Source organism: Hesperophylax consimilis, chromosome 4 (genome assembly GCF_061612785.1).
Source record: "Hesperophylax consimilis isolate HC1 chromosome 4, BYU_Hcon_1.0, whole genome shotgun sequence".
NCBI classification, from domain to species: Eukaryota; Metazoa; Arthropoda; class Insecta; order Trichoptera; family Limnephilidae; genus Hesperophylax; species Hesperophylax consimilis.
Genome location: NC_142839.1, coordinates 36,939,539 through 37,054,884, shown reverse-complemented (window position 1 = coordinate 37,054,884; position 115,346 = coordinate 36,939,539). Strand labels below are relative to the sequence as shown.

General features: G+C 33.1%; 1 protein-coding gene across 1 annotated transcript; it reads right to left on the bottom strand.

Moving 5' to 3' along the window:
* Positions 1–1,087: 1,087 nt before the first annotated feature.
* Positions 1,088–98,986, bottom strand: LOC149424657 (uncharacterized). The gene is made up of 4 exons (XM_089631086.1): positions 98,962–98,986; positions 95,295–95,506; positions 2,384–2,703; positions 1,088–1,225 (listed from the first exon to the last, which is right to left on the bottom strand). Exons 1-4 carry the CDS (start codon positions 98,984–98,986, stop codon positions 1,219–1,221), a joined length of 564 nt encoding a protein of 187 aa, XP_089487212.1. The 3' UTR covers positions 1,088–1,218.
* Positions 98,987–115,346: the final 16,360 nt, after the last annotated feature.

Here is a 115,346-nt window from a genome sequence, read left to right as displayed (position 1 = left end):
TACAGAGTTATAGTTGTAAAATTTTCATTGGCTAGTCCTAATTATCCAGTTAAAAGATGTTTACTAGCTATTTAAGAATTTAACTACGTGAAGATGCTAAAGCACAATTAGAAATAACACTATATAAATTGAAATAAGGAAAAATGAAAGATAGAATAATAATAAATGATGCAAAATAATCAACCAGTTTTTTTACCATAATACATCAAAAACGTTTAAAATGTATGGTTTGATGAAGATTGAACCTTCCTACCCAGAAACTATAGTAGATAACTCTATCAACGTCGTCAAATGCCGATCGGGTCGACATTAATTTCGCATAATAACTGCTATAATGTCATCCGATTTCAGAGAAATGCGTATATGTCAGTGTGTTTGTACGTGATTGCCACCAAAAAATTGACAAATGCCTTGTAATCTACAACGAGTTTATCTGCCGAATTTCAGCTCGATCGAATGTCGGGATATCGGTTAATTTCCATTTCAAAGATTTGCATTCATTCATCACCGAAAACAAAAGTGAATTTAAAAGAGATATATTTTAAAAGAGAACAAAAAAATAAAATTACAACACTTCACATTCACATTAAAATAACACCACTATTCTCCGTGACAGGTCATGTTAGTAGATTGCTAACTTGCTTTTTGTAGTGTATGGAGTATAATCGTCCTTTATTGCAGTGTGTCGGATAGTATGCAATAATACTCTTAGATGATCTATGTACTGGTATTTCTAGGGGAGCTGCTTGGAACAAAAGAGGCACACAACTAACGTGCATCGCCTTTTATAAGATCTTGTAAGCATTCCATCTCGCTTGCACTCATCCACAATTCGTATAGTCATCACACTTTTCAAAATAATTGAGAATGTTTGTATAGATGTATATATGAATAGTTACATTCAATGTGCATTATACAAGCGACACATTCGAGACAGTGGATTTAAACCGGCAATATTGTTATCAAATATGATGCGGGTTAACAAGCTATGTACTTATAATAATATTGAAACGTTACGTTATTTTAAATCAGGTTGTGGAGTGTAGATACTTACTTCAACGACGAAGCTGGCATTGGAATCGGTGTGAAGGGATGCGTTGGTGACTCCGGACCGTGAGGACTCCGTGGAGACCCAGGAAGCTGATGATCCAGTGGACCTGATGGAGCCAGAGGTTCCTCGCTTCTCCAGGTCTCCCGTGCTGCGCTGCTTCCTCATCTTCAGACCCTGCAACATTCAAACATATTGTCAGATCAGCAGCACGCTATGCTTTTTCGGCGGAAGAACTGAAGTTATGAAGAGAAAATTAATTCACATTAGTAGAGAATAGATAAAAATACAATATGTCAGTGAATTTCTATTCAGATCTCAGAATGGTTGAGGATTTTTTAGAACCTTTTTAGATGTAATCATGTAAGTAAACTTTTGAGTCCGTAGAAAATATACCTATGCAATATGCAATGCAAGACAGTGTAGAAAATATACCTATGCAATATGCAATGCATGACAGTGTAGAAAATATACCTATGCAATATGCAATGCAAGACAGTGTAGAAAATATACCTATGCAATGCAAGAGAGTGTAGAAATTATTCCTATACAATATGCAATGCAAGACAGTGTAAAAAATACAACTATGCAATATGCAATGCAGGACAGTGAAGAAATGATTGTTTTATTACGGGACTACACACACATTTCTCCAAAAATGTTCTCCACCAACTCCGGTCCAAAGTGTCAAATTCAAAAACATGTAGACTTAATAAAATTAAACATACTAATTTCGGTTGTCGGTGCATAGGTTGTTACGAGTTGCCCATATCCTCAATTAATCAAGTATCCAGTATCCATACGACCATAAAGCATAGAGGATATACCATCGCATCGATCACGCAGCAATACAGTGTAAAACATGCCTTGGTCACGTACAATCAGAAGGATCACCTTATATGGTGATCGACGGAAGAAGCATAAGCGCTAACGCAAAAATCATACCCATAAAAAGAAATGAATAGCCATGGACGAGGGGGAAATAAGAGGGGGAGAGACGAAACAAGAGGGGAAGCGAGAGCACACAACAAGACTGCACTTGAGTATGGAGAACTCTGCACTTCAGGGCAGAGAGCCGTGGACTTCAGGTGGTAGTCAGGAGACGAGCCGCCATTCGCTGTGTGGGTGGTTACTCACACAACGGCGAGGCCGAATGCAGGTTTATTCTGAAGGGTTGATCCATGCGATGTAAACGAGAAAAGAAACCCAAACGTCCCACATCGAGACCTGAGACAAATATTTTTTATAACTACTTCCAGTTTCACAAATCCTACAATTATTATAATAATTCCGTGATTTTTCACGGGTCATGGGTAACATGAGATTTCTACTTACAGAAAGAAGTCCCTTCTTCGTTTTCTCGACCAGGCTGTTTCTCCTCGCGGGAGGTTCATCTGATCTGGCCTTGAGCACGAAGCCGCCTCTGGCGTCGTCCATGCGGTGGTTGCGTCTCTCGGCGGGATCCGGAGTGGGTGCCTCCCTCCCGGTGCCACCACCCCCGCCCCCGCCCGTGTCCCCAGCCGACCGCAGCGAGGTGAGTGAGGCGCGCACGTTCTTGCCGTTGGGGCGGTAGTGCGAGGCGAGGCCGAAGGGCGCAGAGGCTCGCACGCCGTAGCCGTGGCGCATGCCTCGCAGCCATTGTCCTTGATAGGTTCCTGGAACAACAACAAAACTGAATATAAGTAACAGTCACAGTGTTCCGGTAGTTAACGAATTTCTGGGGTCCAACATTTTACACATTGTTAATTTTTACCGCATTACAACAGGTCGTTTTTACTAGAGCCAAGTTGATCAATCATTTTACACGACCCACTCTCGAGAGTACCCGCTCTTTGATCGAATACTTTTACATTACATTAATTAGAGTGGATATTTATATAGTAGGTATATTTACATTATTATAGAGGAGAGAGATCGATGCGCCACCCGCCGTCAAAAGTACCTGTCGTACCTGAGACGTTCATTTGAGGTAGGTAGGTAGTACGGACTGTAGTTATACCATACCATAGATGTGTAAATTGTGTAGATCTGGTCTATCTACCGATCACACTGGCATCCATCACCGGACATCGGTGCTGACGAATCGAATCTTTTTTGAAAAAGTAACCCGATCGATCATTGGTGGTTGTTGACTGGTGGGTTATAATGATCGGGTAGTTCACACCCGACCATTTAAGTCAAGTGAATTCATAACATACGACGATATACCCAGAGTTCAAAGACTTTTTCTATAGTTTTAGCAAGGGTCCACCCAAAGATATTAGAAAAACGAGATGTGCTATGAGAAGTTCATACTGTGTGGAATTGTTTTGCCCAGTGTCGCCGGTTTTGTTCACCAATACTTCTGCACACCTTCGCTTACGCTAAGGTATCCGCACTAATACATAGAACAGATTTCTGTGCGTACACTTCCCGATAGTATTCAAAGTACCCTAATTAGGTAGTACTCCGCCTACTGTCCGGCGGCCAACATAGCATATCTTGTTCTTCTAATATCTTTGGGTCCACCCTTCTGCTCCACACAAGAATACCCTTTACAGACCAAGTTAAAGATTCATATCTCTGTTCCATAATCGTGAAAAGGGTGGTCAGATTTTCTATCTATATGGACTGTGGAGGTACGACTACAAAGTTCAACGCTGATTTTATATGCTTCTGTGGTTCTATTCATCGCTAAGATAAATTTCCAGATACTTGTATCTACGTTAAATAAAAAATATATGATATGCACGAATGCATAATATTCGTTGAAATTATGAAAATAATTTAAAAAATTACATCAGTACATTATTATTTTCTTCCCAACCAATCAGGGAAGAAAAAAACGATCTTTGCCTTCTGCACAATAATTTAACATTGCTGAAGCGGTGGTGTGTTATTGCTGAATCGTTACACATTTTAAAATAAAGAAAGCCTATTTACTTAATAAATAACACAATCAAAGTAAAATTTACTTAATAAATAAACAATCGAAGTAATTACATTGCCACACAGCTGCATCGAAAAGAGCAGGCTATTGTAGATGGTCGGTATACACTACAGACATTATTAAAAGCATTTTGCAAAACGTAGGCACTTCCAACAAGATACTATGAGATGAAGAATGTAAGTCCTCGAATCGTTAAACTTATATTGCTTTAAACGTTCTTTCAAATAGGTTGTGACACATTAAAAAAAATCATTACTTTAAGCCATTCATACGCTTCGGTAAACCACAATTTCTTCTTTGCAACCACTCTACGAAGGTCCCAAAATTAATCCTGAACATGAATATGAACACAAAGTATTTGGATATCGATTTCCAAGATTGTCTGAGTTTTAGCATAGACAAAGGAATTCCAAAGCTCCAAAGAAAATTCACAAATATGCAAACAAAGGAAAATGTGCCCCTTTTTATCCTAAATTCTTTCCGATACTCAGCTCAATAAGTATTATTTTCTAAAGGAAAAGAAACATGGATCATCTGAGATTTCACCACAATGGTCTATTTAAAAAAAAAACCTTTTGCCAACCAACAGTTGTGAAATTTTCGTTAAAATGTTTACTGAATAACCGTCACAACCTTTACCTGAGATGATATGCTGTGTCACTTAGTCATACCGCGTCTTATTTTTGATAAGTTCCTAGGTACTGACAAATAGAAAATAAGTTGAATTACAGCTTTAAATGATATAATTTACAGTAAATTGACATTTGAAAAAATTTGCCTATTTATAAAAAAAAAACACAATAAAAGCAAAAAAACATGAGTTTTATTTTTTTTTTCGTGTTTATTTATTTATTAATTATATTTTAGTAATTTTTTCATTTAAGGTTAAAAATTACTAATTAATTGTTACATGCATATATGCTATATTTTCTCCTGCTTAATGTGGCTCCTACACAACACCTTGAACCTTCCAATTGGTGCAGACTTTAAGTTTTCCGACAGCGCATTATAGTACTTCATCACTTTATACAGTATACCTACTATTTTCCTTGTCCTTTTTGGTAGCCTGATTTCATTGCGTGTCCTTGATTTATGTTTGTATACATCCGTGTTGTATACAATTTTACTAGAGAAATATTTGGGTAACAGGTTGTTTACTATTGTATGTACAAATATTGCCGTATTCAAGATCAGCATCTGTTTCACAGTTAGCCAATTTAGTTCCTTTAACATTTTATTTACTTTTGAATATCTATTTCGTCTAAGTATTGTTCTCATTGCCCTATTTTGGATAATTTGAAATTTATTTTGTTCTTGGTCAAAAAGGAAAAGGATAGTTGAGCAGTAGATGTAATTTGATTCGTAGAACTCCGCTAATCCTATTAAATGATTTTTATTGTTTTAAGAATTTTTATAAAAAAATACCGCCAGGATAACGGTTAACGTTTTCACTATATATCAACATTTCATTATTTATTATCTCCACATTGTAAGAATGTTTATTATTTAGCCTTAAGACATCTTTCTGTAAAAAAATATGAAATATTTTCATTTGCTTCATAAAACACGATAAAATAATAAAATATGTACTAATACTGAGTCGTGTGGTTTTTGGTTTGTTTTTCTTAGATTCAAGCAATACTTTTAGCGATACATTTTTTCAGGAAAAAATCTTATTTGTTTTTGAAGGGTTTCGGTATCTTTCTGAAAATAATTGTTCTTTGTTATTTCCTCGCTGGGGTATGTACAGTCTGATAAACAACACAACTCAACTCTCTCCTAGCACACACGCCCACGAAGACTCTAGTATTTGAATCACTTGAGACAAGAAAATACCCTAAAATAAAGCCAGAATCTAAACGACGTATGTGAAGCAGCCGTGCACAAAATATGCGACGCGCGGCCCTGTGTTTTGGACAAACCCGCAGTTAAATTTGCCCTATCAAATCTCTAAAATAAAGTGTGAATCTTAAGGGCATAAGTGAAGAAGGAGTGTAAAAACAATATTCGGCGCGCGGCCCAGCGTAATGGACGAACCTACGGTCTACTTTGCTCTAAAAGGCCTTGAAAATCAATCTTTTCGTGGGGTTTATTTTAATTATTTCTGATGAGCGTATTACCAAAATCTCAAATTTTTATATAAAAATCCCTCGAGAAGTTACTAATTCATCATCTAGAAAAATAAAATCTGTGCTTACCGCAAATTTTATAATTAAAAAACGTTTTATAATTTTTTTTAGTTGTAATGTACTATTTTTTATCAATCTTAAATATAAATAACTTACATCCGTAGGGATCCGTCTAGATACATTTCGATTTTAGTAATACGTTCATCAGAAATAATTAAAATGTGAGCGTCGAGCAAGTTCCCGTTATTAGTCTTGTGTCGCCTTAATCGTGCCATGTCTTCACGGAGCGTTCCTAATTTCTATTATTTCACCCCCCCCTCTTTCATCTGATTGCGCCTCAAACACTCACCTTTCCAATATTTTTTTCGTAAGCCGTAAGCCTACTTCAATTAGCTCAATATACATATCAACATCAATTCGATTAATAGCATTGAAATCTTTGAAAATGTTTTCATATTATTAGCCGAAACACATTTTTTATGTGCTTCATTTTCCTTAAAATTCATTTCAAGAGGTGTATGGATTTCCAAAACAACAATTAATTATCGGTGATTATGGCTACTAAAAGAACGGCAATCACAAGAAAAAGAAAATATAGACTAAATTCCACATTTAATTGTTCGATTTCATACCACAATACCAACACGGAATACCAGAAGACCGGACGAAACAGTTGCCTCTTGAAACGGAAATAATTGTATTTGGGCCATAAATCGGTTCGAGTGACGTCACCATTCCGCAGACTAAATTCCAGAAACGTAATCGAGGTTCGGCGTCATGTTAGCAACTCCTCAACACTATAACCACGTGTTCTAACTCCCAATGGTGATATGCCAAATAGTTTTACTTCAATTGCGCTTTAAAAATAATATACGATTTTTGTACTGTTTCGTTCAGTGTTTCAGGCTGATTTATGTAAACACTGTTGACTATTATAATATAACTTTATTGATAAGGACGACATTCGATATGTTCCTTAGGCAATAATAATATCTTAGCTACATACTACACACAGTAGTAGTAGTGATGTGACTTAGTTGACAATAGTGATGTGACATGAACTGTCTACAATATCGTCCATAAAGAAGTTTGACATTAGTTATGTTACATATACTGTAGTGTTCCATATATTTCATAGCACTATAGAGTTACATTCATTAAATATCATTATAGTATCACGTTAATTTCATGTTATCACTGTAGTGCTACATTTCATATCACTATACTATCACGTTCTTTTCATATTATCACTGAAATGCTATATTTTATATTACTACGGTATCACGTTCATTTCATATTATCACTGTAGTGCTACATTTCATATCACTATAGTATCACGTTCATTTCATGTTATCACTGTAGTGCTACATTTCATATCACTATAGTATCACGTTCTTTTCATATTATCACTGAAATGCTATATTTTATATTACTACGGTATCACGTTCATTTCATATTATCACTGTAGAGCTACATTTCATATCATTATATACATTTCATATCACGTTCATTTCATATTATCACTGTAGTGCTACATTTCATATTTCTATGGTATCACATTCATTAAATATTATCACTGTAGTGCTATATTTCATAGTACTACGGTATCACGTTCATTTCGTATTATCACTGTAGTGCTACATTTCATATTATCACTGTATTACGACATTTAATATCACTTTCGTTCCATATTATCGCTGTTATAGTGTAACGTTTATTTTATCAGTATAGTGCTACATTTCATATCACTATAGTGTTATATTCGTATCACTATAGAATTACATTTCATATAACTAATGTCACATTTCTATCACCGTTGTGTTACGCCTCAAATGTATGATATTGGCTTTCAATTATCGTGTCATTATTATAATTAATTATGAATAACTTCGCGTGTAGCCTTTTCCCTCTAAGCAAATTTGAAATGTGAAACTGATGGAATTAGCATTTATTGAAGTGCTAATTTCCTTTGAAATATTATAATTATTTCATTATTACCCTTTAGTTCTGAAAACACCTTGGAATAAGCTTACTCCATATTTATTAGAAAATTGAATTAGCTAAAATAAATTTCTGTTCAAGTCCATTTATTGTTTATGCGTTTTATTGGAAAACTTCAACTATGAAACACAGAATATTGAAATATCTCAAACGAAAATGCGAAACAGAAAAATCTGAAAAAGATTCGTTCAATTTCTAGATGTGACAGAATGTTGTTCTAATTTTTCGATTTCAAATTTTACGTTTGAGGACTGTTAATATTATTTTCAATTTTTATATATGTATTACAATTTGAGGTTATACCACTAAAAAAATATTGAATAGAATATTTGGTTCCGTCGAATGGAGCTTTGACTTCATATCTGCAAGTGAAATGAATACTTTTTTGGGGTTTTAATCACAATAAAAAAATAAAACGTATTAATTATGGACTTAATTTCAGAGTGAAAGATACTTTCAGTATTGCTCAGGTGAGAGATTATTCAAAATAAAACTTCACTTTTGGTAATGTTTTGTGAACATATCTAAGTTGCCAGATACCTTTATTTTTAAGTACCCTCACCCCTTTTTAAATAAGGGTTGTTATGGCTCCACTGCCTAAAGAAAACGTAATTATGTAAATCTAACATGAAAATGCTTATTTATCTTATACTCATTCAAAACGGTTGAAAACTTATACTTAGCTATTGAATGGCTATCAAACTGTAAAAGAAAATCATACAAGCAATCCAATTGATTAGATACAGAGTGTGATCATTTATGAGATACGACACATAATATGGCACTTAATAATTCAAAAACATTTCACATATCCGTTAGCATATGGAGATTTCTGAAATTATTGAAGGTTTCACTAAAAATTATGAAAAATATATAGATCTCATGATAATAGTGAAACATAAATACTAGAACTTACGATGATATTGCAATCCGTAATAGAATTAGAAACCCTTGTTCCCTGATCAGTCTGTAATTCCATAGACTCCACGATCCAACTTTCCTTGGTAACTTAAGCCCCTGCATACCCAATTTTTACCGATTTATGACAAGTTTCTCGTTAATTCTTTAATTGATTAAGATCCAAAAAATATATATAAATAGATAATCTCCATAAATTCGTTATGCCGAAACGTTAATTATATTAAATTCCCTCGATAGAAAAAAATTGCAAAGTTAGCTCCAAAAATTATTGTTCTGTTTTTTTATTTGTTTTTGGGGTGTTATGCCGTGTTGCGCTAACTCCTTCTTTAGCCAACGTTTCGGACAGCATTGCAGTGTTCATCATCAGGGCAGATGTGTTATTTGAGGTTGTGTTAAAATGTGAGCTTAAGTATGAGGTTGTGATATCGTGTTGCCAACTCCAACCCTCTGAGCTAACATTAACGTATCATTTTATTTTTTTAATTTTTTATAGTGGTTTTTCTTCGTTTAGCTCTGGTGTAGCCGTCAATTACCGGATACCTCAAATTTTTGCTATATTTTCCATTAATTTACATTAACCATTTTCGCTTAATTATTATCGTTTTTTATATTGGCGCTTTCCTTCTAACATTCGTATTTACATATCTCCCCTTTATAACCATCTTTGAACGCTTACTTCGGGGCCTCAACAGAGTTTAAACAGGGTGCAGCAAAAGAGACAGGGCAGTTTTGAAGGGTTATTAAATAAAACAGGGCAACATAAATAAATTGGGTTTATTTTGTAAATCATGCCGTTTTAGTCCTGAAAATGACATTAGAAAGATGATGCCCCGCAGCAACGATACATTTGAAGGCAATTTATGAAGTTTTGACTGCATTTTGGCACATTTCGTTTACTGCAACCTATATAATATATGGTCGTTGGTGGTGAAACACAGATTAAAAATGCCATTAACTACGACTGACTTGACGACTTTAATAACAAATGCGTCTTAAACTCTCTTACGACAAGCCGTGTCTTAAATATTCATGGAGACTTGACGAATAACAACGAAGCGGAATAAAATGAACAGCGATATTAATTCCGAAGTGGTAAATCATTTTAGTATTTATTTCCCTGGAGCTCGCAGGGGTTATCGTTTCTGCTGAAGTTTGACTTGTTGCTTCAGGGCAGTGATTCTCAAACTTTTGCATAACTATCCCTTGGTTCTAAAAAACAACTGTGTAGTATATTACACCTTTCATCTAAGTCGGACAACATACTGCTTGGAATCTTGAAGAGTAAACATTGAGACATAACGCGAGAAAAGTTTGGACGCTTCAGTATGTGTCAGTATTTAAATGTTTAGGTGGTTTGGCGTGCTCTATTAAATCTCTCGTTGTTTGGGTTAAAAACACACGCCATCTTAAACCAACCGACGAAAAGGGTAATTATTTCATAAAATGGCCGCGATTAAAGCTGTGACGGTGTTGATAGTTTATTTTATTGGTATGGTACCTTTGTCTAGTTAAAAGTTTATACTATTTCCGTTTTGCTAATTAGATTCTTACATGCCCATTTTCAACCGGATCATTTTAACAAAACAAACGCCATGATAATAAGTCAAGTTCTTACTAGTTTTTAATAGTTTTTTAAAAATGTGAAACGATGTGAACCCAACGGTCTGAAGACTCAAGGTAGTAGGGAGGGAGAGGAAAAGGGGAAGAGGAAGGGGGGGAAGTACCTGGATATTCAGATCTAGTCACCAAACACGGCTAAAGCCATTTCAAGCAACCTTTTGATTGTTACTAATAAACGCTATACCGCTAACAGAAGACTGGAATTGAAGGCAATGTCATGCGATAATGGGCACTAGAGAGTGCTACTTTAGATATATTTATCGCAGAACGTTACCGTGTCAGATGGAACTGTAAATATATATTTTCTATATTTTCTCCAAGGATGGAATCTTATTATTCGAAGAGATTGAAATGGCAGTTGAATCGAAAAAAATAGTTCAAACGCACAATTTCAGCCACATTTCGAAGGTAAAAAATTAACGTGAAAGTTTTCATAATTTTTTAGCATTTTCTCATTTACTAATGTTTTTCTTGGAAGCAGTAAAATACGAGTTTTCTTTTGTAAGAGTGAATTATAAAACAATATGTGATTTCGGCAGAATGTTCCTGTTCGGTTTGCCATATCGCGAAAATATGGCGTAGACCTCATTATTATTATATTCAATTATTAGTATTATATTATTATCAGTATTTATAGTCAATTAAGTCTCATTAAGTCAATGGTAGACCTGTATACTACATGAAGTGACCAAAATTTAACTCTTCAAAAAAAACTTTAAAAGCTACTGAAAAATGGAACCCGCCGTTCCACCGCCCCTTGCCACCCTATGTAACTTGATATCATCCCACTTTACGACCAGTGCCCCCAGGAGCCAAAAACACCCACTGTTTAATATTTTCATACTAGAGTCTTGAGAGTGATTGGGTGAGTAAACTGGGGTACCTACTGAAATAAATTGATGATTATTATGTTATTTAATATTTTTGCTCCAAAAAAAAAATATTTTATACTGTCCTAAAAATTAACAAGAAAGTTGTACACGTTTAAAATCGCAGCATTTTTATGTGTACCTTTGCTCCTAGCTTGTTTTCTGTAACAACCAGGTGAAAATAAGATACTCTAGCGAAAATAATTATGGCTTAAAAATATATATTCATACAGACCAATATATAAATTTCATTAATTATTATTAAACGTAGAATTTATAAATTGTCCATTAAAAACAATTAAAACACCATCACGTTAAAAAACAATATTTGAAGGTACGACTGAAACCGCTGATTCTGACACGTTCTGACATCATAACCAGTCTACGTGAGTAATATATCTATGATTTATCATGTCTTTTTCTTTCGTTGTAATCAGGTGCAGTCATGCATGTATTTTTGCACTTTGGTTCAATACAATAACATAAGTGACGAGATGTTAACATTTTACCCTGTGTTCATCAATGTTAAAAGCGGGTAATCTTAAAAATAAAATTAAAAAAACGTATCTACTCCCATAAAAACACAGCGCCGGTTGAAAAAAAAGTTGGGTTTTTAACACTAGTGACGTCACACGTCTCGTTCATAGATTTGGTGCGATTTTGGGATTATATGATACTATTAAATCTAACTATAACATAAAAACAACTGATGTTAGAGTTAGAAAGTTATTATTGATAAAAAAAATTAAAAAAGGGACTGGAGTTCTTTATTATTACATTATATTAGATTATATACCGTAATTAGCATTATAATATGTACAACTTATTTACGACTACGCAATACGTGTATGGTGGTCGCTAGAATTCTTATAATATTACAAAAATATAATAAAATAAAAGTAAAAAAAAATGTGTTTAAATTATTAAAATATCATCCATTGTGAGGCTGATATTCATTCAGGAAGTTCCTAGACGTATTTTTAAGGTTAAAATTAGGACAATATTAACATTTACCTAGTAACAGGCTGAGTTCTTCAAATTTAACTAGGTTTCCTATCTTTGAACTAGTTCTTAACATTCTAAGGCGATTCTAAAACACAATTGGAATAAAACCCCTTCTTAAAAAAATATTTCATAAAATAATTATTTTACATACAATTATTTTTACAATAATGTTTTCCAATGCCTTCCTTACATGTAAAGCCTTCTATTGAATTGTTTGCTTTACTTAATTCAAAGATTCAAAGAACATAAAAGATATTATAATAAAATAAAACACTTTTTCAAAATTCGCAGAACATCTCTTAGTGAATAATCACGTCCCGCTTGACAACAATGAACTTAAACCCTTACATATAGAAATAAAGGACCTTAGATTAAATTTACTTGAACAATTAGAAATCAATAAAAGAACCAATTACCCTTATATAACATTAATTAATAAAGTAAGGAAAATAATTTATCCTTTGTTTCTAAGTATGTTCACAAAACCTAAACAATATAAAAAAATTAAAAGCTGCTACATCATTATAAAGCAATTAAGATATCATTAATGTGGGGAAAACAGACTTCAAAATACCCCCACAGAATATGAAATTGTCACAATTATTTTATCAGTAAATCGACTTAACCGGTAATAAATCATTTTAAATTGGGAGGGGGTAAAATAGAATCATATAAATAAGTCGTCCCAAACGTGGTTATAACCATAGTTTAAAAGTTCAAATAAAGTAGGAACTCAAAATATATATTTTTTGTAGACAAGAAGAATGATTCAAAAAAACTATTGTTTGTGGCAGAAAGCGAAATACAAACATTTTATTATTCATAGCGTTAAATATTTAGATGGGGAGTTGTTTCCACTGACTAGTACATTCTAAAACTAAAGTGCTTCACATAACTAAAATGAGGTTGCATTGATTTATGCGATGTATATACTTCCGATACATACTTATTACGATGTAGATACCACTATAAGCGATGTACATACTTCAGATGCATACCTTTTTCGATGTAGATACGACTAATTATAAGCGATGTGCATATTTCCGATACACACTTTTTACTATGTAGACACCACTAATTATAAGCTATCTATATACTTCCGATATATGTTTATTACGTTGTAGATACCACTAATTATAAGCATGTACATACTTCAGACACGTACTCATTACTATGTGAATACCATTACGTATTAATATTTAATCTAGTTGAATTACAAATCGCTTTTGATTTTCCAGTATATCAAAAAATCTGCAAACCATAAAAAAATCTTCAAAGTGGTAAAGAGTGACTCTCTCCTAGCAATGCAGAGGCGATAAATCAACATTACGGTATCCACACAAAGTTAAATAACCAAATAAACAAATTGTTTCTCATATATGTTTTCACTATTGCAGCTTAATTTTCATAAGCGATTTATTACGTGACTCGAATATAAAACTTGCCAGGAGTCGTAACAAACGTGTTTTTCTTATTTTCTACAGAAAATAAAACAAACGTCAAAAGGGGAACTTGTTCAAGAAATTCCGTGTGATAAAGGTGGAACTTAAATAAAAACTGTAAGAGATAAGGAAGCTCTGTGAAATAGGACGCAGTGAAACAAGCCATCGTAACTTCAACACGTAAAGTTAGTGAAGTTAACCTTCATACTGAGCTTAATAAGCGGTTAGCACTCCAAATAAAGAGCTAAAATAGAGCCAACAGAGAGCTTTAAATTACCCACTACGAAACTTTACGTGTGCTGAGCTATTTTGGTAAAACAATTACTCCAGGCTTTATAAAACTTATATTTCACAGCAGTTAGTTCATTGGTGTATTTTTGGTGGGTCATGTTATAACAGTTCCTGTAAGCAGATTTCAGGAGGTTTTGTACAGTTTTGTGCTTTGTCGCAGTATAAATATAAACGACCTATTTTGAGTAGGAGAGAAGATATTTGAATATAACAGGAGGATAATATAATATTGAAGGAAGGATATTTTGAATGTACTGGCGATTGCCATGTAATGTAATATTGGTATGTAATATTGTTGGTAATCTAAATGAACTCTACAGTAATGGCTTTTACAACTGTCATAAGTCATTGCACTGTCATTTTTATTGATGATCTCTTTTATTTTCAATTATTTGAATAGAGGTAGGTATTACTCGTAATTAATATTACTGTAACTACTGTACTGTTTATTACTTAACCACATGTATAAATTGAACTTTTATACCAAAGCAGATGAACTGCGAAAAGTTGTGAATTATTATATAAATTAATATCTTATTAATTGATACATATTAAGAAGTTTTGACAGCCTCCGTAGTCGGGGTAAGGGTCTCAACTATAAGCTGGAGGTCGCGGTTTCAAATCCAGGCGCACGCAAGTAAATTTTATTTGAGTAATTTTTGTTATTTCATAAACTTCTCATTAAAAATAATATATAGAATATTTGCGGCACGTTTCTGATATTCTCAAAGAGACCACCATTTATAATTTAAACGTTGCTTGAAATGGATTTCCCATCTCCTTCCCCTTCCTTCGTTCAGCCTCATAATATACCCCAATTGGAGATGTCATAGTCTCACTGGCTCCAGACGGTTGGGAGCAGTTGGGACTATTGTACGGTTTCACATTAAAAAAAAAACATATTTCGCATCATTATAATTTGCAAACCAAATCTAATTCCCATAATACGGACATGTGTCTAGTGTGCTAGTCGAAAAGCATGTAAAAAACTGTATTCAAATGTTTTATGGATAATGAAAAAAAAAATAATCTTGTTTCTAATTTCTGTTCAGAAGATAAAGTTTAACAACCTCCAGAGGACGAATTAATATTTAATTAACCTTTAATATTTCTTGTGTTGTAATTAAGCTTTCGTGGAATCTGATACGCTTCATATTATTGTTTGCATAACGCTGGGCTATACCACAATCGACGTAAAGGCAAAATATTATCAAAAAGTTTCAGTCGGGTTAGTCATTAGTCATTAACGAAGAATCATCAATTATTCATTAGGTAGGTAACTGTTTATTCTTTGTAAACGATTAGTCAAATAATTAGTTGTAACGGGAAAATTGTCTCATTCTTGAGGTTGATCGTTAGGGACGATATCCATCTGAAAATATTAAACTAAAACTAGGAGAAAACTGTTCATAAAATTAACACATTTTCACATTTCGTTATTAAGATAAGCGCAACTGCAAAAACCCGTGATTCGCTATATTCAGAACTTACTGAGAAATATATATATATATATATTTTTTTACATTACATAATATAAAACAGTTTTTAATTACATAATATAATATGATATAATGTAAGTATTTGATGTACCCCCATAAATAAGCAAAGCTTGTGTGTATGGGGGGTGTTGTTATTTTGGTTTAAATTTGATATGATTCAGTTCAAGTGTTCAGAATACTTTTTAAGGTGGCTTTTGAATTCGTTTATATTTACATTCATGTTTCTAATTTTTTCTGGTAATGAATTAAAAAATTTAAGTCGGAGATATTCATGGTTGAACTATTGTTTTTTTACAAAAAATAAAAATATAAATCATTAGTTTTCATTTTTCTCCGTGCACGATCAGATAATGAAAATATTCTTTCAAAATAATACCAAATTTTTAAAAGCTTAATGTTAACTTATTTTGATGTTAATTATTGAATCATTATAAATATAACCAAGGACGGGTTGTTTTTGAGAATTTGAACAATTCATGAAATTTCTACGTTCATTTTCGAATTCTGTGAAAGTCCTATTCAAGTTCTGTTATTTTATCATTATAGGCCTTATTTTTTTTATTTGTTTTGTTATTTTATCATTCTTGAACAGAACTGAAATAATAACAGAATTTGGAAAAAAATTTCACAGAACTTGAAAATTAACTTTTAAATTTTAAGAAAAACCTGTCCTAAAATATTTAAGTGCCACCTGGACTTGGTCGCAGATTTATCACTTGATGTGTTCCCAGTTACACAACGTCATCTTTTGTTCAATCTGAAATAATTTCTATTTTTAAATTTATATAAAAAATATCGCCATTAATGAGGCAGCTGTATAAAATGATAAAAGTTCATTAAATCTTATGTAAATTGATTCACTAACCTTCAACATTTTTTCAAAATCTGTCTTCCAACAACGAAAATTTTCAATGTATAAGTGGTACAAAAACTAATTATTAAAGATATTTTGAAAAAACAACCTACATTCCTTTTGGAAACATTGTTCAAATTTTCCAAGTGCCAAAAATTAAAGACATCTATCAAAAATACTCAATATTACAAGTATTCAAAAAATTGAAGCAATTAAAACTTAATTCATCATAAAGACATAAATATAATATCAAACTACCTACATTTTCTACACAATAATTATATTTTCAAAGGTATAAAATATTTTAATTAATTTTTAAAAATAATTATATTTTTAACCAGAGATCAAATGGGAAAATAATTCACCGACTCCAGATATTTTCATATCAGAGGGTTCGGCTCGGTAAAACTTCTAATTGGACCTATAAATCCTACTGATCCCTCAGTATAAATATTTTAAAAATCCTTCGTAATTTTTAAATAATATTAATATTATTCAATTAAAACATGTTAAATAAATAAGTAATGAAATCCGGGTACACGTATTCAAAATAATTTATTTTTTATTTTTTATTAAAACACAAATAACATTGTTTACATCACTTTATTTCGATACAAAATCTCAACATGTTTCATGAACCAAGTTCACTTCATCAGGAGCACAAGTATACTAAAGTTATAATTAAAATTAGGTCTAGAAAGAAGAGGTAGAAGGAGTGGGGAGGGGTAAGAGTGGGGGAGGGTTATTCAAAGTAGGAATTAAAATGTCATTAGACGGGAAAGACCGGGTAATTGGGAAAATATTTAAAATGGGGTTTATAAAATTTTTTTGTTTATTAATAATATCTGCTTTCATATTCACGTGTTTTCTTATTTCTAGGATTTCAAAATTATTGATTTGAGATACCTTGTAACCAGAATGTAGTATTTTAAAACCTGAATTAATATCGAAAGTATGGTCGTTATTTAATAAATGATCCGCAAATTCTGATTCACAGTTTCCCTTTAAAGCCCTAAGATGTTCTTTAATTCTGATCTCAAAGTTTCTATTAGTTTTTCCTATATAAAAGGAATTACAATCATTACAGTTGAGTTTATAAACACCTGATTTTTTAGTTTGACTATCAATATCTTTATTATTAAGAATATATTTTTTTAATTTGTTATTCGTATAAAACGCCGGTTGAATAGTGAAGGGGATGTTTTTATTTATAATTTTGGAAGTATCATTATCTACAAATAGAATTCTACGCCATTGTTTGTTTGTATCTTTATAAATAGGATAAATATAAAGTTTAAAGAATTTATGTTTAATTTTTTTATTTAGTATTTCATCCATCAATTTATTAGGATAGCCGTTATTAGATGCTATTTGTTTTATGATATTTAATTCTGAGATATAATTAGGATCCGACAAAGGAATCGAAATTAATCTATTAAGCATAGAATGGAAAGCTGCAACTTTTTGAGAAAAGGGATGATTTGATGAATTATGAATGACAATATCAGTGTACGTATCTTTACGGAAAATATTAAAATCTATTTTATTACCTTTTATTGTTAAATTTAAATCTAAGAAATTTAAACTCTTATCTATACCTATTTCTAATGTAAATTGAATATTTTTGTGTATTTTGTGTAGCATCTAATAACGGCTAATATTTTTGTGTATTTTGTGTAGCATCTAATAACGGCTATCCTAATCAGAATTAAAGAACATCTTAGGGCTTTAAAGGGAAACTGTGAATCAGAATTTGCGGATCATTTATTAAATAACGACCATACTTTCGATATTAATTCAGGTTTTAAAATACTACATTCTGGTTACAAGGTATCTCAAATCAATAATTTTGAAATCCTAGAAATAAGAAAACACGTGAATATGAAAGCAGATATTATTAATAAACAAAAAAATTTTATAAACCCCATTTTAAATATTTTCCCAATTACCCGGTCTTTCCCGTCTAATGACATTTTAATTCCTACTTTGAATAACCCTCCCCCACTCTTACCCCTCCCCACTCCTTCTACCTCTTCTTTCTAGACCTAATTTTAATTATAACTTTAGTATACTTGTGCTCCTGATGAAGTGAACTTGGTTCATGAAACATGTTGAGATTTTGTATCGAAATAAAGTGATGTAAACAATGTTATTTGTGTTTTAATAAAAAATAAATAATGCCATCACAAAGTGAAAAGCAGTTAGAAGAAGTTTTCTTCGAAAAATCAAAATAATTAATTACGTATTTAAATTCTTCGGAAATGACTTCCTGTTCCTATTAGATATTATAATCTGATTGTACATAATTTTGTCACCCCCAATAAAAAAAATACATAAACTAAAACATTTACAAGTTCATCGATAGCATCTTAACAGTTCCGCAAATCAATGTTCTAGTTGTTCCGAGATACACTGAGCTTAGAGCGTGTCTTTCGTGTATTAAACAGTTCTATTCTACAAACGATTCAGTTCACGTATCCATTCCTGCAAACTGTAAACGACTTGATTGTATTTTCTTATTTTTATCCTGCAAGGGCAAAAGTCAGGAATCTAGTAGCTGAGATAAAAGTGAGTTTGCAGCTTCATATTGGCGGAGGAAAATCTGTGTCGGATCGGCTTTCTAGTTTCTGTGTGAAATCGACGAGAAACGCTTTACTGGTTCTTATAAATGGTAACACGTTGGTAACTGGGGACCCTTTAGCACAGTGGTAAACAACACGCGGCCCGCGAGCCTATTTCGTTTGGCACGGGGCACTGTTTTGGCTAAATAAAATATCCAAAAAATTGCGGTAAAATAGTCAACGGTTTCTGTTCTGTTTTGTAATTGCGAAAACTCTTTCGAAAATTCTTTTTGAATCAGCCGCTCAATACAAAAAACTTTTTTTACGTTTTCTTAAAATACAAAAAATCGTGGTTCAACATTAAATGTAGAAAAATTTTCACCATCACAGTGCAAAGTTTTTTGTTGAGATCTATGTTTGATGCATTTTCAAGGATTCCGTTTTATAAAATCCCTTTCTTCAGTAAATTTTATATAACTCCCCAAACGATAAAAATCAACAGTTTTTGTTGATTTGACCTTGAACCTAGAAATTTTTTTGCCTGTGGGGCTTCTTTATAGGTGCTATGATTTGTATTTTGCATGGGTTCTGTTTTATAAGGGTACATATCCAAATAATGTAATATAATGGAAGCGAGTTTTTTTTAATATTTCTTGTTTATTAGCATTCATTCAGATTTCCATGTGCTATATTTTACGATTGCAAAATCTGTACAAAATAAATAATAAAGAGTTTCGGAACAAACATTTGTATGTTTACTTTGAATCAAACACCCGAAGTTGCGATTTTTTATATTTTCTACTATTTTAACAGGGATTTAATATTAATTTTTATTTAAAATTTATTGGTTAGCCTTAAAATTTTCACCTGCGGGGCTTTTTCAGGTTCCACGTTTTTTATTGGATTATAAAAAATAAGCTAAGCTTCAGTGAAGAAGGTATGTGTGGGTAGATGGTTGAGGTTTATTAAAATCGTTAAATTGGTCCTCCTCCCGTTACAAAGGTTGCTCACCACTGCCTTAGCCCCTTAGGGCATATTGTGTAGCATTCGACGAATGGGAAAACTAGAACCCAATGCAATTGAAGCTTGCTAAAGAGGAAAAAGGATAAAAGCTGTAATTGAATACACCACGAATGCTTCAGTATTTGAGTTTAGCGAAGAGGAAATAATCGGTAATTGTGTGAAAGACGGCGTTGTGTTGATGCTATTGACGGCCTTTTTAAATGTGTTGATGTTTTCATTTCCCAACATTGAGACATAACACTAAAAAATTACTTAACATTTGAAGAGAGTTCATTTAAAAGTGGACATTTTAAAACTCTTATAATAAATACGATTTTTTTATTCGAATTTGTTTTAGGAAGCCTAAAATCCATGTAAATATTTAACCATGATCGTTCATTTCTGTTGCCTCCATAATGTATTTATTTCTTCATATTTTATCCACTTTAAATGGTACCATAATTAATTCGAAAGGTCTAATAACTTGTAACGTAAAATAATAAAAAATATTCAATGAAGTACAACCAAGACATATTTTATAAATTCCCGATGGGACCAGACAATCAATGTAATGAAAGTTGGTGTTTCTACCAAGCTATATTTTAATATTAAATAATTTAAGGAAGTTAAATTTTTCTCCACAGTCCATACAACAGTTCGAGTTTCGGGACTATTTTGTTTTATGCGCTAATGCTGATAAAAATTATAATGAGAGTTAAATTATAACGAGTATTACCCGCTTATGTATGGAAGAAGTTCAGGACACCCGGAAAGATATTGCAAGATCGAGACTTTAACTCAATAATGACTTCAAATTACACTTATGCGTTATAGTCATAGACATATGAATATTAGTAGACCTGCCCTAGAAGAAGAAGAAGAAGAAGTGATTAAAAGCGTATTATTCCCCACTCCCCATACCGGTTCCATTGGAGCCGGCTGGGCTCGCGTATGGCTTCCCGTGAATCTTGAGAATGTGACGTCATCATTCTTGTTCGAACTAGCGTCGAGCTATGGTCGAGGCATTTTATGAAATAACACGGCAAAATAGTGGCTTGTGATATGAAAACTTGTAAAAATAGATGTGAAAAAGAGAATAAACCCAATTGTCGTATTACATTCCATATGTAAGCATCATTTTAAGCTTATTCACGTCGTATAATATGAATCAGTTGTAGAAACATATAGGTACTATCACATCGAACCAACATTGGTCGAATGTAGCGATTCTCAAGTGTGCGCATCGTTGTTACTGGGAAGTAAATTATGAACACTTATAAAAGTGTCTTAACTAAATACGTAAACAAAATATTCGACTCTGAAAATAAAAGAATTTTTTTTTTGCCGAATTTGGACTTCGCAAATTTGTTCATAACGTGGCGAGTAATTTGCGCTCCCATGTAAAAATGTCTATTCATTCAAAAGCAGATTTTACTTTTAAGAACTAAATGGTGATATTATAATGCGAGATGCCTATATACTGTCAGATTGATTTATTGACGAATCACAGTCAGCTTTACCCCCTTCGTTCTTCAACAGTTGATTTTACCCCTCACCTTTAATTTCTAGTCTATATATTCATATGTCTGTGGTTATAGTTCATTCCTTTGACTTCAACTCGCTTGTGTCTTTTAATTACACTTATGAGTTAAAGTTCATTCCATTGACTTTAAATTACACGTATGATTTAAAGTTCATTCTTTTGACTTTAACTCACTTGTGACTTTAAATTACACTTGTTAATCAAAGTCAAACAAACGCAATAAATTAAGATATGAATATGACGCAGTTTTTACTTTGTACCAGTAATAAAATTGCTCCGGAGATCCAGGTGTATTTTTCATAAGACGTAAGTATTTGATTTTTAAGTATTCGATTTATGTAAATATTTGAAATTAACATGTTTTTTTTAATTAATATTACTCAATAAAATAAAATAGAACCAAGTGGTTAAAAAGGGCACTATTTAAATTTGCCCAAGAAATGGATCATTTGTATGTATGTCACAAGAAATACATGAGATAAAATATTCTCATAAATCATTTGAAAAAGATGGCACACCCTAATAAACCGCACATACACGACACAAACGCTAAGCAAAGACATTCTGAAAATCCGTAAATTGAAAACAACTTTTGGCAAAGAAATCACGTTTTTTTTACAAAAAGCTTCCAACATCAAAGCTTTCAAAATGGGAAAGCAGAATGAATTCAAGAATCACACAAAAGCCGGGCTTAAAGAACCTACGGAGATGGATTAAAAAGGACACTAAAAACTTTTTATACAAATAATTTGAAAACAACGTAAAAAAGGAAACTAGTCTAACTTAGAACTGGCCCACAAGTCGAGGACTGCGAACAAATAAACCATTATTCAGTGTTTCTGCAATCTTAACTATAAAGTACAAAATATATTTGCTCGTCCCAAAAACCTCTTAAGTGGGGTCATTAATTTTCACCATAGTAATTTCCAATGTGAATTTAGCAAAGAAATTAATGAAAAATTGTAATAATTGAGGAAAATCTACAACAAAAAATTCGTGGGACAGTTTTAAGTGACTTAAGACGTTTTTAGGCTCATGTTCATTTTTTATGTTAATCTTTAAATGCAAATTCAATTATCCGTTAAATATGACAAATAGATGGAAAACTTTATTCATTTGTAAAAAGTCATCTTACGAGAGAGAAATACATACATGTTTCAAAAAAATATCACAACGGGAAATATCTAAAGTAGAAGAGAAAGAGGAAGGTTGGAAAATATTAAGCTGTTTAGTTCTGGTCACCAAACACAGCTAAAACCATTTCAAGCAACTTTTCCATTCTGAATGGTGGTCTTACACCAGGACGATACTGAGAGTATCTTCCACTAATGAACGTGCCGCAAACATACTATATATTATTTTAAATGAGTAATTAGTGAAATAACACAAATGAATCAAACAAACCCAGTGAGGCCAACGTTGCTGAATTGAAATGTAAAGTACTGTAGAGTAATGTATCAATAAATAAATAAATAAAATAAATCAAATAAAATTTAATTATTGAAGCCAATATTAGCGATTTCTAAACGAAAATCTGAGACAGAAAAATCAGAAAAGGATACGGTCACATCTAGGACTCGAACCCAGGACCTTTGCCTTGCCGGGGCACCGCAAGGTGCAAGGGCAGAGCGATTAAGATTGTGATTGATTGATCAGAGCGATTGATGAGAATATTACAATTTGAGGTTTTACTCAATAAAGTTATTCCAAAAAATAAATATTCATCATAGACTTGCAGAAAAGTCAATAGATGTCGCACATTAAAATAAAATTAAAAAATAAGATAGTTTTATCTAAAAAGACACTGTCTAGATTGCATTTAGTTCGGGTTGAATCTTGCGATCATACATAAAGATAGTTGCCAATAAATAATGTGCGGTGAAAAAATGAAGACATTGTTGGTAGTTCTTATTCGAAGTATGATACAGTTAAAAGTGACCGAAGCGGATAGGGTCCAATTGGCTCAGTGGTAGAGCGGTGCCCCGGCAAGGCAAGGGTACTGGGTTCGAGTCCTAGATGTGACCGTGTCCTTTTCTGATTTTTCTGTTTCAGATATTCGTTTAGGAATCGCTTATATTGTCTTCAATAATTAAATATTACAATTTGAGGTTTTACTCAATAAAGTTATTCCAAAAAACAAATAAAATTTATTTGCGCACGCCGGGATTTGCTAGTCGAGAGCCTTACCCCTTGTCCACGAAGGCCGTCAACTTATATTTATTCGAACAAGGCCACCTGCGTGAACAAGTGTTCAGATATATTCTGAATGACTAATATTTTAGTAGTGACGACTATCTTGCAGTACTTATTGTGTAGACTGCTAGAAATCAGGAAAAAAAAGTTTGTGATTTCTCTTTGTGAAAACGCACCTCAATTATAGTTTCTAGTAAAATTTTAGAAAAACATTGTACAATTATATTTATCGACTGTCATTATATGTGAAGAGAGGAGAATATATAGAGACCATGGTGAGATGATCTGTTTTGGCGAAAACATAGTTACGCCGACACCATTAGGCATAATTGTAAAAATATTAAATTACGTTCATTGATATAGTGTTATATTGTATTATGACATCGTAAATCTGTACGGAGACATTATGCATGGTACATTTTCAAAGGTTACCTAGACTGTTGGGACAGAGGATTGCATTACCGCGTAGGTGGTTAGATTAGATTAAGTACACACGAAGGTAGTACAATACGCAACTTTGATAGATGGCATCATCCCCCGTTGTTTGGTCCCCAGGTCTTCCAGTCTGTAGCTAATTTCCGCCCACCACACCCCGCCTACTGCATGCCGCGCCGCCCAGCGTCATACAATCTCCAAGATACGACATTTTTCAGACATATAATATGACTTTCAACACGGGTGACCGGATAACTCATCAACATGACAATTCAACACACCTTTAGATAATGTTATAAAGTTATGAAAAGAGATGAAAAAAAAACTAGGTTAAATAGGTTACATTTTTACAGGTTACAACCGGTTTGACGGCCGGCGTGGTCTAGTGGTATACGCTTTTGACTACAGATCCGAAGGTCGCGGGTTCGAACACGGCGTGCGCAAATAAATTTTATTTGATTAATTTGTGTTATTTCACAATTAATTAATTTAAAATAATATATAGTATATTTGCGGCACGTTCCAGAGTGGAAGATACTCTCAGTATCGCCCTGGTGTAAGACCACCATTCAGAATTGAAACGTTGCTTGAAATGGCTTTAGCCGTGTTTGGTGACCAGATCTGAATAGCCAGGTACTTCCCCACCTTCCTCTTCCCCATCTCCCTCCCCTCCCCAACACCCTCAGCCTCACAACATACCCCAATTGGGGATGCCATAGTCTCACTGGCTCCAGACGGGAGCAGTTGGGACTCTTGTGCGGTAATACTGTAAAAAAAAAAAAAAAACATATTATGTAAATGTTTAGTCTAGTTTATGTTTCGTTACTTTTAATGACTTTATATCGCCTTTTAAGGGTGTGTTGGATTGTCATTTTGAGGAGTTATCGTGGAACCATTTAAAATATATTGTTATTGTATATTTATTATTATCAGTTAAAACACATCGTAATAGTAGGTATTTGTAACAAGGTTTTTTTTAATTATTTTTTTTTTATTTATCTATCAATATAAAGTTTTTACTTGTATTTATCGACATCTGTCTCACTAGGGTACACTTGTGTCGAGACAGACGTAAGTATTTGTGAAAAAAATCGTAAAGCTTTGAAAATTATTAAAAACACGTTTTGTTCTGTTTTTTAATATGTTATAGGCATGATAAAATTCACAGTGTATCTTTAAATGCAACTAAAGCATGTGTCGAGAGATTTTGGCTCTATTTCAAACGAATCGTGTTTTATTAAATATTTTCGCTGAATTATTATCGTTTTTTAATATTAACGCGGTCCCTCTAACATTCGTAATTAGATATATCTCTTTCAAACCATCTATGAATGCTTACCACGGGGCCTTAAGGGCCTGGAGTTCCGCTTTTAACCGGATTACGAATAATTTCAACAGATTCTTAATAAATTTGCAATTATTTATATCACTTAGTTTTCTCCGCGTGAAAAGAAAATAAATACCACATTAAATGAACTAATTGAAGCCATTAGAGTTAGACAAATTAGAGAATTTTTATACAAAATCATAATGACTACTTTCTTTGTTTACAAGTACCTAAACACAGATGCAAACTGTAAATAAACAAATTTTGTAAAATTTAATCATTGATAATTTTCCCGCATCATCACTATTTATATTAGCGGATAAAGTGTATTATTTTCACGTGAACATTTTTCGATAAATATCAATGTATTAATTTACCATTTTCTATTTCCCGTTTTATTAATATCCTTTTTATTAAACATACTAATTTCGATAAATATCAATGTATTATTTTACCATTTTCTATTTCCCGTTTTACTAATATCCTTTTTATTAAACATACTAATTTCGATAAATATCAATGTATTAATTTACCATTTTCTATTTCCCGTTTTACTAATATCCTTTTTATTAAACATACTAATTTCGATAAATATCAATGTATTAACTAACCATTTTCTATTTCCCGTTTTACTAATATCCTTTTTATTAAACATACTAATTTCGATAAATATCAATGTATTAATTTACCATTTTCTATTTCCCGTTTATTTTTTTTTTTTTTATTTAGTAAAAGATTATATATTTATATACTTTACTTAAGAAATTTTTGACTGCCCAACTAGGAGGATTCCCGTTTTAGGACAGTCAAATTAGAATGAGTATTAACATTTTGATAAGTTGTTTGATAAGTATAGTATTAAAATAATAATGAAATAATAGGTACTCGTATATGTACTTTTAACTGGTGCCTAAGCCTACTAACATATTTTTTATAAAAATGAATAGCAAAGAGGAGAAATAGAATAAAATAAAATATCCAATGAAACATAACATTAACTGCCGCTTGGGTAGCATTCTAGTTTGAAAGTACTAGATAGGTACATATATACACATAATGATAAAGATTAGAATATAAAGGTATCTTTTACATGTTTTTTTGTTGTTGGAGTTTTTGTTGTTGTTTTTGGTTGGTGTTTGATTTCATTTTTTGTGTAGTAAAAGTTCACTCTCCTTTCTACCTAATTGATAAACCAATTAGTGGTCAATTTATGAAGAATAGCTGTGTTTTCCTTTTCCAAGCATCAGGCATGAAGTTGTATAGTTTAGGACCTAAGAATGAGAAGTGTCTTTGAGCGAGAGATGTTTTAGTTGTGATTGGTACAATTGGATTTCTCCGTGAGTGGCGGATCTAATATCCTTTTTATTAAATATACTAATTTCGATAAATATCAATGTATTAATTTACCATTTTCTTTTTCCCGTTTTATTAATATCCTTTTTACTAAACATACTAATTTCAGTTATTAATCCAAGGGTATTCCTGCGCAATGCGTAACATTATCCAAGTTATTTATCGTTTTCAAGTTTAATTGTAGAACTACATTTCAATTTTAAGTATATTTCTTTTATATGTTCAATAACATTATTACAAATTCTTTAAATGGGTATTATTTTTAGTTCGATCCATAGACATCCAAATTTTTTGCCCTAAAATGAAATCTGCGTATCATTTCGTTTAACTGGAGGCAAACCACGTAAAGATATTTTTGGCACCGGGAGGGTTCGAGAACGCTTTGAATTCACTACGATATCAGTCGTACGTTGACCGCTGAAGAGCGCACATTGAAATAAGTAAAACCATGCGCAGAAAAGTGGGACTTTTCTACTCATGGTCTATTTGTTCGTTTTTAAACGAAACGCTTGGCGTAGCGACGCTAAAAATTAGTGAGGTGGGTAAATTAAAACACATTTGTAAAAGTGTCTAACTAAATAGTGTAACAAAATATTCAATTTTGGAAACAAACCCGTGCTTTTCTGGCTGGTCTATAAATTTGGATGTCTATGGTTTCACTCTGTATGAATATAATGTGTCTCGTATTTATATAATGCCATTGGATACAAGCTTACTAACATTTGAAAGAGATTTTTTTTTAAATACTTTACAGCTTCTCAAATCTTACTATTTTAATATTCTGTGATTTTTGACGGGTCTGCACTAGTGTTATGATAAAATTAAAATAGTAATCATTTTGTTTGATGTAGACTTTCTGTCTGTAATTTCTAAGCGTAGCGGACAATTCACAGCTTACAAAGTATTTTCCTTCAAAAGTTATGCAGCTTTAAGCTTTCTGTATGACTACTCTCAAAACAACAAAAAAGACGCCCTCTTATGTTAAAAAGTTTTTATAAAATAGTGTTGAAACAGAGCTTCTCGCAGTAATAACTATAAAATTTAAAATTTCTTTACTGAAGAAGCAATTACTCAAACGTTGAACGCTGCTGGTATCATGAAATTCGCACACCTTCTGGAGTCTGGAAATTCAAGACCACTCTGTTTATATTATTTCATAATGCTTTCACATAAACGAAGTATTCAATTCCTTAAGGCCCTTTCTACACAGAGAATTTTGGAAGAAACGTGACTGTGACGCAACCACAAATAGCCTACCGATATGCTACTATTAGTACAGGGCGCTACCCGAATTTTAGTGAACTACTGACATCGTATTAAATCGACGGCAGCACTTGTTGAATATGATCAAGTTCAGCATAATTCGGGTAGCGTTGTGTGCGGAAACCAGCTTTAAAGAGTAGCATATCAGTATGCGACTTGTGGTTGTATCGCATGTAGCTTGTAAGTATCGTTGTGTATGAAATGCCTAAGTCTGTTTTTAGGTCGCAAAGTTATTCCCAACGTGGGGTATGGATCTTTGAAGTGTGCATTTAAATGTGAAGTATTAGTACACCAATTGCCCCGTACAGTATGCAATGTTGTTTGTTTGTTAATTTTGAAGTGTGTAAAGGGCTTAAAATGAAAATTTGAAACTCGGACGAAGCCGGGTAGTAAAAGGAGTGTTTTATAAAACAAGAACCGTTAAACTATTCTTGTCGGATATTGCCAGCTGTTCGCCCCTGCCGGAATTCCTCTTGCTAATTGTGACGAAATTTTTACAGCCAAACAATGTTATTTACATAGACAAAACAGAATACAGAATAAATATTTTAAATCCCATTAAAAAACCATAAAAGCGGAAAGAGTTATCAATTTGGCATTCGAATTAAAAACGTTTTCGTGTAAAACGTTTTAAGTTTCAAGGCTCAGACGATTTTGTCTATCAGCACCAATCGCTTGGCCCCGGTCCAAACTAAAGTGTGCGTTTGTTGGTAGGCGTAACTCATACATATAATAATGCGAGCTTACAAGTAGTCAATGTATTCGTCCATACAATTTTCTGTTCTCCCGGTACATGGTATGAACATACGAAATGTATTATGACCAGTTTGATTCATAAAATTCAACAGGATATTATAGTTTTGGCGTTCAGATTACAGGCTAATAATAATAATTAAAAAAATTATTAAAAATTAATTAAAAGTGACCGAGGGGAATAGGGTCCCATTAGCTCAGTTGGTAGAGCACTGTCACGGAAAGACAAGGGTCCTGGGTTCGGGTCCCAGATGTGACCGTTTCCTTTTCTGATTTTTCTGTTTCAGATTTTCGTTTAGAAATCACTAATATTGTCTTCAATATTTAAATATTACAATTTGAGGTTTTACTCAATAAAGTTATTCCGAAAAATAAATAATAATTATCTCCCATACAACGGTTGTATGTTTTCCTGGTCAAGGACCAATTGCCCAGAATCCAATCGCATTTGTAGAGCTGTAAAATATGAAGCACTGAAAGTTTTTATTGAAGCTTGAGAAAGCAATCAAATTTTTATTATAAGGTAGATTGCTATTGGAGTAAATACAATTATTTATAAGGAAAATGGATTAAGAAAACCGTACAAACATGGGCTAATGCGTAAATTCTTGCGCTCTTGGTTTCCAAGGCAACAGTACTTTATAAAGAAATTTATTGTAATACCATATTAAATCGATCTCTATTCAATCTCCTTTAATAATGATGCTGCTCTTCAAAATTGGCTGGGTTGAAAAATCTCTGGATTTTTCCAGGGACAGAAAAAACTGCCAGAACGTTGAAGTCATTAATGAAAGGAAGGATATAATTTTATTAATTGTTTTATGTATTTCTTCACTAATATCAACTAGAAATTAAAATTTTAATTCCATATATAATTGCGAAATCGCAAGTGTGCCCCACTGATGAATTTGGTAGCCATCTCTTGTATGGAAGTCACAAAAAAATTAAAAAAACCTCGAGTCTGTGCAGAAACTGTTTGATAGATTCACCTGTCTTAACAAACGGATTGTAATCTCTAGAGCACTACCGTAAAGTGGGAACGTTGTTCTTATTCTATCGGTAATTCAATGGAAGATGCTCCGAGGAACTAGCGTCATTGATTCCTTTGACACCGGTGCATTCGGAAAATAAGTCCAAAGCGCTCCCAACACTTGTACACGGTTGACATTTGTTACAATAGAAATGGTCGTTTTACGACTCATTCTTTAGTTCAACAGCTCGGCTGTGGCCATCGAGTTATATATAAACACAGTCTACATTCTTTGCAATATCAGTATCAAATTTTATTCCCGTGCGGGAAGTAGGAACCATGTAGGAATGGGGTGTGGCGGCTGTCGATTTTGCCCGAATCCTTCCGACACGCGAACGAACTCAACTAATCAGTCGAAGGTGACCGGCGGCTGCCCGCCATCGCGCGATTGCTCCACGGGTTTTTAACATTAATGAGATAATTTACACGACTACTGATAATGATAAAAAACATACTTACCAATGAAAGGTTATAAAATTGCTTTCCCTATATTTTCAAGTACGATTTGTATAATATCTCAGCGTGAAATTAGGTTTGGCAAGGGCCTGTAACAGACTGATAACCAAGATATCTCACATCGGACAATGATGCGATATGCGTGGCCCATACTTCGAGCGCCAAAGCTGACTATATCTATATACCTCATTTGCCAGCCTCGGTGTATCCTCCCTCCTACAGCATATGTGTCTTCAAGACTCATATTCACACCTTCCTCTCCTCAAAAATACTCTCACACATCATTACCATAAGCCCGAGGAAAATTATTTTACTCAAAGCCACCTGCGTGGGGAAAATGTAAAAAAAATAATGAAAAAAACACTACGAACTTTCGCAATAAATTTTGCTAGTAATAACTATTTGTCTGAAGGTGAGGGGACTACATATTATTTTCCTTATGGCCCTAAAGTGCAACTGTGCAAAATTTGAAATGGACACATATTTCTTTCAGAGAGAAGTGGCAGATGGGAGATGGGTATATTTATATATATATTGCGCAGATTCCCAGAGAGTAATAATTTCGATTAGATCGGTCAAAGGGTATAGAATTAAATATAAAACAGGCATACATTCAATTATATATGTATGTGTATTTCGTTCTGAGAGTCTCGCCTAAAGCGGGTGGGATATTTTTGATTTACAGCTCCCGGAGTAGAGATCGGTGATGCGTAATCTGATAGGGTTGCCTTTGGTGACAAATGAGGAACTGGTGCGTAGTAACGCGCCTGAAATTTCGAATAAATTTCTGTAGGTACCTACCATGAAATCAGTGTTACTAATACGGGAATAAAATACAAAGCGTTCATTCGTGCAAGAGGACATGATATTATACATTTTATATCATGGCGTAAAATATGTCATGGAAAGGATTTGAGAAAAAACTTTGTTCCTCGCACAAACAAACGTTTTCCTTAAGCTCTTTTCTCCTATTCAAGGATCACTTTGACCCCTCAGACTACAGCCAGAATCAAGTATGAACGGCTCACACACCAGTATGCAATTACGGAGGCATCGAAGCCATAAGGTATGACGCATTCCACTAGTACGCAAGCATCAAAACTACGAGGTGTAACGTATTTCACCAGTGCGCAGGCATAAAACCATTAGGTGTGGTGTGACATATTCTACTAGTACTCGGGAATCAAAACCACCAAGTGTGACGTATTCCACTACTACTCGGGCATCAAAACAACGAGGTGTGACGTATTCTACCAGTACACAGGCATCAAAACCACGAGGTGTACCGTGTTCCACCAGTACGCAGGCATCAAAACAACGAGGTATGACGTATTCTACCAGTTCACAGGCATCCAAACCACGAGGTGTACCGTGTTACACCAGAACACAAGTATCAAAACCACGATGTGTGCCGTGTTCTACCAGTACACAGGCATCAAAACCACGAGGTGTACCGTGTTCTACCAATGCATAGTCATCACAAACACGAGGTATGATGACGCATCCACCAGCAGGCAGGCATCGAAGCCACGAGGCTCCATCATATTTTTTCTTCCCTGGACTATCAGTTGAGTATTATTTTAATTTCGATGTTTTATTTAATTATATACATAGTTTTCCAATAAGAGGTGTTATTTTGAATAGCCCGCTATTTCGGTAGGTGTTACTTTTAAAGCTGTTATTTTTTGACATTTGACAAGTAAAAACTACGTTATTAATAAAAATGGAACGATATACGCTTCAACAACGCATTGAAATCGTTAAAATTCACTTGAGTGAATCAAATGCAAATCGTCTTGAGTGATGAGGCCCATTTCCACCTCGGTGGCTTCGTCAACAAGCAAAATTGTCGCATCTGGGGCTTGGAAAACCCAAGAGTTATTGTTGAAAAGCCTTTTTATCTCCAACGTGTGACTTTTTGGTGCGGTTTATGGTCCGGCGGAGTCATTGGACCATACTTTTCGAAAATGAGGCTGCAGCAACAGTTACGGTGAACGGATTGCGCTATCGAGAGATGATTAATGATTTTTTATGGTCGGAATTGAATGGTATTGATCTGGGAAACGTCTATTTTCAACAAGACGGCGGTACGTGCCACACAAGCAACGAAACCATTGATCTTTTACAATTAAAGATAAAAATAACACCTCTTATTGGAAAACTCTGTATAACTAGTAAAAGTACATAATTATGACCTTTCGATGAAGTTCCTCTAATTATTCTCTGTCTGTAGATAACATTTTGAGAACGGGGCATATTAATTTGATATTTATGATATAAAAGCTTGTGTGCCAATTTGTAGATTTAATATCCTGCTTTCTGAACCATTTATTTTTTAAATTTAATTTTTGCAACAGGTTATTTAAATGTTTTATCTAAAGATTTTTCAATTTATTAAAGACACTTCTACGCGGATTTTTATCCGTTCATTTTATATTTAATTATGTAACTTTGATACTTAGAAAATATGGAAATTATAAAATATATTCTTCAAACAGAATTAATAATCTTCTCTGAAAAATATTATTATATTAACCGTCTTTAAAAAGATTTTTTAAAAGAGATTATGATTTACCCTTCAAACCTTAGAGAATTAAACAATAAAAGGGAATCCTTGTAATGCTTATATTAATTTACATTACGGAGGAAGCTCATAGAATAATCGTGATCGCTCAACTTAAAGCAGTGCCGGTTCGGGTAAAAATATATTTAAAAAAATATTTTTGTTTTTTAAGCCCCGAAATGTTGAAAAATAATTAAATACATTTCAATGTGGTGCACATAAGTAACATTTTGCTAGGAATAATATTTTATACAAAACATATGGCAATACAACCAAAGTAAGAATCATAGCTCCCTTATCAGAAACAAGAGTTTCTCTTTTCTGATATGTTTTACATGATCAAAAATAAAAAGGATATATTGATTAGAATACATTGTGGTTATTGTAACAATGCCAATGAGATGAATTATTGAACAGGGTCAATCTCAAACAAATATAATATGTACTGTACAGTGTATTGAAGGAAGTCTATGAAGTACTATACATATACTGGCGATGGGTTAGTGGCTGAGTTGGCATCGTGTTTGGGTCCTACTCAGGCGTAGTGTGTTCAATTCCTTGGCTGGCTATGTCCTCCATCATCACACAAACGAGATTTTAAGATTACTGTGGTGGTAGTAGAAGATTTTCAAATATTTTCATGTTATTCGTAGCTTGGGAATGTTTGTCTTTCTTTTACAAATAAATGTTGATCAGTCTCCACGTAGAAAGTGCTGGAAGTTATAGATTAGATATAAAGTATCATTTAAAGGTTGTATGAGTTTGTATTTTCTGGAAGCGGTGTGAGATAAAGTTGAAAGCAGACAGGAAGCAAATAGAGGTCTTTTTTGACCTAATATTTGAAGAAAATCTTGTCCCAAATGAGATACGTTTGGATAAAAATACTTATACCATTATTCGTAGTTCCCATTTAAACAACCAGAGGTGCTATGTGAATTCGTATGAGACGACGACGCTTTTTTTCGACAATTTCAACATGCTACGAGTATTTGCAAATATCACCAATGGTAATATTTGGTTTACTCCTATTAAATCATTTTTTAAAATTATTTTTAATACCAAATCTTTTTGGACCATTGAGTACAAAATGAAATGTTATGTGGTGAATGAAGTAGGTACGTCATTTTGTCCATACACACTCCTAGTCAAGTGGAAAGTGATATTCTCGGTCGAAGCCGGAGAATTTATGCTAAAATGTATATTATGTGATCATTTTAGTTGATGCATTTTGCGCCGGAACGCCGAAAAAACAAAAAAAAATAAAAAAACTTCTGTTAATTATTTACTAAATCTTAAAGTCATTTTCTCCACAATTTGTGTATGCCATTTTATACATTATTTGTCAAAAACGTCTCTTACAAATTCGTTTAAATCGTTATTTCTTTAATAATAATTTCAATATATGGGATAATATATATAATGTATTATATATATATATATATATATAATACATTATATATATGGGCAATTTGTTCATAATGTAAATATATTAGGTATTTCTCAAAAATTGGTAGTGAGAACTGAATTATACAATAGAACAAACAGTATTAAATTTTTAACATATTTCCCTATTAACACTAAATTAAAACAATTCTTAACATTATGTTTGTACATAAAGAAAAATGAGTATTGCTAATTTTTTAAGAATCTTTTCAAATTATTGAAAAGGTTAAGAACGGGATAGCAGGCCGTTTCATTATAAACTTTTATTAAATCCCATGCTCCTGCATTTGACTTTATAATATATAGTAACAAAATGCGAAAATATTAGTATTTTTATGAACACGTGCTCCGACATCGGGATAATACATTTGTCTTTTACTAAAAATCAGGAAACCTATCAATTCATCCGCTAAGGGAATAATAATAAATAAACAATACTCATTTTGACTGGTAATAAAAATAAAAATTAAGGGCATCTAGCATTGATTAAGTGAGAGTAAATAGTGCCAGAATAGATATTTCATGGTTTTATATCAAAAACCTTATTGTATTCGAGTAAAATATATTCGCGTTTTTTTTTTGAAAATATAAAAAAAAAACTTTAAAATGATCGATTTATTTATAAAAACTTCTAGGCTTCAAGGCGTTCAAACACCGGTGAAATTACATCCATTAAAATGAGTCGTCGTAAAAAAAAAGCAATGTTCCCAGTAATATTTTCCAGCCATGTTTCATAAATATAAAAGATTTAACCACGCGCCACCCGGCGGTAATGAGTTTTCCGATCCCCTTGACCGGGATATAACAATCAGGGCTGTGCAATATTTTCCTAATATGGGTTTGATCCCGTATTCAAAATAAAATTTCAATATGTAGGAAAAGCTTCGTATAAACGCACATGACATACTGTCCTATATTTTCCATCAATTTGTACTTTGTAACTACTGTCCGTAATCTAAATAAATAAAAATGTAAATGTTCGTTTGTTCAAAATCTTAAATCTCCGAAAGTTGTTCCTTAATTGATTTGAAATTATTACACAACGTTACATTCGAATATGCGTTTGTTTTTATGTATATTATATAGATATCACCTGTGACAGGTAAAAACCTACTTTTTTTTTAAATGGCCATCTGTTGGATATAAAAGCAACACGCACTATTGTTTCTCTATCTTTACAGACAGCCTGAGTCACAGCTAGTATTCTGACAAAATAAATAAACACGGAAATCATGGATAACAGGCCTCCATTTTCGGCCTCCGTGGTCAAGGGGTAAGGCTCTCGACTAGCAATTCGATGGTCGCATGTTCAAAACCCGGCGTGCGCAAGTAAATTTTATTTGATGTATTTGGGTTATTTCACAATTCATTCATTTGAAATAAAATATATCATACTTGCGGCACGTTCCAGAGTAGGAGATACTCTCAGTATTGCCCTGGTGTAAGACCACCATTCAGAAACGTTGCTGGAAATGGCTTTTGCCGTGTATGGTGACCAGATCTGAATAGTCAGGTACTACCCCATCTTTCTCTTCCCTATATTGTTCCTTACCACAAATGCCTTATTATCACTGTCTCCATACGGTTGGGATTAGCTCTTGCGCGGTATTCATATTTTAAAAAGATAATATATTACTTTTTATACAATAATAGCCTTAGTAAAAAATAGTTAATAATTTTACTACATAAAACTCACTTTAATAATTCTTTCTAACCTAATAATTTATTTTTCATATAATTTGACGTATTCGGTTTGATGTATGCACTGTCTCTTCGATAAAACATTTCCAAGTAGTTTTTACATTGATGTGAGTACACTAATCAATAAAAAATTAAATAAAAAATCACCCGAGTTTTCCATAATATAGGAAAAGTTAGTTTTTCATTTTACTGTTCGGCAACCCTGTCGTTCCACGTGGCCTGGACCAGTTCATCGAGGCGGGAAGCTGGAAAATTTGTAGCCCGAAGGAAAATGGAACAGTCCCCAACTTCGATCTGTGTACTGTGTGAGTCCGTTGGCATAAATAATACTAATTGGTCAATGTGGCACTAAAATGACTTCATACTAACCTGTCTCGTTACAATAAAATCTTATATTTAGTTGAGTTTTTCTATGGTCAAATTACAATATTTATTAAGTTCCCATTAACTTGCCGCCAGATGTATTATTTTGACGTTGATACACGGAGTAAAATGAGTATTGGCGATTTATTAATATCCGGTTACAAACGGGATTAAACGTTTCGTACAATCCTAATATGTCGAAACATGTGTTCATGCACCTGCATTTACTTCAATAATATAAAGTGCGATTTTCACGAACACATCGAACGACATCGCGATAATTCATAAATTTTTAATAAAATTTTATCAGAAAACCTATAAATTTATCTGTTAAGTGCCTGCAGCACCTATAAGTGGAATACGGGTAATTTTAAGAGATTTTTAATAAATTAGAGAGTTTTCTCCGTGTATCATGAAAATGTGAATTGGGAGAATCATATTTAACAGTAACAATAATATTAACAGAGAGCCGATAATCAGTGTTCTGAAGGAACTCTGGAAACGTAACGCAACAATTTCAGCTCGGTACGTCATTACCAGCGTCGAAAAAATAATTTTACTTGAAAAACTAAAACAAGAAACCAAACTGTTTGATATACTTCTATGTGTTTTTCTTGACGAATGGGTAAGTTAATGACAGAGAATCTTGGAAATGGAAATTAGCCCACATCCCGACATCCGATCGAGCTAAAACTCGGCAGAGAGACTCGTTGGCGATGACAATGCATCCTGTCAACTGGTTGCAATCACGGCATACACACACGCAGACATAGATGCATTTCTCGTAATATATAAAAAGTTTCAGCAGTCAATATACGAAATGAATCTCGGTCCTATCCAATTAGGATTTGGCTTTTACGAGTTGTTTTTTTTTCGCTCATCAAAAAAGTATAGAAAAAACACTCAAGGTAGTAAAACTAGTTACAAAGAACCTGAATATGGCATAATAAATTTTACAAGTTGAAGTTCTAATTTACATAACTAACTGGGATAACATTTGCGATAGTTTTCCGAGATACTGAGAGAAATAAAAAAAAAAATTCCTAGCCTAATAACAAACAAAGTTCAAAAGCCAGTAAAATATCAAAATTAAAATTTTATTTCATAGAAATTAGTAATTATAAAGGTAAGGTACTTCCATGAATATGTAGCGGTATGTACCACAACATCGCAGCAACCGGAGTATTCAACATCTGTCCTACATCATCTCCTCGTCTCGGCAACTGACTCTCAATAAACACCACAACAACAACATCCTTATCTTTCATTGTCTCACTACCAATTCCCATAAATATTATAAAATATTTCATAAATTCAAGTAATGATGGAAAAATATTTAAATAATGGAATATATAAATTCTTGGAAATCAAATATTTAGAAATGATTTATTTAATTTCGTTCCGAATTCTGAGAACATATTTCACAAGAGGTTTTACAATCTCATTTCTTTATAATTATGTTAATGAGAGTGGTATTATATAATACATGCTTATTATAATTGTTTTAATGACAGTGGTATTATATAATATGTGCTTATTGTAATATTAAAATCCACAAATGTAAGAGTACTCTTTCCATGTTATTTAATTATGATTTAACATAAAAAATGTTCAAATTTTCCAGGATTTTCTCCAGGAGTATAAAATTCCTGGCATCTAAAGAAATTATCAGAAAGAAAACTATTTTCAATTTCCTAGAAAAAAATTAAATGACGGGTGCGTTTTAATTTCCCGATAAAACAGAGAACAAAGCTGTCATACAAATGCGAATCATTTAGAATCAACGAATTGTAGTGATTTTATATTTGTGATATTAGTAGGTGGGATCATGGTGCAAGAGATGTAAAAATCTTGACAAGTCCTTCGGCATTTGTTTAAAGGCCAGCATCTCCAGCGGAATTTATGTCAATGGTGAGACCCAACTTGCTAACTTGCTACCTTGGAATATCATTAATTTTGATGGAGAAATAAGGCAAAGATAAAGACGTTAAGTAAACCTACTGAAAACATATTGTTTTGGTTCAATTCAAAAAGCTTAAACGCAATTATTGCAACGTAAGGGCTTTGGATTATCGTCCAATTGAACGGATAAAGTCGAAATTTTGGCAGATATTATTTTCTTTAGAATTTCTATCCTATTTACGTCTGTATGTTGTTATTGATTATCTATGTCGGATCTATTGACATATTTTGACTTGTGAAGGCGGATGCTTTCAGTTATATTTTTCTTTAACCACGGGAGCAGTGTTTGTTTTAAAAAATGACTGTTTATTATTTACAAGTCAAGGGCTTTGTAAACCTATCGTCGATCGACGTGTTCACCACACCAAAAATACTTATTTCGGTTATGTATCTGTAACACCAGTTCAATGAACTCTAGAAATCGAATTTGCTTTGAATTAAATTTTGGAAATTGGAACTGATTGTGTGAAAAATCCAGACGATCGATAAAGTATACCTACCTATAAAAACGGATAGTTATTTTGTTTGTCTTTTTAAAATTGAAACCATTATTTACCGTGATTTTTAACTGGGCATTTTATGAATAAAATAAACATTTAAACATGAACCTGCAGACAGGAACCAAATACCAGGAACACAGAAATGTCATAAGGTAAATTGTAATGTCACAATTATGCATAAAAATAATAATAAAAGTCAAAACGATCTGCTGAAAAGAACACAATACCAGGAGAACATAAATATGATTGACTATTTATTTAGTTTGATTGTGAAATTGTTCAGTGACAGTAGTTATTAAAAATCACATAACGAGGAAATCTTTAAAAATTTGAAAAATTCATTAATTTTTTATTTTGATTTGTTGATTTTCCACGGGTATTATATAAAAAATGACGCTAGGTTCTCATTCGGGTGTAACCCTTCTTTTAATGTTTCCTCCACACAGAGACCCCAAGGTACATGCGGTTAATGTCATCTTAGGGAATGCTGTGTTGAGAGGTTGGAAATAAGAAATCTATCATTCCATTTTACAGCTGGACCATAAGAAATTCGTAAAAACGAACCGTTCTCCTTCGAAAAATACTAACCGTGTACGAATATTCTGCACTCGTTAAGAGAAACTGTTCCGGCTGTATTAACTATATTGTCTGCTGCAGATTATTAGCTGCCATTACTTAGTGGGGTGATTTTTGACAAAAACAAACTCCTGGAAACGTTGAAACTGAATCGGTAAAATTTTCGTCAAGGCTTAAGCAAAATCAATCAAAATTATAGATTACACGGATAAAAATAATCCTATTAAAAAAAGTGATGGCATGCCAATTTCCTGATAGAATATTATTCATTCCGAATATATCGAGAACACGTGTTCTTTACCAATAAATATCATGACAGAATGCGACAATATCAGTATATCAATATTTATATTTGTATAAACACGTGTTCCGCCGTCCTCATAAACATTTGCTTTTAACTGATACTTGATTAGGAACCCAGTCAATGCATTCGTTAAATGCCTGCAGTTTTGCAGATGGCCTCCGTGGTCGAAGGGTAAGGCTTTCGACTAACAAGCTAAAGATCGCGGGTTTAATTCCCGACTTGCGCAAGTAAATTTTATTTGATTAAATTGTGTTACTCATTTAAAATAATATATAGTACATTTGTGGTATGTTCCAGAGTGGAAGATACTCTCAGTATTGCACTGGTATAAGACCACCATTCAGAATTGAAACGTTCCTTGAAATGGCTTTTGCCGTGTTTGGTGACCAGATCTAAATAGCTAGGAACTTCCCAACTTTCCTCATCCACATCCCCTCCCCACTACCTTCAGCCTCGCAACATACCCCAATGTGCGGTGCCATAGTCTCACTGGCTCCAGACGGTTTTTAGATATTGTTTCTCTTATTTTACTAAATTTAATCCTTTGATGATAATATTTAAAGTTACGTTCGATCCAATTAGCCCCGTGTTAAGTGAAATTACAAACAATAGTTCCGCCATCATAACCCGCGAGAGTTACTAACAAAATATTTACGCCCATTTATTTCTAGGTTATCTGAAAGTGTGGCGCCATTCCATGGAAAGACAAAGCAAAACTTTATTTTAAATTAGTTTGCAATCCTTTGTGGCAAATCCGGGTGCGCACAGGGCTGAACTATTAGTAGGGCGACACGAACGTACACAGGCGCTGAGATTTAAAGACGGTTTAAAATATATATAAATATATATTGCAGCATTCAATTCCTTTGTGAAAAAAGTATTATGTACGTAAATAATACGTGGAACTAGGAAGAGGACTAAATAAGTATTAATACTACTAATACAGTCTATTCTACTTGTTTAGACCTGTAGAATGATTTAAATGAAGAATCTTATTATTTTATTTTTTATTAGGTTCTTCTTTCGTATGGTGGGGCGGTCAGAGGGCGACATCTAGGTCTGCGAGCCAGTCTAGGGTCTCAAGCGTCGCCATGTGGACCTCATAAATCCCGCCGGGGAATAAATGAAGCGGGCATTCGTTGACCACATGTTCGGTGGTCTGCACCGCATCAAATTCATACATCACCGACTCTTTAAGGCCTCATCTGTTTTTCATCGGACCAGGTTTTGCGAGGCAATGAGAATCCAGGCTATCTCTCGGTGGGGTCCTGTAAGAGATGGGCATTTCCGACGTTGGCCGTTTGCCACTCAAGTTTAATTGTTCCCGATATATATCGATTCCCCTTGGCCGGGAGATCTATCGGTCTTCGACCCCTTAAATAGCGGCAAAGTTTGTAGTTGGAGGCCCACTATTATTTGATTAGGTTTTACGCCCAGACAGCATTTTAAAACAAAATATATCAAGTAAGCTATCGAAAATGATACAAACAAAATAATTAAAGCTTACGAATATAAAATAATATGAGTGAAACATGTAACAGTAACATAACATATTATAGAGACTAAAAAAATACTACATATAAGACAAATCACTAAAACTACATAACCAACGCTATTTTAATTTGTAGGATTCAACAAAGTGCTGGTATAGATTACGCTTAGTTCTATAAATGGAGTCAATAAATATATCAATATTCATTGTCCCCCATACTTGTTGCCCAGATCATGCATCCTATTGGCCACAGAGTGTGTCTGATAGTTGGTTGTGTATATATTGAAGAAGAATGTCATATTTTGTCTTTTGTATTCCTGGTCGGCACATCAAATTTAATAGTGGTAAAGTTGGCAGGACTGTCAATTAAGTTGTTGATGACTCTGTGAATAGAATAATCATCGTATAACTTAACTGATCAACATTTTTATATGCTTAATTAAAGAACTGTTAAAGTATAAAGCTGATGTATATTTCAATCAATATTAAATATTGTTTGGATTTGCTGAAAAAATACATTTCCCAGTCAATCAAATCAAATGTTTAGAGAGCTTCTACTATTTTCGAATGAAGCATCAGAGATAAAAGATTCCATAGAATAAAGAATAACACAAAAAATGCGACTTGTTTCACAATAACAAAAACTTACCGATCGGTCGTAAACTTTCAAATATAAAACTGTGTTTAATCGTCATTATGAAATTTCATGTCGATCATTGTGATGGCGATATACGTTATCAGACAGTGTAGGAGAGACACAGCGCATGCTAAATTTGCTAGAGCCAAAAGGTATTATTTCAGTGGTGACATCGGTTTACATTAAAATCTACATGGAATGCATTTGGTTTGTGTATTATCTATTCAGTGGAAGAGACAAGTAAGAAAAAGAGAAGGTTAAGCTCAGGCGGAAAATACTATTGGATTGATCATTGAATTGTAATTTTAACTAAATGTTTCTACAAAATGCATCAAACCGAATGCTTTTTCTCACAGAAATCAAAAAAATATTTTTATGATATCTCATCAAAATTACAACATGAAATGAATAGTCATGAAACTATTATACCTAGTTTTTATTCATCATTTAAATAGGTAACTATTTTAACTAGTTTCTTTTCATCAGTTTCATGACTTTGTATCACTTTTTGTAGGTGTGTTAAATTGTCATTTTGATGAGGTAATCGGTCACCCAAAAAAATATATTTATCTGATGCACCAAGTAGTCTAGCACCGGCCCTGGGGTATACGTATATACATTTAGATGTTGCCAAGGATGGCACTGAAGAAAATTAATCCCATAAACTTCGATAGTATAATTTGTTATACAAAAAACGCGTTGTGTAATGAATTTCGATGCCATTTAACAGTTTCAAGTAAATAAAGGAACGACGGTCTTACCAATGAAATGTTATTTCATGTTTTCTTTATTCACTCGAATAATTGATGACGCAACATTTAAAAAAGGCCCAGACGTGATTTTATTACCATTCTGCGCTGTATAAAATTCTACATACAAAGCAATAAAATATTTGAATAATATTGAATTTTTATTTCGCAAACTACGGAATGAGTTTCCTGATCTGGGAGAAATATTCAATATCGGTTTACGCTAAAAAACAAACCTTTTTGACATGTCCTTAGGCATTGGGTATAAAGATCAAACATTTCATAAATATACTTGCGGATCAACGTGACAAGTTTAAAAAAAAAAAAAATTGAAGAATCACGTGACTTCATGTTCCATTTCTTGTGATTGCTTCTCGCACTAATTTTATAAATAATTCTTGTTCACAGAGAGTGGTTGGGGAATGAAACTTGCTCTTTCGACATATTTATTTTTAACTATTCTTTCATAGGCGTCTCCGACTTCTTTCACCATTCACTATTGTATTCCACAACGTTACTGTTAAAAAAAACATTTTATCGACTTTAATTCTCATTCCGGTGCAGAGATATTGCGTTAAGCATTCCTCGGGCGTCCCCGAATTCTTTTACCATTAAAAACTCTCCTGGTACCAATACGAACAAACTTTGAAATTTTCAGCGATATCGGTCGACTACTTTTCGAGTTTTGCGAGTGCAAACGTACGCAGGCGGAATTTTTATATATTAAGATAACATTGCTTCCTTCAAAAAGCATCTATACATGCAGATATGTAATAATCCTTAACGTGATCTCAGTATAATCTTGTTATTATGATTATTACAGTATTATTTCTTATTACTGTGATGTATGGTAGGAAGTTGGGTATTCAAGCGATGATGGCAGTAGTCATAAAGCTTACTTCAGAGTCCGACAGATGTCGCTAGAGTGTAAAAATTGCCTGTGGGATATTATTGACAGACAACAAGCTTCTAAAAACAGAGAATTACCAACCCTCGGGTAATGAACACGAACAGTCTAGTTGAATCCAGACCTATTTATTGTAACGCAAATAAACGCAATTATAAGTAGAACCTTTTACTTTATCAAAGAGGTTCCAACACAGTAATCTGCAAGTAAAGCAGAGACATAACAGAGACATGACGGCCGGCATAGTCCAGTGGTAACGCATTGGACTGCCATTCCGAAGGTCGCGGGTTCGAACCCGGCGTGCGCAAATAAATTTTATTTGATTAATTTGTGTTATTTCACAATTAATTAATTAAAATAATATATAGTATATTTGCGGCACGTTCCAGAGTGGAAGATACTACCAGTATCGCCCTGGTGTAAGACCACCATTCAGAATTGAAACGTTGCTCCAAATGGCTTTAGCCGTGTTTAGTGACTAGATCTGAATAGCCAGGTACTTCCCCACCTTCCTCTTTCCCTTCCCCACTTACCTTCAGCCTCACAACATCCCCCAATTGGGGATGCCATAGTCTCACTGGCTCCAGACGGGAGCAGTTGGGACTCTTGTGAGGTATTCATTATAAAAAAAAATAACAATTATGTAAGTACAATAATTTTCTTTATAAATTTTTTAAATCTTTGCATGTGGTGTAAATAAATAAATCTTAGAATGAGATTTATAATTTTGATTCGATTATTACGAGCATCTGAAACAAAACACCGAGTCTGCAAAATCCAAATTTCCCGGCAAAAAGAGAGAAAAAGAAAATTCCTCAATCGTAATTCAGTGAACGAATTACAGGTCACGGAGGCTAAAAAGACCTCATTTTAAAAATAATGAGTTTCTGTTTTCTATATTAACTGAGGGTTCTATGGGACAAAAGAAAATAAGAAAACCCTTTTCATAGATAACGGTTGCGGCAGCTGACAAGAGGAAATTATCTCGGCGAAAATCTCAAATCAATCTTGCCTGCCTCTCGAATTAGAATAATCAGAATGAAGGTTTGCTTGAATTATTTAAGTACTTTAATAATGTTGTAATTGCTAGGAAACTATCAAATGTTTTATTATTACTCACACAACAAATGCTGTTATAAATTAAAATGTAAAAGATTATGGGTGTAGTAGCCTTATTTGAAAATTTTAATGTTTACATTTTACGATTAAGTAAGCATATTACTAGAATATTATTTATAGTTATCCTAGAGAGAGTTTGTACGTCCGTAATCGACTAGCGTCCTCATTCTTCTCGCACGTCTTGCATGAAAACGAAAAAGACAGTTGGTGAAATGAAGAAGATACTAGAACGATAAAGTCATATACGAAGTCTCTCTGGGACTTGTTGTGTGGTGCAGTTGTTTGGAAGTACAGAAGAATAAAACCCACAAAACAAAATATATTAATTAAGCTACAACACACATTTCTTATAAAGTGTGTTATTTGGTTACGGATTTTGATCTGTCTTTAATCAAATAATTTTACTACCCTAGTCACGCTAGAATAAAAACACTGACGAGATAAACTGACAGAAGTAAGTTTTTGGCAGGTGCAAGCGTGCAGAGATTGACTAAACATTTTCAAAATCAATTTTTTTCTAGAGCAGAAAAGAATGTTCATTTACCAGTGTGGGACCTAGGAGACGTATGTAAATAATTTTCAAACGTCACTTTTATATCCATAGATCTCACCTTCAGGGATAATCTCTTCGGTATAAAAATTTTAGGAAAAAAATTCAAATAATCTTTTTGAAAACATCTCACAGTACCTATCTTCATCTCTGCATTAGTGATATCTGTCGAGATCACAACTCCAAGTGAATGAGATCATCGATCACTCTGTGGCAGAAACATATTAATATGGAATTTGGTTACATCCGACGAAGTGAATAGTAATAACATAAATATGTTTATGATTTAAAGAGGATTTACTTGGGAATATCTTCAAATGTCTCAGTTTAAAGGAATAAAATTGTCATTGTATTCAGCCTCGTTTCATAAAAATATACATATTTCATACTATTTACCCAGAATTTTTCAGCGATTGTTCTCAACATCACCGTATTATTTACTAGGCGAAGTTCCCAGTGTTACCCGTAAATAGTAATTTTCCTGTCATTTTAAACTTATAATGTGCAAAATTACATCACAAAGAATCAAAATAAGGATGGGGATGGGTTTACGAAATTTCATGTAGACAGTGAACTTCCTCTTGTTTTGAAGGTCAAGTGTGCAAATTTCATCAATCTCTGAATAAAATAGTAAATTTGAAAAAAAAAACTAACCAACACCGGGACACTCAACTTTTATATTATAGATAGACTAGAAGAAGTTTTTCAAAATTAAACCTCAAAATGTCGTCAAGAATTATCAAAATTCCGCTTTAAAAGTGGGAGAAAGGGATGAGAAAACAGTGACCTTTCTTTTTTTTTTGAAAGTCAAGTGTGCAAAATTTCATCAGTCTTGGAATAAAACTGTAGGTGTGTGTAAAAAACGAAGCCATTCTTCTTTATGTATTATATTGTACAGTAGTGATTAATTTCTGGAGTATTATGCCGAGTAGCGTTACCTCCTTCTTTAGCCAACGTTTCGGACGGCATTACAGTGCCCATCATCAGGGTAGATGTGTCGCAGGGCAGATGTGTTAGACAGCATTACATTGTCCATGATCAAGGCAGATGTGTCGCAGGGCAGACGAGCTGTCCGAAGCGTTGGCTAAAGAAGGAGGTAGCGCAACACGGCATAATACCCCAAAAATTAATCAGTACTCGTATAATTATTTTGGTTGTGAAAATTTGAAATCATATCTATAAGTATTGTATAGATAAACAGATTCTTTCCTCACTGTTATCCCCACATGGAGATAATGGCGCTCATTTGTTAGTAACTCTCGCGGGTTACGATGGCGGAACTATTGTTTGTAATTTCACTTAGCTAAGGCTAATTGGATCGAACGTAACTTTAAATATTATCAACAAATTATTAAATTTATTCAAATAAGAGAAAAAATATCTACAAAGTACACAGAGAAAACTAACTGAGCAAATACTGTTCATTTATCAAAAATCTGGTGAAATTATTCGTTTTCCTGCTAAAAATAGAACTGCAGGCCTTTAACGAACGAATTGACAGAGTTCCCAACAGTTAAAAGCGGACATTTTATGAGTAAGGCGGAACACGTGTTCATACAAATGTTTAAATTGATATTGACATATTCTGACTTGTCGCATTCCGTCGTAATATTTATTAGGAAAAGAACACGTAATCTCGATATATTCTAAATGACTAATATTTGGCATGCTATCACTTTTTTAACAAGATCTCTTTTCTCCGTTCAATATTGTGGTTACTAAAATCTGGTTCTAGACAGTACAGGAGCGAACTCGGACTATGTGGTTAATGGTGCTAGCATTAATATTTTTGGAGAATTCCCAAAAATATACATTTCTCTACATAATTCACACTCCAAGCTTTGTGAAAACCGGAAATCTGATTTTACTGACGTAATATATAGCGTCTCCAGGTCTGTTTTATCAGTAATTTAATTGAAGTTGCTCAGGATCCAAGGCATCAGTGCACAATCGTAAGACATACAAAATGAGTGTCAGTACAAAGTAAAAATATGTCGAATGGAAATAGCTCGATCGTATTTTCTGTCAGCTTTTGTGTTTCATCCCTATTATATAAGTGTTTCCTGAAGATCAAGGTGTACTTACTCTCTTCTCCTTAAAAAGACTTACGTCCAGCATCCTGAGAAATGAAAGTTCAATGAAGTTGCTCTTAGGATCATGTCATCTTTGCAGAAGGTTGTATGATGAAAATATATTTGAACTTTCCTAGCCATTGGGTAGATCACATAACTAATCTACAAACATTTCCTATGCAGCAATAACTTATTCACGCATCTACTCCAACAAAGATATTTTAATCCTATGTCTAGAATGTCTCGATCATACAATGATCTTGCTAAAACACACACTGTCGTAGATATTTTTTCAAATAATATAACTTGTTTCAAGAAATATCTCCACAATTTCTGTACTTAAATAAAAAAAAATAAAAAAATAAAACAAAAAGAAAAAATAAAAAATAAAAAAAAATTGTTTAGTGGTTTAGAATTTTTTTTAATATGTACTCTTTAAATTTTTCTCCTTATTATGTGCTTCAATTTTTGTAATTAAGTTTTAAGTTTTGTATATAAATACTGTCATTGTTTTACATGTTTGATTATGTGAATGTGCAAATGTGATTGCTGCAGACACATTAGTCTAGGGATATTTATAATTGTATTTTCTTTATTTTGTAATCCATAATTAATGTTTTTATAAATATCCTGTTTGTGTCTCGAATAAATAAAAAAAAAAAAAAAAAAAAAAAAAAAGAGAGCCAGTCATCGCACCTCTTCAAGTCCCGTCTGGGCTGAGTATGAGTAGTAATCACCCTATCCTGCGCGACGTCCTAGGGGTATTTTTCAATTTTCATTGAAGCGAAGAATAGTGGTTGAATCACAGAATGAATTAACTTGGCCTCAGTTGTAAAATCCAAATATTAACTCGAAACGAATTCCGCAAGAAGGACCGTAAATTCTATGTAATAAGAGAAGAACAATCTGCATCACCTACATATTACATAAGTGTACTGCACAAGTTACACTCCTTGAAGTTAGATACAATCTAGTTCTTGCTTCTTTGTTGATTCGAGTTATTTTTGTGTTTCACCAAAACTCTTTACTCTTTTATTCGCCCATGGGGCTTTTACTTTGGGTGCCTCTAGTGTCTGTAATATATTGTAAATATGATTTTAGTAATTATTCATAGGTGGCACTACCTGTTCGGCAAGTAGGCGCTTGCGCACGCCAGGTTCCGAATTGTTCCGAGCGGGATAACCGAACCTTAGCCGATCGTAGGGGCAGAACTCAGTGTTTTAACTGTTTTGACGGAATAACTTAGACTTAATAACTCAACTAAAATGGACGTTTGTCCCGTAAGACTTATTTTTTAATTATTTAAGTTAAAAATTCATCTTTTAATCTTGTCAAAACAAACCAAATAAATTAATAGTGGTTTGTTATATTTTCGTACAATAAACCATGGTTTGTTACTAATCTTTTTTTAAAAAAGATAACATTTTTTAACAAGGGTCAGTAATAAATAATGGTTGCATAAATATGCTTTACAGTTTAATTAATTTTTAAAAAAGCATTAATAATCGATAAATTTCACAAATAATATTTATCATGAAAAAATTGTTAAAATGCGTTACGAACATCGAATTTGTAATGTTAAAAATTTCGTTCATTTGTTAATTCGTTTGCTAAAATATAGGCGAAGAAATCGAATTTATGAATTGGTTACGAAGCTTAACTAATTTCATCCAACGTTTCAAAGTCAAATGGAGCACTGTTCTCTTTAACTAGAAGCCGGTGTGAAGTGATTTGGGGTTATTGCAATTTATTTCACGAAATAATTCAACATTTAATAGATAAGTTACATGCACAAAAGCTTTTCGTCCAGACTGTGAAGTAATATGGACACACTACCAAATATAGAGTGCGACCCTGTTTATGAGAGATTCTTACAAACATTTCTGTAGAAATACGCTATTTTTCTGTCACATCATTTAACAAACAACCGAATAAGAAGCAAAGTACAGGATGTTTCTTGCTTTTCGTAAACATCATTTAAATGATAATTTGTATTATTTTGTTTTTTTTTCACATTTACATTACGATAAAAAATTAGATATAATCCATTAGTTTAAGTAAATATTATATTTTTGAGTAAAAATTGAATAAGTTTAAAATCAAAATCACGAATATTAATTATACTGTAATTGAAAACTGACAGGGCTATAGGACCGGATGGAATCCCTTCCAGTACTATCATTAGCATAGCGCCAATGATAAGTGAAGCTCTTTGTCATGTATTTAATGCCAGTATTTTGACTTCTACTTTCCCCCAGATATGAAAATTGACCCGAGTCAGTCCTATTTTCAAGGCTGGTAACAAGACAGACGTCAAAAACTACAGCCCGGTAGCCGTAGTATCAGTGCTACGAAAACTATTTGAAAAAATGATTTGTGGCAAATTAAGTCTTCAGATTATGCCATTCATTGGAGAAAATCAACAGTCACAAATCTGTTTACTTTCTCAAGATTGGTAGCCGCTGGTTTAGACTCAAGGCACCAAACAGATGTAGTTTACACCGACTTTGCCAAAGCATTTGACCGTGTTAACCATTATATCCTACTGAGGAAAATGTTTAAACTAGGCTTCGACCTACCAACACTAAACTTTTTCTCATCATATTTAAAATCCAGAAACCAATTTGTTTCGTTAAAAGGACAAAATTAGAAATAATTCTAAGCAAAATCTGGAATGTATCAAGGGTCTAACCTCGGACCGCTGTTGTTTCTAATACTAATAAATGACATCCAAAACTATGTTAAGAATAGTAAATGTCTACTGTTTGCAGATGACCTTAAAATTCTGATAGAAATAAGCTCCCAACAAGATTGTCTTAAAATGCAAGCTGCTCTGGATGTACTATCTGAATGGTCGTTGATAAACAAATTAGATTTCAATACAAAATAATGTGTCACTATGTCTTACACTCGTTCTCTAAATACTATAGGTACTTTACCATTATAAGATTAAGGGCGAAACACTATCACGTGTAAATTTCGTAAAGGGTCTCGGTGTCGTCTTTGATCCCGAACTGAAATTCTCTGATCATATATCGCAGCTCACTCAGTCTTGCTACAAATTTCTTGGGTTCGTCATTAGGATATGCAAGCAGTTCAATAACCAAGATGCTATGTTAGCATTGTTCGATGGCATACTGAGAAGCAAGCTGGAGTATGCGAGCGATGTTTGGGCACCGTACCACCAGAAGTACATTGATATGATAGAGCAAATCCATAAGAAATTCCTCAGGTATGTCTATCTGCGGACGCATGGAACCTATCCTAGATTCATGCACCATTTCGACTTACTTGAGGAAACTAATTCTGTGAGTCTGGAAACCAGGCGGAAAGCAAATCTAGCTATTACGTCTTTCAAAATTTGGAACAATTTTATTGATAGCCCATTCCTCTTGGGATGCTATGATTTATATGTACCAGACCACTACAGCCGAATTCGATACCATGACTTATTAAGAGTACCAAAAGGCAAAACCGACGTCCTGGCAAAGCATAGCATGACGAGGGGAGTGGTGCTGTTGAAAGAACTAGCAAAGAATTTTGATGTAAATGACTGTTCTCTAAATGACAGAACGTATTTGAACTCTGTATTTTTTCCTTTAAACATAATAATTTCCTTATAATGAGATAAATTGAATTAGTTTTAAATTAAATAAAACTGAACCACCTGTCTCCTCGAATTTTATAAAGGAATTCTCTCTCTGCCACTGTTATCGTAGGTAAACAAATTCAATGCGCGGTGAAATTACCTAATTCCCAAAGGGAAATTCTAGGGAAAGTCTCCGATACAAAAGCGTAAATCAGCTTTCTTCCGCAACATTTATCCATTACGACATTGGCTTTGAAAAAAATAGGAGACACCTAAAGAAGCGCGGAATACAACTGGGTCAATTCTACCCAAAATTGGGGGAGGAAGGAGGAGGGGTGGGGGGAACGAGGGAGGGAAAGAGACATTCGAGCAAATAGGTACTGGGTTAAGTTGTGAGGAATTAAAATGTGATTAAATTTTTCAAATCTATGTGATTTCGAATACATAGTAAATACAAAATATCTGAAACGAAATTCAATAGTGTATTCATAAACACGCCGTTTTGAAAAACTTGAATAGTAGCTACATTCCTAAGATGATAATTATTCTCCATTAGTGTAAGGACAGAATTCCTGTTACAAAATCAGGATGCCTTTGACTCACCAAATAAAATTTACATATAAGTGTATATTTCCATTCCTTCCTTAAGTTAAGATACTCTCAGTATTGTCCCGGTGAAATATGACCATTCAGGATGAACATTTATCTCGAGTTGCTAAAACTCTGTTTAATATCCTGGAATATTATGAATAACCAGTTACCTACTACTAAACACTCTCCAATTGTAAATGCTATAGTACTACACTAAAAAAGGATTTTACTGACAAAAGTATTTTAATAATATTGTTAGATAGAAGAACAGTTATTTTTTTGTATTTCTTGAGCATTAACAGTGAGGAAATTTCTGAACGTTTTGTTTTTGAATATTTTTATTTTAAAATGTACACTACATTTATTACTTAATTTTATTAATTTGCTATCGGTTTCAATGCTCCACACAGGAGGCACAAAATAATTTCTTTCGTAGTCTGTCATCTTCGGAGATGTTATGTCGAGGGTCTTTTAAAGGAAAGGAAGTTCTTGGAAGGAAAATGTATGAAGGGAGCTTAAAGCTGTGAATTATTAGACATCACATTCTTTGTAAAACATTCCGACCATTGAACTTGTCAAGGTGACATTTTAATAGCAGACTACCGTGTGGTAACTGGTAAAGGTTAGCTTCAAATCAATATTTTGCAAGTTACCACTTTTTTCAAGAATCTAATGCCATAGGAGGGATAGTTTCATGAAATTTATCGAAAAAAATTAAATGTCAAATATTATATATTTGGAGTACCTACAGTATTAATTTAGTATAGAAACCCTTTGTTTTTTATATGGTCGTCCCTTCCATAAATAATAACATTAGTAGGTACCTACAGATGTTTTCTAATAGTTATCGTTAAAACTTAACGACCTATTTTAGGCCAGGAAAGTTTCTTTTTTGGAAGCAATTCAAAAGAATATTCAGATAAAATATAATTTCGGTTTTGTTGACGCTCTAAGTTTAGAATTTGTTTGAAGGATATTGAAATGAAAAGTTTCACAAGTTAGAAGCATACCCAGGTCTTTATTAAATATACAAATATGTTAACTTACTATCTGTAATGAATCCGCTAACAAGGTTTCGGACCTTGTTTTAAACACATTTTTTTTTAAATCATATGTATATATTATTAATATAGTATATGGAAAAGGATGTAATATAAATTATACATTTGTTTTAAATCACACAATAGGTGGGTATTTTATAGAAACGTGTTTTCTATAACACAATACGTGTGTGTTTTATAGAAACTTGTTTTAAATCACACAATACGTGAAAATTTTATAGAAACGTGTTTTAAATTTGATAAACAGCCATTAAAGTATCGTAAATGGTCGTTTATCAATGGTGTAAAATTTAAAACACATTTATAATTTAAAAATTTAAGTAGAAAGCTTCTGGATTTAAAAAAATAATAAATATGGAGATTTCAGATTTTTTGGAAACAAATGAGATATTGTTTGTTTCGAAACAGACTTTTATTTAGTTGCTAGAAATCATACAAAAAGATAGGTGCTTTAATGGTTTTATTGATTTATAAGTCTGTTTGGATGATCTGAAGTGATTTCAGAAGTAAACAAATCAGATTTACTAAAGCGTAATTAATATAGTGTAAAAAAAGTGTATCCTTGCTGAAATATAGTAAAAAAAGCGAAGTCAATTTTTAGGTAAGTCTCAAAATCAAAACTATTAAGGCAAACATAATTAATGAATCTACTAAAAATAATGTTTCTTATATATTTCATAATTAAAATAACCTTACGGGAGCGTGTGGGATGGTTTTAACAAACCACTCTTCTGAAATATTGCTGGGAAAATATGATCCAAGTATTAAATTACCCCAAATTTCGTGCGTACATTTAACTACGCTAATGAAAACCTTTTTTCTCGCAGGGAGGCAATTTAACTCCATTGTGCTTTTTTCATGAAATTTTTGGGAAGATAACATTATGATGGCCTCCGTAGAGTAATGGTTGCACATTCTATTCCAGGAGTTCAATTCAAATCTGTTCAGTCTAAACTCCAAACGATATTAATTTCTGCATGGCAGCGGATTAATTGATTTCCCGACAAATATCTTTTAGATCAGCAACGTCATCAGTATTGAAAAGATGAAGGATCTAAAGTGCACTTGAAATGAGAAGTTTGGAAAGCGAACGTTTCGAGTACAAGGCAAAACAGCTTGGAATTGACTATCACAAGAACAAACTGAACTAAGCCAATAAAAAAACTATGTGAAATACGGAAGCCGTTTTACTAATAATTATGACAAAGTTTGTTCAAAAATCGCGATGTCGGATTATAACATAAAGCTTGTTCTATTCTATGAGATCAAAAAGGGCTGATAAAAGACCATCAGTATTATTATAAAGATTCCCTAATACGCCGCTGCATCGTTGGTATAGCTATACGAAGAAGGAGGCCGTATACTGCTCCTGTTAAAATCGATAATCATAATAATATTCATGCCAGATTTTTTCCGACTGCCATCATTTGTTCCAAACCTCAATAAAACCGTCATTTTTGCATTTCGAGTTTTGTTGCTAACTACAAAGTTTATTCAGATGACATTTGTAATGTAATTGACCCGGTCTGTTTTTATTTGCATCGAAATCCGGCCAATTCAATTATGCGTCCCGTATTTGCTTTGGTAAATCGATGTTTCGATTTAAAATACCCCTCCGACAGTGTTGCTTGTGTGTATTACTGTTTTTTTTTTAAATATTTTCACTACGCGACATAGCGATATTTGTCAAACTTCCCGAACACACGTCAACAAATTCCGGCATTCTTCATGTTGGCACGGCGCTATCCCGACGTTATACTGAAGGGCCAGACTATATAAATCTCTATAGCAGTATACAACTCTAGACAGCTACTAATACAGCCGGTATACGCATCTACAGAGATTATGAGTAATTTTTTCCACTATCCTGACCTTATACGCCCGTCTAATATTTATATCGCGATTATGAGTAAGATGGAATAAGAATAAACGTATCCAAAAAGAGTGTTGAAACTCTGATGCCTTTAAGTGACTCCTGTTCTATTTATTAATATTGTGTTTGTTTTATTCGTAGGGACGTTATTAACGTAAATCTTTTAAATGTTTTTTACATATTTCAAAATACAGATTCAAAATCAATACAAATAAAATATGTTGTGATTTTGTATCAACATTTTTTTTAAATCCAATTCGAGGATGCGAAGTAAATACTTTACACCCGTTTCTAATTTGCAAATTAATCCTAGGCTGTATTCCTGAAGCGCACCGTAGCTGGTGGATAGGGTGTTGAGAGGGGAGGTCTGGGTTGTTAGGGGAGGTTTTTAGAGGTGTGGGAAATGTGGGGAAATCGGGTAGACTTGAAGGGGTGGGTAGAATCTGGGACAAGGTCACGCTTTCCCAGCCTCCCCAAAATGTACGCAGCAAGATATATTATTCCGTGTTTACTGCGCATAAGGGAAGATATACAAATTATCGGGTGGAAATGGAAATTATATCATTACTGATGTATGTTGAAATGAAAACGTGTCGTCTTGATTGGGTAGATCATCGCGTAACTTTGATCGTGAAGATGAACCGTAGATTTGATAAATTTAATTACATGCTTGCATGAATACATTAATTTTATTTCTACGTGGTAGTTAGCAGGATCGGATTTACCCTCACATAGAAAAAGATACGTTTGTATTTGGTAATTATTAAACACATTGTTATGGATAAATTCAAATCTTTATCTTCCTGATATAACTGATGCTTTCTTTGCAAATTGCTTTTGGAACGATTAGAATTTCTGTAAGATATCAGAGCCGAGACGCAAAGGAATGAGATGGACCTGTAAAGAAAAGTAACGTCGAGCCAGTTTAGAACATACCTACGTCCTAGCTTATCGCTAAATATCCAACACTGTATCTATAAAAATACCATCTTCTTATGATGTAAAAGAAATTTACGGGAGTGACTCGATTTGAAATGAATCCTATGCAATACGAAACAAAATTATGATGTTAAACGTAGAACGAAAATGAGTACTCAAAAAGGTGGCTTTCAATAGATTCCGTTTATTCGTAGCAGATCTCACCAAACACGGCCAAAGCCAAAATTTCAATTCTGGATGTTCTTACACCACAGGATCGATCGAATGGATGCAGCTATGTTTGGTTGCCAGATATATCTAGACACACCAGGCAGGTTCCCTCAACTCCCCAACTTAGAGAATATCATTTTTACTTCACACAATTCCCAACTAAAAATTCTTCCATCATTAAGTCTTTAAAAAGAGAACTAAAATTGACTTAAATATTTGGTTTAAACCCATTAGTTCTTCCGGTTATTTCAGAGAATTTTAAAAATACTTTAAATTTCAAAGTTAATTTTCAAGTTCTGCAAAGGTTTTCTTCAAATTCTATTATTATATCATTGCTGGCCGATTGTTTCACAAAACTGAAACAATAACAGAACTTGAAAATTACCTTTTAAATTTTAACAATTCATAAAATTCGAACTTTAATTTTCACTTTTTATGAAAGTTTTATTCAAGTTCTGTGATTATTTCAGTTATGTGAAGCAACTGGCCCATAATGATGTAATAACAGAACTTTAATAGGACTTTCACAGAACTTCAGAAAAATTTGAAGAATTGTTAAAATTCTCCGAAACAACCCATCCTTAGAGCACGTTTTTTCTTAAACAATTATATTGAAATAATTATATCTTAGTTTAAAAACATAAATTAATTTTCATCGATAATATTAATTTCTAGAATCCCTTTGAGAAACTTTGCCAACGATGAATTCAACTCACGGGCTCGTCAGACTTTGAACACGACGATAAACAAATCAAGTTGGTATTTGTACTCTCAAACTAATTACTCAATTACTGATCGATCCCTCTAGACTCGGTAGCATCGTGTAACCATTAGCATAGTGTCAAGTCTTAGATCACATAGCCCATTTATTACCTAATCTATTCGCATAGCCCTAACCACATATGTTATTTAAACTACTACAGCCGCAGTAGAACCTGAAATTTAATATTTTTCCATGGGAAGTGAGCGCAATAACATAGTAAAAACTAAGAAAATCTAGCAAGACGTGTATAACCTGATGAGGATTATCACATAGATTATTATGATGTAGACTAGCACAGACACGTGAAAAATCACAATATTCAAATAAAATAAAATAAAATTTTATGAATTTTTTTGTAACTGCTTGGAAGGTAATTATGACGGCCTCTGTGGTCGAGGAGTGAGGCTCTCAACTAGCAATCCGGAGGTCGCGGATTTAATTCCCGGCGTATGCTAGTACATTTTATTGATGAGATTTTATTTTTTATTTCACAAATTATTCAATTAAAATAATATATAGTATACTTGATCTGAATAGTCACTTCCTCACCTTCCTCTACCTCATCTCCTTCCCGTCCTCACTTCAGCCTCACAACATACCCCAAATGGGGATGTTGTAGTCTCACTGGCTCCAGATGGTTGGGAGCAGTTGGGAAGCTTGAAAACTTTTTAAATTGTTTAATTTTTAAATATTTTAACGTATCTACTGAGTATATTAGAATTATAGCAAAGACCCGTGAAAAATTAAGGGATTTTATATTTCCAATTTTGAAAATCCACAGTTAAATAATTTCCCGTTAAAATGACATTTAAATTCAAATCAAATCCGCGTTCGAGAATTATTGAACCAGGGCTGCAGACAGACACAGCAAAATTTTGTATTTTAAGTATTATTATTATGAATTCACTTAGATTAGATTATGAATACCTACATCACATTGATATATCATAATAATATTACGACGTGATTATTAATTATTTTCAGGGTGACAGGTGCTCTTAGTATCACCCTGATGCAAAACTAGAACTAAAAATCTAAACAATATTTGAAATGGCCCCAATCTTTATCTTCCTACCAGTTTTTTCTTTTTTACTTTCCACGCTTTTTTCTCCTTTCAGCCTATCATACCCCGATAACTTCGTTCAGACCATCCGCATCCTCACAACTTGTTCACAACCAAAGATATTAGAAGTACGAGAAATGCTATGTTGGCCGCCGGACCGTAGGCGGAGTACTACCTAATTAGGGTACTTTGAATACTATCGGGACGTGTACGCACAGAAATCCGTTCTATGTATTAGAGCGGATACCTTAGCGTAAGCGAAGGTGTGCAGTAGTATTGGTGAACAAAACCGGCGACACTGGGCAAAACAATTCCACACAGTATGAACTGCTCATAGCACATCTCGTTCTTCTAATATCTTTGTTCACAACGCACGTGAGCCATTCCTAACTAGCAAATAAATACTTAAGTCAAAGGCAAAAATTAAGTATAATACAATCATGCTAAAATTTTATCAGGAAACTAGTTAATTTATTCGTAATTGCTGCAATCCCATTTTTAAGAGGAAGCTAAAAGCAAAAAATGTGTCTATTCTTGGTATACCTTATATGGTAGGTAATAGGCATTAAAATCGCTTGACAAATGGGTCTAGCAACGTTCGATTTCAAGCACAAATCCGGTTTTTATTTATTTTGTAAATAATTTTAGAAGAAAGAAAAAAAGTTAACATAGTGAAACTGTCACAGATAATCTTAGTTATAATACTGTATTTTTTAAGTAGTTTCCTTTACGCGTTCATACATTTATATTGCAAAAATATTTTTTTTAGTAGTTTACTATTATATTTTTTATTTAGTAATTTATTTTTTTATTTGTATTCTACGCAAGCAAAACGATGGTAAAATATTAAATTCATCTAAAGCATATGTTTTAGTATACATAATGTACACCAATTCGTTATAAAGATTAATCAAAATAGTGATTTAGCATTAAGCTTCGCCTTAAATGGATTACCAATAATTTGACGAGATTCTTAATAAATTATCAATATTAATTTTTCTCCGTGTGTCTGGCCTCTTGGGCACATTTCAACGATTTCAGTTTTACTTCAGGTCGTTCAATTTTAACTGGGCTTTATTATACGAAATAAACCAAAATATGCAGGAATAAATGTTTTACGGTGGACATAAATAGTTAAAAATGTATGCGAGTCTAAACTCGTAAAACATTGTCCTCCAGAAACATTTTCATGTAATTCTCTGATTATTTTCAGAGTTGCTTTTCAGGAAATAAAATAAACGAGACTCAAGCAAATAAAAACACATTCAAAGACGAATAAAAAATAAACTAGGATCTTTTAATTCTTTTTATTGATAATTGAATTCAGCATTTCAAATAAAATAATGCCATAGTATACGGTATTCATAATACGTACAACACAAAATGGTGAGCAATTAATACCTGTTTTATAACGCTTTTGAGGGATTAAATCAAGCAAAAATAAAACACCTTTTCTATAAACCATTCTTAGAGGAAATTCCCACAAACGTTAAAAACGTAGTTGTTTCGATTTCACCGCGGGAGGTACTCGTATATCGAATCTTTTTAATATAGCGCCTGTTTATTGTACTCGGTCCAGTCCCTCGTTGTCATTTATAGAAATGGGTTCTGGCAGCCATCCATAGCAATTACGATGAAAACATTGTATAATTTATTTATTGACAGAACAAATAATATTATTCCAACACAGCCTAAGACAAACAAAGGTGTGTAGTTATCGGTGAACTTGTTTAAATGTGTACAAATATAAATGGAATTGTAATTCTTCGGAAGACAAACTAGTATTGTAATAAGGTGAAATGAAGTATAAGTATACAATGTGTAATAAGGTTCTACCTTACACGCCGGTCCTACTTCAATGGCAGAAAAGGCATTGCTGTCCGATAATTTTATATAAATATTTTATAATAATATCTTGGTAACGGTCCCAACTATATATATACGCATTTTAAAAGTGAACAAGTCTTCCCCAACTTCAAATTCTTGTAATTTGTGTGGAAGAATATTTTATGTAGGGGAAACTGTATTTAAACCCGTAAACGGGTAATAAATACATCCTTACACTTATCGCACTGAAAATGAGGTTTTTTTGTAATGATTTTTCAAAAAATTAAAAAAAGTATTATGTAATAAAATTCGTACACTTTTTACAAATAATACATCACCAAATAGCCCAAAACTGTCTTTAACTTCCGTTTATGGACTTTAAATTACTAATTTTTATTTAATTTCTAACAATAATTTTGTAGTTGGTTGTAGTGAGCACTTTATGAAAATTTTCACTTAAATATATGTATTATTTTCAAAGATATAGCTGTTTATAACAAAACACATTTTTCAGAATGGGACCCTTGTTTTCGCCGCATGAATTAGGCTTACAGATTCTTTTCAGAAGTACAATCAATAATGATTCATAGGAGTCATAAAACTTAACAGCCAACATGACAACGCCAATAAAGGGAGAAACTAGAAAGCTCAGATTTGAGCTGCCAGTAACCTGTAATGTTAGTGCTCCGAACCTTTATCTTTCCTGTCAGTTACTTCCTCGGTTGTTATTGACCAATCATGACAACGACGAGGGAAGTAGAATCTAACTTCGATCTCACAGTACCTACATAAATAAGTCAAGCCATTCTCCCTACATAATTTAAAACAAACATTGTTGACATCAATATGTAATGATAATAGCTGACGTGTACCCGGCGTTGGTGGGGGCTATCCTTAGGAGATATACATATACCATCGTGGACGTTTATGTAGGCCTTTTGAAGATTTACGAACTATCGGGTGCAATGTGTAATATGGCGTCATTCAGCGTCCGAGTGATTTAAACATACGAACTATCGGGTGCAATGTGTAATATGGCGTCATTCAGCGTCCGAGTGATTTAAACACACGAACTATCGGGTGCAATGTGTAATATGGCGTCATTCAGCGTCCGAGTGATTTAAACACACGAACTATCGGGTGCAATGTGTAATATGGCGTCATTCGGATCCATTTTTTGTTTCTTTGACGTTGACAGTTTAGAGTTTCAAAAAGTGCGTTTAGCAATAATTTTATTTACAAAATGTATCTTTTTTTATTTGTTACACAGCTAGACACGGACAGACGCACACAGCGTCTTTATTTTTTTACCATTTAGAGAAGATAATAATATATAAAGAAGAGATAGAGATTTCGGTACCAAATAGATCCTAGACCAAAGTTTGTGAGCACGTGAAAGAAGATATTTGATATGTATATCGACCAAAGTTTTCTCTTTAGTTCCTTTTAGAGAGTTTTCGCAAGCGCTGCTTCTGAACTTCTATCGGATCAAACACTTTGCTTCAGTAATACTACACTCATCTCCTTCCTGAAAGATGTCACTTTAAGATTATAGAATACCAAGAAGGTAATATGATAAGCCAACAAAATCCTAAACAAAGAAAATACAGAATAGTGGAAAAGTTCGGTGACAATGAAATAAGTAAAAACGAATTATTTCTCTCTGCGATCAAATATCAACGACTTTTTTTATATTCATCTTGATCCATCCTAAGGCGTTGTCAGTACCAAAAACACACCACTCTAATGGTGCGTATAAACACGCAAGCCGAACTGCCGAGCGGAACCACGAATTATGGGAAAGGAATGAAGAAACCACAAATGGCGCGAAATGCTGCTTGAGGTTGCTTCGTTCCCTTCCCATAATTCGTGATTAGCGTAACATTATTTATCAGCTTCCCTTTTTAAATATATATATACGCAGTAATTAAAAATTAAACATTCCTAAGCCTATCCCTATCATTATCAAGAATATGAATTTAATGAAAATAATTATGCAAAATTATATTATACAAAATTTCATTTTGTTAAAATATGATTTGTAAAAGTGATTTTACAATAATTATTGAGGAAGAAATTTTTATTTTCATTTATAAAAACCGAAGTTTTTAACCGATTTGTCAAAAGAATTGAAAAACAAAGTAAGTTTCAAGGAATGAACAAATCATAAATTTGATTCTCTACCATTGTATTACAAAACATTCATTTAGTTCTATGAAATAATACATTATTATTATATTACCATGAGAAATCAAGGGATTTAAAAAATTTTATTTTTGATCAAATTAAAAATGTTCCTTTATGGTAATTTTGACATGGGATACTGACATTTTACGTGATGACTAATAATTTAAGTTAATATTTTACAGCTCGAGATGAAGTTTGGGTACAAATTAAGTCTGACCAGCGATCAGCTTCAAAAATATTAATGAATAAGAAAATAGAATGTATTTAGGTTTATTTTGAAGTTTTGATTCGTTGTTTTAACTGCTTGTATGTTTACTTTACAAAGCTTTGAAGACGTTTATTCGCACGCATGCTTTCTTAGTCTAACCACTAACCACCTTTTATTAGTAAATAACGTATTTACGTTACGTACAAATGTATTTATGTATGTAGGTTACACGTGGAAAAGATTACAGCGAGGCCAAGTAAATTATCCTTAAAATCCATGTTTGTAAAAAAACTTGGTCTTGGATAAAGTTAGCGTGAATTTAAAAAAATGGCTTTTTTGATAGTCACCAGTGGTCAGTCATTTTATTGAGCATGTAATTTTATTAAAATGATCAAAGCAGATGATAATGGGACTTGCATTGACAGGTTTTAAAAGTGGCCATTACAATACTCAAATTATAAAATTAGTAATAAATAAATAAAAATATTATTGTTCGTTTTTTGAAAATCTTACATCTCCGAAAGTTCTTCTCCGATTGTTGTTGCATTCGAATACGTATGTGTTTTTATATACCCATGGAAAAAGGAAAAAATATGTTTTTTTTAAACAGCGATCTTTTGGACAAACGTGCATTTTTTGAAAAACAGAAAAATGTGTTGAACGTAAAAGCAACAAGCTATATTGTTTCTCTATCTGAATAGACAGACTGAGCCACAAAAACGCGTGGCGGGGTACAGCTAGTTAGTAATAAATGTATTTCTGATATGTACACATTGTACACTCTTGTTAGGAAGCTTTGTAGATGCACGTACAGATGACAGTGCATAGAGCTTGCGAGGAAGTCCGCAAGATGGAACCAGTGGCCAGTTGTCGCCATGGACAGTGCGAAGGCTCTCAGACAATCTCACTGGCCCAGATTCCAATTAGCTAGGTCGACTATCGAGTCACCAATATAATTCGCGGAGTATTAATAAATCCCTGATTAATATAAATAACCTATTATTTATAAAACTCCTTTCACGACGAGTTGGAGACCTTTTTGTGCGAACACAACAGCTATCTAGGCCAGTGAGATTGTCTGTCATATCATTTTAAATACTTTTTTTTTTACAAAAACCCGTGCTAAGCAATTCAACTCATTTCTAGCAAATATAATTAATATTAAATAAAATGATTTTATTTACACTACTGTTTAATAAACACTATCAACATGTCTCAAAACTAATAGTCCATCATCAGAGTCCCAACTGCTCTCCACCGTCAGGAGTCAGTGGGACTATAGAATACACAATTGGGGTATTTTGTGAGGCAGAAGGTAGTGGGGAGGGGAATGAGATGGGAAGAGAAAGGTGGGGAAGTACCTGGCTACTTAGATCTAGTCACCAAACACAGCGAAAGCCATTTAAAGCAACCTTTCAATTCTCAATGGTGGTCTTACACCAAGGAAATACTGAGAGTGTATTAAACGCTGGAACTTGCCGCAAATATACTATGTATATTATTTTAATTAATCTGTTAAATTAATCCAAATAAAAGAATATAAGTATGGACAAATAAGTACCAATAGAAAACTTTCAATAAATATAACATAATCAAGGAGCAACCAAGATCTCTAAATGACAACAAAAAACGAATTGTGAAAATAGGTTTTAATGTGAAAATAAATTTAAGGCAAGCCAAGAGCAAATCAGATTTTGCTATTGCTGAAAAAACGATAATTAATATTAATTAAATATAAAACAGAAAAACAGCAAAAAAATTCTCCATACGGTGACCTCTGACGTCATTCACTTTAGTGATTTTTCAATGTTAAATTTATAGGTCAACGTACAGTTTTATCATTTCCTTCGTAGGCTAAGGAGCTTAAAAATTATATTTTTTACTAAGCTTTCAACAAGCCAGTGTTGAAACTCTGGGGATACCGAGAAAAACAACTGATTATAAATGAGACATAATACACTAATCGCCGCTAAAAGTAGACCACGAGAGATGTGGCGTCTTCAAGGTATGCAACCTTTCCCTACAACGGGACCTAAATAGAGCAGATATTCGGAGCATGTTGGCACTCGTCACGATGATGCTGAATGGGATATGCTCTGCTCATATCAACCGATTGTATCTTTTCCAAATACATTTTCCTTCCGGGATATTACATCTTGAAATTGGTGACCGGATAAATCACAATTTGATAATTTACATTATCACCAAAATGATAATTTACCACATCTTTAAAAAGTTATTTGGAAAGTGATGAAACAAAAACTTTATTAACTGGGTTAAGTAGGTTAGGTTAGGTTAAAAATTTAGGTTAGTTTAAAAATTATTTTTTCATCGTTTCTAATGATTTCATATCATTTTTTAAAGGTGTGTTGAATTGTCGATGTGTTGATTTAACATGGAACCCTTGAACTTGTATTTTACTTTTGGGTAACTTTTCCTTAATACGATTTTTTTGGCATAATTTTTTAAACCTTTTCACGTACACTAAGGACGGGTTATTTCAGAGAATTCGAACAATTCTTCAAATTTGAAAGTTAATTTTCAAATTCTGTGAAAGATGTTTTCAAGTTTTGTTACTATTTCAGTTCTGTCAAGCAACTAGCCTATAATGATATAGTAACAGAACTTGAGTAAGACTATCACATAATCCGAAAATGAACGTTGAAATTTGATGAATTGTTCAAATTCTCCGAAACAACCCCTCCTAACAGTACAATGAACATTGCCGATTGCTGAATTAGCCTCTTGGATTTAGATAAAAAAGTGTCAACAAATATTCCAGTTTGACATTAAATTTTTAATAGATTCGCTGTTTTTGAACATATCCAATTTGGAAGCCCCAATATAAACTGTACATCAATAGCACAGAACGTATTCAAAACAAATTTGTAAAATTTCTTACCTTCAAATTCAACAATAACTTTGAATATACTATTCGATCTTTGCAACAAAGGAGAGCAGTAGTAGCCGATTTAATATTTATACATAGAATTTAAAAAAATAACATTGACTTTATCTAACTTCTGTCCCTAATTAAGTTTAACATATTCTACACGCTTAATTATAAAACAAATGCAGCATCTAATTCGCCAATTAAACGTGCCCGTCATACATTCAATAATAAATGTATAAACGTCTTGATTTTTTTCGGATTCACTGCTCATATTTAAAAGGAGCATCGTTTCACTGATATAAACTGTTCAATTCGCATACATATACGCACTCACACATATTCCCACACCAATACAATAAACACATTACCCGGTAAACTAAATATACATACCACGCACAAGACATTATAAGGAAATACTATCTTGAAAAATGTAATATCTGTAAATGGTTATATCCCTTAACAATTTACAGATATGAAATATTTTTTTCTAAAAACGCAATTAGTTAGACAAACAAAATAATGTTTATTTTTGGTTTTCCATAAAAATTTTAATTTAATAATTTAGAAGCCGTAAACTGGTGAACTGTTTGGGGATTTTAAATTTTATGGAATTATTTCAAATTATAATTCTCTATGCTATGGTAATCGTTTAAATGCAAACAGAAGGCTTTGTGTTCTCTCTTTCTAAATAATTGTATGTTGCAATGTCTGACCATAAGAAAAAAGGAGATAGAACGAGTTTTAAGAGGACGCCTCATTTGGTGACGTCTCATTTAGTTATAGCACTCAGGGAGAAAAATGATCCTGTTAAAAAAGTGATAGCATGACAATTTCCTAATAAAATATTAGTCATTCGAAATATATCGAAAACCCGTGTTCTTTTCCAGAAAAATATGTTGACTGAACGCAACAATATCAGCATTTGCATGAACACGTGTTCCGCCGTCCTCATAAAATATTCGCTTTTAACTTATACTTCGTTAGGAACTCGGTCAATTGATTCGTGGAAGGCCTGCAGTCACATTTTTAACAGGTAAACGAATAATTTGACCAGATTTATAGTTAATTAACAGTATTTTATATCAGTAAGTTTTCTCAGTGCGTGACTCGAGTGGTTTTAATGTTCAAATTAATATGTATAATACAGGGTTTTCTAATAAGAAGTGTTATTTTGATATTCAATTGTAAAAGATCAATGGTTTCGTTGCTTGTCTCGTTGAAAGTAAACGTTGTCCAGATCAATACCATCCAATTCCGGCCATAAAAAATCATTAATCACCTCTCGATAGCGCAATCCATTCACCGTAACTGTTGCTCCAGCCTCATTTTCGAAAAAGTAAGGTCCAATGACTCCGCCGGACCATAAACCGCACCAAACAGTCACACGTTGAGATAAAGAGGCTTTTCAACAATAACTCTTGGGTTTTCCGAGCCCCAGATGCGACAATTTTGCTTGTTGACAAAGCCACCTAGGTGGAAATGGGCCTCATCACTCAAGATGATTTGCATTTGATTCACTCAAGTGAATTTTAATAATTTCAACGCGTTGTTGAAGCGTGTATCGTTACATTTGTATTAATGGCGTAGTTTCTACTTGTCAAATGTCAAAAAATGACAGCTTCAAAAGTAACATCTACCGAAATAGCGGGCTATTCAAAATTACACCTCTTATTGGAAAACCCTGTAGAAACACAAATTCATTATTTTTTATTACTTTAAATTGCCCATCTGAATTAGGCTCGACGCAGAAACTTCAATCGTGTGATAATTTAAAAGAAAACGCCAAAGGCAGTCAAACGTGGCTGGCTACTAGAGTCGAAGAGAAATCCCTCGGCGGTGATATTACATTATAGATGTGTGGCGGCTTTACGTTTTCTGCTTTCTGCGCTCCTGGTCGAGATCATCTCGGTTAAATATTTAGGGCGGCAGACCAGACGAGCTTTTGATTTAACTTTTGCACCCCGGGGGCTATGTTAATATTCAATCATTTGCTGAAGGGGTAATCAAAGCGGAACGTCGTTTTAAATAAATTACCTAGTAAATTGACTTTATAACACGAAGTATTATTTATTAATTCTATTTATAACGCTACATTTCCTTGCTTGGTTTAGGTAGGGAGAACGAAATTGTACTACATTTCTTGCATATAGACTAAATTAAAATGCTTGGAGTAAGTAACTCAAATCACCTTTAATATCAAATTACTATTGCTTTAATGTGTAACCGTCAGGAAACGAATAGCGCTATCTAATATTCAGAAGATGTTCAATTTAATATTTCTGACTTCAAAACCGAAATTATCTGATGAATTAAACTTTTATTATCTAGGATGTAGGTAAGTACTCGTGTGCGCAAATTTGTTGTGATAACTTCTACGGCTTTGTCAGTATATACCCAATCCACAGACGATTAAATACTGCTGCCATATTAATATCCAGATAAGCATTTTTTTAAGATCACGTGGTTTGCTTACTGTCTGAAACCAGTAAATGTATAAAATACGGGAATCAACTGATCTAACCGATACATAACGAACTAGTAGACGGACTCTGACAACTGTCGTTTACAATTTTCAGTTTAATTTGACACTAGGTCTAAGAATGTTAAATTCTCTCCCCACTGGGACATATGTACGAGTATGCTGTAATCTTCACTTTGACACTAATAACTTATGTCTGTTACATACTGTGAAGCTACTTATAAAGGGAGGTGACATAACAATTCTTTGTTAAGATGACAGAGAGCGGGCGGTATGATCTAAGTTCTTAGTGTTAGCCAGTTACGCTTTCGGGTTATTTGTGGATTTGTACCACTGAAGACATAAACTAATAGAAGTGTGCTATGGGCGTGTTCTTAAGACTGAAGTAAGGTCATTTGTTCCATACTTCTGGAGAAATTGTTTAAATATGTTCAAATGTCGAAATTCTTTTTTGACGACATAATCAAATCCATTGGCCAGTCAAAGTCAAGGAGTCGAAACTTTTTTGTATAAATTGACGAAATCACTTTGTTGCAAATCAGTATATATGACACTTCTTGGGATTATCAGTTCAGTTCTGTACGCCTCGCGTCACCTGTGACGGCACGCCGCGCGCCCGCCGTGCAGCGCGCCGGGCACCGCGTGTCGGATGGCGTCATTACCCGGAACAGCCCGGGAAGGTTGCCAGGCACCTGACGCACCGATACTTCCGATATCGGCATACAGGTGGCCAGCACACTACATACTGCGGCGATAAGCGTGATTGCGGCAGAGCGGTAGCCCCCTATGCTTTCTACTCGAATTCGAGGGTTCGAAACCAGCGTGGGCAACGTCTCTTCAAATTGATGAGAAATACTACCTGACACTACCTAATATTTTTTACTACCTTAAGGTATCAGAAACATGGTGACCGGATAAATCATCACAATGATAATTCATCACGTCTTTAAAAAGTTATATAAAGTCATGGAAAGTGATGAAACAAAATCTTTATTAACTGGGTTATGTAGTTTAGGTTAGGTTAGGTTAGGTTAAAAAATATGTTTTTCATCGTTTCTAATGACTTTATATCACTTTTTAAAAGTGTGGTCAGTTTTTAGATTTTCACGGCCAAAAGCATTTTTGTTGTTTGTTTTTGGGGTGTTATGCCGTGTTGCGCTAACTCCTTCTTTAGCCGACGTTTCGGACACTGCAACGCTGTCCGAAACGTCGGCTAAAGAAGCAGTTAGCGCAACACGGCATAACACCCCAAAAACAAACAACAAAAATTTTAAAAGTGGGTTGAATTGTCACTGTGTTGAGTTATCATGGAACCCATAAACATATACTAGTAGTTCTATGTACAAAAATACGTTTCTAATTTTCCACACAGAATAAAGATTAGTAGATATTCTATGATCTAACTTTAGTTTCTATGCTGCATTTTTTCTCATACATAAGTATGATAAATTGAATATACTTTAGTATTGTTTAATAAACCTGCATTTGCAGTTTTTGGTTTTGTAATGGAGAATAAATCTCATCAGTGACATGAGTGTTTGAATAGTGAAAAACACGATCGGGGACGAGAAAGGCTTAACGCATTATCTTTGCACTTGAATGGAGATACGGAGTGGAGCTAAAGTCGACAAGTAGTGTTTTAACAGTGAGAATTCGAATTTCGTGATACTACACGAATTGAATGGTACAAAATGTCGGGGAAGACATGAATAAAATAATTATTTGTGGTAAAATGAAATGTAACCGATGAACGAAGAAAGAGGTGTAAGGAGAATGTATGATGTGGAAGTCGAGGATGCACGAGGAAGACATGGCACGATCAAGTGACACAATTACTTATAACAATACAATAATATTATTACCAACTAAAACATGCTAGCAGTTGTTAGGTAGGTCCTCTAGAATTCACAGCTTCAAAACATTACTCCAAATCATTTATAAGTCCCCTAACAACGCCGGGTACGGGCAGTAATAAATACATCAAGGAACTTCTTTTCCTTGATTTTGTGAATTCTCTTATTTTTTCTTAATTTATTTATTCTACGTTTGAATTCTAACGTAGGAACGAAACAACTAAATCTAGAACGAAAAAATATAATTTGGAAGATTTCGCGTTTCGATTTATCAAACTAACAATATTGCTGTTCCCTGTTCAGATTTTCTAGCTCCCATTTCTAGCTCAGTTTCAATTATAACTACTAGCCTCGGTTGTGCCCTCGGGCGGATCGGGGCATGGGGAAATGGGGACACTTTTTAGAGAAGAAAAAGGCTTCTGAGAATTTTTTAAATAAATACCGTTATTTAGCGTTAAGGCTCCGTGTAGTAAGCGTACAAAAAGAAGAAGAAGATAGTTAGATACGAATGATAGAGGGAGCGCGCTAATATAAAAAATAGATAATAATTAAAAGAAAATTGTGAAAATAAATAATAAAACACGTTACTTTTAAAATAGAGCTAAAATCTCTCGACAAATGCCTAAGTCGCATTTCAATATACGCTGTAAAATTTTTCATGCCTATAACATAAAAAAATTGTTTTTAATAATTTTCGGAAATTATTTTTTTTCTATGTTGGGAATTTCATCTAACTATAGTTTCGGCTCCACAAATTTATAGATATTATCTTAAAAAATATCATATATATTTTTTAGGGACTTAAAAACTTAAAATGTTAAAGGGGGTTAATGGAGATGGCTTGAAGTATTTTTTTAAAAGCGCGTTTTGGCAATTATCGATATTTTTAGGCACAAATTGAAACCAACTTTAAAAACTATTTAAAATACTACGTTAATTTTACAAACATAAATATATATTTAACAATAATGAACATTAAGTGTTTGGCAAACATACATTTTTTAAATTTAAGTTTGTATATTCAATCACAAACTCACAACAATGATAAACTAATGTTTAAGACAAGATTTGTTATGCATAGTACAAAGGGTAACAATTATTTTATAAGCAATAATTATTAGCCTGAAACACTCATCCACATTAAAAAAATCTCCTGATAAAAGATACATGACGCCAACGGGACATAAATATCGGGAATAAAGTTGATTGTTTCGGGTGAAAAAATGTAACAAGCAGTAATTGTTGAATGAAACACTAGTATATATTGAATTATTTCGCGGATAAGAGATAAGCCGCCATAGCTCAGTGGTCAGAGCTGTCGAACGGAAATCGAAAGGACACGGGTTCATGTCCCGTTGGCGTCATGTATCTTTTATCAGGAGATTTTTCAATGTGGATGAGTGTTTCAGGCTAATAATTATTGCTTATAAAATAAGTGATAGACGTAGATATTTTCAATCGCAGTCATTTCTTTCAAAATTGTACTACATATATAGTTGGACGGCCTGGTATATAAGAAAATTGTAGGTGCTTGACTTTTTCCTTGTTGTCAATCTAATTTGTTTCGCATTTCTCGTCCCGTATCTGTGTATTTCGTGATTTTAATATATTTTCTTTTGATTTCCTTAGACACAATCCCGTCTGCAAATAGCCGTATATTTTTCAAAGGCTTAGTAATTTATAATAATTATTTATTTAACATTTTACTGTGACTACTAGCCAGGGAGCTGCTACAGCTTTTGAAAAATTAAAATTTCTTAATGTTTTAAAATAATTTAACATCTGATTTTTTAATTATTAAATATTTATATTTTTTACAATAATATACAATGTTGACATGTCATACAGAATTATAATGTAAAACTAAAAATAGCCTTTCCTCACCATAACGAGACAAGGCCCTTGTGTTTGGTGAGGGAATTCTAACTCAATTATAAATAAATCATGCAAGTAATTAGTAAGATACTGTAAACTAGGAATAGAAATAATAGGAATTTCACAAAAATCTTCAAATAACAATAATTTTTCAATATAAAATTCATATTGTATAAAACTCAATTCAATATTATTTCACAAATATTTAATGTTTTCACAACAACAAACCCGAACGGGTAGACTATTTAAAATGTTTAAATTTCATGCAAAGAAAAGGTTAAAATTTGAAAGAAAAGCCAGAATTTCTATTCAGCTCAACAAAAACTTAAAATTTAAAGCCCATCCTGTTAATTAACGTTTTTCTCGCACGATATACTGAAAAGCTGGTACAAAAACCTAACGAAATCTATGTAATGTCGTGCGGAGAAAATTTTGATGGTAAAAGAAGCTTAAATTGGTAATACTTAATATTATATAACATAACGTATGCTAATAAGTTTGTTAAAATAGCGAAGTTCACAAATGGTAGCAGTTCATAATATTATAAATATCACGATTTATTAATTTTATGCTTTAATCATTTGAATTTATGGTAACGCGAGCTGTCAGCCAGTAAAATTTCCTTACGCGAAGTATCTATGGTACAGGATTGCTGAAAAGTTCACTGGATTTTCTTTCAAATAAATAAAACGTCAATTTTATGTTTCTGTCACTTCCTTTTTGCGAATAATTTAGCGCAAGACAACATTTCAATAACAATTCAATAAGTAGATTTCAGAGTACCTACTCGAGCCTCTAGGCAAAATGTATTATTCTGCAACAATAACTTATATATTACCAACTTATGATAGTACCAACTATCACATACATGCACCTATTTCTCGCTTTCACACACTTGGAAACAAATTCTCCTCAAATACCGACATATTTAATATAAGTTTGCCTGTGTTCAAGAGATACTTGAATGACACTTTTATGTAGCATATTTAAAGAGCGATTTTGTATATGCACAGTATTATGCAGTAAATTATGTAAAATATTTAACATCTAAAAGCCCATAAGGCGTTTAAATTAATAAATAAATAATTAATAAAAGTTTCTGCAAGTTTACTTTGGCAATGACCATTGATCTTTTTTTTTTTTTTTTTTTTTTTTTTTTTTTTTTTTTTTTTTTTTAAATTTATTTATTAAATTTAATATAATTACATTTAATACAATATAAGATATGGGTAGTCCCACAAAGCTGTGACAATCAGCTTGTCTGTAGGTTCTACCATTTAATGTTATAACATAATACACATTAGCTTAAGTTTAAATATTAATACCAAATATAATGTTTAGGATAGATAAACGTTTTGTTCATTTATTAACCACTTTTTTGTCAGTTTAGGGCAGGGTTCCTCATTATTTTTCAAGTTAAAGTTTTTGTTAAATTTGTTATAAATCACAGGTATCAAATAGTCAAGTGTTCTGCTACCATACTTATTTGATATTAGTGGAATTATTAGGCCTTTTTTTTCAGTAAATCTTGTTTTGTGACTATGCACCAATGGCTTTTTGTACGCATTTTCTCCCGCATTATCCATAATTATAATAAACCAGAGAAGCCCTTTAATTGGGAGTAGGCCCTCAGAGCCATACAGTAATTTTAAGTTGTTTCTTTGTTTGTAAATGCTAGGTTTAACCATTTTTTTAATTATAGCAGTTTGTAGATTTTGAATGAATTTAATATTAATATTACTCGAGTGTCCCCAAGTTCGAATTCCATATCTAAGTATTGATTCGACAATAGAATGATATATAAGTTTGAGAGTACATCGAGGCAATACAAATTTTAATTTATAAAAATTACTCGCTAAACATCGGAGCTGGTTACAAATTTTGATCACACTTTTGTCCCATTTAAAGTTATTGTCTACGATTATGCCAAGGTAAGTATATTCGTTTGCAAAATCAATTTTTTCACAGCAGCAGATATTATCCATTTTTTTATGTATACAATCAAAATTATGTGCAGTTATTTTAGGTAAGTTCCACATTTTCAAGCTCGGTGATCTTATATACATGCATTTAGTTTTTTTGACATTAATAATTAATCCTACATCATGAGACCATTTAAGTAGTTCGTTAAAGTCAATTTGTAATTCTTGAATAGCTATTTCAGGGTTTTCATTAGAGACAACTAGTGCAGTATCATCAGCAAAAATAAATCTACGGGCTATTTTAAAAAGTTTAGACATGGCAATTACATATATAATGTATAATTTTGGTCCTAAAATTGACCCTTGTGGCACCCCTGATTTAATAAATCTAAAATTACTCATTACATTCAAAATCTTTACATACATTTTTCTATTTGTTAAATAGTTTTTGAAAAATGATAGGAGTTTACCACGGATTCCTATGATTTCGAGTACCTTGATTAATTGTGTATGGCTGAGTGTATCGAAAGCTTTTGAGAAATCAATAAATAATACTAGTACATGTTTTTTTGAGTTAAGCTCTGAATTTATATAATTGGAAAATTTTTCGAGCAGTTTATCACAGCTTTTTTGTTTTTGGAAGCCATACTGACATTCATCAATAATGCCCAAATTATTTAAATATTTATCCAAATTTATAGATATATATTTTTCTAATATTTTTTCTAATGCGGGTAATAAGGAAATAGGCCTATAATTATTTGTTACGGTGTGATCTCCATTTTTAAAAATGGGCCTTATGATGCTGCATTTTAGTTCAGCTGGAATGTGACTTGTGTCAATAATTCTGTTAATTAGGTGAGTAATTATAGGACTAAATAATTTAACATGTTTTTTTAGATCATACATGCGAATTAGATCCACGCCCGGTGTCTTTGAATTTTTCATTCTTCCGATAATGCATTCAGTTTGTTCTGTATTAGCTCTTGGTAGGTACATTGAATGTTGCAAATGTTCTTGCTTTAACTCAGACGCCCGAACATTGCATTCGTGCAATAACTGATTTACGCCGTCGTCAAAGAATTTTGCAAAGTTTTCTGCCACCACATCCGCAGTTTGGGAATTTAAGAAATATTTAGATATGACTTCATCACAATCTGATTTATTTTTCCTACCCAATACTTGATTTACTTCATTCCATGTTTTTTTAATGTCCTTGAAACAATGTTTAAATTTGTTATTATAGTATTTTTTTTTTGTGTTTAATATTTTTTTATTTAGTTTATTTCTGTATTTCTTGAATTCGATTTCATATATTTTATTGTTAGGCGTGTTTTTCCATTTCCTCCATAATGTATCACGTAGTTGTATATTTTCAATGAGATTATAATTTATCCAGCCCTTTTGGTTATTACGCTGTTTATTTGTATTTGATTTTGTTTCAGTACTTTTTTCGTAAATATATTTGAATTTCGATTTAATTTCTTCATAAATTAAGTTAGGTTCCGTTATGTTTAGTATTTCATTCCAATCAGTGATTGGAATGAAATACTCCAATCAAAACTGGATCCAATCCTATTGCTAAATATAATGGCTTCGATTGAATCCAAACTGTAAGTGGTATTGTTCAAAACATCACATTTACATATTTTTTAAGGATCTCTTCAAATTATTGGTAATCCGGTTAAAAACGGGATTGTAGGCCTTTAACGAATGAATTAAAAGGTTTTATCAAATTTCGAAGATATTATCACGTGTTTGAACACGTGTTCTGATATCATGATAATGTACTCAAAATTTATTTATTAATCAACAATATATTACAAAGCTATACGAAATTTGGGACAGTGAAAACAGGGAAACAGGGAAAACATAAGAAAATAGAAATGAAATAGAAGTATCAAGTCAAGTCAAGACCTTGCTAAAAATAAAGTGATACAAAATATCCTCAATTGCATAGAGAGCGACAAAAAACATTCTGACTTATACCAAAAAAATCAATGTCTTGACGTGAGGTGACCATTCTATATATTCTGGACAATGGTGAATTATAAGCATAATTAGTCGAGTGTTGATTGAGGAAAAGCAGTTCTTTATTTCTTAGTCTCCGAGAATGTATATTGAATGAGACGATTTCTAGTAATGTAGGTGAGTCAATAAAATTGTTGATAATTTTAAAGAAACAAATGAGATCAGATTTTTTCCGACGGTCTTCTAAAGGAGAAAATTTATGAAAAATGTATCAGGAAAACTGTGAATTCATTCGTTAAAGGCCTGCAATCCCGATTTTAACCGGATAACCAATATTTTGAAAAGATTTTTAATAAATTAGCAATACTCATTTAAAAAAAAATCAACTATCATATTATAACATATTCGTGGAGCCTTGTTTTTGCAGAAAGGGGTACTGTATGTAAACGTGTAGTAATGAAATTCACTCGTGCATAAGGATTAAATATGCATACATTTACCTCGAGTAACTTAAGTTATCGCGATGAGGTGGGTCATTGGTAGAACTGCATTTAATAATTTATTTAATCCGCTCTCGTGAAAAACGCGAGGAAATAAACGTAGCATTTATTAAAATTGTTATTTGTATTTTAAATTACCACTTAGTAACACGAGATCTAGGCTAACGACTGTTAGGGGTTGCACTGATCCGCCTACCCTTAAGTTATAAGTTGTTATAATAGATCGTCTATATAGTTTTGATGTAAAAGTATTTGTGCAGTTTAAAAAATAAACAAATCATCCAAATATAATTATCATTAGTATTAAAGCTATATTGAATGATGGTTTGAAAGTAATAAATACTAGCAGTTAAAAACCCACTCCGCGGGTTTTTTTCTGCTAGGCCCTGCGGGCGGCACTTGGTTGGACTTCGCCCAGTTTAAGTGATACTAACAACTGATGCATTTATTAGGTAGATTAGGTCATTCACAGAGAGAGGGTGAGTATATACTGTAATTAGATTATTACAATATAACGCCCCTGAGGTGATATCTCACAAAAGCGGCGCTATACCAATTGTCCAATAATTAAATAAATATAATGTTTACATTTTATTGAGTACATATGCATTGATATACAACGGAAATAGATAAAATAATGTAATTTTATTAAACTTTATTTCATTAAAACACAAATAACTTTATTTTATATAACCACTACATGTTTCATGAACGAAGTTCATCAGTAAGTATGCGGCGAAGTCAAAAATTAAATATAGATTACAATTGTAATGAAGAATTGGAAGGAGGGGGGAGGGGTTAGAGTGGGCAGGGTTTATCAGAATTAGGAATTACAATATTTTTAGACGGGAAAGACCAGTTTAATGGGAAAATAAATATGCATATTTAAATATTCGCGCTATTCATTTGGTTCGTTCTTATACCGCCAGAGGGGCAGAGTGGTCGAATTTTGCCTGTAGACCCCCATTCGGGATTTACCCGGAACATACGATTTGAATTCGACCAATCAGAGGGCCTAGATCGTCCAGACGCTAGATTAATAATACTATCAGATACAAAGTTGTGAAGATTGTCTAGCTCTTTTAGGCGGATGCGTCTGTCCACCAGTGAGGCCAGATTTTGTAGAGACTGATCATGAGAGACCTTTTTACCTCTTCTATAGGACTATCTCGACCCATCGTCTGGCACCGCAGTGGGAGGGATGGTTTCATACGTTCCTCACTCCTTGACACACTGACCTCAGATTCATATCCACCCCTTCTAAATGTTTCCTTCCCAGATGTTTTATGTCGACGGTACATATAAATATACCATTAACAGTAATAAATGTGGTATTAGATCTTCCAATGAACATCGAAAGCATAAAATGTTAAATTATATATTTTCAATCTTTTAAAAGTAAGAGTTACAAAACTTATAGAAAACTTTAATATTAATTGAAATATGTTAGTATAGCCTTCTTGTACCTGGCTGGCGTTCAATTAAATAGATCCGCCACTTCTGCGTATTACTAACTAGGTAATCTAGATACAATTGAGTGTTTGAAATGCTCAGTCCTGGTATTTTTACATTTAAACATGATTTTAGAACGAGTATCTCTCGTAGGTACATGGAATGCAATGAGGTTAAGTTTGCAGGACTGTCTATACTACAAATAACAATTTTGAGCAAAAATATTATGTCAGATATAATACAATCCAAAAGCTTTCAAATTTTGGTGTTTTTATTATTGCCTTTCAAAAGGCGATGCACCACGTCGTGTAATATTTTAAATTGAGCCGCCATCAATAACAACCCTTACGTAGAAGGCGATAAGGTTTAAATTCCCGCTTAACTCCATCCGCCTGTTTTGATTTATGCAAGAACAAACATGGCCAAAAAGTGCCTTTTATTTTATTTTGTGGATGTTCAGGCATAATTTTTTTTTCGATCATTTTATAAATAACTTAATTTACCACATTATACAATAAAATAATAACCGAAAATGGGTTCGTAAGTAGGAGATTTTGAACTTTAAAGCAGTTTTCATATGCCGTATACATTATTTTTTCTGGGCTTATAAAAAGACTTATATAAAAAAATACTCGATTAACTCAAAGGCCAAGATGTATTTTACTCGCAGTATTTAATTAAAGCATCTGAAACATTTCTAGGCGACCAAATTTTCAAACCAAAAACACATGATTTTGCATTACTACGTATGGCATCGCGTCTTTAAAAATGATCCACAGATTGGAAACTATAGATTTGACTGATCGTGATAAAAGTATATAAGCAATCAACAGAAAACAGGGGATATACCTAAATGTGTTTTCTTTCTTTCATAAAACAGGATAGTTAATAATATTAACAATAACAAACTGTAATGACTTTTACAAAATGACGCAATAAAAACATGGCCTTTAGAAACATGATAAACGAGTTACTCGCCTAATTTTAAGAGCTCTCGTGAAATTAAATTACTCCTAATAATTAACATTACTCACGGGAATTCACGATAGAAAATCGCATGTAAATGATATTGTATTTTGTCACCGGTCTAGTAATGGAACTGATCCACGGGAGCTTATAAACTTGTTAACTTATCAAATTTATAAATTTATCGACTTCATAAATTCATATCCACTTTAGAGATTGGTTGTATATATTTTATGTTATGTTTAATTAACATTATTCCTCAAAATGTTAATATGGAAACATATGAACTACTAACTGCGTTTTAAAACCAATGAATCAACCTAGATTTTGCCGCGTATCCCATATTTTTTGGAACTGACTCACTAACTAACCATCACGGCGTTTCCCCGAAGGGGTAGGCAGAAAGGACGGACCGCCAAACAACTCGGTCTAGGCATAAACTCCTTGCCTCATTCACATTCATACATACTCTTCTATTATTCTGACTCTTGACATGGTCCGACTCAAGATCTGAATCACTTGATCGTGCCATGTCTTCCTCGGGCGTCCCCGACTTCTGCTACAATTCACATTTGCGTCATATATTCTCTTCATACTCCTTTCTTTGCTCATTCGTTCTACATGTCCAAACCATCTAAGCATCCCTTTCTTAATCTTACTCATTACGCTTATATAAGCCTTGCACTCTTTGCAGATCTCCACATTTCTCACATGATCATTCATGGTTTTACCACACATGCGTCTCAGGGATCTTATTTCCACAGCATTTAGTCTACTTGCATTCTTTCTCTGCCAGTTCCAAGCCTCACTTCCATACATCAGGGTAGGTAACAGTGCTCCATTGTGGACTGCTAACTTCGCTTCTTTGGACAATTTTTTGTTAGCGCCAACTGCGTTCAGTTCTCCACTGACCGAAATACGATATTGTTTCAAAATAATATATTCTGTGAAATGACAAGCATCTATATTTTTTACAAGACAAGCTAATAAAAAAAGTACTAATTAATGTGCGTTAGTTATTCCTGCGTGAATTATACCTGTGTGAATTGTTTTATGTTCAATGAACTCAAATTAGCTTTGAAGGCTCGTGTAATTTAAAAAATAATATCTGATTATTCAGACAAGCGATAAAGTGTAGTAGGTACCTACCTATAATCATAAATGAATATTATTTTTATTAATTCAAAATGCTTTATTTAAAATGTGATTTATGATTCTGGCAGATTTCGTGATTTTTCACGTTTAATAATGGTATTCATTCAAAATTTTAATTTTTGATAATCCGATGAAAATTGACATTGAGTATATAAATGACAAATTTCTGTGGGAAAATATTTTATGAATTCCTTCAACTTGACAAATCCCACGTGTAGTGATTGTAGTATCTCGTGATTTTTCACGGGTAGTGTATTTATGAAATTGAAATATACTTGCATAAAAGCTTACATCGGGACCATTATTAGAATTACAAGTGAATAGAAACACTCGTAAAGAATTAAACTACACCATGTAATATGTATTTTCTCAATGAAAATGAAATTCACATATTTTCTCGGAGAATTGCCTAGTTAACTTTATGTCGTAGTATTATTATAAGGTAAATAACCGGATGACTTATTACTCTAAATGGGAAGGACCCCGGGGGGTTAGAACGTTAGTTGAACCCTGCTGGCCGCTGCCGGTCTTGGTGGATCCCGGCAGTACGCCACACGCCACACGCCACACACGACACACGACACACGGCACACGGCACACGGCACACGGCACACGGCACACGGCACACGGCACACGGCACAAGGTATACGCCACACGGAACGGGGTACATCCCGCTAATGAATTAACCCGCTTTCACCGTGACCTCATTATTTATTTTCTTACCGTCCGTACCTGGCTTTTTATCAACGCGGTTAATGGAAACCCCACCGGAATTCAGCGGTTATTTTTTAATGCGAAGGATGGAAGGTGGAAGTTCTCTCGCTGATACGAGTAAAATAAAAACTTTGAATAATCATGTAAAATGCGAGAATTTGTATTTTTTCTACCATCATCATGGCGCGCCCCTACACCATAGATGGAGAATTTCCCTCAAGCCACTGTAGTCGCAGTACAAGTGCTAAATATGTTTCTCAATATCATGTAATTTATTTGTTTATTTAGATGTACCCTTTTATATTGCAGACAGAGTATTGTACTGACCGTTTTGTTCAGCTGAAATAAAGAAAAAGTATTATTTTATTATTATCATTATTATTATTTAGCTGATTGGTATATTGATTGAAGTAATTAATATAACACGCTGCACTCAAGGTTAGTGGATAATCAGTATATTTATTCATGTTTTCTATAAAACGGTTACACATTTTATTACGGAAAAGATCTCAAATTTAAGGTACATATAAGTATAATTGGTCACGGGGGCAGTTTTACTGTTTTGTGACATAGGTTAAAAGATTTGCCGAACTGTCTGATAGTGACGTTGAAAATGTTGATGGTCAGTGCAGAATCATTGCTCTGTTGATTGGCGCGTTCTGATAGGCAGAATTCATCGCTTTCAGATTATGAAAAAGCGCGTGGGTTCTCCCACGAGTATACTTACTAGACACATTTATGTTAACATCTTTCAATATAAATGAATTAAATATATTTCCAGAGATTAGTTTAAAAAATTGTTGGCCCAAAAACATTTTACTGTGTTTAAATCCAGCATTCCTGTTAAAAACAATGATGGATATAGGAATGTATAGTACCTACGTATATTCTTTCACATATAGATTATGTATAAACATCTTTTGTACTTTTTCTATTTCTAGGATACGGTTTTGTTCAGAATAAGCCCAAATAATGGAGTCCTATTCCAGGAAAATGGAAACAAGAGCTTCACATGTTGTTCATATTGCGATTCCGATAAAAAATTATATCTCTGATATGATATATAACATATATATTTTCTACGAACCTTGCGATTTGGGTTTCATGACAACCAACAACAATGACAAATCTAGACACAAGTGGGATAGTTTTTTTTTTATCTATTTAATCTAGTTTTAGTTTTCTTCACTTTTTGTAACTTTATAAAATATCACCTTTCAAATGTGTTTCTGGTTACCGATGTTTTGTGACCATAAATCATTATAAAATAAAATCTTAAATTAATCGTCGGTACCTACCGCAGCCTTTCTGTTCAACTAGAAATAAAAACAGTACGTTTTGTACCGTCTTTAGTCATTATTAATTCAGCGTTTACTACCAAGCAGCGTTGGTAACATTTGTTTAGAAGTTAAACTCACCCGCGCATGAACCGCCAAACTAGAGGTGAAATTAACAATAACATACATATTTTATATACATTTTAATAAGTTTATTATTTCGCATTCCAAAAGTATTCTCCAAGATTTTTTAAACAGAACTAACAATTTTAATGTTCCGGACGTATTGCTTGCTGTATAACTAGTTAATATATAAAATGGTTTGTATAAAGGTGCGTATAAACAGGACAAAAAAAGCGCGAGCCCAACCAGGGTTAGTAATTCGTGGTTCGGCTCGCTCTTTTTTGTCCCGTTTATACGCAGCATAATATAATAAATTACAGTCCCGAAACCCTTGTTAATATAAATATAACACAAGAAACGAGCTACTGTTTCCTGATGTGATAATCAACCAACATCGAAATTTACTCATTGATAAACAGATTTCATAGAACGCCGAAACAGCTGTCACAATAACAAAAAAATCAACCCGTTTTTTTACTACAATAAATCTGTTTTACAGACGTATTTTAAAAAATTACAGAGGATTGAACCTTCTTTCCCAGGGACAATGCTAATACCTCAAGACAAATCTCAATCGGATAGTACCGACATTTATTTCCTAAATTTACTGCAGTAAATTTTTAATGTATTGTGTTTAATTTTTAAAAAATGCATGTGTGCGCTCGTGTGTTTGCACGACTGCCATCAAAAGATAGAATGTATTGTCATTAACAACGAACGTATCTGTCAAGTTTAAGCTTAATCGGAAGTCAGAAAGTGGGTTAATTCCAATTTTCAAGATTCCATTTCATTCATTTATTCAGTCATTCATTTATTTACGCCCTTGGGGTGTTTTTGCACAAAAACGGCGCTATACAAGTCATCCAACTATTATTATTATTATTATACATTTAAGAAAACAAAAGTGAAGTCAAAAACTGTATTTAAAGCAAAAAAAATTTGATTAACTTAACAAAAACATTATTAAATTTGATGAAATAATAATATCAAACACGAAAATCTAACAAAAAAATACTGACGAGAATGTTAAAAAAATACACACGAAACGTACATAATTTTTAAGCACAGTCAATGTCATGTCCGCCTTTTTTACTATTTTTTTTTTAATTAATTAAGTCTTGAGTTTTCTTTTTCACTTATGATATATGTAAAACTCAACATAGTAAAATTAATTATGCAATTGGATAAATTTAAAAACTTCTAGGGTGAAAAAATCTTAATACACTCTATTGCGTTGTTGCCGCCGGTTGAGTAAAAAAGAACGTCATAAAATGTACTGCGCGTTGAATTCATTCTATCATGAAAAATCGGTCGTAAAGATCTAAAAATGTGTGTTTTTTAATATTCACCATAAGTATAATACAATTTCGTTTCGGAAGGGAGAAAATTTACTTTATTTCATATAAAGCCCAATAAACGTTTGTAACATATGTTCAACTAACGTCTCGTGCTTTGAGAGAGGCGCCGCGCGTCGGGAGGGATATTATATAACTTTTATTTTTTGATTCTGAGACCGGATCGGACAAAGGAATCCGATATACATTTTTTTGATAATTTTTTATTCTATTAGCTGAAGTCCCGGCTAATGGCGGCTAGCTCTAAAGAGCGTTCGAGCAACGCACTCCCAAAATTTCAGTAAATCTAAAAATAATGAAAATCAACCGATAAGCAAATGAGAGTAAAAAATGAATACTATAAAATTATTAAGTTAAATTCACCGGACTCGAATTTTCGTTCTTTGTATCACGTGTTTTAAATCGCGTGGTGCGAGCGAATTTCATATCGCTCATGGAGAAACGTCACCCGGGAACATCAATTATCTATACGCGTAGAGCGTGGATGTCGACCATAGTATTGAAATTTCTCCGAAACATGAACGGCGCTCGCCAATGCCTCTTAAACTCTTCGGTGAGATGGCGCCACTTTGGTTTACAGTTCGCATCCCGATCATTTCAGTATGTAGCTACAAGCTTCAAAATTGCTAATTGATAGTATCTTTCACCGCTGAAGATTTACCTGACCTGATATAATCCCGGCGTTACCCGAGCTTTACACAGAGTTTAAAAAAAATCTAATGTAGACGGTGACCTTCCTCTTTTTTTGAAGGTTTAGTCCACAAAATGTCATCAGTCTCGGAATAAAAGTGTAGAAATGTCCGCCTGCATGCTGATAAGAGAGATACATTCAGTGAAATAGAGCTCTGTCTTCCATATAAAATACATAATACAATACAATTGCATACACATGTACATTTATCACTTGTGTTACTGTGGTTTTATGGAAAATACGCTAGATGTGCCACTGGACAACAGCCTGGACGAGAGTGTTCTCGGATTTCTCGCTATGGCGTGGTGTGTCTAAGCGGCGACCTCGTGCTTTGTACCCTTCGTAAGTTTTATACCCTTCATAACTAAAGATAACAGTTTTAATTTTACAAGGTAAGTCAACATTGTAACGAGAATCATAAAATAATGAAGTCATAGTCAAAAATTCTTGCAGAATTATTTTATAATGGAACTAAATGTCATTTAAATAATTTGACCACTACCAATACACAACAATATCGTGAACTTTGGGTTAATGATTTAAGTTTTGCCGTTCCATTCTTTATATAATTTACTTTTAAACCTTTTAACTTAAAATACTCTATTTACATTTCCGAAAGCATACCGACTGAAAACAACAAATATTGAGAAGACAATATAAAGAAAAAATACCAACCCTTAAAAAACATCAACCCGTAAAAAACATCAACTCGTAAAAAACATAAACCCGGAAAAAATATCATCCCGTAAAAAACATCAAACCGTAAAAAACATCAACCCGTAAAAAAATCAACCCGTATAAAACATTATTCCGTAAAAAACAACAACCCGGTAAAAATATCATCCCGTAAAAAACATCAAACCGTAAAAATACAAGTTTTTTTCATTATGCACCTATTTTCAAATGTTGGTTTGACTTATATCCATATCCCTACATATGCATATCCCTACATACCGAGCCAAATCCCGATTGGATAAGACTGACAATTTTTGCGTATATAACTGCTGTTATGTCATCGAATTTGAGGGAAATGCGTTTATTTCGCATGTGTGTACGTGATTGCCATCAAAAGTTGATAGAATGTATTATCAGCGACAACGAGTATATCTGCCGAGTTTCAGCTCGATCAAATGTCGGGAAGTTGGTTAATTTTCTCTTGCAAGATTTGGACTCATTCGCGAAAACTAAATTTAAATTTGAATAGATCTATTTGAAAAAGAATTATTCACACAATGTTTTCCCGAACGCACCCAAAACAGAATGATAATTGTATTAAAATAGATCTGATCTCAGTCTTCGTGATAAATGATGAAATCATCATTGGGACTATCAGGTTTGATTCTTACGTTCACTAACGTCTTTAACGTTATGACGGTATTAAATAAACTGAAAGCTCTAAATGCTTGCCCATCAATTTTGGTTCCCCCTTACATTTAGTACAAGGACTAATTTACATAGCTGTGTGGTGGCTACAGAGGTAAAAACATTGATAGAGAAATTTGTTTAAACAGCTGAAATTTGTCAAGTATCACTACACTGTTTCTTACAATCTTGACACGAACCACTTTCTGGAATCCGCCGTTAGCACTAACTAGGTACTACTCCTACCTCCCAGTAATTGAAGAACATGACCCGTTGATTTGGTCTGTAAACGTGAATAAAGCTATTTCTAGCAATTTTTTTCAATTCTAAATGGTGGTTTCTCACTAGAACGACACCTACCGAAAGTTTTTTGCTCTGGAACGATGTTCAAATTTAATATTTAATAATAATTAGGAGCCTGAAAATTATGCCATATTTTTTTAAATTAGCCCTATTTTCGGAAATTTTCGATATTTTTAGGAAAAAATTGTATTATTTTTATCCAAAAAAGAAAGTATTTTGCAAAAAAGGCAGTGTTTTTTATTGTAATTTGGTGGCGAAAATGGATGAAAATTGCGGCGATTTTGACGTGAAGATTCAGCAATTCCAGCAAGTCCAGCGAAAGTAAAAATTAATGACAGTTACAGCTTTTCAAAAACTTTGAAAAAAAAAATTTAATTTTATAGCGTGAAATTGCGAAAATTCGTGTAACATTATCTTAAAATTGTTAATTTCTCGATATTCGTGACATAATGGCAAATATCGCGTTTTTCACGAAAAACTGACGATATTCGCTTAAGGCGATGCCATACGTAGTAATGCAAAATCATGTGTTTTTAGTTTGAAAATTTGGTCGCCTAGAAATGTTTCAGATGCTTTAATTAAATACTGCGAGTAGAATACATCTTGGCCTTTGAAATAATCGAGTATTTTTTAGATAAGTCTTATATAAGCCCAAAAAAAAATAATGTATAAGGATTATGAAAATTGCTTTAAAGTTCAAAATCTCCTACTTAAAAACGCATTTTCGGTTATGATTTTATTGTATAATGTGGTAAATTAAGTTATTTATAAAATGATCGAAAAAAAAAAAAATTTATGCCTGAACATCCACAAAATAAAATAAAAGGCACTTTTTGGCCATGTTTTTTTCTTGCATAAATCAAAACAGATGGATGGTGTTAAGCGGGAATAAACCTTATCGCCATCTACGTAAGGGTTGTTATTGATAGCGGCTCAATTTAAAATATTACACGACGTAGTGCATCGCCTTAATCGCAAACGCAATTTTTCAGGACTGATACAATGTGTACATTATAATATTAATACAACAATCTAATGAAATTGAAACCATATTAAAGTAACTTAATATTGTTTAACTTAAGAATATTATATTCGTTAATTAAATAAACTCACTCGAAACGGGTACTAACTGTTTTTTCATATAGCTTTGTAATTCTTTAAAGCTTTTACTAACGATGAATCCGGCCCTAGCTGCCATCTGAATGTTGTGTAGGCAGGTGCTATATGTACGTCCAAATAAAGTTTTCGCTAAGAGCCTGAACAAACTTCTCAAAGGCAGAATGACTCAGTAAATGTTTGCTCTAAAACATTGTATGGCGCACTTTGTCGTGTAGCGACTAGCCCGAAACTAACCATAAAGCAGTCCTTTCATTCCTTTGGGGAACAGGCGCCATTGAAAACAATGTTTACCATTCGCCATTGTCGTGAATTATAATCTGAGAATAGATTCATTAAAGTTTTATCATTCCGTAAATTTCTCATGGAGGTAAGAAGTTGTAGGCACGGGCAGATCCGGGACGTGGTAGGACACCCCCAGAACGTTATCTAAAAGTAGTTCAAAATACCCAAAAAAAGTTCAACGTTCAGAACTTATAAAAAATAACACCCGAGGATGGTCTTGTTCACACGGAGAAAAATTAATATTGTGGATTTATTAAAAATCATGTCAAATTATTCCTTTTCCCGTTGAAAATGGGACAGCAGACCTATAACGAACGAATTGAAAGAGTTCCTAATGAAGTATCAGTCAAAAGCGATTTTTTTATGAGGACGGCGCAACACGTGTTCATACAAATACTAATATTGCGCATTCCGTCATGATATGTATTAGGAAAAGAACACGTGTTCTCGATATATTCTGAAGGACTCATATTTTATGAGGAAGACTTTACTGTCACTTTTTGAACTCTACAATTTTTTTTTCAATGTGCTTTTTTTAACTTTTTAAATTTTTAAGTGAAACTCAATAAAAGAAACAAAATTCAATGGAGCTATATTATTCCTAATTGAGGAATGTTTAGGACACTGGATTTAGTTGAGGAAGAAGAAGAGGAAGATAAACGTTGAGAAGTACATTGTCTCGTCACTAAACACGGCTAAAGTCAATTCAAGCTTCGATGATCTCTTACTTCGGAGATACAGGAATTATATCACTCTTTCACTCAAAATTTAACGAAAAATAATAATTGATGTTCGTAATTTGATTTGGCCTATGGATATGTAATTTAATTTAATTAATTTGAATTTTAAACTAAATACTTAAAATTTAATTTAATTCATTTGTAAATATTTCATTTAATTAATTTGTGAATATTTCATTTAGTCAATTGTTATTGTGATTAATTAATTATGTTTTATTTTAATTGTATTATTTTGTAATTGAATTTAATTTATTTGTAATTTAATTCAGTTAATTTGTAGATGTGACCTATCTTTTTCTGATTTTTCTGTTTCAAATTTTCGTTCAAGAATCGCTAATATTGTCTTCAATAATTTGATGTATTTGTAATTTAATTTGATATTATTAATGTGTAATTTCATTTAATTAATTTGTAATTTAATTTGATTTTATTAATATATGAATAATTTCGTTTAATTAATGAATAATTTATTTTACATTCATAATTTTTTTTTGCTATTATTACCACGCCAGCTTTTGAAATCAAGACAAGTAGTTTCAATGGAACGAGCTTTGCGCTATCGAGATCTAAATAATAAGGAGGTCAAAAATATATTTCGTCTGACCTTGTGTCACAAAACAAACACGTGGCAAACAATAAGAACTCCAACAATTTCATCGGAATGTCACTAAATCCGAAATCGTATTAAGTTATCGCGGATTTCATAACTTCCAATTCTAAATAATCCATGTTATAAACAAAAGTTTATTGATATTTCTGTTTACCCAGCATTTGAAGTAGTAATATCATTTCACAGTGAAAATAATATTTACAAAAAAATATTATTATATGAGTATTCTACAAAATCCCTTTAATATACTCATCATTTGATGTTTTAAATTGTTCCCTGTGTTATCAAAACACGAATTTTTCTCCATTATTTGTACTCGGTATGAATTTTTCGGACATGTAAAACACTTGATTGGTAAAATATTGATTATTTTAAAGGTCAGCTTTTTTTGTGCTCAACTTACACAGTTGGTCGTATTCGATTAGATCGACACTAGTATTTAGTTCAAAAACACACATTGAGTTTTCAGCATTTATGGAAGAGATACGTAAAGTACAAAAATGTGTATACTTATCGCGTTGTGTGACAAGAGGTGCTTGTAATTAATTCATGAGCTAGTGGATGACAAAGCCAAAGAGGTCACCGCACTGATAGATTCTGAAAGACGATAACTAACCTCGGATACTAGAAGGAAATTCCTCAATGCCTGGACAGGAGAAGATTACCAGGTTCAGGTTACTATGACGATTGCGAACCACGGATAGTAGTAGATTACCAGATGCAAGTTGCTATGATGATTTTGAACCACTGATAGTAGTAGATTACCAGGTGCAGGTTGCTATGATGATTGTGAACCACGGATAGGAGTAAATTATCAGGTGCAGGTTGCTATGATGATTGTGAACCACGGATAGTAGTAGATTACCATGTGCAGGTTGCTATGATGATTGTGAACCACTGATAGTAGTAAATTACCAGGTGCAGGTTGCTATGATGATTGTGAACCACGGATAATAGCAGATTACTAGGTGCAGGTGGTTTTAATGATGATGAACCACGGATAGGACTAGATTACCGGGTGCAGGTTGCTATGATGATTGTGAACCACGGATAATAGTAGATTACCATGTGCAGGTTGCTATGATGATTGTGAACCACGGATAGGAGTAGATTACCAGGTGCAGGTTGCTATGATGATTGTGAACCACGAATAATAGCAGATTACCAGGTGCAGGTTGCTATGATGATTGTGAACCACGGATAGGACTTGATTACCAGGTGCAGGTTGCTATGATGATTGTGAACCACGGATAATAGTAGATTACCAGGTGCAGGTTGCTATGATGATTGTGAACCACGGATAGGAGTAGATTATCAGGTGCAGGTTGCTATGATGATTGTGAACCACGGATAGTAGTAGATTACCAGGTGCAGGTTGCTATGATGATTGTGAGCCACGGATAGTAGTAGATTACCAGGTGCAGGTTGCTATGATGATTGTGAACCACGGATAGTAGTAGATTACCAGGTGCAGGTTGCTATGATGGTTGTGAACCACTGATAGTAGTAAATTACCAGGTGCAGGTTGCTATGATGATTGTGAACCACGTATAGGAGTAGATTACCAGGTGCAGGTTGCTATGATGATTGTGAACCACGAATAATAGCAGATTACCAGGTGCAGGTTGTTATGATGATTGTGAACCACGAATAATAGCAGATTACCAGGTGCAGGTTGCTATGATGATTGTGAACCACGGATAGGACTTGATTACCAGGTGCAGGTTGCTATGATGATTGTGAACCACGGATAATAGTAGATTACCAGGTGCAGGTTGCTATGATGATTGTGAACCACGGATAGGAGTAGATTATCAGGTGCAGGTTGCTATGATGATTGTGAACCACGGATAGTAGTAGATTACCAGGTGCAGGTTGCTATGATGATTGTGAACCACGGATAGGAGTAGATTAAGTAAATTACCAGGTAGGTTACTATGATGTCAGCTAAACTAGAATAGGAGTAGATTTACAGGTGTAAGTTTATATGACGATTGCGAACCTCGGGTAGGAGTAGATTAACAGGTGTGTGATACCGTGATTATAGCTAACCTCGAATAGGATTAGATGAAGTAAATTACTAGGAATAGATAAAAATTATGATAGCTAACTTCAGTTACGAGTGGATAAAGTAGATTACCGTTCTAAATTAATTTTATATTAAGAGCAGATCAGCAGGTATACTTAATTAACCCGAGAAAACAGTAAAACTTTCAAAAACACAAGAACAAAAGTTAGGTATAGTGCCGATTTCAATCCTGCCTTTAAAATTGATCATTATACACCGATGAAAGTGCCAAAGATTTCGCCTCTATTATTTAATTAGTCTGTGCAAATAGTTTGTTTTTTCTAGTAGGTCGCTTCAAATTAACATCCTTTACTAGGAAATTGAGCACGTCCGATCCGCATTTTCCGGCTTGTTCCGAACGGTATGGGTCGCGATGTATTTCGGGAGCGGGATAAAAATCTTCCCACAATGCGCCAGTGATTAAAATACATTATTTTATTATGAAGGTACCTATTAGTCAACTTTAAGACCATTTAGTGCCAGACTTTAAATATAATGATTGTCGTGATAATAAGTAGACATTAAAAGCGGTTTAAGCTTTTAAACCGACTGTTAAGTGAAAAATAAATTAAGTTAGGTTTATCTACCGTTTTCTTTCATGACAAATGTAAGTGGAAAAGCTCTTGGAGGAGTGTTCGACCATGAATTGAAATTAGTCTTAAATTACATTTTTTTATATTTAATGTGATACCTTTTTTATAAACACTATTTGATAATGTGGGCCTCACTGGGTGGTTTACCTGTGCAGATGCCCCCATTTAAAAATTTTCTACTATACATATTTTTTTACATTAACCCCATACAGGAGGTTGAAGAAAATTTCATCTTTGGAGATGCTGTGAGGAGGGTTTTTTAAAGGAAAGGAAGGAGAGGAAGTACTAGGAAGGAAAAATGTAGGAGGGATGGGTAGAAATCTAGCGATCTGTGTATCTAGGAGTGACGGACAAATGATCTATTCCTCCCACTGCAGCGCAAGGCGATTGGTCAAGAGGGACCAGCTGAAGAGGTCAAAGGGGTCTCTTCAAACCAGCGGTGGACAGGCGCATCCTGAACACACCTCACATGATGAGCCCGGACACCCCTGCTAAATCACCAAACATAGAAAACCTCTTGGGGTGACCTATATCAGAGGTGTTAGTTATCCAATAATTAGTTCATGGGGCGGCGGTACTCAAACCCGCCTCCCAAATATTATCCCTTAATATTAATGTAAGAGCTCACCCGTAGGGCGTAGATAGCCCTACTAGTAGTCTATTAAGTTACACCAAAGATATTGGAAGAATTTAATATCTTTGGGTTACACTTAGATGGTGTAAGCTGTCGAGTATCGTGGAGACCTTATGGATATTAAAAAGGTAAGAACCTCAAGGTCAAGGTCCATATTATTCTAACCGGATATCGGAACACATTGTCAATTTATCACGGTAAAATTCCAAGTAAAGGGTTTTTCAATAAGAGGTGTTATTTTGATATTCAATCGTAAAAGATCAATGGTTTTGTTGCTTGTGTAGCCGTCTTGTTGAAATTAAACGTTGTACAGATCAATACCATTCAATTTTGGCCATAAAAAATCACTAATCATCTCTCGATAGCGCAATCCATTCACCGTAACTGTTGCTCCAGCCTCATTTTCGAAAAAGTAAGGTCCAATGACTCCGCCGGACCATGGACCGCAACAAACAGTCACACGTTGAAGATAAAAAGGCTTTTCAACAATAATTATTGGGTTTGATGCAACAATTTTGCTTGTTGACGAAACCACCAAGGTGGAAATGGGCCTCATCACTCAAGATGATTTGCATTTGATTCACTCAAGTGAATTTTAATAATTTCAATGCGTTGTTGAAGCGTGTATCGTTCCATTTTTATTAATGGCGTAGTTTCTTATGTCAAATGTCAAAAAATGACAGCTTCAAAAGTAACATCTACTGAAATAACGGGCTATTCAAAATAACACCTCTTATTGAAAAACCCTATATATTTTTGAAACTGGAGTTTTTTTGTATAACGATGTTTTAGCCTAATAATAATATATTACAACCAAAAACATATATTTTTAAAATTATACCTTTAGATACTTTAAAGTACATTATTATGTTTGTCGTGAGTGTAAAAGCCATAGTCTTCACTCAAACATATCAATTACAGCTCATTTTCTGCCCCTGCCTGTACTCCAGCTAAATTACGAATCTGATAACACTATTTATTTTTACCAAATAAATATTTACCTACTAATAAATAAATTAGATCGAAAAAACAGAATCGTAGTATTAAAGCAATAATAAATTGAAAATGTCCACTGACTCGGCATAATTATTTCCCTCCATTAGTATTAGCAAAAGGTGTGTTGTACATTCGGTATAATGGAGAATGATTCACTTGGTGCTTGGCATGTATTGTGTTTCAACGGCTATTTCAGACTAAAAAGCAAACAACGCGTATGATTCATATTATTACCCTTTCCGACCTTCTAGCCAAACTAGCCTAAGTTATTGAGTCATTATCGTGAATTATTTTTTTATGCCGTGGTGCGCTTCACCCTCCTCCTTTACGAGGTAACGGGTTCAAATCCTGGTGTGCGCAAGTATATATTATTCGATTAATTTGTGTTATATCACACTTTTCTCATTAAAAATAATATTTAGTATATTGGTGGCACGTTCAAGAGTGGAAGATACTCTCAGAATCACCCTGGTGTAAGATCACCATTCTGAATTGAAACGTCGCTTGTAATATATCCTTATTCTCTAACTTAGCGGTATAGTATGTACATAATTAATTAGGGTGATCTATTTACTAATAATTTTTCATTTTCTTATAATTCTCTAACTTCTCCATCCTCTTCTTGCAACCCAATTTAGCCATACATCATTTTTCTTTTTTATATTATAGTAATGTATAGATTTTATGTCCGCAAAACTGTAAAATTCACCCGCCATAATACAGGGTCATCCCTAGCATGGAGTGTGAAATATCACAAAAAAACCACATGTACTCTCTAAATCGTGTATCAATAAAATAAATAAACGACTTTGGCTGTGTTTGATGACAAAATCTGAACACCCATGTACTTCCACACCTTCCTCTTCCGCCAGTGAGATTATGGCATACCCAATTGGGGTTGGGTATGCCATAATCTAGCTAGTAGGGTAGCTTCAGACGGTTTGGAGCATTTGGGTCTCTTGTACGATTTACATATATATATTTTTTAAAGCCAACATTTCGGACAGCGTTACAGCATCCATTCTCAAGGCAGTTGTGTAATTTGTGGTTAAGTGTATAAATGTGAATAACCTGATACCAAGAACGATTTCTTAAGCCAAGACAATAGTCTTTGTTAATATTAATGGGGTTTTTTTGTATTTCAATTGCCTTCGTAATTCAACAAAATCGACATATCTGCCATGATGATAGGCACAGTAACGCTGTACGAAATGTTAGCTAAAGGAAAATTCCCAACCCAAAAAAATAATAAATGGCGACAAGGGCAACGTTAATTTTTTTTGGAAACTGTAAAAATGATCATTCAAAAAAAAAATATATTTTTTTTTTTTTATTCTACCGTCCATATTTTTAATAACTTTTCATTGTAAAGTTTTTATTTGGAATTAAATTTATATTATTACTACATTACTGTATTACATATTTGAGCTGATCGAGCGTATACCATGTTAACACTAAGTTTTGGGATATATTGAGTCTATTTTATTTTTATTAAATTTACTGTATACGACAATACAATATTGTGTTCACTCAAGTAATATAATTTGAAAAAAAAAACAATTAAACTTGAAAAATGGAAAAACAAGTTAGTTACCATCCTTTACATACAGGAACACAAGAACTGATTCATGGTATATATGTTTCAAATCTAATAAGTTCAAAAAAGGATAAATATACCGATGCAAAATATACGTACGTATATTGATAGCGAAATTGATGTTAGTTAATTTTTCATCCACGATTAATCATCTGAATTCACGTGAATCACAGAAGATGTAATCGATAACGTGAAATGAAATAACAACATTTTAACGTAAACAAAGGCAAGTGCCTGTAGATAGCATTAAAAGCCTTTTAAATGAAGCATAGTTGTAGCTTTAGAACGTGTTAATTAAAAACACTTAACATGCTTTTCATGAAACCGGTTTGAAATGCATTCATATCTATTCATGATCATATCTTCCTTACTTGAAGAGTTTGGGTTGTTGTGTTCAGCCGAAAACATGGTATCTGCTACACTTAACACCTTCGAAAGAATACAGAGAATTTAAAATGTTTGCAATTACTTCACCCATTCATTGTAATGACACAGAACATAGTATGTGTCAGCTATACGCCATTTGCTTCACTTACCATTATTTACTTGAAACAGTATGTCGGATACCATACATTACATATGTCAAATCGTCCATTAAAACAGTGTTACAACTACGAGCGTTATCTCCAGTGAAAGAAGACACCAGAAAACACAATTTTCACTAAAAAAACAATTTTTGCAAAAAAAGTCAGTTAACATGGTTTACACCTGAGCATCTCAATCTGCGTACTGATAAAAAATGTTAAACGTATAAAGCTCACTTTGGGCGTAAATAAATAAATAATTTAGAGTTAGAAGTGTAATCTGACATCTTTTTCGTTTAAACTAACTGCATCTGTAAAAACTTTCGACACAATACAAAAAAAAGTTTACGTAAAAGAAAACGGAGCCAACCATCTCGTGGTCCATACGGAGCGAGCAAGAAGGCAACATGCATCCGCAGCAAGTTCAAAAGAGACGTAAAATTAAATCTACAACTATTCCCGACGAAATAAAATGCATGCTGCTAGTAAAATGACTATCCTTACTGAAAAGGTGCAGTTCGTTTGGAAGTTAAATGCTTTGATTGGTGGGTTTGTTAAGTTTTTTTTTTTGCCCGGAGGTGGTTTCATCTCTCGGGGACGGCCGTGGCCTACGGAGAAGCTGCGATCGATATAAACGGGACGTACCATCTCCGCAATGTGGCATCGCCCTGTGGAAATGCAACACAAAGTGGATTTTCACCGCATTTAAACTTTGCACCCAGATCCAAGTCAATCGGGGACAAGCGGTTATCAATTTCGTTCATACTTCACAATATCTGAAAATGGGTATTTAATGAATAATAACGAATAACTAATATGTATTTTTCTGAAAACAAAGTTTTTGCGATTTGTAGAAATTAGAAGTCCGAACGTTCAGGGGGGACGTATATTGCAAAAATAATCCTGTTCAGAGATTTCTCCTTCTAAATACGTCACACGTTAAAGGGTAAAGTTTTTTTAAGTGATTGACGAAATACGTTAACATCTTCAATTTATCATTAAATAAGTAAAAAAAGATTGTTGCTGGGGCAATACAGATGTATATAAAATGAAAGAAAAAAAACAGTGTAATTTTTTCTATACATATGTAAAAGCCCCTAAAAAGGGCGTTAACAATAAAATATATGATATTTCACTTGCATAAAAATAAAAGTAATTTAATATAATCTAACCAACTAACCTAACGCCATTTCTCCACGGGGATAGGCAGAGATATGTAACAAACTTCATTTCTTCGTTACAAAATTGTATGGCCTGATGAATAAGTGTTTTTTGCGTGCTTGTATTTTTCCTTACAGGAATATCTGCATTATATGTCATTCGTGAATTTGATATATTTGGTCGCTAATTTAAAAACAGTAGTGTATTTTGACATAATGTCAGCTTCACAACATATTTGGTGAAATTATAATGCTTATTGCAACAATATGCAATTGCGCGTGAAAAATAAACAGAGGGAATGACTTACCGCCATCAGCGTAGGTCTCCGAACCGTATCCATCCTGCAGGCCATTGGCCCACGTGCCCTCGTACTGGGCGTGGCTGGTGGCACTCTGGCGCACCCCGTAGCGCCCCTTGAAGCCCTGCGTCCACTCGCCGCGGTACAGCCAGCGCCCCCGGGCCTCCACCCCCAGGCCGTGCCGCTTGCCGTTCTGCCACTGTCCTTCAAATGAGCTCCCACTGTGGACAAAATAATTACTTCTTGAATGTCTTCCAAATGGTCATTGCTAAAAATATATACTATCATTACATGGACCTAATAAGCCATAGCCGTGAGGGGGAATAAATGAATGCATGAAAACCCAAAAATCTACTTAATTTTTTAAATAAGATATTACATTCCATGTCTCATAAAATAACTAAAAAAATCATAAGCCATTGTAATTGCATTAAAAATATACCTTGCGTATAAATCATTCCAAAATTTTGTCATAGAAGCCGTGGACAGAGATATTAGAGTACAATTTGAAGACGCGTGTTGAGGGGGGAGATGTATTGAAAACCTACGTTAATTTTTCAATGATGTTTCCCGTTCCTTTTCTCACTACTTTGCGTATAAATCAGTTCAAACGTTTGTCATGCAAGATGACTGCCAGGCGATTTCTCCTCGCCCTAGATATGGCTTAAACGCCATTCATACAATGGACATTCTTGGGTTTAATTGGGCGCTTGCGTGAATTACCTACCTATGATTTTTGAAGAGAAAATTGTTCTGATTGCATTTTTCTAAATTTAAATTATAATATCCCGTGGCTTTCCACTGGTCTGTGCTAAGTATTTTATAAATAAAATAACGTCAAAACGCGAACCTGTCGATAGGATTAAAATACTATGGCGTATGGCAATTTGTCATAATAAGGAACATTAGTGAAAAATATTTATAGTAAAAAAATTAAAATATAGCTTAAAAAACCCATAGTCACAGATTGACAAACGCTGATTCTGAAGATATAAATTTTATTGTATTACACGTAGAATTAATAAATCGTCATTTAATCATCACGATTCAAACTTTGAGACCCTCAAACGCCCTGTGATTGGCTGGCGAATTCTAACCTTGAAAATTATTTTAACCATGAAATCGTCATTAAAGTTCTGGAATAAACAATGCAGATTTTTTTTGCGACTCCATAAAACATTGTACATACAAAATATCATGAGTCCTCACTGGGGGGCCAGTGCCGAGGCGAATTAAAGTATTTAATTTGCTTTCTATGTCGTTTTTAATGTATATACAAAATTGAAAACAGTTCCTACAAGTACATTTGTTTTATAACAAATTAAAAACCATTTCACAACGTGTGTAATATTGAAACTGAATAATAAAATACTTGAAAAACGTCAATAATTAATCGTCGGAATAGTTTGACGGCATGCCTACATCAATGCCACTAAGGCGCATGAATATTGTAAACAGGGACATTGTAAGTAATTAAGTTCGACTAGACATCCAGTTCATTCTGACCACAAGCAAGTCTGAGAAAACCACACACTCGAGACGTGTCCGTCCCTTGTCTTAAGGAGAATCGCGTGGTTAGGGGATCTCGGCTGTGTGGTCGGGGTGGTGTGATTGGGATGGTGTGGAGGCCCCACCCCTTCTGCCGTTATCTGCCGCCGGAAGCCGCGACGCCATGTAGACTGACCCGGATGTGAACTGGAAATCTGCGTAACCTGATTGGAGGCTGCGTTGCAGAGCTTTTATTGGTTTCGAATTGGGCCAAGTCGAAATATTCAACAAAGTTTCTTAATAATGTGTTCAAAAACTGCTTGGAGCCGGTGGGACTCTACAATTTGGGATATGTTATGGGCTTGTAGAGAAAGAGTGTATGTATTGCTGACTGGCTGATTAAACGACCGACTCTAAGGTTGGTTTATATACATTTCACTTTTCGATCATAATTATAAAATGGTAAACGGACGAGGTACTAGGACACTGAAGGAAGTGAAAAGAAGTCCGCGTTTGAAATGGATTCGGGCAAATACCGCATAATAAAATAATGCATGGCTGATATAACAAGTACATTCGTGGAAGAACCCATGTACTCTTCCATACTCCGAAAGATCAGAACGCGCCAATCAACAGAACGACTCAGTTGCTTAGCTATTCTTCATTGACCATCGACATTTTCAACGTCACTTACAGATAGTTTAGCAACTATCTTTTGATATGTCACAAAATGGCAAAACTGCCCCCCACATCTGTTATACTTATAAGCACCTCAAATTTGTGATCTCTTCCATAAAATATTGATGCATAGCCATTTTATGGAGAATATGAACAAATAAATCAACGTAGTGAACGTGATTAAGAAATGAACGCTTGTGTTGCTGATAGACATGAGAAAATACGCAGTTGCTTCGTTTATCGGTCTTGGTTAATTTCGGCATTTCGCGAGTTTATACGCACCCTTAGATAGTTTCAATACGAAAAGCGAAAGAACAAACAAACGATTGTGAAAATGTGTGCTTTACAAGTGGATAAATAAAGATTTATTAAAATAAAATACTCCCCGGAATACATGGCATTTGAAAACATAATATATTCTTAATAATAAAAGCGCATATACGATACAATGTATTAAAGATAACGAAGCAGGGGCGTCGTGTGTCATTAATAATAAAAATTATAATATTATAATTTTTATAGCGCCGCCGCTTTAGTAAAAAATCAACTCAAGGGCGCTACACAAATTGACGTCCTAGACTCATCATATCTGCCTACCTCAACGGTGCAAAGGCGTGGTAGATGGTAAATGACTTGATAAAAAGATTCCTAATAAACTAATTTCATCCTCGACCTAATAATTTTAATATTTTAATAAAATTGCTACTGTTGTTGGCGTAGTTTAGTATGCTTTCTAGAGTTCACTGAAATAATTAAATCTAGAAATAATTCTACCTAATGAGAATAAAATGAAGGCCTCAGCACGGGCAAGCCACCCAGTGAGGCCAACATTACTGTAAAACTTTGAAATGTAAAAAATATTTTACCAAATAAAATAAATAATAAGTTAACCAAGAAGTAATTGTATTTCAGAATATTTTACAACGTGTGGATAATAATGATGGGCATATTTTAAAGATCACAAGGATCATCGTTCGTTAAAGAATATACGTTCTCAGAAAAGAAAATATTGTTACGCAATATAATTTCAGATATTAAGTGATGTACGTAACATTTCAATATTAAAATATACATAATTATTTTATTTTCAGTAATTACATAAAACATAAATATGATGAATTTATGCCGCCCTTCTAAAAATCGTTAGTATTTTAATAGTCAGGATAGTTGCCTTCCAAGTAGCTGATCGGGTTTCGATGCACGCTAATGGCAATAACATTTTTTTTATTTAAATTTTTTGGAACAATTTTTTACGGTAAGTATTATTTTTTTAATGATTTTTCACGGGTCTGCGCTAGCAAGTCATAAAAACTCGAACATTGTACAAAGAGCTTCGAAATTTGGTGTACAATACGAAGAAGAAGTGATTATTAATCATTAATTTTTACTATCATCGTAATTCCAACTGGTTATAAGATAAATGTGATATTTTTGTAAAATTTTAGCTTCACATTTCACATATTATCTTTCCAAAAGAAAACTTGTTCGTGATGGATGAGCTAAAGTTTACCTTCTGAGAAACATTCTCGGGACATGATTATAGCGAGTGACTAAGTTAAGTTGCCGAGAGTAACACATAAAAAGGAAAAGAAGCTTTTACATTATATTAGCATTCCGAAGGCCCTCGCCCGTCAACGCTGTTATAACATAGCGAGTTCCAGCTTACGCATAAGTAAGCAAAAGAAAAATATCACTTCGAAATACCTGCAGATACCCAGAATAAACAGAAAACAAAAAATAAATCTCGATGTTTCGGCAGTAGTGCAATTATTAGCGCGGTCAACTGTGACGACCATTCAAGTTTAAAAAAATTATTTTAACGACACTATGGAGAATCCTTGAAATTGATCTTTTGGTAGTAGAACACTCATCGAAAAGGTGCTGAGCTAGAGAGTATTGGATGGTATGATATAATTGAAATCTTTTGAGCCATGTAAGAGAAGGTGTTTGGCTTACACATCTAAGAACCATGGAATTTTGTTCAAGAACCTTATTTTACAAGAAGATTGGAATGGCTACACAGGCCACGGATAAAATATATCTGGCTAGAGTATGTAGTTGAACATAGAATAAAGATAAATTGAATTATTGTTGGGAGACCTAAAATAAACTAAAATGACTGGACGATGTGAAGGCTAACCTTACATCCTTAAGAAGAGGCTAGGCGATACTGAATTAAAATACTAGCTTAAAATGTACTGGCAGTCCGCATATATGTAAATTCCTCAAAGGTCTTTCTTTATCCACAACGTGTTGTATTTGAACTACTTTCGTTTCTACAAGCCCGAACAAATTAAATTTCACTGGCCCGGACGGATTCAACTCACCGGGATTTATTTAAATCTAAGAGCTTCGTTAATTCAACTCCATTCATAATTAACTTATTGACTAACATAATCATGGACCCTAGTAAAAAATCAACAAAGAAAATATCGCCAAAATAATTCCTACAACCAATGACATATTAGGAACAATTGGCCAAATGGGCTGTTAAAATGGCGAATCTCAAGGGCGAATTAAGGGCTCATAAAAATGCAACCCCAAATGTGCGCACCCCATCTGTTTCACATACTCAAATCGTCTGCGAAATCCTCGCTGAAACGAAGGAACAAAGTTAGAGATAAAAATCTGATAATTCACAACATTCCTAAGACTATATCTTGATTTCAGACAGAATCAATAAAAAGCGACATAGCATCTATCAAGAAAATTATCTCCGATATCAATATGTCGACAATAAACCTTGACCTAAAAATTTAGAAGAAACGTTGACAAACCAAGAGGAATAAAAGTTGAGTTTTCGGAAGTGAAATGGCCAAAAATATTACTAAGCAAAAAACATTTATTAATAATAATAATTCTTTATTTCAGGATGTGGGGAGGTTAGTGCAATCCCACACATCCCATAGAGGATATAAGTACAAATAATATTTACATACAGTAAAATAAATAAAAAGAGATTAATAAATTAAAAAATTAAATAGAACATGAAATTAAGTTAAAGCAGAGAAGCACGGGAATCCATCGGATCTGAGATTGTGGGAGCAAGTATCTTTCTCCAATGGTCTTCAATGCTCGATCCTGAAGTCAGACGGGATTCTATGATAATAATGTTTCTGGAATGGTATATCCTTTCCCTCAGTCCTTGGTTCTTAACAGAGCTGTAAATCATATTGAAAAACCATATCCGTATATACCAGGATCTATAATTTCTTCAGCGTTAAGAATAATTGAACATTCGAACTGAATTAGAAAAACGAAAAACTTCATCACTATCACATATATAAACAACAATCTATCATTCGTAAAAACGCACCAAAAAAACTGAAAGTAAAAATAAAAATATTTTACCAAAACGTGCGCGGACTGAGAACTAAACAACGGGACAATGTATAAAATGTTGACTCTCGTCTTCTCGATCTATTTACCAACTCTTCTTCTGTAAAAGTATCCGCATCTGCTGATACTATTCTTCCAATCGATAGGTATCACCCCCCCCCCCCACTAACAATTGAATGTTACAGTTCAACAACAATACAAAATCCATAAACATCAACAAAATTGAACTTTTCAATGCATATTTTAATCTCATTACTAATCTTTAATCTTCTGCTGATTGGAGCTTTTTGAATATTGGAGAAAACATCTATGAAAAGGTAGATAAATTTTAATAAATTATAAACAATGCTTATCAAAAATTTTAAAGACAAAAACATTGCTCATAAAGTGTACAAATCATCAAGAAATTATAAATACTACCTCTAAATTTTTTGAACTAAGAACGACTACTAACAAGATGTTTTAGTTATGTCACCTAAAGTGCATTGATAACTGCGAAGAAATAGCGGCTTCCAATCCTCAGAACATTTACAAATTTTCAAAAACGCCCAATAATAATGAATCTGGCATTCCCTCTAACATGTATTTAGATAATAAGGATGGCCGCATACATACGTTTTCCGTATTCGATTTCCGAATTCGTTTTCCGTATTCGGACATCCGAATGCACGGAATCAGTAGAAAATACATTAACTGCCGCACACGTTCGTTTTAGTTCCGAACGGAACAAATTCCTTATGCACGTTCCGAATGCGAGCCGGCGCGTTCGGAGAAACCGAATGGAAAAAACCTAATGACGTCATGCGGAACGCAGCTATTGCATACAGTTTGTTTGTGCCGACGCAAACGTTCGGAAATTTCTGTTCAGTAAGTCAGTGTTGCCAACGGATCTTGAACTAATATCGCCGTTTCTCATACATAAGGTAGCGTAAAGTAGCCGAATTTGCTGTTAGGTGGGACATGTTTAAAATTGATGTTTTTACGTGAAAATAAAAATTTCGTGGGGGGGGTGGCTAGAGAATTTCAAAAAAATAAAATTTTTCCCCAGAAAATAAAAAAAATTCATGGGGGGGGGTGGCTAGAGAATTTCAAGAAAATATAAAATTTGTTCCCAGAAAAATAAATTTCATGGGGGGGGGGGGGTGGCTAGAGAATTTCGGGACATGTTTAAAATTGATGTTTTTGAAGTAGCTTAATTGGCGACCAGTCGCCTTTTAGATTCTTTCGGCGCCGATTCTCGCTCTGAGTAGCCTAAATGGCGATATATCGCCCTTGTTGGCAACACTGGTACTGACGTTTATACATTCCGAATGAAGAAAAACGAACGTTTGCGCTAGTCTCACGGAATTCCGAATACGGAAAACGAATTCGAAAATCGAATACGGAAAACGTATGTATGCGGCCAGCCTAAAATGGGCAATAATCCCCAAAAAGTCGTTGATCTGTTCGCCGAATTATTCAGAAAAGTTTATGAATCGACTCTCCATTTTTAGACACTCCGTCAACTAATAATGATAACAATATCGATTTTAATCAATTCATATTCGAATAAAGTGATATTAGAACTAAATTAAAATCCCTTGAACTTAACAAATCGGCTGGTCCTGATAACATTCCTCCAATCCTCTTATCAAAATGTTTATCAGTCTTGACCTATCCCCTTACAAAGCTTGAGTATAGATTTCAGATGGGTCACAATGTTAATTACAATTTGATGGCAATCAATGTAATGCAGATTTATACCGACCGCAGTATGAGTGACTGACGCGTTCCTAGGCTCTTCACGGAATTGTAAAGAGACTATGTTAAATTCAGTTTAGATTTGACACAAAGTAGACGATGTTATACAGAACAGAGAGACATTTGAACAGACAAGTACTATTCACATTAATGATGTAGATAGACTAATTTATGATGTTAGGTATTTCATCATACTCTAAAATAAATATATTTTTTTCAAAATTAAGTTCAAAATATTGGAAAAATATCTTATTTTATTTAGCAAGGATTTGATAAAGTATAGACAGTTAATTCCAAATCTAGATAATATATTTAAAACGAGTTGATAAACCTAGATCCAAGTATAGCCGGATAGCATTTTGTATAAATTGACAAATCTCTGGTAAAGCAATTTAATCGACGCAGAATTCCTAATTTACGCTTAAAATGTTAATATTTTCGCGGCGCATATTTCAAATTTAATTTGTCACGGTTCAACTAGAAACTACGTTATATGTGCCAACATATTATTAAACAACATTTTTGCTGCCAGCATCATAGATTGAGTTTAATCAAATAGATTCTACAGAGATGGCTTCATCTAAATAGCAATCCGTACTCTACATGTTTCCTTTTTCTCCTTCAACGCAAAACATCATAATTAAATTATTCCGGTATTGGAAGTCTAAAGGAAACAGCAATCTGAATTGATTCACTTAAGAAATAGGTATTCAATTTAAATTTTATCGAAGAATTTTTGTCATCAAAATACATTCATTTTCAAGGCAACGAATCATCTAGATGCATGGTTATCAGATTGTATGATTTAGGTTTTTGATTACCGGAATATTGGTAAACCTTCGGTTTCTCACAAAATGAGTTTGGCCGATTTATTAAAATCCTACTAAACACGTGACGGCACGTCATTTCCTAAAAACTATCAGTACGTTAAGAATATATCTGACACGTTTTCACGCGGCTGCACTTTTTCTAATAAATTTATTTTTTTTAAATGCGAAAATATCATAATTTTTGTAAGCTCGTGTTCCGACCTCCCCATAACATATTTTACCGACAGTTTGTCACGAAACTTGTCAAATTAGTCGTTAAAGGTCCAAAGTTCCGTTTTTAACAAAAACATGAATGTTTTGACCAGATTTTTAATAAAGTCGCAATATTTTATATCAGTAAGTTGTCTCCGTGTGGAGACACAACTTCTCAAGCCTAACACCTGAACTCGAATCCGTCCAAAAATAAAGGTAGCATTACAAAAATTCTAATATTCAGCATACCTACTTATCTGTATATTGCATAAGTATCCTGTACCGCAGAGTTCATTAGTTTGATGTAGGGGTCACCAAACCACGGCCCACGGGCCAATACCACCCGCGAGCATCACCATTCCGATCCGACATAGTAAATTTACAATTTAAGTAAATCATACAAAATAAAAAAAATAAAAAATTTATCTTAACTGTTAATTTGGCCTAAAAACGTACAATAAGTGACATACCTAGGTAATTCACATAATGAAATTAAACATTATAATTTTGATCAATGAGATTTATTTAGCTGTAACTTTCCACTGATAATTTTTTGCAGTTTTGGATAAAGTTTATTAATGGAAATTATCAACAGCGATCTCAAATGCTCATTAGTTAATTTTGATCTGTGAATATTTATAGGAAGACGTAACTTGAAATTTTTTATGTAGATTGGTGACAAAAATCGGTATTATCATTGCTAAATTATATCTTTCTTTATCTTGAAGGGGTGGGGGTGGCTAGAAATTTTCAGAGGGTACGATTTCCCTTCAATATAGCTAGTTTTTGGCACTTGAGACTTAGTGGAGAAGCCAGTGTGGCCCTTATGCAGAAAAGTTTGGAGACCCCTGGTTTAATGCATCACGATGTAGCATTTAACATAATCAACTATTTATGTACATCAATTAAAAAACCCAAACGTCGCATTGCGCTTATTGTTATCCAGAGTAGTGAGCCCAATTATAATTATTTATTTAAATTAAGGGAATTTTTACCACCCTAGCGACTCTGGGATATCATTTTGATTTCTTTGATATGATTTGGATTAAAATAATAGTTTCCTATTCAACACGGATTTTTAGGATTAAGTAATGTTATTTAGAAAAAAGTAATAATGTAAGCCGTATTAAATGTGAACCGTTGAGCGCTATACTAATGTGTCAGGGACAAATATCTCTCTTTTAGCGCACGAAACCAAGACCAATAACAATTTATTTTGACAGCTCTAACTTGGGAGCCTCACAACATCCCCTAAACTAGATGTTATGTCACAGGAACAAGTAAAAACCAAAATACAATATTATATATAATAGATGGTAGAAGTAATAAAGATACATAACTTTTTATATAAATTCCATTGTTATTTTTCCGCACAACAATCTTTTTTAACTGAAAAAAACCTTAAAACGTTGGAATTTTGAAAAAAAATTATTTATCTTTTTTATTTGTACCATCACTTACAATCTAGAATCACCTCAAATATATTTTACCAAAGGTAAAAAATTACCTCCCGAAGTTAGTGCACTTTACGCCAGGAAACCTTGTAAAATTGATTGACAATTTTCAACCTTCAGAAATATTTACATATTTGACATCAAGTACCTACTCGTAAATAGCATTCATGAAGCAAAAAAAAAACATGTTCTCACATTTGTTTGTTTTATAACGGCTTGGAAAAGAACGAATATCTTAAATTTATTTTTAATGTAATTGAGCTCTTTTCCGGAAAAACGATATATTCCACAGAACAAATCAAAAGTTTATTTTTATATTACTAACGTTTAATAGTAATTAGTAGTAGCAGAGTTATGATTGGTTCTCTCACCAGAAAAAAAACATTTTCATCGTTTTTACGTCATTTTAAAATAATAATTTTTCAGCTCGTAAAAATGTTTTCTCGGATTGAGTATTGTTGGATACAAAAGATACAACACTATTCCGGACAAGGTCTCAAATATTGACACAAACAGTTCAAATAAAAACTTCCAAAGATTCATCGAGACCTAACGCATCAGTGGAAGACCTCGAAACATTGGAAACTGCAAACACAAATATTTTAAATGTGTTTTTCTCATTTAATTTATTTGCAAAACAAAAAAAGACGTAGCTTATTTAATGTGCAGTGTTCCATGTTACGACGTTGGCAGGAAAATTTACTGTACATTATATCGTGGGTATACTGGCAAAAAACGTTATACTCGTACCTATAATCGCTGGTTTGAGAAAACAAGCATTTAAAATTTGTACTTGTTTATCTAATTCAAATGCAGTTTGTGTTGATGTAGAAATATAATTTCATGCTGTGTGTTCATTTAAGAATATCTTTTCATCTGTGTCTGTTTGAATTTTAATTATGAATTGTTGGTTTTAATTTACTTCCAAAATGCAAGCAAATAGAATTTTTCCACTAGTCATTAAGGTCGGCTTATTTCACAGAATTTGAAAAATAAATCAAATTTCAAAGATAATTTTCAATTTCTGTTATTATTTCAGTTTTGTATGACAATTGGCCAATAATGAGAACTTGGAAAATCAACTTTAAAATTTGATGAATTGTTCAAATTCTGTAAAATAATTCGTCTATAGTTTGCTGTTTGTCCCGTGCTTAATTTAAATTTAAGTTATTTTTTTTTGGGGTTTTATGCGGTGTTGCGCTAACTCCTTCTTTAGCCAACGTTTCGGACAGCATTGCAGTGTAATAAACTAAATAACACATCTGCCCTGATGATGGACACTGCAATGCTGTCCGAAACGTTGGCTAAAGAATGAGTTAGCGCAACACGGCATAACACCCCAAAAACAAATAACAAAAATACTTTTGGCCGTGAAAATCTTAAATCATATTTAAATTTAAGTTTTCCTTAAAAACTAAAATAATAACAGATTTTGAATAGAACTTTCACAGAACTTGAAAAACAACATTGAAATGTTCAAATTCTGTGAACTTCCGTCGTAAGTCGTGCTTAATTTAAATTAATTAAAAAAGTAAATTTGTTTAAATAAATTTATCCTTATGTAAAAAAATGTAATCTGTCAGTTTATACAACATAAATAACTTTATAATGCTGATGCATTATTACGTCAAAATGTCAACTTTCCAACGTTTTTTACCAGTATGCCCACGATATGTTATATAGATGCAATATATAATCTTATGCTTCTGGTGATTTATCCGCCGTTAAATCAAGGTTCTCGCAGTTGGTGACTGCATTTTACATAATGAGAAAACAGAATGTATCTGCCGCTCCTCAATATATTCGCATTTTAAAATAGAAAGGTTGTACGTAAATATCAGCGGCGAGAGATCTCTTCTGTGCTGTGATGCTGCGTGAGGCGAGGAGGCGAGAAGGGTGGGGAGGAGGGAGATGGAAGACTGGGGAAGTAGAGGGGAGGTCTAGTCTATTTTAATTCTGTGTGCATCTCGCGAGAAGAAATCTTTCGCGAATCGAAACAAGTCATCTGCCATCCGATCCCACTTTCCTGATACTGAACAAATGATTCATATCGTTATCTAAACAAATACCAACTTCTTCCACTTGAAGCACTTTTCCGTGAAGATGTGTGACTAATTTTATTGGAATTGAATCATTACTACTTTCCAATTCAAAACGATAAAATTCCCAAATGATAAAATTTATTGAGCATATTTTGCAAGAACAAAGAATAGATAAAAACAAAAGATTAAACATTTATTAATATGCACAGTATTTTACTCATGAAATCAACAGGAAATTGAAGCTACAATTAATTACAATGGAGAAAATACCAACAACAACAAAGAATATGAAAGTTCGTATATACCTACGGTATAGTCATTTTGGGTTAAGTAGGTATTTTATTTAAGATGTGTCATTTTTAATGGAAACTTCGATCTGACAGATATCGCCAGTCAATTTACTATCCGCAAATTAATATAAAATTAAAATTGACTGACTATTTTAACGTCATCCCACTATTTTTAAATTAGTAATCGAGAGAGGATTGAAGCAAAAAATTGTTCTTATCAAAGAAAATTTTCGTAACGAAGTTGTGGCTCTTTATGGGTGGGATTGTTTTAAACTTACAATGTCAAATTACAACTTACATATTATAATTGTTCAGCAAAGCTCAGTAAACTACCCCTAATTTAGTTGATACTAACAGTTTAATCCCAGCTTTACTTAGAAAGCCCTGGACTTAAGATGGTCAAAGTGCTAACTTAGTGTTTTGAGGTATGTATGCTGGAGAGGTACAAAACCACCCTAGCAGACACCGTATATTAACACCAACGTAAATTGTTAAAGAGGGTGTTTTTTCGATTTAAATCACCAAACATATATTGTGAAATAATAGTAATATTGGCATAAGAAATTATTTATAAATTAATGGATATTTTTATACAAATGGATATTTTTAGCTAAGTCTTTGTATAAAAATATCCATTAAAAAAATTAATGGATATTTTTATACAAAGACTTAGCTCGCAGTCATAGAATAAAGAAGAAAACTATAACTAAATACTTTCCACAAATTTTAATGGAAACAAATTTCGCGACTGATTTAGTACATTTTGTTTCTAAACCATTTAACACGCGCTCTGTCACTTACACTCGCTTGAAATCGTAGATTTCCTATCCTTTTTAATTTCGTTATTATGGTGAAACACAGTTTTGTATTGGAAATTTAAGCCCGATTGGCCAAATATTGGCATCGCGAAACACGTCCACAAGGCATTTCTTGTGGTCTTCTTTATTCTATGCTTGCAAATGACCAAAGCGATGCAGAATCAAAACCACATAAATCTTAAAATATTCAAAGTATTATTTAATTTTGAATTCTTATGCTGTAGAAGAAATAATCTTTTCAAATCCTACCGAGTCATCTGCAATCCGATCCCACCTTCTAGATTCTGTAAAAATGATTAATATTCCTTATCTAAAGTACCATCTTTTTCTACTACTTGAGAAATTTCTCCGTGAAGATTTATGAATAATTCTATTGAAATTTAATCAGTATTACTTTCCAATCTAAAACTATGAATAAAGGTGCCTACTTGAGAACGTTTTCAGAAGTCAAATAATTAAATTTATTACTCCCGAATACATAGAAATCGCTAGGCATAGATCAAACTTTGCAAAACCAAAGCGTATTTAAAAGCACAAGATTTGAACCGAACAATGAAGTATTTAATATTTTGATAATGGAATAACTTATTGAGTAAAATCTCAAATTATAATCCGGCAAGGCTGAGGTCTTGGGTTCAACTCCTGGATGCGACCGAGCTTTCACACATTTTCGTTTGAGAGTTGTTAATATTATCTTCAATGATTAACCAAAATATTTATCTATTATTATATCTGACTGGTATTCATAATGGATCGAAATGTTGCTTGATAATTATTAATTATGATTGATTTAAGATTTTAAAGGTGTCAGAAAATTTTTATTAAATGCGATGTAAATTATTGAAATAACAATTGGTCTTAAAAACCTTTTGAGAAGAACTTCCGAATGAAGTAACATGTTTAAGTACCATAATAATAAATATAATGTTTAACACTAGCAACCGTCTGCGCAATAAGCGCGTTCGAAGTTAGCTTAAGGAATTTTCAGCTGTCACAAAATTTGCTTTTATTTATTTTGACAATATTTTTGTGATCAATTAAATCAGTTATTGCTTTTAATCTCCTGAATTTTCAATCCTTACCAAAAGTGAAGAATAATTAATAAATAATTCGTTTGTGTAGTGAACCCCCATAAAAAAGTAAGGAAATAAGACAAAATTGTATTAAAATGTTACCAGACTTTTAAATCCACCCGTCCGAATGATACTCGTTCTGCCAAAGAGCGAATCTGACATGAATGCCAAATCCCATATGTGCGCTATGAATATCAGCACCTATGGAACCTTCCATCATATTTCTTAGGTTCATACAAAAAATACTAGTGGCGCGAGAACGGTAGACCTGTAAACCTTGGGAATCTACTAGCTACCTGAGTGCGCAGCACCTACATATAAGATTTTTGCTTACATCAAATTTGTAGTTTTTATCTGTGATTATTGCGTTGTTATTAAAATAAGTCATTATTGAAAGGGTTAGTTTTTACAAAATTATGATTTTTATTTAAAACGATGTTTTGTTACCTACGTGATATCATATTTCATTAAATTCTTTAGCCACAGACGTTTTAATGAATCGCCGAATTGTATTATGTGGGTAGGTCGTTAATCTCTGGTGGAGTAATGTGGAAAAAACCAGCACCGGATTTTTTTTTATTTGTTTGAGGGAATGTTATTCTCCCTTTTTTTAATCTCCGATTAAACTCCTAATGATATTGGCTACAAACCGCCACCGATTTTATTACAAACACGTCTAATATCTATTGACCTCAACTGAATACCATCAATATGTATACCTACAGTAAAATATGAATAAAATAAAATATGTATTTTAAAAAATGCGATGATTTTTTTTAAAGTTCACTTATTATTTAGGTGGAAACAAAGTTTTCCATCACTTCCTCGGTTCATATTTGCAAATAATTTACCTATTCTTTATTGATTTCTCGCATCCTTCAGTTTGTTTTAAAATCACTGATTGCAAACTTGCTTAGCAACAGTTTTTTTTTTTTTTTTTTTTTTTCATATTTTTATTTATTTTATAAAATACAGTATAATGTTTAAATTTACATAGTAAGAACATATTTCAATAAAAATAAACATGTTTACCTTTACAAGAGTCTAAAACTCGTGTGTAAAGGGAAAATAATAAAAACTTAACATACATATGTAAATAGAAGAAAAAAAGAATCATAAAAACATATAAAGTGAAGAGATTTTAGTTTTTTTATACAATAATTTATAAAATAATATAGTGAGATATCATCGTCATTCTAATTCGTTAAATTATTTATTGTAGTGAAGTTAATTTTATTTTTAAATTTATTAAAGTCCGGTTCTAATCTCATCTCAGTCGTTAATTTATTAAACCATACCACTCCAGTGTACGTGTAATAGTGTTGTGCAAAACTGGTATGCATTAATGGAGTCCATAAGCGACCCATTGTATTTTGCCTATTGCTCTCGACACGAACCATGGCATGGTGTGACTTCTTATACAGATCTTTGTGGATTTGAAGTAGCGTATTTTTCGTATATGTATTTTTTAGTGATGGGACTTGAAAATCTTGGAAAAGTTGTAAGGTTGGGTAGTCTGATGGTTTTTTTATTAAAATTTTTATTAACAGCCTTTGAGTGATTTCCAGCGGTAAAAGTGATGATTTGTAAGCTCCCCCCCACGCAACGATACCATACTGTATTATTGAATGGGCTAGAGCGTAGTAAATATTTTTAAGAATTTTTAAGTTAAGTATATTTCTTAGACTAATAAATATGTAAATGAGTTTTCTTAATCTATTTATGATATTGTTTATGTGAGTTTTCCACTTAAGTTGACTATCTATTATTACACCTAAATATTTAATTTCATTTTTATTTCCTAAGGATAAACAGTCATTATTTTGGCAAGTAGATTTTTTTGATATGCATTTTTTTGAATGTATTTTAATATTTAATGTAATAAAAGGGTTTATTTTGTTTATACTAAAAATTATATAATATGTTTTTTCAATATTTAATGTTAATAAGTTTTTATCAAACCATTCTTTTAACGTATTGATATCATTGTTAGCAATTATTTCAAGTTCATTCAATGAATTCGCTTGAAATATAATTGCAGTATCATCTGCATATGAAATGAGTTTTCCTGTTAATGGTAATTTAAAGATATTATTAACATATAATATGAATAGAAGAGGGCCCAATATGGTGCCTTGTGGTATTCCAAAGTCACTTGTGTTCGGTTCACTGAGAGTGTTATTTATTTTTACATATTGACTTCTAGAGTTCAGGAAACTTTCTATCCACATTTTGGCATTATCTATAATTCCTATTTTGTTAAGCTTGTAGAGTAATTTTTTGTGACTTATGCTGTCGAAGGCTTTCTTTAGGTCTATGAATATTGCAAGAAATTTTTTGCCTTTGTCTAGTGCTTGATGTATTTTTGTTGTTAAATCTATGATTGCGTCCTGTGTGCTTATTTTTTCGCGAAATCCAAATTGTTGGTCACTCAATATATTATTAGTTTCAATAAATTTTAGCAGTTGCTTTTTTGCTACCTTTTCAAAAATTTTTGAGATATTTGATAATACTGATATAGGTCGGTAGTTATTAATTTCTTTAGTATCACCTGATTTAAAAATCGGTGAAATAATAGTTTTTTTGTAAATAGATAGAAAGATTCCTTTTTTAAGACTATTATTTATGATATGTGTAATAGGTTTTTTCAAAAAGTTAAGATTTTTTTTCAGAATTTCAACGGTTATCCCATCAAAACCTGGTGCGGACTCAGTTTTTAGGTTTTGTATTATAACAACAGTTTCTTGTTCGGTTATCGTTTCGAATGTTTTTACCGTTTTATTTAATGAAGCTACTGGAATTCCTGATGTGGTGGTATTATCTATGTTGTTAGTTATTTCGTTTGCGAGATTTTTTCCGACATTTGAAAAAAAATTATTGAAAGCATTCGCACATAGTTTTGGGTTATCAGAAACTTGCATCATATTATTGTTAATGTGTAGCTTTGAAATGTCACTTGTCTTTCTTTTTTTATCAATTATTTCATTTATTGTATTCCAAATTTTTTTACCACTGTTACCTGAATTTAACATCTTTTGTTTGTAGTTGTTACGAGACATCAATCAAAGCTTTTAAGAATGAAATGTGAAACTTTTTGAATATTGGTTTGCTCGTTAGAACCGGAGCTTTAATGAGATTGAGAGTGGAATCTTCAAGCGTTTTTCTCTGGTAAATTCCATTCTTTTTTAAATCATATTTGTTACCTAAGTGATGTTATTCTTATATTATCTCTGCGTTTAACGAAGTAAATTGGGTTTGCTTTATTGCTTGGAGAAAACCATTTAATATTATCGTTTTGTAAATGGACAAATTTTATTTAACTTGCGAAGTAAATTGGAATTTTTTCCATTCCGTTATCCTTATACTTATATTTTTTCAATGATGCGATGAAAGAATAATCTCAATTCTTTGGGCACCTATAATACATTTAAGTACTCGTAGTTACTTACACGGCTCTATAGAATTTTTTCTTTATTAATTTTGCTGTATATTGTCTATTTTTTTATTTAGGACACAATCTTATATTTAAAAAAATAGTAATCCTTATTCATAAAAATGAAAACACAAAAATCAAACCAGAAATAAGGGAAGAAATGACCTTTCCGTTCCAACAAGCAACAAAACGACTTATCAAAACTATTTTCATATTTCGGTCTTAAAATATATAGCAAAATTGCTCACAGCTGAAACTGTGTGAATTATCTTCCTTCGGTCCAAAATTAACAAAATGGTTATTAGATCTAGGCAGGACTGATTCCGAAATATTGCTAAAAAATGTAATCTTATAATTATTAGATATTTATTTTCTCTATTCTTAAATCCTGTATTCCTATAGGATAATTTGAAACCTGTTAATTTGACTGTCCTAAAACGGGAAATTTCCTAGTTGGACAGTCAAAAGCTTCCTTGAATATTATAAAAAATAAATAAATAAACTATGGTTAATAATAGTATAATTTTCAAATGTTAAAAGTACTTTAAGTTATCAGTTTAGTGAGCTGCATTTTATATGATTTCAAGTAAAAATCTAAAATGTCTACATCTCTAGAGGCATTGTGAGTTTTAAATAAAGTCTAATTAAAGTTTTGTGCCATATTTGGATTTACAGTGTAGTGTTTTTCATAAGTCGTTCGATCTCAACAGATTTGATGAATCAACAAGACAGTTCACGATTTTGTATAAGAATAAGCCATCAGAGATTTTTCTGTCGTTGACTTATATTACCTTATTCATAACAAATTAAAAGTCAAGGGGTCAATCACAGCAAACCTCCGTAAAGATCTCAAAACGAGCTTAATTACGATTTCAAATTAACATTTCCGATAACGTTGAAATAAATTAAGGGAAAATGATCTAATGATAACCAGTAAATAAATATCATCACTAAAAAATGACATACGCTTAAATAATAACCTGAAAACTGAAACCTACCTACCTATGTTAGGTTTAAAACTGAAACTTACCTATGTTTTCTACACTACAAAAATATTTACTCAGAAAATGTTGAGCATCAAATCTAATATGTAAAACAGTATATTTTATTATGAAATAAATAAAAGAGATGTAGGGTGACAGTTAAAGTGGGTTGAACTGACTTGGATAGAACTATTGTATACAATGTTTGCACCCCTGACTGCAGGACATTGCAGCCAAGGTCCTGCAGTCAAACCTTACCTTACCAAACTCAACCTCAATGAACGGCCGGCCCGAGTTAGCCCTATCAATACAGAGGTAGAAACGAAAAACACCCCAAAAACAAATAGCAAAAATACTTTTGGCCGTGAAAATCTTAAATCATATTTGAAGTTAAGGCAGTTCAAACCAATCACTTATCAAGTAACAGTTCACCTGAAAACAACCAAAGTCTCGAAATTAAAATATTAACAAGCGTTTCATTTAGTGGTACATTCAGTTTCTTGCTCAGTAGTAAATTCAATTTCAGTCCAGATCTCGAATTCAGTTCCTGTCTGTGATTAACTTAAACTCATTTCGTTTCTCTGCTGAACTCTCTGAAGGGCTCTTGGCGTGACATTGTGTCCAAAATCCTTTTTGAAATACAGTATCTGTGAAGACACCCCCACTCGTCTTCTCATATACTCGTCTATTTTACGTACTCTTCACATGGCTCGATTTGAGTATTAAATTAAATAGATCGTATCTTTCTGAGATACCCTTATCCTTTTTCAATCCAACATGCTTTCACATATGTACCCATTCAATATATTATATTCTATATATTCACATAGAATATAGGTACTCGGGACACTTTGCTTTCATCCTTCGTTATTTTGTATGATACGCGTACACGTAAGCCGTGGTTAAATTACAACACATTTTTCTTTTACTTAAAACTTTTTGCTTTCGGGAAAAAATTAAGGTTTTTTTTTGTTCGTTTATTTTATAAAAATAACAAAATTTTCATAAGTATAGTATCTCTAGGTGTTATTAAAATATTTTTTGCACTTTTTATAGTAGTTAGTAATTCCTAAAAGCGGGTTAATTTACATCTCCTACTTCGTTGAGGAATGTAGTTTTGTTTAGTTTAAGTTATAATCAGCAAAAAAATATCATTACCCCAGGTCAACAAGTCAAGAAATAAAATATTTAAAAAATTTAAAAAAACACATCTTATCATGTAGTTAATACGAAAAATGCAAAATTTTGCACATGTTCAGATTCGTAAGGATTACGTCGGAAAACTTTTTTCAACAAAACTTGGCAACTCTCTTCAATACGGGCTGTCAAATCACACACAAACCAACTGCACACGCAAGAAGAAATTCTCTATGGTCAATCACCATATGCTAAAAGAGATTTAATGTAATGTTTGTATTTTTTATTCATTTACACAACAGATCGCATTAGATAATTCTTCGAAAGTAGTGCAAGGCAATTTTCGGGGGCGTAATGTACCCGTCTTCTGGTGTACGTATCTTTTTTTAGGATTTCCTCAAACGATATTCGGACCCACATTGTTTTATCACGCACACGCTTCTTTTTTTTTTTTATAGTGAATACCTCACAAGAGTCCCAACTGCTCCCGTCTGGAAGCAGTGATACTATGGCATCCCCAATTGGGGGATGTTGTGAGGCTGAAGGTAAGTGGGGAAGGGAAAG

Excerpts from the sequence above, each read along its gene's own strand:
- LOC149424657 (XM_089631086.1), bottom strand. The coding sequence starts at position 98,986 with ATGTCCCGAGAATGTTTCTCAGAAG. Across the intron at positions 95,507-98,961 it reads CCGAGAATGTTTCTCAGAAG|TGGGAGCTCATTTGAAGGAC; the intron begins GTAAACTTTAGC and ends TTTTGTCCACAG. Across the intron at positions 2,704-95,294 it reads GGAGACCTACGCTGATGGCG|GAACCTATCAAGGACAATGG; the intron begins GTAAGTCATTCC and ends TTGTTGTTCCAG.